This window comes from Leucoraja erinacea, chromosome 33 (assembly GCF_028641065.1).
Source record: "Leucoraja erinacea ecotype New England chromosome 33, Leri_hhj_1, whole genome shotgun sequence".
Classification (NCBI taxonomy): domain Eukaryota; kingdom Metazoa; phylum Chordata; class Chondrichthyes; order Rajiformes; family Rajidae; genus Leucoraja; species Leucoraja erinaceus.
In genome coordinates this window covers 11,788,369-11,908,544 of record NC_073409.1, presented here as the reverse complement: position 1 = coordinate 11,908,544, position 120,176 = coordinate 11,788,369, and the positions used below count along the sequence as shown (strand labels likewise).

The following is a 120,176-nucleotide window of genomic DNA, read 5'->3' as shown; positions in this document are numbered from 1 at the left end:
ATGGACCAAATGGCCTATTTCTGCTCCAAGAACTTATGTACACAGCCTATAAGGCAGGGATAGCATTAGCAGGGACTTCCGAGATGTCCGCATTCTCAGGGAACAGGGTTTCCCCTCTTCCATCATAGATGAGGCCCTCACACATGTCTCCTCAGTGCCCTGCAGCTCCGCCCTTGCGCCCCCTCATCGCAACAGGGACAGAGTTCTCCTAGTCCTTACCTTTCACCTCATCAGCCGCCACATACAACACATAATCCTCCCACAGTTTTGCCACCTCTAACGGCATCCCACCAAGAGTCACATCTCCCCATCTCCACCCCTTTCCACCTATTGCCGAGACCATTCCCTCTGCAACCCCATGCGGAGGGAACTCATCCCTTCCATCCCCAGGTACCAAGTCGCACCAGGTTCTCGTTCTCACTTAGCAAACAGCTAACAATGACCTGTTTCTTTTATCATCGTTACTTTTTTGCATATCTTTTATTTATTTGTCCTATATCTCTACATCACTGTCTATATCTCTCGCTTCCCTTTCCCCTGACTAGTCTGAAGAAAGGTCTGGATAAGTCAAGTCAATTTTATTTCTATAGCACATTTAAAAACAACTCTCGTTGACCAAAGTGGTTTACATTAGTGCAGGTACTAATTTGCTACAAAAAGTGGTACATAGATCAACAATACATACATAAATACATACAGACAAATAAGTGTGCCACACGAAAGAACCGATTTTCTGCAGTACCCTATTTTAGAGCTACAAAAGACAGTCTTTGACGTTTGACGTTTGAAATAGAGGAAAGTAACCCATAAATATTCTCGCTAACCTGCAAAATTGGTGGCCTCGAGCATTACATTTGGCTAGCGCTAGGACCCTGAGGCAGCAGCAGTTCAACTAAAGAGGCGGGGCCAGGTAGCGGCATCACGGGCGCGCGCGTTGCCTTCACAACCAAGATGGCTGCCGGCAAGGAGCGGAGGACACTCGCGGGATCACTGCCAGCGGTCACCACTGATCATGAATGAAAATTACGCCCTGAGAACATTTGTGACATTGGTTCTTGTTTGGCGAAGGGCGAGGGGAGCTTCTCCGGCAACGGTGAGTGGCGTCGAGTTACCGGCGAGGAGATCACCGGCTCGCCTGTCAGAGCGCAGCCGGCCCGGCCAGGGCGCATGCGTAGCTGGGGACAAAACCCAAACAGCCGGTTCCCGTTAACTGGCAGGTTTGTGTGTCAGTGTGTGTGTGTGTGTCACTGTGTCACTGTTTGTGTGTGTGTCACTGTGTGTGTGTGAGATTGGTGTGTGTGTGTGTGAGAGAGAGAGAGAGAGCAGATACCCATTGTTGGCACCTTTGTTGCTGGGGGGAGATCCCCCAGTGCCTATTCGGGTTGTAGGTTGTGTGAGATCCCCTGGTATTTGCCCGGTTTGTGGGTTGGGGAAAGATCCCAGTGTCTGCCTGGTTTGTGGGTGGAAACATATTCCCCAGAGTTGGTTTGGAGGTGGAGATCCCTTGTGGGTGGGCAGTGATCGTCTGTTGTTGGTCCGGTGTGCTGAGTTTATGAGGTAGGGCCCAGTTTTTCTCTGTTTTGGGTGGGGGAAGAGACCAGTGCCTACTTGGTTTCTCAGTGCTTGGCCTCTTTGTGGGCAGGGGGTAAGAGTGTCTCAGTACTTCCCATTTTTTAGGAGGATAGAAAACTTAATGTTTGCTGTGTTTTAAGGGAATGCCATTGGCCTGTTATGCAGTTTTGGGTTGAGACAGCATTTGTTCTGGTTTACAGCTTGGTGTGTTCACAGGATTGGAGAGAGAGACTTGTCAAGTGTTGTGTGGCTTGTTTCTGAGTTGTTCTCTCTTTGCCAGAGAACTGTTATTTCTTGCATGTTTGGTGTGGGTTAGGGTCTTGGGTTGGTCCATGCAAATGCTTGCTGCCTGTTGGGTGGGGATGGAAGTGGGCCTGCCCTGCTCCTTGTAGGTGGTTGTGGTTGTTTCTGTTGCCATGAGGAAATATGTTGCTGTTTGTTGTGGGTATGGAACAGGATCCCTTTGGAGATTGTATTCAATACTGAGTTAGAGTTTCTGGAGAGTATTCTATCCTTGGGCTAGTAGCGGGATAAATTATAGATGACAGTATTTATTATTTAACATGTGTTATCTACATACTTAACATACCTGTTATCAACAGAGTGGAAACTCCATAGTAACAAATGAAATGCTAATTGAATGAGGTTATGATGAAAATAAATATTTTTAATTGGCGACTTGTTTCTAATTCCAGCCCAAAATGTGTTTAAAGACTGATGGATAGTTTTATGTGTATCTACTATCTGCATCATGCTCCATTTAAGATTGAACTAGATTTTCACAGGTTAGAATTCATGTTTCATATTAGTTAAACAAAGCATTGTAGATTCTATTTGAGGAATCAATTGCCACACAGTAACCGTGGTCTTGTACAGAATATTTAAAAGAGATTCATTTGGCATATGTAAAGGTAACAAGAACATGTATTGATTGTGACGAGCCCAAACATTGTTGGAAATTTATTCAGTTATAACACTTACATAGAGAAGTTCCTGCAGAAATTAGATGTGAGTCACATTAATGTGATTTTTAGAAGTCCAGATTTGTTCAGTCATTTCTGCATGCATTTGTCAACAGGGATTTTCTTAGGGTTCCATGGGGATTTAACATTGGCTCCATAGATCTTCATTTTGATATTGCCAGTTGGGATGTCACCAGGAAAGCACTTAAGCTCAAACATAAACACACTTTTTTACAAAGTATGTTGAAGTTGTGTGGGAGCAAATGTCAATCTTGTTGTATGAAACAATGTTCTGCTGGAATAAATGGAAAGAAAGAAATGCTATTAATTGTCATATAAATGGGGTTAGGAATTGTTTGTGGAGAGGAAGATAGAGTTAACATTTTAGGTCAGTGAATTCTCAACAGTTCTGGTGAATTGTTTAGCCTAGATTATTAACTCTGTTTCTATCTCCAGAGATGTTGTCTGACTTGCTGAGTACTCGCAATGTTTTTTGATTTTGTATCAAGTTTCAAGGATTTGTGGTCTTTTTTTTCTTTGCTTTAGGAATTACATATTTTTAAATAGTCAAAATCAATCACTTTAAAATTTAAGTAGGGGAAATGTTCAGTGTTTTTCAATGGAGTTGAAGTTCATTCTGATTAAATAATGTGAGATTTGTTCACGAAAGGAGCATTGTATTGTGTACTCAAAGCATGTGATTGTTATGGTTGGGAAAAAGAACTTCTTGTTGCAGTGCAAGGATGAGAATTTAAATTTTCATAAAGTATACATCTGAATTGCCTGATTCAGTGGATAACAAGTTACAAATTTGGATACTACTCTTGCTGTTAACATCAAGTTGTGTAAAATCCTAGTGACTGGTCTAATGCATAAATCATAACCATTGAATCAAGAATTGAAAGCTTCATTTAAAAACCTAGCTTCACTTTTCTTGTATCATGCCTGCTAATTGGCAGATGGTTAAGAAAACCTAAATCCCGACACTGCTGCATGTTTTTGTTCGTTTCAAAGTGGGATATTGTTAAAAGAATTATTGCAGATTTCCATTGCACATTATTTTCTGTAAAGGAAACTTTAAGCAGTTTAAAATCTGTCGCTTCCACATTGGGCTATTTAGACAATAGACAATAGGTGCAGGAGTAGGCCATTTGGCCCTTCGACCCAGCACTGCCATTCAATGTGATCATGGCTGATCATCCCCAATCAGTCCCCATATCCCCTGACTCCGCTATTTTTAAGAGCCCTATCTAGCTCTCTCTTGAAAGCATCCAGAGAACCTGCCTCCACTGCCCTCTGAGGCAGAGAATTCCACAGACTCGCCACTCTCTGTGAGAAAAAGTGTTTCCTCGTCTTTGTTCTAAATGGCTTACTCCTTATTCTTAAACTGTGGCCCCTGGTTCTGGACTCTCCCAACATCAGGAACATGTTTCCTGCCTCTAGCCTGTCCAAGCCCTTAACAATCTTATGTTTCAATGAGATACCCTCTCATCCTTCTAAACTCCAGAGTGTACAAGCCCAGTTGCTCCATTCTCTCAGCATATGACATTCCCGCCATCCCGGGAATTAACCTTGTAAACCTACGCTGCACTCCCTCAATAGCAAGAATGTCCTTCCTCAAATTAAGGGACCAAAACTGCACACAATACTCCAGGTGTGGTCTCACTAGGGTTCTGTACAACTGCAGAAGGAAGGAGCTCCTATATTTGATTCCTCTTGTTATAAAGGCCAACATGCCATTCGCTTTCTTCACTGCCTGCTGTACCTGCATGCTTATTTTCATAGACTGATGTACAAGGCCCCCAGATCCCGTTGTGCTTCCCCTTTTCCCAACTTGACGCCATTTAGATAGTAATCTGCCTTCCTGTTTTTGCTACAAAAGTGGATAACCTCACATTTATCCGCATTAAACTTCATCTGCCATGCTTCTGTCCACTCCCCCAAGTCCAAGTCACCCTGCATTCTCATAGCATCCTCCTCACAGTTCACACTGCCGCCCAGCTTTGTGTCATCTGCGAATTTGCTAATGTTACTTTGAATCCCTTTGAAATCATTGATGTATATTGTAAATAGCTGCGGTCCCAGCACGGAGCCTTGCGGTACCCCACTAGTCACTGCCTGCCATTCTGAAAGGGACCCGTTAATCCCTACTCTTTGTTTCCTGTCTGCCAACCGCTATCCATGTCAGCACTCTACCCCCAATTTATCCAAAGATGCTGTAAACTGTTCAATGGTTGTTAGCTAATTTGCCTACTATAGAGGATTAAACCTTGAAGTTGGCTCACATTTATGTCTTAGACACTTACTGCGTAAATTGGGAAACAACTAGGATTCCACACTCATAATGCCATCTATAAATAATCTCCAGTTGTAAAGAGCTTTTGTGTTTCTGCGTTGATATGTAAAATACTTGGAATTTAGATATGATGACAATTTTGTAGTTGTGTAGTTGAGATAATTGGGCAAGATATTTTAATACTTCCCATGTGTTGTATTCTGTGATTTCACCACTTCAGGAATAAAATGGGGTAATCTTTGAAAAATTAAATATTCTCAAATTAAGTTTCTGCATAAACTTTACAGTTATGTGGTCAATACTATAAACGTGAAAAATTTAGCTAGCTGATGCGTAAGTTTATAATTCTGAAACAAGCAATGAATTGAATTGAATGCTGAGTTATGTTCACTATTGTTGATCGGTTATGGCTCTCTCTGTTCGTAAACAGTATTTCCTAAGACACTTTAACTCTATTGCATTACTTCCCAGTGGAGTTTTAATTTAGTTTTAGTTCCCGTATGAGTGCAGAATTGCTGGAGGAGAGCCAGATAAGCAGGTGTTTAATTCCCTGTGCTAGCTTGTGATTGATTTCCAGGTGGTGAGATTGATAATTTACCTGACTTTTTGTCTCTGTTTATGTTGCTCTATCTTTGGAAACTTTCTGCCATACTACTAAACTTCCGCGAGCTCTGGAAACCTCTCCATTCCAATCATGTGATCATTTCCGCAAGAGTATAACAACATTAAAAGCACTGTGATTACGCTACTGTTTTTAAGTTAAAAATTATAATTAAGCATCTGGATACTCTGAAATCACCTTTTATGGGGTTGTATGTTGTCTGCAGAAATAACAGCTCTTCCTTATTTGTATAGCCAGGTACCAATCAGGAAGCTCTATTATAAAATGGTTACAGGTTTATGCTTGTTACAAAACTGATAACATTGGTTTAAGCCCAAGTTCAATTGGTTTTGATTTGCTTAGATTTGGCACTGCACAGAGTACATCTTTATTGCAAACTCAAACCTTGTTTGAGGGTTACTTGGCAGATCGGTGATTTTGGATAACTAAATGACATCAAATAAAATGCATATAATGAAGCCATTCAGCCCTCTCTGGCTTTGTTAATTATGCTCACTTTGTCATATTTCCCTTTAATATAGAAGCCATTTGGTCCTTTGAGTCTCCATCATCTTTTGGAGCAATTCCATCAATCACATTCCTCCACTTATTTCCCAATGACCCATTCCTTTGTCCATCAACAACTGCATATTCTCCTATTAATCAAATACAAGGGATAATTTTCAGTGGCCAATTAACCTGCCAACCAGCTTGTATTTTAGATGTGGAAAAAAATCAGAGTCCTTGAAGGAAATATGTGGTTAGAGGGAAGAGCTCCACATGGACCACACCTGAGATCCGTGTCAGTGGGGGTGTGAGGTCACATCTCTAATTACCATAAATTTGTCCTGCGTTAGCCCAGTAGAATTTAACGCTTAATTTCAGAAATATTAGATTTTTCTTGATTCAAAATTACTTGTTTTAATCAGATTTCTGTGAATTCTGGCCCATGAATACCCACGCTTGGTGGTCTCTGACTCAGAGAATTAACGCTTCTGTATGGCTGGAATAATTCTCAATTTGCGTTATAAGTTAATATCAAAGCAGTTTTCAAACACCATAGTTTTATGGTGTATTTTATAGTGAACAGGACTTAATTTCAGGCAGACATAAGTTGTTTATTGAGGCTAATGACCAGCACTGTTCACCTTCGTAGCTGTGCTATTGACCAACAGATATTTGGGGACAAAGAGCAAACATGAGAAGTGTAAATACATACGGCACCAATGTCTCCCCATCTCCCCAGGCCCGCAAACTTGGTGTGATCTTTGATTCCACCCTCTCCCTTGAGCCTCACATCCGTCATGTCATTAAAACCTCCTTCTTTCACCTCCGCAACATCGCCAAAATCAGACCCTCTCTCACACCGCCCGCTGCTGAAAGACTCATCCATGCCTTCATCTCCTCCCGACTGGACTACTGCAACTCACTTCTCCTTGGCATCAGCTCCACCTACATCAACCGACTCCAACTGGTCCAGAATGCAGCCGCCCAACTCATCACCCACACCAAATCCTGGCATCACATCACTCCAGTCCTCAAACAACTTCACTGGCTTCCCATCTCCCACCGGATCACCTACAAAATCCTGGTCCTCACCTACAAAGCCCTCCATCATTTGGCCCCCCCATATCTCACTGATCTCCTCTCCCCCTACCAACCCTCACGGTCCCTCAGATCCACATCAGCCGGTCTCCTCTCCATCCACGTCCAACCTCCGCAGTTTTCGGGACAGAGCCTTCTCCAGGGCAGCTCCCAGGCTCTGGAACTCCCTCCCCCAACTGATCCGCAATCCCGTGTCCCTCACCATCTTCCAGTCCTGCCTCAAGACCCATCTCTTCACCTCTGCCTATCCTTAGCCCCACGTCCCCCTCCCTTTTCATCTGTGCTTGAATTGCCTCGTATTGTGTTTTGAATTGAATTCTGTCTTTAATTTGTGTACTAGTCATGTCTCTACTATTTATTTCATTCCGCTTACATTTTTTTCCTCTACTTGCTAAATATTTGTAAGGTGTCCTTGAGACTCTTGAAAGGCGCCCATAAATAAAATGTATTATTATTATTAGAAACATTTATTTCCCAAAACTACCCATTATAACGCAAGATGCCATTATCTACTATAGATGAGGCTCTCACCAGGGTCTCTTCTATACCCCGTAACTCTGCTCTCACTCCCCATCCCCCCCCACTCATAACAAGGGCAGTCCCCCTTGTCCTCACCTTTCACCCTACATACAACAAATAATCCTCCGACATTTGCCACCTCCAACGGGATCCCACTGCTGGCCACATCTTCCCATCTCCTTCCCTGTCTGCTTTCCGCAGAGACCGCTCTCTCCGTAACTCCCTGGTCAATTCATCCCTTCCCACCCAAACCACCCCCTCTCTTGGCACTTTCCCTTGCAACTGCATGAAATGCTACACTTGTCGCTTTACCTCCCTTCTTGACTCCATTCAAGGACCCAAGCAGTCTTTCCAGGTGCAGCAGAGGTTCACCTGCACCTCCTGCAACCTTATCTATTGCATCCGCTGCTGTAGGTGTCAGCTGCTCTACATCGGTGAGACCAAGCGTAGGCTTGGCAATCGCTTCGCCCAACACCTCCGCTCGGTTCGCAATAACCAACTTGATCTTCCGGTGGTTCAGCAATTCAACTCCTCCTCCCATTCCAAATCCGACCTTACTGTCCTGGGCCTCCTCCACGGCCAGAGTGAGCCCCACCGTAAATTGGAGAAGCAGCACCTTGTATTTCGCTTGGGCAGTTTACACCCCAGCGGTATAAACATTGACTTCTCCAATTTCAGGTAGTCCCGGCTTTCTACGCCCCTTCCGAGCTCTCCCTAAGCCCACTGTCTCCGCCTTTTCCTTTCTTCTTCCCGCCCCCACCTTCACATCAGTCTGAAGCAAAGATCCTATAGTGGAGCAAGATACACCATTCCTTCTAAATGCAATGGGCTGACGTGTAGAACGGAGCGGAACGTGGGCCTTTTTTTCTATCCATTTCAGTGACCCGACCCGACTCGCAGTGTAATCAATGTTGTGGGGGAACTGGATTGGATAATTTGCTGTGGAATTAATTCAAGGGTGCTCATGTCAAGGCCAGAGACACAGCTGAGGAATCTTGAGAACTGTTCCTTCCAGTGAATGCAGATAGCATCTCGATCATCTTTGCTCTTTTCTGTCGGTGGGTTGGGCCCTAGGGTGTTTTTGCCATTGATGGATTTGATAGTGTTGAGGAATCTATGAATGTCATGGGATTAATGTGTTGCTAAACCCACCACCTGTTCCTTAGGTCAGAATTTTTCTGTTCGACTTCAGGTGCCCATAGAGCTGTTATATTTCCCTTGAGGAGTTTGGACTTTCCCAATCCAAGAGTGCCTTAGTGCCATGTGTTTACAATTAATTATTTTCCCAGTCGCATGGATATTTTATCCATCCAGTCCTGGTTTTTACAGGTGTTTATTCACCCGTTCCAATTATACTAAACTTTGGTCATGTGGACACTCAGCAATTCTTGTTGATTGCGATTGACCTAATACGGAAAAACCACAGATATGGTAACTCACTAATAACCATGACATGTAAATAACCATTATTCAGTAATAGAGAGGTGTGCGACATGGATAATGCAAGTGCATTAAATAATATTTAAAGGAGTCTAAGAAACAATATTACTAACATTAAGCTTCAATTTACTTGAAAGCATTGATACTATAATTCGCTCTAACTGCAGTGAATGCATTGCATTTCAATTGCAGTGAATGCATTATGACTTTTTCTTTGCTACTTTCTTTGTACTTTCTAGAAGCTTTACAGAGGTTTGCATTCAAATCTAGCGTGGTTAATTTGCAAACCAGTAAAATAGCTGCTGCTATTTGGAAATGAACAGTTTAAAAGGATGTGGGAAGGAGATGAAAAATAGATTTGAGTAGTTAAGGAGCTGGCTTAAGGAATTATTCACATGATTTCATTGAGCATGCTCTTTAGTTATTTCAATTATTGTGCTTATCCCTCGAGAATTTATCCGTGCAAGTTTTATCATCTTTTGATATTACTCAGCGCTTGCTAACAATTGCATCATCTGTTTAGTCCCCTTACGAAAGTGGAAAGATGGTTGCTTTTTACAAAAATGGAAGTGAGCTCTGTATATTGTGCAAGATAACAGCAGGAAGTGTTTTGACATAATTAAAGCCTTTCTGATTTTGTATGTGTGTTTACTGCCTTAAAATATACTCTAAATTTCCAGTGCTTACTATTTATTCCCTTACTATTTCCCTTGGAAATTTATTGTACAGTTGTTACATGCCATGTAATTGTACAATAGGGGGATGAACCTATATGCATTATGTGGCCTCATTGAGTTTATCTGATTGTTCTTTTAGTTCAGCTTAAATATTTTGTCATCTCAAAAAAGGATGATCTTATTTTTGGATTGTCATCTTCTTTTTGAAGGTTTCTCTGCAAATTTAAACCGAATACATTTAAACAGAATACATATAAAGTGTAAGTGTATATTATATATCACGAGGAATTCAATTGCGATCATAGCTGGCTGCCCAATGGTGATACATTATACAAGTTGATGGATGAGGTTGGTTGTTGAACAAAGGTCTACAACACTCGTATACAAGTGATGTTTGCTATAAACGAGTACGAGTTAGCACTACCACATTTAATTAAGATTGAGGTCTTGCACCATTTCCTCTTGCTCATGCGGCTGAGCATATGTCCTGCTCCTCTTTTATAATTGTGTGAGAGAAGTCTATGTTGGCTCTGAATTTTCCCAACTGTCCACATCAAAATAAATCCATGGAAATTCTCAACACTGGTGCTCCATAAGGCTGCTCTCTCAGCTCCTTACTATAGTCTATATACATTCATAGAAAGTGCATTGGTTATTTTTCTGCAAATCCAGCAAAAGCTGTAAAATATCAATTTATATCAATTTTATTGGGGTAAGAAATGATTTTATGTCCACTGTTAGATTTTGATTTGGTAGACATCATGCTTTCACAATCCAAACATCGTTTGGATTGATCAACTGAGAGCTGAGCTAACGTTGCCAGCTGCTGCATAGATGGATAACCTTAGGAAACAATAGCCATCTCTTTGGAAACAAGGTGTTTTTAAGGGTTCCATAGAAGGCACCCAAGTTTTCCAATTCTACTGCTCGTGGTAACAATCACAAATACATTGCAATTTTGAGGAGAATTGTAAGAAACAATGGGGAGAGTCATTGGCAGCTATTGCAGATTGATTTTCCCATCTCTTTTCTTGAAGGTGGACATGATAATGGCAGCTCTGATGTACCCTTCAATTTTACACCTTTCCTTGGATAACATTATGAAGTTGAGACTAAAGTTCTTGTCTGCTACAATTCAGAACTACAGCAGGGATACCATTCTGTTGTAGGAATAAAGTATTTTAGATTTTCAGGGTGTTTCATAGGTGGCAGCAAGAGTGAACCAAATATTTAGCTATGGAGTAGAATAAACAATACATGGATGAAAATCAGAGTTGTGGTTGGTGTTCTTTGAAGTATTGCTGCTAATTGCTTGTCTGTCTTGTTAAGTTTATTTCTGTTCTTTGCTCTCAATGTGGTGGAGCATTGAGCAATTGGCTAGTGATAGCCTTGTCGTGGTTGTCAGCAAATCTCTGGATGTCATGTGCTCATTTTACTCGCCATCTGTTCTCTAGGCCAGATGATTTTGTTGGATCTTGATGTTCAGTTGCCTGTACAGCTGTTTCTTCTCCCTTGGGGTGCGGTAGAACTTTCAATCCAGGAACACAATGTGTTTGCAGTTTAAAACATTGCTGGATTTCCTGATAATTCTCATCCAAGCATGTTGTGTTGTTTTCCAGTCAAGAACCAATGAATCTTTTAACAGAGAGACTTCTGGACACTCTTGATGCTATGGCATTTCATGACTCTTGATGGTTGTCTGTGAGATAATATATAAGAAAAGCTATCTTTGCACTGTCCTTCACACTGAGTTTCTTGTAGCAACATTTCTATTGTTTCTGTTGCTTCGATGCCAGTGATTGATGGAGATGTCAGAGTGGGATTAGATATTAAACCCACTCCATAAAGAAAGGCTTTCAGCCTCTGTTAGCTCTTCCAGGAGGCAGTGTATCAATGTTTGTTCATTGTGCTAGCAATTTCGTAGTGTCTCAGAAAAAAAGCACCAGTGCTAATGTCAGTGAGAGTCTCCAAGCCCTTGACAGGGCAGATACGATTAGGACAGTGCATGAGGGAGCTGACTTTCCAGGTACCAACGTTCATATTGTGGAGTGGGCTATTTGTGCGTGACTTCATTTAATATGGAACAGCTGGTACATGCCAGCTATCTTGTGGTCTTCACCTTGTTAAGCATTGATCCCATGGAAATACACATCGTCAATTGGACACCAGACTTTGCATGGATGTCAAAGCTCATCCACCTACACAAGTGCATATGTACACATGATTATATTCACACATGAATGTGCTCAACATCGATATGTCTTTCTTGCTTTCTCAACCATCTCTTTGACCGTACCCCCACCCCCCCCATCCTTTGTCCTTGATCAAGAGGCAGTAAGAAATAGAGGGAGGAGTACAGCATTCGATCCTTTGTGCCTTCTGCATGATTCATTAAGATCATATCAGTCTTTTACCTTGGTATCACTTACCACTAGAGAATAAATGTTCTTTTTTAATCTACTAAATTTTATCTGGAATTAACATTTTGTTTAAAATGTAAATATTACCTCTCAGTCCCAATAATTTATTCTTAACACTTTTTGTACAATGTTAATTTCACTCGTATTGAGCTTGCAATTCTCTATTTGGGGGAGATTTCTGTTGTCTTCCATAGATATTAAATAGAAAGAAAGTGCAGGCAAAGGGTTGGCATGGTTGAGGGGTTTATTTCTTTGTTGTACAACGCTGACTTTAAGATAGGCATAAAAACCATTGTATTATAGTATCCTGAATTCTCAGTGACATAAAATGAGTTTCCACACACCAGAATTGCACGATCCTTATTGGAACTTGTCTTTCTCATACTTTTCAATCTACAATTTTAAAGGAATCTCAGCAAATTATCCGGATAACTAAAGAACATCAAGTAACAGAAATTGCCGTCTGTACAAATTTAATACCGTGGAAAATTTTACTTTCATGGTAGTTTGACTTATGAGGAATGGTTGACCAGGATTGTATTGGCTGGAGTTTGGAAGAGTTGAATTGGTAGGATGGGTCTTAATCAAAGCATGCAATACTATGAGAATGGGATGTAGAGTGGATATTTCTTCTTGTGGGAGAATCTAGCTCCAGGTTTCACTAAATCACAAAGTCACCAATTTAAGACAGATGGGGCAAATTTATCTCCTGAATATCATGGTAAAGGTTTCCTCAAAGGGCTGTGGAAGCAGTTTGTAGCGATAAGAGCAGGAGTGATGGCAGAGAGCCGTTACCATGCAATAAACCATCGGGTGATGCCCTGACCCTGAGCGTTCTGACAGTCCCTGAATGGCGAGGCCGAAGCGTACAGGACGATTCCACAAAAGGATGAGTCATACTGGACGGGAACAGGCCCTTTGGCCCAACTTGCCCATGCTGAACAAGATGCCCCATCTAAGCTGGTCCTACCTGTCCTCATTTGGCCCATATCCCTCAAACCTTTCGTATCCACATAAACCGGGTGGCGCTATCAGCGATGGTAGCCTTGCCAACGGTCTGTCTGTCTTTACGTCTTTTTTAGAGTGTTTTAAAAGTATGTGTTAATGTTATCTGGTTTGTTTTATGTGGGGGTGGGGGGATTGGGTGAAACTTTTTTTTCAATTTCATAACTTGCCGGAGATGGGATCTTTTTTTTTTTTTTTTTTCCCGGATCATATCTCTGATGGCGCTGCGGCCTAACATCATGGAGCTGGCGGCATTGCTCGAGACTGACTTTGTGCCCCATCATGGGGATGTGGACTTACCATCGGAGCCTGCAATCCTTTGCCTGTGATCAACACTCCAACTGCGGCCTGCAGATTCCAATATCGAGGAGCTCGCAGTCTCTCGGGTAGAGACCGATGTCAGAAAGCTCCAAAGTAGCAAGAGGTTCGACTAGCCCCGACCCAGGGTCCAATCACCCGGCACGGGGACCTGCGAGCCCTTTAGATTCGGAAGCTTGATTGTCCGACGTGGAGGGCCTGACCGCTGGCTACGGGAGCCAAATTCGTCCTGTCAACGGAAGGCTCGAGGCCCCCGACTGCGGGAGAACAAAGAAGGGAATAGATTGAACTTTTTTTGCCTTCCATCACAATGATGACATGTGGAGGAGACACTGTGATGGATGTTTATGTTAAAATGTATATTTTGTGTTTTGTTACTTTTTATTGGTATGACTATGTCAAATCAAATTCCTTGTATTTCACCTCCCCTGGTCCTTTTCTTTGCAACCGGGGGGGGGAGGGGGAGGGGTGGGGGGGGAAGAGGAGGGGAGAGACTATGTATAAACACATCTGTAATTTTTACATGGTGAAACCAAAATGTATAAAAATGGCCAAAATAAAATCTGACAATGTGCACTTTAACCATATATGATTTATTTTTTTCCTATTACAAATCTCAAATTGTGGAGTACAGAGGTAAATAAATAAATGATGGGTCTTTGTCCCAACCATTATGGAGGGCACTGTAACTATTTCCAGAAACGTTTATTGGCGGGTTGCATAAGGGGACGGTTATAGATACTATTACGTGCAACTGTCATGCACCTGTTAAATGTAGAGAAAGGGCAGTGCGTCCTTCACCTCAGTGGGACATTGTGCCAATTGCCTTACTAAAATAAATGATGATTTTTATTCAGGCATGTATTCAGCTGAATGACTAAATTATCAATAAAAAGGAACATTGAATAGCAGGCATGCTTGGGTAAATCCTCAACCTCGAGTACAATAATTTATCTACTTTGTAAATTTATGACCTTGAAATAGTCTGTGCGATGTAGAAGTATATTCTGGTGCTCATTGACTGCGTAACTGTTGTATTCTCAGTACATTCCAATCCATCCATGTGCTGTTGGGAGAAATGTTTACCTCAGGACGAGTGTGACGGAATTGATGACCTTAATGAGCTGCCAATATATGAACACTACAATAACCCTGTGCTTTAACTACACTTTGAGCTGTCTCTCAAAAGTGCAGTATTTATTGTGTATCTTGCACAACACTGATTATAAATAAGACAAGTAACTAAACATGGAACATGCAGTAATAGGCCCAATCAATCTGCACACCATCCGGGTTCTGTCTACTTGCACTTTAGAGGGCTGGAAGATGAATTTATGGAGTGCGTCAGGAATTGTTTTTTAGCGTAGCATGTTAAACCTATTTTAAATTTGCCAATTTTATAGAACAGGCTATTTTAGACTTGGTTATGTGTGATGGAGTAGGATTAATAAAATATGTTGTGTTTAAGAATTAGTGATCACTATATACTAGAATTTTAGATACAATTTGAGGATCTGTATCCAAGTCCATAACCAATTTTCTCATTGTAAATATGAACAATTATAATGGTATGAATGGAGAATTGTCTGGAATGGATTGGATAAATAAGGGGTAGGTCAGTAGACGAGCAGTGGGAGATATTTAAACAGATAGTTCATAACACTCATCAGAAATGTAAACCGAATTCGAGAGATCCCAGGAGAAAGACTTATTCGAGAAGTCCATTCACATTTTGCAATGAGCAAGTTATTTATATTCTTTGAGATGTAGTGTTTCAATCTGAACTAAGAGCTAGAGTAGTTCATTGTCCTGACCTGAAACATCATCTGTCCATTTTCCTGATCCAGTGAATTCCTCCAGCAGTTTGTGTAAGAAGGAGCTGCAGACGCTGGTTTAAACTGAAGATAGACACAAAAAGCTGGAGTAACTCAGCGGGACAGGCAGCAGCTCTGGAGAGAAGGAATGGCTGATGTTTCGAGTTGAGACCATTCTTCTGAAGAATGCTGCATGATGTATTTTTTATCAATCAATCAGCTTTTTGTGTCTATCCTCCAGCAGTTTGTTTTGTGAGTGATATGTGTCCATAGTTTTGCATAATAAATGGAATATTAACCAACCAAAATTTGATAAAGCACTGAAACTGTCACTTATAATTGGTTCAGCTGACAACATTAAACTGCAAAGAAAATCATTCCTTCAGGTCTCCCATTATCTTGTCAGCAGAGTCTTTCGACTGCTATGTTAAATTGTGAGATTAATGGTACACACTTCTTCCATTATCCCCCTCTCTCGTGTAGTTGGATTGGATTTGTTTCTTGAAAGCTTACCTGGCAGGGAAGCCACAAATACCTTTTCTCTAAAAAAATGTTTAATTATCTGTGGTGTAAAAAGGTAGTGTTTTCATTTAAGGTGAAGCATTACAATTTGCATAATCATGTTCTTTCTTTTCAGGTAATCAGTCATGATGGAAGACAAAGGTCCTCGTGTCGCTGACTATTTTGTGGTGGCAGGCATGACTAGTGCATCAAAGCCACTTGAAGAGGAGATACAGTTTAATGACAACTGCCATAAATTAGCTAAACCGAAAACACCCATTACAGATGTGGCTGTCATTGTGAAATCATTGGGAGAGGAAGTTCCTCAAGGGTATACATGTGTTGAAACTACTCAAACAGGATTATCCGCTGATCTCAATAATGGAAGTTTGATGGGTCCTCAAATTTTTTTATGCTACAAAAGAGGTAGAGATAAGCCACCTCTGACTGATCTAGGGTATGTGACTACAATTAACATTAATTCAGATTGCAATATATCATGTAGTGTATGGCTCTCATCTTTGTACTTGACATTCATTTCAGTAATATGTGTAGCTTGTTAACTTTGTTCAAATAGATATTTCAAACCTATACTGAATTGTGTAATATTCAATGCTTCTGAACCTTTGGCATATTCTATCTTCGTGAACAAGTTTGGAGTACAAGTTCCCTTCACATTAACTGACAACAACATGTTTTAAAATGCTCAGGCTTTTAGTTCTTCTCACACCAAATGCAGGTTGCACCCAGGATGCACCATAGATACAGAATAATTCTTATAATTTTTATTACTTCTCTGGGTGATAGATTGTTTTCATAATTCCTGTAGGGTGTCAACATATCCCTATTTTATTTTTATTTTTTATCACAATGATAGTTCTAACGAACATTTAGGCTTTGACCAACTTCAGTTGTATGTTACCGAGGTTGGGCAGTCATTGTCAGAGTTTAGATTACTTGTTATTCAACTTTCGGGTTGGAAGGTTTAAGAACCAGAGTGTAGATCGCTTTTATACTATTGTCAGTATTGGGCATTTGATTATCAAGTGGAGCTGATCACATAGATTGGGTATACAGCAAGATTTTCTATTTCAGATCATGTGCTCCATCGCACCAGAATGACATTTCTATTTCCTATATCAAGAGACCCTGACTCTCTCCATACTAGTCCATATTCACTAATGTTCTACTGAATTCATCCACCCATGAGCAGTTTCTTGTAGATGGAGATTTTACGCTAGGTCAACTGCAGGGAAGAGAATGTTCAATAATTACATGCCCATCTGTTGATTAAATGTATTCAAAATTACATTGGTAAATTGGCTTGGGTTTAGTTAGCACTGACATATATTTAGCCTAGTCAACTATTTCTTATGGGCAAAACCTCTTCCACTGTCATTCTAGTGAATAAATGTTGTACCTTTTGCAATATTTCTACATCATTAGGGTGCATAAATACAGTATAGTATCTAATAAATCTAATTAGAAAATCAAAATAAATATACTATCTACATTTAAAAAATGTATTTGTTCATAATTTGTAGACATTATGGGCACGGCCAGCATTTATAGCACACCCTCATTTGTCCTCTAAACTGAAACTTTCTAACCCATTTCATATATAGGTATCTCAAGGTATTTAACGCAATTGCCTCATCAATAGATCTTGACCGTCCAGCAAGGGCAAATTGTTATTGTGAAAGGAATGTTGGATACAACAATCCTTCTATGCCAGGAACTGAAAATATCATAATAATAATTTCATGTTTTATTAAACTTCAAGCCTGAGAAACGAAAGGTTTTTTTAATGGTAAGAGTAGCAAGATTATAGTGCTATGGTGTCAAATAGAATTCAGGCGCTGAACACCTCTAACAGAACTCTGTTAACTTCAACTACTACTAAAACAAATGCATACACAATATTCTGTTTCAATATCAAAATGTAGTGAACACTAGGAATAGATTGTTCAGTTCCTGGAGTCTGCTGTGCGAGTCATTTAGATCAGGGTGGTTCTAATTATACTTGTGACGATAATTATAATTGTGTATTAAAAGATGTGATTCTTAAATTAGTAAATTATTCTTTGAGAACAGTCTAAATCAAGAACAAATATCAAAAATAACCCAAAAAACACATAATTCTCCATCCCACTCCCACTCTGATCTCTCTGTCCTTGACCTCCAATATTGGTACAGCAATGTCCAGTGTAAGTACAAGAATCACAGCCCCTCTTGCAACAAAGCTTTTTGCAAACATAACATCAAATTTAACAATTTCATGTAAATCCTAATTTTTTTTTCTCATAGATGAATCTGTACCCTTGCTTCAGTGTGTACATTTTCGTTCAGCTCCATATTATTTATCTTCCAATTACTATTTTTAAAATAATTATTACTTTCACCATTTTGATCTGCACCCTACGACAAGCTCTCTTCACCCTCCCTCTCTGCAACTTAAAACATGCTTGACCTCTAACTTTTCCAGTCGTGATGAATGGTACTTGATTGAAAGTCAACTCTGTTTCTCTTTCTACTGATGCTACTTGATCTTCTGAGCAGTTCCTGTCTTCTGTACTTTTGTTTATGATTTACAGCATCCGTAGCTTTGTACTCCAAAATTGTACATCAGATTACAAAGGAAAGTCCTTGCTTTGCCTTGCATTAATTAACCTAGTTATTTTTATGAATATGTAATATCACACCTCATTTTCATTTTAAGAGAAATGTAGTTTATTAGCAATCTCCTAATTTCTGATTTAGATAGAAGCAGCTCAGCTAGCATCTAATTTATTTATTGTGGGATAATTATCAATTAATAGTTGTTAATCTAGTATTGTTTTCTAGTGTTTTATACGAATGGAAAGAGAGACTGAAGCATGGATGCCAAATCATTCAAACCACACCTTATGGCCGACCTGCTATTATCAGTGGTGGCACTTCATCTCAACGAATCTATATCACATATCGACGGGCACCAGAAAACTCAGCCCAGAATTCACTGGCTGTTACTGATATTTGTATCATTGTTCCAAGTAAAGGCGAGACGCCACCACATACTTTCTGCAGGGTGGACAAAAATTTAAACAGCAGTATGGTAAGGTCATCAACTTACTTTTGGGTAACTCTTATGACAAGATTTGTTATATAGTCTAAATGCAGATGAGTTCTCCTTGATGTTATAACTACATTACATTTAATGCTGACTGAGGTCAAGCATTTGTGTTTCAACAGAGTAATGAATGTAGAAGGAAGCCCACTGTTTTTTAATGTTGAAAGTAAAATTGAGAAATGATTGTCATTTTGTGATCTTGCAGTAATTCTGAATAATCTTTAAGGAGTCCATTGTTGTTTATTATTTAATCAGGATTTCATTTGTAAATAGTGAGTTCCCCAACTGCCTTCTGACATGACTTTGAAGCAACCATATATAGGCCAAAGTAATTGGAGTTTTTTTTTGGCACCACAATAGTAAAATGAATGTGATAAGCTCGAGATACAGCTCTTATTGCACATCCCCAGTCACAGCTGTTTGAAAATGTGTTAAAATGAGTTCAAATGAAATATTAAACTGTCAGACACAAGGGATTGCAGATGTTGGAATCGTGGTTAGAAATCATATAGCTGAAGAAAGGGAAGATGTCAGGCCGCATCTGTGGAGGGAAATCAATATATGACATTTCCTGTCTGAAGAAGGGTCCTCCAGCAGATTTTTTTATTGCTTATTAAATTGCCAGAGATTTTACCAAATAGCAGAGAAAAAGTTTGATTCTCAAACAAAATATTACTTTGAAATAGAAGATAGACACAAAGTGCTGAAGTAACTCAGCGGATTAGGCAGCATCTCTGGAAAAGAAGGATCGGTGACGTTTTGAGTCGGGACCCTTCTTCAGACCCGACCCGAAACAACACCCATTTGTCTTCTACAGAGATGCTGCCTGACTCATTAAGCTACTCCAGGCTCCTGTACCTTCTACCTGAGGGTAGTGGGGAGATGAGTGAGTGGCCAGGATAATGTGGGCCCTTGATGATGCTGCCAGCGTTTTTGAGGCAGCGACCACGATAGTTAGTAAGTAAGTTACACATGGAAATGGACTTTCAATAGTGCAGTATTCCATCACCATCGCCTAGCATCAGCCTAACAGTATATTTAGAATCTTAAATGAAGTTGAAAGTAACAATATTCTGTCTGGATGCAAGAATAAGCAAAGTCAATCCCAGAATGTTACAAGTAGTGTTTTAGTGTGTCATAAGGCATGTAAGAAATATATATGTTAGTGCGGGTCGTCAGTTATCATTCACTTACCACTGTAAGATCCCTGGTTCATGGAGGTTTTAACCCAGATTTCAACTAATTTGTATGAAATGGCAGGCACATGCCAGTTAACAGCATTTCACAGTGTATAAGCATTAGAGCAAAGTTGTTAGATTTGTCAAACACTGAATCTGAAAGCTTTCCCATTAAGCTGAAGTGAAGTCTTAGGGCCATTTTGAAATTGACAAACTCCTCCGGTGTTTTGGCCTGTAATGTTACAACCTTCAAATAATACTGGACCTGTCTTCCTCTGCCATCGAGTGAATTTAAAATATCACAGACTCCATACGTTTTTGATCAGTTTCTGAAACCATTTAAAAAAAACATGCTGTGTGAATACTCTATGATCCAAGTCATTGTTTCTTTAAGAACGATAAATAACAGGATATTTTTGAACATATAAGGCCAATCCCTTTTACATACGGTAGCTGGAAAGCCTCAAGGCATGTTGACTTTCCCTTTGGTAAACTAGAGTACCAAAGTATATTTCAAGCCCACAGAGACGATTCATGTACCTGACTGTTTATCAGTATTTTCTTGTTACCTTTGATTCTGCATTCCCCTTTCTGATTTACACTAACCTTCTAAACCCCACATCTAGAATGTAATCCATTCCAAAGAATGGCTTATTCTTAGAAGAAATGAATATATTATCCTAATAAATAAATAATGTTTCTATGAATGAGATGTTTTAGCATCTCTTTTAGGTTGTCTGAAGCGGGGACAACTTGCAATTGAAGCATTTTTTCCAAAATGTGTACAAATCTGTCGCTTTGTAATATATTCCTGGATTTCATATTTCCTTACCACATAAAATGCATTTTAACGCATCAAATCTGTACGGGCTAATGGGGCAATTCCATGGCCAAACCTTTTTTTGTTCTATGGCCTATTTTCCCGGCATTCCCATCAACCACTCCAGATACCGCTCACCCACATACGAGAGGCAATTTATAGCTGTCAATCAATCTACCAATCTCTGATGTCGGGGAAATCAGAGTAACTGGAGGGACCCTGCACGGTCACAGAAAGAATGTGCTAACCCCACACATACCCTGGAGGTAAAGATGTAACCCGGGTCAATGGAGCTGTGAGGGAGCTGCTCCAGTTGCTTTGTTACCTCTACTGGTTTGAATCAACAATTTTCATTCTAAACTTTGACAGTTTTGGTGAACATTGGTGTGTGCAATCAAGTGAAATTACATGATTTATTTAATTTTCTGTTCCAGTGGGGATCAGCTGTATATTTATGCTACAAGAAGTCTTTGGCCAAGACCAACACTATAGCTTACAAAGCTGGTAGGTGTTGAATCTATGATGAAATCAATGTGTTAACATTTGTGGCTAAACAAGGACAGGGTGTATCAAAGAGAGTGTGCAACATTTATATGAACATTTAGAATTTAAGAATGATGAAATAGATCAAAGTCAGCATGGTTTTGTCAAGGGAAGATCTTGCCTGACGAATCTGCTGGAGTTCTTTGAGTTAATAGCAGGACAGACAGAGAGGAGGCTCTAGGTGTTGTTTACCTAGATTTTCAGAAGGCCTTCGATAAGGTGCTGCATGTCAGGCTGCTAGGGAGGAAGAACGCCCATGGTATTAAATGAAAAAATAATTGCATGGATAGTGGGTTGGCTGGATGGCAGAAGGCAAACAGTTGCAATTAAAGGCGCTTTTAAAGGTTGGCTGCCAGTGACTAGTGGAGTTCCGCAATGGGTAATACTGGGGCTGCTTCTCTTCACGTTGTCTATTAATGATTTGGATAAGTTGATTGAAGGCTTTGTGGCCAAGTTTGCAATGACGCTAAGTTAGGTGGATGGGCAGGCAGTGTAAATGAAGCAAGGGCTCTGCTGAAGAACTTGGACAGGTTTGGAGAGTGGGTAGAGAAGTGGCAGGTGAAATTCAGTATAGCAAAGTGTGAAGTCATGCATTTTGGTAATAGGAATAAAGGCGTAGATTCTTTTCTAAATGGAGAGGGAATCCAGAAATCGGAGGTGCGAGGGGACTTGGGAGTGCTGGTGGAGGACTCCTTAAAAAGTTATTTTGCAAGGTGAATTTGTAAGGCAAATTCAATGCTTGCATTTATATCAAGAGGACTGGAATACAAAAACAGAGATGTAATGCTGAGGCTTTATAAGGCGTATAAAATTTCAGAGAGCTGCAAGTTCTAGCCTGAGCAAACAATGGTGTAGTAGTAATATTTAAAAAAAATGAATTCTGGCTGTCTTTTGTCTATTACAGGTTTAATATGTAGGTATCCAGAAGAAGATTATGAATCTTTCCCTTTGCCTGCATCAGTACCTCTCTTTTGCCTGCCAATGGGGGCAACCATTGAATGTTGGCCGTGCAATACCAAATATCCGCTTCCTGTTTTCTCTACATTTGTGCTTACAGCAGCTTCTGCAGAAAAGGTACATTCACATCAAGCCTGTTATTAGTGCCTCGTGTTCTTGTGGGGTTGTGCTTAATAGTTTATTTGCTTTATGTGGTTGCCAAGAATTAATGCATAGAACACTTGATTAGTCAGCTAATTTAAAAAAAAAAAAAAACATTTTAAGAACTATAACATAACATTTTATAACATTTTCCTTTTTTCATTTAAATTATTGTTGACCAGTAACAAGGATGCAGGCGTGTAAAGAGTAACAAGGATGCAGGCTCTGTTATTTTAGCCAAATTGAGCAGAATCCTCATTTAGCAGAATGAGGAGTGATCTCCCTGGGACATGAAAACAAAATGTGGAGCTGAACAGGGTAGACGCATGAATGGTGTGTCATCTTACTGATGTGTCCGAAACAGAGTTTGTAGTCACAAAAGGATAGGTTATTGAGGGCTGAAATGAGAAGGACTTTCTTCACCCAGAGGATAGTGAATCTCAGGAAGTGTTGAGGTTTAGTAATTGATTATATTCACAGCAGAAGTAAATAGATTTGGGGTATAAGTGATTCAAAGTACAGTGCCCTCCATAATGGTTGGGACAAAGACCTATCATTTATTTATTTGCCTCTGTACTCCACTATTTGAGATTTGTAATGGAGAAAAATCACATGTGGTTAAAGTGCACATTGTCAGATTTTAATAAAGGCCATTTTTATACATTTTGGTTTCACCATGTAGAAATTACAGCAGTGTTTATACATAGTCCCCCCCATTTCAGGGCACCATAATGTTTGGGACACAGAAACGTAATGTAAATGAAAGTAGTCATGTTTAGTATTCTGTTGCATATCGTTTGCATGCAATGACTGCTTGAATTCTGCGATTCATGGACATCACCAGTTGCTGGGTGTCTTCTCTGGTGATGCGCTGCCAGGCCTGTATTGCAGCCATCTTTAGCTTATGTGTGTTTTGGGGGCTAGTCCCCTTCAATTTTCTCTTCAGCATATAAAAGACATGCTCAATTGGGTTCAGATCGGGTGATTGACTTGGCCAATCAAGAATTTACAATTTTTTACCTTTGAAAAACTTTGTTGCTTTAGCAGTATGTTTGGGATCATTGGCTTGCTGTAGAATGAACTGCCGGCCAATGAGTTTTGAGGCATTTGAACTTGAGCAGATAGGATGTGTCTATACACTTCAGAATTCTATATGCTACTACCATCAGCAGTTGTATCATCAATGAAGATAAGTGAGCCAGTACCTTCAGCAGCCATACATGCCCACGCCATAGCGCCCCCACCACCGTGTTTCACAGATGAGGTGGTATGCTTTGGATCTTGGGAAGTTCCTTCTCTCCTCCATACTTTACTCTTGCCATCACTCTGATATATTAATCTTCGTCTCATCTGTCCACAGTACCTTTTTTCCAGAATTGTGGTTGCTCTTTTAAGTACTTCTTGGCAAACTGTAACCTGGCCATCCTATTTTTGCAGCTAACCAGTGGTTTGCATCTTGCAGTGTAGCCTCTGTATTTCTGTTCATGAGGTCTTCTGCAGACAGTGGCCATTGACAAATCCACGGTAGACACAAATGCAGGAGAAACTCAGCAGGTGAGGCAGCATGCATGCTACCTTCGATTTTCCAGCATCTGCAGTTCCTTCTTGAACATTGCCAAATCCACACCTGACTCCTGAAGAGTGTTTCTGATCTGGCGGATAGGTGTTTGGGGATTTTTCTTTACTATAGAGAGAATTCTGTCATCAGCTGTGGAGGTCTTCCTTGGCCTGCAAGTCCTTTTGCGATTAGTAAAGGTCCTGTCCCACTTGGGCGTCATTTGCGCGTCACGCAGGTGCCGCGCGCGAGGATTTTGCGAATCCCAAAATCCTACGCATTAAGGAGGCATTTAAACACACCTGAGCAATTACAAACAACTGTGAAGCCATGTGTCACAAACATTATGGTGCCCTGAAATGGGGGGACTATGTACAAACACAGCTGTAATTTCTACATGGTGAAACCAAAATGTATAAAAATGACCTTTAATAAAATTCGACAGTGTGCACTTTAACCACATGTAATTTTTTGTATTACAAATCTCAAATTGTGCAGTGCAGAGGCAAATAAATAAATTATATGTCTGTCCCAAACATTATGGAGGGCACTGTATATGAGCTTGGCAGTGATGCAGGGGAGTGGTATTGATGTAAAAGTCTAACCTTTATATTATTGAATGCTGCAGCAGGTGGTGGAGGCAAATGATGAACTCTTATTTTTGTTCTTGAAATATCACTCAGGAAAGAGGATCTGCTGCATGAAGGATTCAAGCCTCACCAAATGATTCACTTTACTCTTCTATGTCCAAACTTAATTGCTCTTGAGCAGTTGATGGTGACTCAATCAGGGAATAAAATATGGAAATGTTCTTTCCAACCTCTTTTAGCTAAAGTTGTGCGGAAGACCAAGCTTTGTCAGAAATGTGTAAATTCTTACTTTTAATTATCACAGAATAAATGTTAAAGAAAAACAAAATGCAAAGAGTCTTAATCCCTGAATCCTGATTTTTTTTTAAAGTATAGGATGCAGTGTTGGATCAGTCACTCTGAATGATTACAATTGCTTAACTAGGTAGTGCATTAATTACTACAGCGTGCTATATTGATAATTACCACCGTTGTTGACCTGTAGTAAAAAGACTCAAATGCCATTGTTCCTAGGTTTACGGCGCCGCTATTCAATTTCATGAGCCTCTTCCCCAGGAGAATTTGACCGATAAGCAACGATCACAACTAGGCCTGGTCAGTGCAGCTGACCGAAAACCTATCCTCTCGAAAACCGTTCACACCAGCAAGTGTATCTGTCTTCTGTCACACTGGCCATTCTTTGAAGCTTTTCAGAAATTTCTCACGTTTTTATACCGCTATTCAATCTCCGGACCCCATGCACTACCAATCGAAAAGTAAGCTGCCTATGAAATGTGATTTGTTCATGACTGTACTCTGTTCACATTGCATGGTCTCAGCTCAGTGCTCAGCTGGTAGTGATAATAGGTCACTAGGTTGGAGGACAAAACGTGTTGGGCTTCACCCACTGTCAGTATTCAGCCTGGTGGAATTGCATGGTTCAAATATTGGGATCAGGATCAAGCACTGTGGTTCCTTCATGACCAAAGAGCCAGAATTCATTGTTGAACGTCAATAATGGGGAGCTTACCAAGGATCGGAGGGGGCCTGCGAACCTCTTAAGAAAATGAGGATCTGTGCTTTCAGGAAAGGAGGCAGGGACAATTGGCATCAATGTTTTTTGAATAAAGACAATGCTATTTACTCTGCTTCGATGAGCTTGAACCCTGCAGTGCTTGTGGAGCATTTCCTCTAGTTTATATTCTAAAGAAAAGTGTTGAATTATTGCAAAAAAATTGAGATTGTTAAAAATATTTCACATTATGAATGTAGTTGTAGTTGCAAATTGATAAGCTGTTATTGTCACTGGAATTTATAGTACCTGTACTCACCTAAAACTTGTGTAACACCTTCTAAGTTTTCCGAATAATTAATTTATCTTTCACTTACAGTGCCCTCCATAATGTTTGAGACAAAGACCCATCATTTATTTATTTGCCTCTTTACTCCACAATTTGAGATTTCTAATAGGAAAAAAAATCACTTGTGGTTAAAGTGCACATTGTCAGATTTTAATAAAGGCCATTTTTATACATTTTGGTTTCACCATGTAGAAATTAAAGCAGTGTTTATACGCAGTCCCCCCCATTTCAGGGCACCATAATGTTTGGGACACTGGGCTTCACAGGTGTTTGTAATTGCTTAGGTGTGTTTAATGGCCTCCTTAATGCAGGTATAAGAGAGCTCCCAGAACCTAGTCTTTCCTCCAGTCTTTCCATAAACTTTAAGATTAAACCAAGGAGGTATCTTTCTCTCAAGGAAGTCTTCTCTCATATTATTGAACCACAGCGTAAGGGATCCCTGGCTACTCAATTTCTCCTCAAACAGCAAACCCCAGAACCATTAAAACTTTGCTGCACTTCCTGTATGGTACATCTATTTTCACATTATTCCTCAGGGAGAATGTGCAAACTCCGCACAGACAGCACTATAGGTCAGGATGAAACCTGGGTCTCTGGTGCAGAGTGGCAGCATCTCTATCAGCTTGTTATTGTATCTGCAACTGCCATCTCCCCTTGCAGCGCCTTCCAGATATCCACCGCTCTCTGTGTAAAAACAAAACTTGACTCACAAGTCAACTTTGAACCCTCTGCCCTTCCCTCTCTGAAATTGAACCTTGCAGAATTCAATATTCTCACCTTGGGGAAAGGATCCAACTATCTGCCTTATCCATGCCATTCATATTTTATGCTTCTAGCAAATTGCATCACAGCCTCCACAGCAGGGAAAACAATCCAAGTTTATCCAACCTCTCCTTACAACTAATACTCTCCAATCCAGGCAACCTCTTGGTCAATCTATTCTGCACCATCTGTATGATTTATTGGATTTAGTATTGGTTTATTATTATCGCGTGTACTTGGATACAGTGGGGAAAAATTTGTTTGTGCGCTATCTTGTCAAATCATACTATACATGAGAACTGTCAAGTCATACACAAGTACAATAGGTAGTGCAAAGAAAAAGTGCAGAATATTAGGTTATAGTATTATAGTGTTACAGTTGCAGAAAATGTGCAGATAAAAAATTGCAAGGATCGCACAAAGGTAGCATTTTTGTTAAAACATGTACAGTAAGCATTCAATAGATGGCTTCATGACTAATTGGGAATTGTGAAGAAAATGATATTCTCAATTTTCAACCTGACTTGTATTTTGCAGACATATCTGTCATTTCATGCACAAAGTTCCATTTCCTTCTCCTCAAAGACCAAGGATTCTTGTGCAGGTAGGTGTTTAATTGCCTTTCTTGACAGAAATATTTTGCTGTGCAATGAACCATTGATTAGATTAAAGTTACAATTTGGCACATTGATCAAAAATATATTACAAGCATTCAGGATATATTTTATTCAATGTGAAATTGTTTGGGGAAATGCAGTGACCCTTTTAGGTGGGTCTGTATTTGGAGTTTAGATGGGAGTGATCTTATTGAAATATAAGATCCCAAGGGTGCAAGATAAGATAGTTGTGGGGATGTTTTTACTAATGAGAGAATCACAAGGAAGGGAGTGATTTCAAAATAAAGATCCAATCAGTTAAAACCAAGATACATGGAAATTTATTCTTACGGGAATTGTCTGCCCGAGAGAATTGCAGAGGTTAGCTCATTGGAAGGATTTTCAAGTGAAGACAAGTAATTTTTTGAAAGACCTGGACATTAAAGGCTCTGGGGATTTAGCAGGGAAGATGAGTTGGGACCTAGTCAGATCAGCCATAATAACACGTTCCTATGTTCTGGGTGATTGGTGAAATCAAAGGCGTAAAATTAAGTCCTGTATTTCAAAAGGAATTTAAAGGCTAAGGAAATAATCAAAAGGTGAGAGATTTTGATTTGTAAATAATAATATTGGACAACCAAATACATTTATAGCAGAGAGTTGTTGCAGCTGTGAAAGTCGACAGAATGTCAACCTAATATCTTTTCTGTTACAGCAATCACCTCATGACCACTTAATGCTGTGTCAACCTGTATCTTCACCACTACCATTGAGGTAAGTGCTTGAGCTCTGGTTGCTTCTTGTGTACTTCATTTGAGGTGAATTTCCTCTTTTGTATCATTTTTCAGTCCAATGTCGGCAAGAGTGGGCAAGGATTGGTCACAGGCTAGAACAGTGAAATGGCAGATTTTCATTAATATCAGTGAGCCAATTCAATAATCCAATTGTGGCTACATCTAATGGCAATTTTAAATAACTGAATTCAAATTTATAAAATGCCATGGAGGGAATTTATCATCTTCCTTGAATTATTGCCTCAGCTCCTTTAAAGAGTAGTATATCATCAGTTCCTTTAAAGAGTAGTATACATTTTGTAAATGTAGATTTCATCTTTTATGCCGGTGTGATAATCCCAGAATGCTTGATTGAAATCTGTTATAAACTGAGAAAAGCACAGATTGTACGTCGGTGTTAATAATGGGTGATCCTGTATTTGCTTATCTGCTCCTCTGTACGATAGGAGGAATAGCAAGTACCTCTCCTAAATCACTGCTTCATAACTCCCTGCAATGTGGCAGATTTTACATCATTCAAATGTCTCCATAATTGCTATTGGTTCCACTAATTAAATAAAGAAAACGCCATATAGTTATAGAACAAAAGGAGCAATAAATCAATATTTGAAAGAAACAGCACAGCAAATTAGACTTTGAAGGGAGTGTTTCCTGCAAAATGCTGAAACGGTAGAAGGAAATGTGTGACCAGTGGTGGGATCACATTGGAGCTGGTGGAAATTATAAAGAGTATCACTTGGATATAACGAATGGTGGGCTTAAAGGTGAGTACCGTGGGAATTCTATCTCTGATCTGTGCTGGAAGGGAGAGAATGAGAGTAAACATGAAAGAAATATAGGGAATACGTTGAGAGCTTCATCACTCTGCCAAAGGACAAGCCACGTTTCAGGAAGAAATACTTCATTTCAAGGGGCACCAGAACCACATTGGAATAAATACGATGCCTAGTTTGAGAGATCGATTGAGTTGTATCCACAATTCTCTGCAATTTCTTGTGGGCTTTGGCATAACAGCATGCTGAACCAAGCTATGGAGATGCTGTCTATGGTGCATCTGTACAAATTGGTAAGTGTCATTGGAGACATGCCAAATTTCCATGGTTTTCTGTGTAAGTCGAGGTGTTAATGTACTTTCTTGGACATGGAGTCAAACTGTTTTATAGGGAGCATCATGGTAGCACTGTAGTGATCAATGTATTGGAGAAAGATTGGAGGGCATGATCTTAAATAAGCCCAAAACAAGGACTTTTCTAATATGTAACTAAAAGGACCCTGATTAGGGCCCGTGTGAGTTTCCATTGCTACAGCTTTACGTGGACAAAGTGAGCGGAATTGGAGGAAGTTATCCTTGTGTGGACACATTCCGTCAAGCCCTTTCTGATGTGGAATGGAGGTGTGAAGGGACTGATCATCCATGGTGATCTTGTCTCCATAACCTTCAAAATAACAAATTCCAAAGATTTACCACCAGCTGTGAGGGGAAAAAATGCTTTGAACACAGTGCTCCTGACAGTGTTCCCCCATGACATTTTCGATCTGGGAGCTCACAAGTAGACAGCACCAATTATTCTAGCCAGACCTGCTTCCATAGCTGGCAGAATCTAAACCTGCATAGGGAAACCCTAATGTTATTTCTAAACCATCGTCTCAACTCTCAACCATGGCCATCCAATGGGGCATAAATTAAAGATGCCAGTGATGTTCGTTTCACATTAAATTAAAATATAAATGTTTCAATTCATTCAATTCTAATAGTGTCTGTCCTTCTTTCAGCGGTGGCAGTTTCACTACTTTGCTGCAGAACCTGGGCCCTGAGAAGGCAATAACTCTGTTGCTGTATGCAGTGACTGAACACAAAATTCTTATTCACTCCCTACGTCCAGCAGTGTTGACCAGTGTGGCTGAAGCACTTGTTTCTGTAAGTATTAAGATCAACATGCTACAAAATATTCTGGAAGACTTATGAACCTTATCAAATAAGATAAAGGAGCATTCTAAGAGATTCTGTAAATATGTTAAGAGCAAAAGGATAAGTACAGAGAGGTTAGGTCTCCCATGTGAAGCCACAGAAGATGGGTGAGAGGTTAAACAAATATTTCTCATCTGTGTTAACCATGGAGAAAGTGTTGGAAGCTGAGGAATGAAGGGAAATAAATTGTGATCGCTTGGAACATACCCACATCACAAAAAAGGAGATGTTGGTGGGCTTATTAAGGTGGATACATCTCCAGGGCATGGCCAAAGTATCCAAGGACATTATGAGAAACTAGAGGAAGAAATTGCTGGAGCTTTGGCAGAGATACCACATAGTAGGTTAGACCTAAAAGATTTGATTATGTCGGATCAAGGATGATTTAGCCCATTGGATACAAAATCGGCTTGGTGGTAGGAGTCAGAAGGTGATAATCGATTGTTGTTATTCATATTAGATTCCTGCGACTAGTGATGTGCCACAGGGATCAGTCTCAAGCCCACTGTTTGTCATATAAATGATTATTAACAATTTGGATGAGAATTTATTTGGCATGACAAAGTGGGCATAGGTTAAGGTGAGAGGGAGAAGATTTGAAAGAGTCCTGAGGAGCATTTTCTTCAACACAGATTGGTGGAACAAGCTGCCAGAGGAACCTGAAGACCACTTTTATTCCCATTGTCTTCATTTTTAATTTTTCATGCCACAATAAATTAAAGTCTGCCTTCATTTTAAAGATGGTCACTCCAAACTCACCTCAGATTGGAATTTGGCTCTTTTATCAAAATGTGGACCAGGCTATACTGCAGGGGTCGGCAACGTATTGCCCCCAGGCTGAATGCGGTCCATAATCCAAAATCATTCGGCCCGCAGGCGGATTTTTTTTCCCGTAATCATCTGGCCCGCTGAGCGCCGAGCTCTGGCTATACCACATCCTGCGCAAAGTCGCCAGCACGGCCACGCACCTTCTGTGAACACATTTAAGAAAGAACTGCAGATGCTGGAAAAATCGAAGGTAGACAAAAATGCTGGAGAAATTCAGCGGGTAAGACATGCAAGGATTGCATGAGGCTGCCTCACCCGCTGAGTTTCTTCAGCATTTTTGTCTACCTTCTGTGAACATGTGATTTGATGCCTGCCTTCCGGGATGGGATGGGGGCGGGATGCATGTGTACACGTGATAGATGTGGCCCGCCATCCGCTCACAGACATGCGTCCTGGCCCCTATGCAGAACAAGGTTGCTGTCTCCTGCTACATTGGGTATGAAACCGAATGGCACAGGTAAAACCCAAAAGGGACATCAGTGAGTTGATTATAGGTGAGAAAAAGCTGCCTGGTAGCACTGTTAATGATCTATTACATCATTGATTCATGGTAAATTGTGTGAGGAATAATTAGCAAAATTAAAACAATAGCTGCCTGGGAGGATGGCATTTGCTGGCGTTCCTCATTTGTTTAAATTCAGTATATTGAAAATTATAGAAATAAATGTCCATGAATGTGGTTCATCAGCCATTGAACGCTATTTTAAAATGGACCTCTTGTTACAGCCAGGTTTGATGGTTTTTCAGGAAGTCAATTTTAATTAGAAAGTTTTAAATGTTTATTTCCCAGATTCCTAATCTATTTTCTCTGCCAGGTAGCCCTGTAATTAAACCCGGTGACTTCAGATACTTGAGCACCAGCAGCAAATTGAAAAACTCTTCAATGGAAGTTTGTAATCTAGCCAATAAAAACAGTGGAGCTATTGAGAGATGATGCAAGCATTCCAGGCCATTCTATAATATATTCTACTTCCATAATGTCATTTTTATTTTTGTTTTATTGTATCTATTTGAGAAACTGGTTGAGGTAACACGTTTTGAGAAACTGTAATATTAGCTTCATGAATTATAGCTGGTAACGCAGTCGATCCATGTGTTACGAGGAGGGTGGCTTTGCTAGAAAATGTACTACATCGTGATTTTCATTAATGCAGAGCCATGTCATCTGCACGTGTGTTAAAAAACATGAGTTGAAAACAAATACATGAATTCCATGAGGTTGAATTTTATTCCATGTCGCAAATTTTTGGCTTGTGATTTGTGAATTCTGTAAAGCCCCTGTCCCACTTTCACGACCTAATTGGCGACCTCTGACTCAGACTCGCAGCATGGTCGCCACGAGGTCGTAGGAGGTCTTCGTAACTCTTCCCCATGCTCGTGAGTGGTCTCCGCGTACTCATGGCCTCAAGTAGGTCACGGCGTTTTTTCCAGCCTGATAAAAAATGTCCACGAGTAAAAAAAAAAAGGTCGTCATGGAAAAGATTGATACTTTTTACTCATAGGTAGGTCGTAGTACGTTGTGATGGTAGGTCGGTAGTAGGTAGGTCGGTAACTGGCCCGAGGAAAAAAATGCAAACATGACATTTTATCATGTGATCATTTTCCACTCGTAGCTAGTCGTAGTTGGCCTTAGGTGTGGAAGACTGAGGTCGAGGGGGTCGCAGGAGGTCATATACATAGTCGTAGGAGGTCTTTTACTTTGGCCAGTCAATGCGACCGTGACATTGTTTTCAACTCGTCTAGGGTCTTCTAAACTCATGGATTAGGTTGTCCAAGTGGGACAGGCCCTTAAGGATGAATTTCCGTAACCCGTTAGTAGTTTGTAATAACTTTTTGTTGACTTCCCATGTACAGCACTTTGTGGTAACTGATGTTGTCTAAAAGCGCTTTATAAATAAAGTTATTATTATTAACCCCAACAACTGTAATGCAAGAAATGACACAGTGCTGGTGTAGCTCAGCAGTTTAGGCAGCATATCTGCAGCACATGGATAGGTGATGTTTCTTGTCAAGAGCCTTCTTCAGACTGCACGGGTAACACAGAGTTTGACTTTAACATTGTGCTAATATCGCATAAAGATTGGTTTAGTGATTAATTAAAGTAATGGAAAGCCTTGAGTTATGACTACCAACCAGTCCCACAGACCGTCTTGGGCCATCGGATTAGGCTGGAACCAGTCTAATCAACTAGTACTGAATGGATAGCCTGAATGACAATCCCCTGTTTTGTAAATTCAATCAAGAATTCAAACTTCTGCTAATTAGAGCATCTTAAAAACATGTCTCAAGAAAATGGTTAGTGTAAAACACTTTATCTTTGGGCTTAGATTCATGCTATTTTGATTCAAAAGGAATGTTGACAAACCTTCAGTTCTTTTCTTCCTGGCATTAGAATTGTAGTCTAACCTGAATTCACATTGCGACTTCTCCTGGATTTACTTGTGGTATTGGAGAGGTGCTCAGTGTGATCTCTTCCATGGAGTACTTGGGAGACTGCTAGTTCTTGTTAAGATTATAATATTTGAGATTACTTAAAAAGCGAGAGGAATTGACCATAATGTAGAAAAAATGTTATGGATGCCTAATGATCAATGCCTGATGATTGGTGCTTCAGCTGCTGTCTTTTATCACTGGCTTGAGATAAAGAATGAATTAATGCAATTTATTTTGTGCAAGCTAAAAGACCACAACCCTTAAAACTTGAAACTACAAGTCCTCATTTAAGTAAAAATTCTTAAAGCCTTATACAGCTTGGTGATTCAACTTAATTATTCCCTTAAGTGCATTGATTCTTTTGACTAATAAAATGGTCTGCATATTTTGGGAGAAATTTTAACAAATTGTTCTTTTTAAGTTTTCGCTTGCATTTATTTTCTGTTGAAAATACAAAGTTCCAACAAAAGGCTGTATTTTGAGGAGCAAAAAGCATATGGTATATACATTTCAGAAATTGGTACCGAATTCACCATGGTGAAAGGTTACTGACGTGAAGGTTATCTGATTTTCTAAAATGGTGCCTTACCTGTTGAATATATTTATAGATGTTTAAATTTTGTATCTTAATGAATGCATTTTTATGGATTTTTTGGGGGGTTTTTCATCGAGTTGTGGGAATGCTCAAAGCAGTGACACCTTGCTATTAGTTTGCATTAGCAATGCTTTGAAATTATTTCTTTATATACATCAGAAAGTATGTTGATTTTACTATGATTCTTCACGTACAGATGATATTTCCTTTCTACTGGCCATGCCCATACATTCCTCTGTGCCCATTGGCTTTGGCAGATGTCCTTAGTGCCCCTTGCCCCTTCATTGTGGGAGTTGACTCTCGCTACTTTGACCTGTATGATCCTCCAAGTGATGTAAGCTGCGTGGATCTTGACACTAACACCATCTCACAGTAAGATTTTGACAATATACAATTAAATAATAAATTGTGGCTTTTGCCAATGCAAGTTACAAAATGGAACTGTCTGAAATGAAATGTCCACACTTAAGTGTTGATTCACAATATTGTCATAATAAAATAGTTTACTAAAGAATAGTAAGATGAGCGTCAATGACAAGGCAAATAGAATTGCAATGTCTTAGGATGAAGCAGTTGTATAGTGTGTAGACATGGTGTGATAGGCTTGTATTGTTTGTATAAAATTATTATTATTGGGGCAGATCCTGATGCCAATGTTAATACGAAGAATTACCAGTGTTTTACTACAGGAGCCACAATTTCCAGCACCAGCTTGTTCCAAAACTGACAGTGGCATATTTTGCTCTGCTGCTTTTCATTGTTCTATCTGGAACATATGACAATAGAACACTGTTGACTCTTGTGCTGCTGGCTGTCCCCACACCTCACTAATAGTCTCCTGTTGCAGGCCAACATTCAAGTTAATGTGAGAAATTAACTTGATTAGTATGGGTGTCATTCTTCATTAGTATGGATGTCAGAGGTTATGGGGAGAAGGCAGGAGAATTGGGGTTAGGAGGGAGAGATAGATCAGCCAGATTGAGTGGTGGAGTAGACATGATGGGCCGAAGGGCCTAATTCTACTTCTATCACTTATGACAAATCAGGGGAAAAGTATGTAGGATTTTTAGATGTGAACTAACTTAAGGTTTTAATTGTTTTTAAGTCTATCTGTGCCTATTTTTTGTTTTTAACTTCAGAACATAGAATTAATAATTGTAATGTTTTTCACATATTCTTTGACGGGTCCCTTGATTTTCCCTATTAACCAAAAATCTGCCTGCCTCAGGCTGATGTACAGAATTTTGGACTGTGGGGGGTGGAACTAATAGAGAACAGTGAGGGTAGTTGAAGCCTGGTTAGATCAATGTTGATCTTATTGAATTGAGGAAAAGGGGATATGTTACCCTTGCATTGCTTAAGATCTTTGTACTTTATTTTGTCTTGAATTATTTTTTTCCCCCATTACCATGTGAGGAAAACATGATTCATTAATTTGCAATTACTTTAATCAAGTGCTTTAATTGTGATTAAATCTCAGCCTCATTTGATAGTTCATTGTCTCAATTCTAGAGTTGTCCATCAACATGTATACTGAATTGCAATTTCGAATATCTTCTTTTGTTCAATTCACTATCAGTTACGCAGTGTACTTGCAAAGCAATTTATTTTTACTGATAGTAAAAACAAAGCCAACGCTAGAAAATTTGTAGTTTCTAAATTCATTTATTGTTTTTGTGTCCAAGATGTGTATTTAAAAGATTGTTCTTTCAGAACGGATGACAGGACAAACGTTACGTGGAAAGTACTTCCAAAGAAAGCCTGTAAAAATCTGATCAACTCTTTAAACAACATTTATGAACAACTGGCAGAGAGTAAGTGTGTTATGAACTCAGTAATGTTGAAATGTGTTCATTCCTTTAAAAAGCAGTGGCTTACAGATAAATGTAGAGTCTTCAGAGCTGTCTTTGCAGCAGCAAGGGATCTTGCCCAATAACAGGCAAATCACTCATTCAGGCAAACTCTGACCACAATCTTCCAACCCTAAGTTTTGTGAGATGTACTCGTGGCTCATGGGCACTCTGGCAGCCCCAAAATATCCCTTCTCTGTTTCCATTGTCCAACAATATACATTGTACATTGGAATTTTTGTGTGATTTTAAATGGAGTATATAAATTCTAGGATTACATTATCATTATATATAAATTACCATTATTTAAAAAAATAAATAAATCATAAAACGTTTTCTAATCTTGATTGATCCATCTGATCAAATTAGTTAAATGTGTAGGAAGGAACTGCAGATGCTTGTTTAAACCGAAGAGAGACACAAAAAGCTGGAGTAACTCAGCGGGACAGGCAGCATCTCAGGCGAGAAGGAATGGGTGATGTTTCGTGTCAGGTCTCGACCCGAAATGTCACCCATTCCTTCTCTCCAGAGATGCTGCCTGTGCCGCTGAATTGCTCAAGCTTTTTGTGTCTATGATCGAATTAGTTGCCAGGTCACTTTAAACTGGCTCCTTCCAGATTCAAGCAGCAGTTCCTTTTTTTATTCAGACAGGATGTGGGGATTGCTGACAAATCTAGAATTTAATTCTGATTCTTTGTCATCTGCTAAAGAACTGTAGAAGTTAGTTTTCTGTGTACAACAATCGAGCAGTGTGAAATATATAGATTTTAATGGACAAAAAATTGTCAACTAAATTACTCAGTGTTTGAAAGCATTTGGAGGGAACACAGACTACAAGGCCCTAGTTATAAGTCTTAATCTGTGTTCATTTTGCTGATGCCAAGCGGAATGATGGTGAGATTCTTAAAAATTACCTTTGCACCAATGATCAGTTGCCTGTCGTGCTGGAAAGCCTGCATACTTTAACGTCCTTTCATATTTACTCTAAAGACCCAAACATTCCTATCACGATTGCACTATTACTACCTCCAGAACTTTTTTCATCTCATTCTGTTTCCTTGTTTAAATTTACATTTTAAATCGGAATCATTTTTTGGCATCTTGGTCAAATCATGCAAATCTCATCGTCTACACTTATGAAAGAGAAATAGCCCAGTGAGGCTTAAGCAGATGTGTACCGTAACATTATCTGTGCATTCGATGGGAGACGAATTTAAAAACAAAACTCCTAAATGTGTTTTTTTTTTTTTATGGCAAACCTTCAAAGTCAATTAAAATTACTGCATTTCTCACTGTTGTTCATTAGAGGATGTGTATTTTACATTAATCATTTAAATGTAAAACTAAATATGTTTCCTTTCAGTGCATCAAAGACCCAGAGAGGAAGCTTTAATGGAATTAGTAATTAATGATTTGAATTCTGGTAAAAAGATGCATGTGTTGGAACTGGAAATTCAGGAAGCATTTCTTCGATTTATGGCTTCCATTCTGAAGGGATATAGAACATACCTTCGACCTATCACAGAGGCTCCTTCTGAAAAAACAACAGATGCAAGCTCTCTCTTTGATCTTCAAGGTATTTATAAATAGTTGAAAATAATTTGAAAATAATTTGTATAATCTAGGATTTTGATTTTGTAGTTATCAAACATTTAAAGTACACAGATATCATTTAATTTCAAAAATATCTGCCAGCTCCTTGTTCTTGGATGAAGTTTGAATTTTTCTGTGAAATAGAAGTTCTTTAATCTTGAATTCATAAAAGTTCCTCTTCAATAAATGGATCCAGTATTAAAACCTCTTACATTGCACAAAACATGTCACGATACAGAGGAAACAAGAATAATTAATTACTGTATAGCTGTTAGCTTTGAATGTTTAAGTTCTACTAAGGAAAATATTTATGGAGCACTTGTAATGCTAACCAAATTTTGTTGTATGACCTGAAACAAACTTATTTTCTCTTTCCCCAGTTGCTGCCTAACTTTATGAATATTTCCATCATTTTTTGCTTGCATCTGTAGCTCCATTTTACAATTTAGTTTTTAGGAAGTTAAAAAGCCAGTGGTCAGAGCCATAGGAAATAAAATACATGGTATTTGTTATATGTTCTAATCCGGGCCACTCAACATTTTGATTTGTATTTTGTATTTAAAAATTGCTGACTTCATCTTCATCATTGTAGGTTTTCTGAAAAGCAGAGATCGTTCACATCAAAAGTTTTACTCATTGATGACAAAAACACAAATGTTTATTCGGTTCATCGAGGAATGCTCTTTTGTGAGTGACAAAGATGCGAGTCTGGCTTTCTTTGATGATTGTGTGGACAAAGTAAGTCACTGTGTTTTTCTCTTAAAGAAGGCTAGTATAAATTTCTGATTTTTACATGTTTTTCTATTTGTTCAATGATAATGCAGGTTGTTTGCAGAATGAGAGGAAACCATTTCCAATTTCAGAATTACTCACTGTAAATGGAAGTCCTTTCCGATTCCAATGGCCAATTTTAAATGCAATGCTGTTAAGTTGGAAGAACAAATCCATATTGTAATGTCAAATTAAATTTAAGAGATCCAGATCAGAAACTTGAGTTGGTAATATGCACATGATTGTAATCACGTTTCTGTACAAAGTACACTGATATCAAAGCAATTAATAATTATTAATCCATAAATCCCTGAATAATTAAAGTTTTTAAAAGTGGAATCATATAACTCAGAAAGAGGCCTTTCGGCCCAATTTGTTCATGATTACCTAGATACCCTATCTAAGTTAGTCCCATTTGGACATAAACACAAAAAGCTGGAATAACTCAGTGGGACAAACAGCATCTCTGGAGGGAAGGAATGGGTGACGTTTCGGGTTGAGACGCTTCTTCAGCCATTTGCACATGTTTGGCTCATATCGCTCTTAACCATTCTTTTCCATATTCCTATCCAATTGTCTTTTAAATGCTGTTATAATACCTGCCTCAACTACCTCCTCTGGTAACTCAATCCATATACCCACCACCGTCTGAGTGAAAACTTTGCCCCTCGGGTTCCTATTAAATCTTTTCCTCTCCCCTTAAAAAAATAATCTCCAACCATCTGTAAATATCTTTCACTCATGGCTAATTCTACTAAAAAATAAATCAGGATTTAAAAAAAAACAGTGGAAATGTTTTTTTGTAGTTCAAGCAAACACTTTTACCGTTGATTTTATTTGAATGTGTTTGCTTATTTGCTGATTGAGTTGAAACTGATATTATTGACCTGAATGGCATTCTGCTAAGCCTAATGGTTATGCTATTTTTAATAAAAGCTATTTTTGGTTTCTGCCTATGGTATTATCAGAATTTAAATTATCAGCTGTCATGGCTAATATATGAATTTTATAAGGTTGCTAAATTAGTTTTTTGAGGCTAGTTTGTTTTTTTACACAAGGAGTCTTAGATGCCTGGAATGTGCTGCCTGAACAGATGGTCGAAGCTGATAAGATAGGAGCATTTAAGAGGTAGTTAGACAGTAACAATAAAAAGTTATTAAAAAAAAAAAGAGATTTAGCTTGTTGGCCCAGCCCTGATTGCTTTCCCTCCCCAGGTCACTGGTCATGTTGTAGCCTAAAATGCTCTTCATACCACCCCACATATCCCTCACGTTGTTCTGCTGAAGTTTCAGCTCCAGCTTCCTCAAGCAGTCGTTCTGATGCCTATCCACATGACAAATTGCCTCTACTTCCTGCCTCTACTTCCTGAGAAGATTACGGAGAGTCGGTTTGTCAAGGAAGACTCTCTCTAACTTCTACAGGTGCACAGTAGAGAGCATGCTGACCGGTTGCATCGTGGCTTGGTTTGGCAATTTGAGCGCCCTGGAGAGGAAAAGACTACAAAAAGTAGTAAACACTGCCCAGTCCATCATCGGTTCTGACCTTCCTTCCATCGAGGGGATTTATCGCAGTCGCTGCCTTAAAAAGGCTGGCAGTATCATCAAAGACCCACACCATCCTGGCCACACACTCATCTCCCTGCTACCTTCAGGTAGAAGGTACAGGAGCCTGAAGATTGCAACAACCAGGTTCAGGAATAGCTACTTCCCCACAGCCATCAGGCTATTAAACCTGGCTTGGATAAAACTCTGATTATTAATAACCACTTTCTGTTATTTGCACTTTATCAGTTTATTTATTAATGTGTGTATATATTTATATCATGGTATATGGACACATTTATCTGTTTTGTAGTAAATGCCTACTACTATTTTCTGTGTGCTGAAGCAAAGCAAGAATTTCATTGTCCTATACAGGGACACATGACAATAAACTCACTTGAACTTGAAAATTGCTTTAAATCCTGTCCAATCAATTTAGTGAATATGCTGCAAGGACATTATTCTTGATCTATTAAAGTGTAACCTGCCTTCTTTGAATATGAAGAACTCCCTGTCTTGCCTCCTTCCATTGCCTCATACATAGCATCAAAGTCTTGGCACGCAGACTTTGTTCAAGCTGAACATTTTCGTTTCAGATCTCATCCAAATATTAGGATGTAAGGCAGCAACTCAACCGTTAATTTTCTATTGAAGAAAAATAAGATCCTTTAAAATGAACAGTTTCTATGAAAATAAGCATGTTCACCGATGTCACTGGTTTTACTTTCCTTTGCAAATGATTGTCACATTACATTACCGAACACACAGGCACAGACCTCCTAAAGACTCATTGTTTGCGAGTGGACGAAACCGGAAAGTTTGCTCATGAATTTGGATTTCCCTAGTGAAATGCAAATTAAATGGAAAAGCTGCTGACTCTCCACTCAGTGCACAGAGGATTTCTCTTTCACTTGGAGGTCTTTGTTGTTTTGAAAAGTAGGTCACCTGTCATTCTCTGAAAGCAGAGGATTATTGCCAGTGCATCTAATGGCCTCTCCACTCATCTGTTCCTAATTAAACCTTCTGTGATACTTTAACAATTCAGCAATTTCATATTTATTTCTAGGTGTTCTATATCTATTTTAATTAAGAAAGCACGCTTAATTGTATGTTGATGCCAGAAATAGTGCCTTACTTTCTAACATTCTGTTTTGCAAAAGGACTTTATTGTAAACTAGTCAGTGGTAGATTTTTATTATTTTAATGAGGTTTAATTGTGTTGGAGCCAAGGCTTTTTTGGAGTGGGTGAGGGTAAGATTTATTCGATGCGTTTCAATGTCAGCAGAGGGCTGCGTTAGAAATCAGTGACCTGGCTCAAAGTTGAGCTTTACGCTGTGGAATGAACCAATAAATGTAAAATCTGTTTGTGTACGAAATTTTGTGTCTATGAAAGAATTTAGGCAGTGGAACCAGTTGATGATCTGTGCTTTCATTTCTTCCACTGGCTTTGAGCAAAAACATATGTTACAGCTGTCTGACACTGACGAAATGCTGTTTTGGAATGTGACCCACAGTTTCCCGTGACATTTATGAGATTAAAACTGTTTGGACACCTTGTAACTATTATATATGTCTATCCCCCTATATTTGAGAGGACCAGAGGTCCTTTAATATCTGTGAAGCATTGAATAATATTGTGGGTGGAGAAATCAATGGTGCCAGGTCAATGAAACATGCTTCTACAAGTTCTTTGTAGCGAGTTTCTAACTGCAATGCAGATCTGGTAACTCCCAATCTAACGGCTCCTGAACATATTATTGTCCCGATATCCCGAGTTCTGAACTTGCTTCTTGTACACGGTCCCTTTAAATCCATTCTAATGTAATGTATTGCACACCCGGTACAATGTATTACTACCAGAGAATAAAATATAAATGACATATTTTGCTCCCTGCCAACTATAATTACAATTTCAGACACATTCTTCTATCTGCATTCCTAACTTGTTATTCAATTTGCCTGCTTCTCAAAGTGAGCTACGTCTTGATAAATTAGAAATGACTTTGGGTGGAACAATGTTCAGCAGTCTGGTGCCCCGGGTTATGTCCCTGGAACATTGTTTATGAAGCTTCCTACATGGTAACTTTGTCTTAGAGTAACTTAGAGTTGGAGTTCAAGAGAAGTAAAGACAAGATTTGATGTGTAAAGGCCAAGATTTTTGAGGGTTAACACTTGAGGAAAGGGGAATCTGCCAATTAATGCTGCATTTGTAGTATTGTGCGCTGTTCTGGTTGCTCTTTTAATGGTAGCATAGTGGCGGAGCTGATAGAGCTGCTACCTCACAGTGCCATACACTTGGGTTTAATCCTGACCTCTGTGCAGTCTGTGTGGAGTTTTCACCTTTTCCTTGTGATGTGTGGGTTACATCAGTGTGCCCTGGTTTCCTCCCACATCCCAAAGTCATTCAGGTTTGTTGCTTTTTGGACTCTGTAAATTGTCCCTAGTGTGTAGGGAATAGATGAAAATGTGGGATGAAATGGAACTAGTGTGAACAGGTGATCAATGGTTCGCCTGAACTCTGGCCCAAAGGGTCTGTTTCCATGATGTATCTTTCAATCAATTTAATCAATCGATTACAGGAAAGGTGTGGAGGCGTTGGAGAGGGTGCAGTAGAGATTCACCATGGTGTTGCCTGCATTGGAGTTTATTAGCAAATAGAAAGATTGGACAAAGCTGGGGATTGTTTTTGTTGGAGTTTTGGGGAGACATGATAGAAGTTTATAACATTGATGGAAGGCATAGCTGGCTAGATTGTCTTTTTCACAGGATAGAAATATCAAATACTTGAGGCCGTATCTTTAATGTGAAAGGAAGAACGTTTAAAGGAGATGCGTGGGCCAAGTTTTTTTTGTTTTTTTTACACAGGTGGTAGGTGCCTAGAACTTCCTGCTTGTGGAGTGGGTCTAACCAAAGTTTTATACAGCTGTAACACGACTTCCTGGCTCTTATACTCAATGCCTCGACCAATGAAGTCAAGCATGCCGTACACATTTTTTACCACCCTATCTACTTTAGTTAAGTCATAGAGAGATACAACACCAAGACTGGCCTGTGTGTGTAGGAAAGAACTGCAGATGGTGGTTTAAATCAAACATGGACACAAAATGCTTAGTCTTATGAAGGGTATCGACCTGAAAGTCACCCATTCCTTCTCTCCAGAGATGCTGCCTGGCCTGCTGAGTTACTCCAACATTTTGTGCCTATCTTTGACCAAAACTGGCCTGTTGGCCCACCAATCATCATCGTCAGTGATCACTCTAAGTTGAGTATGATAGTCCTCCTGGTGGGTCCATTTTGTGGGTCTTGGCATGGCGGTAGAGGCTTATCCTGGAACCACAGGCATTATTAGGTGTTATGTCTGTCTAGGTGTTCTGTCTCTCTAGGTGTTATACTCACAATGCTGTTAGGGAGTGTAGGAGAGAATTTTGTGCTATGCCTTTACTCAGATAGGCACACACAAAATAAAACAGCTCATAGATCAGTGGTGAGTCTATCGAACAAGTCGGCTTATTAAAGGCCTTATCGATGCACATCGGGAAACGGTCTGTGTAGACCCAAACTGCTTCAACAAGCCATGGTAACTACAACATTTTTATATCCTCCTATCACGATGGTTAATTGTGGAGTTGAAATAAATAATTAATTAATGTCTCTGTAATCTTCGATCTTTGTCTTTCCCAAGAGTTAACTTTAACCTCACATTCTCATTGTTTTGAAAATCTCTCTCCCATGTATCTAACAAATAGATACCATAGATGTCAATGTCCATGCAAGGAGAATTGATTCTACTCGTTAAATGGGGTCTATTCGTTAAATAGGTTGTTCGTTAACCTTTCGGAGACTTGCTTGCTGCACATAGTGACAAAGAGTCGTTGGAATCCCAAGATTGCAACATATAAGGACCTAGACACAATTGCAAAGGACTATCTCTCTTCTCCCCCCCCCCCCTCCAATCAAAGGATAAAGAAGCCTGCTTTGCAGCAGAATGTTTCTTTTTAGCCATTTTAACTACATTCTATGTTGACCATTTTTCCCATCATGCTTCTCCAGTTTGTAAACTCTAGGGTTAACCAGATTATAACCTACTCATCTTCCTTATAATTTTCAAAATTCCCGACAACAGAGAAGAAGTTCAGGATTTTGACCCAGTGTCAGTGAAAGAGCAGTAGTATATTTCAAAGTACTATATTCGGGATGGTGTGTGGCCTGGTGAGCAACTTCCAGGCGATATTCTCATGCTTCTGCTGTCTTTGTCCATCTAGTATTTTAAGTATATGTCACTAAATATCACCATCTGCGACTCATGATAATTATTTCTTTAAATTGGAGTTTCTCATCCTTGCATCCTTTGATTTTTACGGAGGATTTTTTTTGTCTTTTGAACTAATCCAGTTGGATTCAGAGCGCATCGAGGACTTGCACCTCATAGAATTGGATGAATCTCACAAAAGTGAACATACAGTTTTCATAACACCACCTGAGCTTCCAACTCTTCCAAATGGAGAAGAATATCCTCTTCAGTATAGGTATGTAATCAAACCAATTTCTAGTATGTGTGGAAGTTAATGACAACTGGATTGTAAGATCTTGTATTTTTAAGTATAAGAGAAGGTCACATATTATTTATTTTTTGAAAAAAAGTGTACACAACCATTTTTTGTTTTACTTTTGTGTAATTTTTATTGGTCAACATTAAATAACTCTGAAATATTATTGTATGAACAGCACATATTGGACAGTGACAAAATTGTTATATTCACCCAAGTGTGAAATCTGAACACTTCCTCTACCACAGTTAAAGGATGCTCTAAGTTTTGAATATAAAAGTCATAAGTTGATTACCATGTTCTGATGCCTTTTGTAAGATGGCATATTTAAAATATAATTTAGAGAATTATGGTGATGTTGCAGCCTTAAAATTGGATTTAATAACCAATTATATATTTTTGCAATGTCATTGTTTATTTTTGTGCTGAGAACCTGTTGCTATATCACATTTTAAATAAGATGCATCCCATGGGGGTGCTGCCTTTGTTTTACTTTGGAAGCAGATTCCTCACTGATGAGAATCTATTGTTCAAGCTACCAACTGCAAAAGTGCAGTTGCCAACAAACCTGTTGTGGTATCCATTGTGCTGTTTTCTTTCTATAATTGCAAAATTGGTTATTGTTTTTTATATCTAAGTTCACCTGTGGCTGGGTATCTACTACAACTAAAATAACTGCTCGCTGCATAACGTATCAATTAGTGATGTTAATTCATTATTTACATCATCTAAGCATTTTAATATATTAATGTGTGACAATGACCACCTGCTCCTGTTATTTCAGTTACACTTGCTTTCCTGTGCTATCGCCACAGCTATTTGACAGACCAGCGAGTCTGTTAAAGACACCAACCAACAGGTTAACTTCAAAAAATAGTTGTCCCAATAGCCCAGCACCAATGGGCAGAAGAACTAAGCAGGTAATATTTGCAGACTGGGTATTGCTGTGTCACAGTATTTGAATGATTCTGGTATAATTATGTGGATAATCAATTAGTATTATTATATGAGTAATTAAAGTCCTATGTGAAATCTGATGATTTTACATTTCCTGCCATCTCCATACAGAGAGAGTAAAAGAACTTAACAAAAAAGGCAGTGTTGAAATTCTCAATATTCTATGTATTATGTGATATATATTTAATTCTACAATATTTTGTATTTGTGTTGCATTTCAGGAGATAAAGTCAGCTCAAAAAATTGCAAAGCATTACTCATTAATTCCTCAGATGTGGTCAAAGTGTCTCCTCCGTCATTGCTATGGTCTCTGGTTTATTTGCCTTCCTGGCTATGTGAAAGTATGCCATTCAAAAGTCAGGGCTCTTCGGACTGCTTACGATGTACTAAGAAAGATGCAGGCCAAGAAATTGGAGGCACCAGATGAGGTGTGTATTATTGATGTGCCTGAGAGAGATAAAAATTATATTATTATATTATCAAACGCAATCAACAAGGAACAATGCTTGTTTGCTATTTGCCCTTGCCAACTCGCTCTAATTCCATTTTAGTGTTACCTTTAAAATCTGTATGTTTTCTCTATTTTTGTTTTAAAGCATCTAACACATTCCTGTCCTCCTATTTTTGTCTACTTCATTTTGAATTTTTGCTTTGTGATCCTGAATGGTGTATGAACTGTTCCTGGTATTTGTTCAATGCTCAATTAAAAGGAATTATTCTCGTCAGCAAACAATGGTTCAGCTGCTGAAGCAACAAAATTATCCCATGTTTTCATCAAATTAAGTGCATTCTCGTTCTGGAATGTTTAAATGTTCATTAAGCCCAGTTATTTGCTCCAGTTGTGAGAACAACAGCACTTTCAAGTTTCACATTTCCTACCATTTTCTTCAGTCCCTGAGAGAAATACATTTTTTCATGACCCGGTTTATTAAATTCTTATATTCTGGCTAAATCTGTCATTATTTGAAAGGGAGAAAATCATGCTACAATTAATACAATTAATAAAATCATAAACATAATTAAACAAAAAGTAATGCTTATTTTTAGTAAGTTAAACCAGATTCTGCCAGAGGAAGTGGTAGAGGCTAATACGGGGAGAGTGATAAAACATTTAAAAGATTCTCGGGTTGATGGATAGAAAAGGTTTAGAGGGATATAGGCCAACTTTAATGCAATTATGTTGTCCTTCCATGCCAGTTTTATGGGTTTTGAGGTGGCTAACATGGTTAGCCTGGGAGCCACAGACTCTTCCACCAATGCAACAAGGTTGATGGGGAAGCTGGTGAGTGATTTGCAAAGTTATCTGCGAAAGGCCCCATCTGCCTAACCCATATCTGCAAGATTCTCAATACCATCTTGAATGCTTCTTCTCCACTTGGGATGATTGGGGTCAAAGATATCCAGGAACAAGAGGGGATGCTTAATTTCCTCATGGAGGCATTGAGCTAAATCCTTGACATCTTTTTCAGGAGTTCGGCATGCAAACATGTTCTGCCCACCGAAGCTGACTGAATGTAACTAGGACCTCAGTATTGAGGATGTAAGCCTGGGAGAGGTCACAGAATTATTTACTTGGGTTACTTAACCTTCCAGTGAAATTGGAGGATTTACTGGAGATAGCAATGGTGGTATTTTTCCAGTGCTCTGTGTATCCACGTCACAGAAGCACATAGAAGAGCATGGATCACTGCTGCCCAGTAGCCCATGCTTTTTGTGTCAGGTCTGAGCACCTTGAAAACAGAAGTCAAGCCATGGCCATGGCCCGCCACAACTGTTCAACTGCCTCCTCCCGTTTTCTGAAACCTGTTCCCTGAATCGGAGTTTGGATTCTGTCCATTCTGAGCGCAGTAGACATTTCCCAACATTATCAAGATATGCTCCATGCAACAAATCAATTAAAAATGCAGGGAACAATACTAGCTTTTTTCGACTACGCCGGAGCCTTTGACTCCATTGTGCGAGTGGGACTATGGAACACTCCAAAATATGTTGGGATAAACAAAATAGCCCAAAATTGCCACAGCAGATTTCTTTAATTTAACTCCTTGCATGCAGAGTAAGACAGCATTTTGGTTCTGGAACTTGCTTTTGAACCCACACACAGGGGCACGTTTCATTCCATTTGTGATTCCCTTCAGATGATAATTAAATGGTGCTCAAAACCTTAAAGTGATGCAAACATGACCATACAATGTTGTGAGGTGTATCTGACTCATTGGTAATTGGGGGGGAAAACAGGTTTTCCAGATCTCTACTTAAGTATATTTAGTGAAAGATCTTATGACGATGAAGCTTTTTTTTTGTGCTTTAGGTGTGCTACCGTGTTCTGATGCAGTTATGTGGCCAGTATGGGCAGCCTGTACTAGCTGTCAGAGTCCTGTTTGAAATGAAGAAAGCTGGGGTTCACCCCAATGCTATTACTTATGGCTACTATAATAAGGTATGATCCTCTACAAACTTACTGTCACTTAACGTTGCTTGGTTATTCCTCCCTAATGCAATATTTTTCTTGAATTGTGCTTCACAAGCCAATTAGCTTTTTTGTTAATGGCATTAATGTTTAAAGTCAATAATGCTTAGACAGACCAGGAAGAATGAGGGGGGGAAAACGTGTAGAATATTGCAGAGAGAGAGATCGTGAGAATACAGGAAATGTCCCTGAGAGGGTGCGATCAAATTTTCCAGATAGCACATTATAGTAAATGTCTGGAGAAGCACATGTGGAGGAAGGTTCACAATTCGCAAGTCTTCAATCCATTTGTCTCGCACCTTCTGCCTTTTCAGCTCTGGCCATTGTCTAGCCACCTGCCTATCAAAAAGCTCCTCACCTGTATCTACCTATTACTTGCCAGACTTTGCCCTGCCCCTTCTCTCTTCCAACTAAATTCCAATTAAACTGTATTCTTATCTGATTATCGGTCTAGCAGATTTTTAGACTATTTGATATTCCTATCCATGCATTAACTCGCTTTTATTTGATGAGGGCTTTCAGACTTAAATATTGACTGTTTCCCTTTCCACAAATGCCCTTTCCAGCATTTTCTATTTTGTAGCACTCTTATTTCACTCCTTTGCATCGTAGGCAGCAGCACAAGTTTGTTTTTTAGCGAAGCTAGTGAATTTAAAGAGTGAGAAACATCCCAGTGAGTTTCAGGAAATCAAACCCAGAGATACAACAGACTGCACATGCTAGAATCTTGAGCAAACAATAAAGCGCTGGAGAATCGCAGCATCTGTGGAGGGAAATAGAGAAACAGGTGAGAATAAGTGTCCTGATCTGAAACCTGGTCCATCCATTTCCCTCCATAGATGCTGCCTGACCCACTGAGTTTCCCCAGTATATTGTTAGCAGAAAATAGAACACGGTGTGTTTCAGCTTGTAAACTTTCACATTTATGTTTCAGGTTATCATAACGAGTGAGGAAAATTCTGAAAACCTCAGTATTTCCGAACAATTGGTTGCCAGATTGCTGCAGCTTTACAGCAAGACTTTGTCCCCTTGGAAGGAGACAGCTTCTTGCTTAAAGCGTTGTAGTACTCAATAAAACAATCTAAGCATCATTGTACTTAATTAAGCTTAGATCTGAATCTAATGCTGGAGATGCTCTTAAAACTACTTTGCTTCACCTCCATAGCAGGATATTGATCTAGGTTTTTAATGTTTAGTTTGAATTGAACGTTTGATTTTCTGCAGGCTGTTTTAGAGAGTACCTGGCCAACGAGCAACAGAGGTGGTTACTTTCTATGGATGAAGCTAAGGAATGTCGTGCTTGCAACATCTCAGTTCCGCAGAGTTTTGAAAAAAGCTCCAGCAAATCCACTGCAGACCCAGGTGTTGTCGGGTAAGTCAGAGTTACCAGCAGGAGCACACTGTGGAATTTGGAGACCAGTTATTGTCCAACTACCTCTGCATATCAGAAGAAACTTTAAATCGTCGAAATAGCTGGCAGATTTAGTTAAAGGATTACACTTTTCCATTCATAATCAGCTTTATAGATCAATTATTTTTCTAATACTTTAAGGGGATATGGTCTCCCAGGCCAGGGCAGATTTAATTAAACCTAATTTACTCTGATTTCCCTTGGTTTAGTGGCCATGCCACTCAGAGGGTAGTACATTTCTGAGTCATAAATAGCAGGAGTAGGCCATTTGGCCCTCGAGCCTGCACCGCCATTCAATATGATCATGGCTGATCATCAAAAATCAGCTTCCCGTTCCGGCTTTTTTCCCATATTCCGTGATTCCTACAGCCCTAAGAGCTAAATCTAACTTTCTTGAATTGACCTCCACTGCCTTCTGTGGCAGAGAATTCCACATATTCACAACACTCTGGATGAAAAAGTTTTTCCTCATCACAGTCCTAAATGGCCTACCCCTTATTCTTAAACTGTGACCCCTGGTTCTGGACTCCTCCCAACATCAGGAACATTTTTTGTGTATCTAGCCTGTCCAATCCTTTAAGAATTTTATATGTTTCTATAAGATCCCCTCTCATTCTTCTAAATTCCAGTGAATACAAGCCAAGTCGACCCATTCTTTCATCATATGTCAGTCCCGCCATCCAGGGAATTAACCTGGTTGACCTACGCTGCACTCCCTCAATAGCAATAATATCTTTCCTCAAATTAGGAGACCAAAACTGCACACAATACTCCAGGTGCAGTCTCACCAGGGCCCTGTGCGACTGCAGTAGGACCTCCTTGCTCCTAAATTCAAATCCTCTCACAATGAAGGCCAACATGCCATTAGTTATCTTCACTACCTGCTGTACCTGCATGCTTACTTTCCATGCCTGATACACCCAGGCCTCGGTGCACCTCCCCTTTTCCTAATCTGACACCATTCAGATAATAATCTGCCTTCCTGTTCTTGCCACCAAAGTGGATAACCTCACATTTATCCACATGATACTGCATCTGCCATGCATCTGCCCATTCACCCAACCTATCCAAGTCGCCCTGCAGCCTCATAGCATCCTCATTGCAGCTCACACTGCCACCCAGCTTAGTGTCATCCGCAAACATGGAAAAGTCACATACAGGCCCTGCTGGTAAGGACAGCAGGTTTTCTCCCCTGATGGGTATTGTGATATTGCAAGGACTACTTTGTTTGCCCACGTAGCAACATGTATATGTGGGAATTACGTAATATGGGCAGGGCACTCTGGTTCCAGATGGCTGTGAATAAACAGAGCCTTGATTTATGCTCGGCGTCAAACCCCTAAATATGTTGTACTTCGTGGTCCCGTATCTGTTATACCATTGTCATGACTCTGGAATGACCACAAGTATACGTATTTAGGGGAACCAGAGTGCCCTGCCCTGTAATTTTTTTATTACAAATTAGTTAACTGTTTTTTAAATGCCATAACATCATGTTGCCTTTAACAGCTAAACTATTAAGCTATATTTCAGGATCAATTGTCCAAATATCTGAATGGTTAGTTCCTTGTAGAAGATATTTAATAGTTTTTTTATCAGGTGCACAAGACTTTGACTTTCTACAGAGGTGTATAGTAATTATTTTTCATTTTGAACTTGTCTTTGGGAATAGGAGTGATGTGCTAATGACAAGACCAATATTAAATGCTCAATCCTAATTGTCCGTGAAACGATCATCACGATTTTTTCTCTTGAATCAATTTAAGCACCATATCAAAGAGTTATTATCCACGCGAATCATTGGTGCATGCTAAACTGTGATTATTAATGTGTATGTCAGTGAATGTGGTTGGGTTTTAATCCACAGTTAGTGGGATTACTTATCTCTCATGCAACTGACAGAAATTGAGCAGCATTCCTGCTGCTTGCTGCACCTCACTGGTCAGGGGTAGACCACCTTCTTATCTAATTCAGTCTTCTGAATGTGGTGCTGCTACTCCACAGTTGTACTCAATGTGGACAAATCCCTGGCAATGTATTTATATCTGTTGTTTAAAGCTGAGTGCCTGATTTAAATTGCCACGTTTATGTGCATTTATTTCTGAAGCCATGCAGTATTATAATAATAGCCATGTGGGTGATACGCAGCATGAATTAATGTTGATCGAGGCACTTTTCTAGTGCTAAAGTATTTGTCAGGTTAACCATTAGGACTAGGAGCGTTTGAATCGACATTCTTGCATATATAAGTTAATTTAAAGATTATTTAATTTTTTAAGTATATAATTTTATTAAATAGTGATTGCCAGTTTAGCTGGAGAACACTAATTGAATTTCCTGGCTTGAGAGAGATGAGCTAATACTTCAGGGTGGTTCAGCAATTGCATCATTCCAACCATCTGTGTTCTAGTTTTGTAAGCCCTTGAGTCCAATAATTGCTTCAAGACACTTATATTTCCCAGTCATATTACCAACAAACTTGAACCCAAGAGATTGATTTATAAGATTTGAATTAAATCACAATTTTGGAATGTTAAGATACTAACTCATTTAAATGGATTGCTATTGTTCTCATATGGCTGAACAAATTTAGGCAATTAATAAATAAATGTACATCATTGATCAGGACTACAGGTTTGATACTTAGGCTGATCTTGTAAATATTGTGAGTGCTCTGAGGATCAAGAACAGGAAAAAGAGCCACGATTTCCAATCCAATCCTAATCTTGAATTCCTTGATATAGTATTGTGTGTACATGTATAAACTAAGAGGGTCAGAATCTGCTTGAAACCGTCCCCAAAGTTGAAATGCATATTAACATCCACTATTAATACAATCCAAGGAATCAATAATACTATTGGCCACTTTGATGCCTTTGGGATGGAGGGATGAAAATGAAATTATAAGTTGCCAGTGACTTGTTCTAATCTATCTGTTCTCTAAGCAGATGGCAGTGACCTGGATGCTGTTAGCCATGGCAGCATGGATAGCTCTAATGAAACTAATACTATGGAGCCCCAATTCAGCACTGAGCAAATGAAAGTAGATACCACTGATGATAGATCTAGTACAGGTACATTTTATGATGTCACTAACATCTGTTGACTCAAACTTCTCTTTTTGTTTTGTTCATTGCTTTTTGCTGTCCCCTCTGGTCTGTGCGGCTTTTGATTTTCTGCTTATCATAACCATCTTATACCTTCCACGTTCCCCTTTATTTTCATTCACCATTTCGCATACCCTTGTATTACTGCTCCCTGCACACAGCTAGGCTTGGCTCTAGCTCGAGCTATGGATATGGCAGTCAGGAGTCCTTGTATGAAAGAGTTCCATGTCCTTCTCTCTGGATTTCCTCAGAACTGAAAGATGTCCATGTGTTTTCAGGTAATCGGCTAACCTTTTGTCTCCTTTCTGTTTCTGTTTTGACGGACTTACTCAGACTTTTAATTTTCTTCTAAATAGTTATGTTTTTTTAATTTTTTTCCAGATGTGATGTGCATGGGAGAGCAAATAGCATCATTGAGTTGTATAGCGTAGAAACAGCCCACTATGACTGTGCCAACACTTATGCCTGTCTTTACAAATCCCACTTACCTATGTTAATTTCATATCCCTCTATGCCCTGCTCATTCAAGTACCTGTCAAAATGCCTCTTAAATGTTGGCACTGCTCCTGCCTCCACCGCCACCTCTGGCCGTTCAATCAAGATACTATCTATCCAGTGTGTGAAAACTGTACTCCTCCAATTCCTTTTAAACCTCTGCCCTCCTACCTTAAAACTATGCCCTCTATTTTTAGACCCCTCCTCAAAGGGAAACAGGCTCTGACCACCTGCCCTAAGCATAATTTTATATACGTCTATCACTTGGACATCAAACGCAGGATTTTTTAATCGATTCTAAGACATTGGAGTATATTCAGACAAGCAGTAGTGCAATCTTGCTTTCCTTAATGTATAGAAGAGGATTTGCTTTAAGTTGGTGAATAGATTTCTGATCCTGAGAGGACACTATGTTCCAAAGGCCTGCTAAGACACATTGTGTGCAAGACACATATTCATATTTATTTACTAGTTTACATTCTTCCAGTACCCTACGTTGGGATGGAATGTTCCATTCATTTAATGCTTTCCACAAATTGTTAAATTATTTACTGTGACTCATGGGCATGCATATCGTAGCGTTGGTTTGTTTTATTTATTATAGGGACCACACTCTTCCAGTTACCCTTATTCTGTATCAGCCACTGTGCACTATATAATTTACCAATACAATGATACTCCATCACTTTTACAGTATGATTGTATACAGTTCCTTTAATATATTCGGGGTTCTGTTTTTTTTAACTTTTCCATTGAAATAAACAAAATACTATGTAGAAGCATTTTAAGCCCAAGCGAGCCCTGGCATTGTGGCTGTGCAGGTTACAGAAATGCCCCATTAACTAAAAATGTCAAAATCATGCTCTAAAAATTTGAGGTATGGAATGAAATTTGCTCGTACATCAATTCATTTGGAGGGAAAAAAGTAAACAAATTTTAAAAAATGTGTTTTTCAACTCTCATTTCTTAATGCAAGTACAGATGACATGGCTTCACTTTATGGTTGTTTGCAACACGGACCATTTTCTAGGAAAACAATCTCCCCCACAAATACCCCTTCCCTGGTTTACATAGGATTACGTTATATTGGATATATGATACAGAAACAAGCACAGCCCATCAGCGCATGCTGGTATTTTCTCCGCTCCACTGAAACTTCATCATGCCTTTTTTCATCTAGATCTATCAGCATAACCTTCCATTCGTTTCTTTTTCATATGGTACTGGTTCATTATTGTCCCATGTACTGAGATATAGCAAAACTTTATTTTGTGTGCCATTAGGTAGATCATACCATACATGAGTATAACAGGAAGTGGCAAAAGGGAAAGGAAACAGAGTGCAGAATATAGTATTAAAGCACAGAGAAAGTGGTAATTTTAAAACAAAATGTAAAGGCCATAACAATATACTGGTTAAGTATGTGTTGGAAAGAACTGTAGATGCTGGTTATATCAAAGGTAGACACAAAATGCTGGAGCAACTCGGCGGGACAGGCAGTGTTTCTGGAGAGTAGGAATGGGTGACATTTCGGGTTGTGACCCTTCTTCAGCTTGTCCCGCTGAGTTACTCCAGCATTTTGTGTCTGCCTACTAGGTAAGTCTCCCCTTAAACACATCTATATCGTTCTCTTCAACCACTCCCAGTGGGAACAAGTTCCTTTTTCTCCCCACTCTGGGCAAAGAAGACTCAACTGAGATTTCCACTGGTTTTCTTGGTGACTATCTTTTTCTAGAACATCTATAAAGGTTCTAGTTTTGCACTTCTCCACAATTGGGAACTTCATTTGTACCCTCTCTTACAAAACATTTCATCATTTAAGATCTTAATGGGTCAACACTGTCAAGACAAAAGCGATCCAGTCCGTTCATCCTTTGGTAATATGTATATTCTGGCATTTATATTATCTTTTGAAATTGCTTCTGTCCTTTATGTAACATGAGAGATTAGAATTCTTTATTGCCATGTTAACCTGTAATTTAGATTCTCCTCAGCGCTGCTTTCAAGTGATGAGTCAAGTTTGGCGGCATCACACTCTTTCAACATGGCTACTGATCATCTGATGAGCACAGTATTTCTTCAATGGTCCTGATAGTGGAAGTTATTTCTTATAACAGTGATGTGCTCCCCACACCCTGCTCCTATATTCAAGAAATAGGAGCAGGGATAAGCCATTTAGCCCTTCATGTCTCTGCCATTCATGATCATGACTGTTGATCTATCTGGGGCTATAAAGTTTTTGCCTCTACAGCCCTTGACAGTGAATTCTGAGGATTCATCACCCCCTAAATTAAGAAATTCCTCCTCATCATATCCCTAAATGGCCTCTCCCTTATTCTGAATCTATATCCCCTGGTCTAAGATTCTTCAGTGAAGGAAAATGTCTTCCCTGCATCTATTCCATCAAGTCCTTCAATAATTTTACTTTTCAAGGAGATCTCTTCTCATTCTTCTTAACTATTGAGAATAGTCCAAGATCATTCCAGCTCTCTTCATTATAGAAACCCTGCTATTCTTCAAGCAGTTCAGAGAATCTTCTCTGCACTCCCTATGTGGAAATTACATCCTTGTGTTAGGAGACCACGACTGTCCACAATTCTCCAGATGCACTCACAAAGGTTCTATTCAATTGTAATAAGATTTCCTCATTCCTGTATTCAAGTCCTCTTGTATAAAAGCTAACATATCATTTGCCTTCCCAATGGCTTGTGCACCTGCATTTTGACCTTCAATTTACAAGCACATCTACGGCCCTTTGAATATCCAATAACTCGCTGTTTAACAAAAAGCTCTGCTTTTCTGTTGTGTGCACTAAAGTGGATTCATCACACTTTTGCAAATTGATATCCATCGACCGTGTTCTCATTCACTCACTCAGAACATCCAAATCCTCTTGAAGCCTCTCTCGGTCTCCTCAGCCAAATCATTGGTGTACATAAATTGTGACCAGCCGGGGCTCAAGCATCACTACCTACTACCTAGCGAAAAACATTTATTCCTGCTGTCTGTTTCCTTCTGTCATCTAATCTTGAATCCAGTATATTGACCCCAGTACAAAGTGCTTTAATTCTGCATACTAACATCCAATCGGGTTCTTATCAAAAGCTTCCAGTAAGTCCAAATTCACTTCTCTACTTGTTACTTCTCAAAAACTTGCATAGATTTGTTAAGCCTGATTTATTTTTCGTAAACTCGCTTCTCATTAATGCTTTCCCAGTGTGCTGTTATTCCGTTATATTTATTTTAGAGGCTTTTATGAAGGATGTCATATCATGTTTATAAAATCATTTTATTAACGTAAAGATGTTTTATTGTTTTTTTTTAATCTAAGGTGGACAATCAGATCTAGGATACAACTCATTATCGAAAGAGGAAGTTAGACGAGGGGAAGTGCCTTCAGCTCTTGGATCTGAGCAACCTGCTGTGTGTCAGCCAGTGGACAAGGAAGACAAGAAAGAGAGTGACTCCAGTTCATGTACATCTCAACTCCTATAGTTTCTATTATGTTTGTTAAGAAAATCATTGTGCATGACTGAGTTATCATAATCTGGGTTGGTTTGAAGGAAGATTTGATCATGTAAAGTGTCATGCAGACATATCCTGTTCATGCATTCCTCGATGCTTGAATTATCCAAAGTTAATTTCTTAATGTTGTGGAAAGGTGAATTAAAAAGCTAGTATCCACAGGCTGCAGTGGGGTTGATTACTGATTCCTCAGTTCTCCTCAAATGTGGATCGGAAATAATTTGTTTATTGCTTCTGTAAGTACCTTCTACATCCAGGGTCTTGGGAGAGGAGAGGAGAAAGGTAAATAAAAACGTTTTCATGCTAGTTTATTCAGATTGTTTCTAAATTGCTAAAAGTGACACAGGGGGCATGTGGCTGAATTTATTTATAATCTATTACTGTTGAATTGCAGCTCGAGAGCTTTAGAAGTGTAACTTGAAACCCAAGATCAAATTTCAGCTTTTGCGCCACTCTAAGTTTTCATTTGACTTTGATAATCTACTTTGGGTTAATTAGGTCGGGTTTCAGTTCATTTGCTGATTAAAGCTGACTAGAGGCACACCAACCTTTACTCTGCTCCTTGTTGTCAATGAATGACCGTGGTCGCATGTTTATTGATGTCTTATTTCATATTTCAAATATCTGACTAAATTATACATTTTCTGGGTTGTACCAGGGAATTCGATCTGAGAGAGAAAATGGTTAGCTCCCCCAGGTTAGAGAAGTAGAAAAACATTGATGGCTGTCATTAATCCTGCAGGAAGGGTAAAGAGCCTGTCCTACTTGGGCGACCTAATCCGCGAGTTCTGGCGAATTTGCCCTCGACTCGTACTCGCAGCATGGTCGACACGAGGTTGTAGGAGGTCTTCGTAACTCTCCTTCATACTCGAGAGCGGACTCCGCATAATTGAGGCCTCAGCTAGGTCGCGCCGTTTTTTTCAACATGTTAAAAAATGCCCGCGAGTAAAAAAAGGTCGCCATGGAAAAAATCTATACTTTTTTACTCGTACGATTAGTCATGTAGGTCGGCATGTTAGTCGTAGGTAATCGAGGGTAGTCGAAGATAGTCTTCATCATAATCGAAGGGAGGTCGAAGGAGATCGAAGGAGGTTGTCTTCACTCTCCACTATTCAGTGTTCAATTTTCCCTAAGTTAGTCGTAGCTAGTCGAAGCTGGTCTTCAACATAGTCTAAGGAGATTGAAGGAGGTCGTCTACATAGTCGGAGGAGGTCTTCAATATGTCTTTTTTTTTCAAACTCTTCTAAACTCGCCAATGTCCACGTGGGACAGGCCCTTTAGTTTGTGGACTCTGGGTATGAACCAAATTGGTGAAAAAACACCTTAACCTGAATATCTTTGTAAATAGAGAGTTTGGCAATTGGTGTAGTATTTCTTTTGGAAAGTGGGTGTCACTGTAAGGCTTGTTCCTACTTGCCTTTGAGAAGTCCACCTTCTCAAACTGCTGAACTTCTCATGAAAATATTGTCACAATGCTTTTGGGGAGGCAATATCATAATTTAGTCATGATGAAGGGCAGTTATTTAGCCCTTCCATCCTTTTGTCACATAGAAACATAGAAAAATAGGTTCAGGAGTAGGCCATTCGGCCCTTCGAGCCAGCACCACCATTCAATATAATCATGGCTGATTATCTAAAATCAGTACCCCCCTTCATGCTTTTTCCCCCATGTCCCTTGATTCCCTTTGCCCTAAGAGCTAAATCTAACTCTCTCTTGAAAACATCCAGTGAATTGGCCTCCACTGCCTTCTGTGGCAGAGAATTCCACAGATTCACAACTCTCTGTGTGAAGAAATGTTTCCTCGTCTCAGTCCCAAATGGCCTACCTCTTATTCTTTGACTGTGACTCCGCCAACATCAGGAACATTTTTCCTGCATCTAACCTGTTTGATCCTTTAAGAATTCTATATGTTTTTATAAGATCCCCTCTCATGAAGACGAATGACTGTTGATACTGTATCTCTCCAGATGAGGAGTGTGTGCATCTTGGGGAAGAAGATCTCAAGTGGTGGTGATCTGGTGTTAATTTCTGATGCATTAAACCAGCAGAAATATAGTTTGTAAACTGGGTGGGACAATGGCTGAATCAGTGTTGTGTGGGGTTGGGAATGGTGATCAGATACCAGAGCACTACTGGAAGAGTACAAGGAGGAGGAGGGGAGTGTTTTGTTTAAAGATGTGAAGTAACTTTGCAGAACTTTCATTTGAAATATAATGCTTTATTTGTGATAATTGCAAAAAATTGATTGTTGATTTTTTTTTTCTTGCATTGTTTACAGTGTCTGAGAGTGAAAGTGCAAAGGGCAGTGGAGACTGTCTGCCCCATTTCGAATTTGAAGGAACCAGAAGTAACTTGAAATCTGTATCCAGCATTGTAAAGATGAACTGCAGCTTTGAGACGGCTCAGCCAAACCACAGTACTGAGGAAAATAATGGTGTGTAATCCATTTCATATCTAGGAGATCAATTTAAAGATCTTCATTCTCTGCTGCACTTGCAATTTTTGATGATTTCAGTAACTCCTGTGCATCTATAAGTTAAAAGATTTAACTGTTCTAAAAAGGTTTTAACATAGAATTGTTGCAGCTGTCTGCAAGGCAAATGCAATCAATCATTCCCTGATTTTTCCCATTGGGCGTTTATCTCTCGAGTATCTTTTTTATCTTTCCTAGTTCCTAAATTCTGACTATAAGATTGAATCCTCCTTTCTACGTATGCTTTTGCTACCTTCACTCTGCAACCACTCAGTTCCATCCTTGACTCTGGCACCAGGCAAACAGCACACCATCCTGGATTCATGTCTGTGGCAACAAACACACAGACACACATGCACACACTCTGCTCTGGCTGTATTGCCCAAAGTTAACTGTGCCTGTCGCGAAAAACAAGATATGCTCTGGTACGGCTGCCTGGAATTTGAGCATTACAACAAGGCAACAGTTCCTCTGTGTGTAGTCATGCAGATTGTGGGAGTCATCCTGGATTACCTGCGTGGCACAATGTGTACTTTCAATGGCACTGAGCAAAGTATTAACTATTCTGGGTGTATGTATCTATGTATATGTGCGGAAATAGAAACATAGAAAATAGGTGCAAGTAGGGCCCTTCAAGCCTGCACTGCCTTTCGGTAAAAAATTGTAAATTGTCCCTAGAGTGTAGGATGGTGCGAGTGTACACTGATCGCTGTTCGGCGCAGGCTCAGTGGGCTGAAGGGCCTGTTAACACGCTATATCTCGAAAGTCTAAAGTAAAGTCTGAAGATATGAAATAGAACAAAATACATTTCTACTACTAATCAAAACTGAAAATATTTGGTATTTGTTCACAGAAAATGCTGCAGAAATTCCATTTACGACATCCTTCAATAAAGCCGCATATCCTGATCCTGGGCTAGTCCACAGCAGCAGCTTGCGCAAGAGGCATAAAAGTGCTGTGGAACCAAGCTTAAAGGAACAGATGGTATGGGGAGGAAGGAACCGCAACCTTAGTGGTGATGTTTTTGCAGGGCTTATGTTGCACAGAAGAAGCTTGGACAATGACCTCAGGGAGATTACAGATAAATTGGGTGCTGATGCCAAAATCTTATCAACAGCTTTACAATTGGCCACAAGGCCAAACACATTACAAATTGGCAAACCCAGGCACTTGCTCAAACAGGAAAGTTTAATCCAAGAAAAGGAACTGAGTGATGAAGATGCTCCATTTGAATTGGATGAAACATCAACTAATATGGAGGATAAAACAGATTCTCCTGCCATCTTTGATTTGGAAGATCTGGACAATGATCTTGATAATGCAAAGTCTCAAGGAAAATCTAATCAACACCGAAGGCAGCCACCCAAACAATTGCAAAGGAGTTTAAGTGTAGGAGCTGGGATCAAACCAGCAGAAAGAAAGGGAGTTCAAAGAGGCTATGACCCCCTTTCTCTTCTGGTTGCAGAAACTGATCAAGACAAAGACGAAGATGAAGACTATGATAAATGTCTCTCCACTCCTTTAACCCGTCGAAACTTGGCTGAAGAAATAGAGATGTACATGGACTCCATGAATAGTCCTTTGTCAAGTCGCACACCGAGCATGGATCTCTCAAAGCCCGAGGAAGAAAACAGTGCATCATTTAACACCAAAGTTATGCCTGCAGTAAAAGGATCAAGGAGATCCAGCCTTCCATCAGGCTCACCCAGATCAGCAGGACTTTCACGCTCCAGAACATTTCAACCACAACCAAATGTCAAACGAAGAGACAGACTATGGTCCTCACCATCATATTCTCCAAGTAGCATCAGAGGAGTTCGAGGTCGAGAGACAGGTAGAGCTTTGACCCTCATGTCTCCACCTCCGTTTAAATTGGACTCGTTATTGCCACCCACCTTTGATGTTTTAAAGCACAGTATGTTCTCAGCTGGGAAGGGAGTTGCAGAAAAGGCAAACAAGTGGTACACCAAGCTGGCAACATATGCTGTACCTATCAAGGAAAATGGCAAGGTAGGAAACTTTTTAATGGTAGAAGCAATTGTTCTTGTTTCCTTGAATAAATAGCAGAACTCTTTAAAAGAGCCAGTGCAGGCACAATGAACCACATTCACTCCGTCTGCTTTATAGCTCTGAGATTTGCACTAAGATTTTGCAACTGTGCCTCAGGCCATAACTTGGTTTGCTGGTTTGGTTGTTTTTTTTAAAGCTTCTTAATCATGAAGAATGAGTTGAAAAGGAGCTCCTGTTGTGGTCTAATATATAGAATTCAGTAAATGATTGAAAAATGCTGGAAATACTTAGCAGGTCAGACAGCATCAGTGAAGAGAAAACCAGTTAACGTTTCAACTCAAAGACCATTCATTAGAACTGAGAAAGAATCCTAGCTCTGAGGAAGGGTCTGCAACCTGAAAAATTAACTAGTTTCTCTCTCCACACCTGCAGCCAGACTCTGAGCGTTTCCCATATTTGTTTTCAACTTTATATTTCCTATTCTTTGATTATCAAATGCAGGGGGGGGGGTCTGTATGCAAATACATTCTAGTAAGTGTTCTCCATGGGAGGAATACATAATCTCTAATATGTACAAACTTAATTTGCTTTAAATTTATTTTTAGGGATATTATTCAGAGAGGGATAATGCCACCTTTGCTGGAGAGCAGGAACCTGAAGCATCATCCTTGGATGAAGAGTGCTATGAAGATTCAGACAGATTAGCCTCCACCCAAGCTGGGAGCATGCCTGCAGGCGAGCCCAAAGGATGGGGTGTGAGACAGGCTAGTATGGACAGCTCTGGAAATCACGATGGGACTCCCAGGCAACAATTACAAATTGGTAGGTAAAGTCTGGGGTGAAGACTTGGTCAAAGAAATGTCTGCGGAAGAAGAGTTCACCATCATAGAAACATAGAAAATAGGTGCAGGAGTAGGCCATTCGGCCCTTCGAGCCTGCACCGCCATTCGATATGATCATGGCTGATCATCCAACTCGGTATCCCATCCCTGCCTTCTCTCCATACCCCCTGATCCCTTTAGCCACAAGGGCCACACCTAACTCCCTCTTAAATATAGCCAATGAACTGGCCTCAACTACCTTCTGTGGCAGAGAATTCCACAGATTCACCACTCTCTGTGTAAAGAATGATTTTCTCATCTCAGTCCTAAAAGACTTCCCTCTTAACCTTAAACTGTGACCCCTAGTTCTGGACTTCCCCAACATCAGGAATAATCTTCCTGCATCTAGCCTGTCCAACCCCTTAAGAATTTTGTAAGTTTCTATAAGATACCCCCTCAATCTTCTAAATTCTAGCGTGTACAAGCCAAGTCTATCCAGTCTTTCTTCATATGAAAGTCCTGACATCCCAGGAATCAGTCTGGTGAACTTTCTCTGTACTCCCTCTATGGCAAGAATGTCTTTCCTCAGATTAGGAGACCAAAATTGTACGCAATACTCCAGGTGTGGTCTCACCAAGACCCTGTACAACTGCAGTAGAACCTCCCTGCTCTTATACTCAAAGGTTCAAAGGTTATTTTATTGGTCACATACACCTAGGTGTAGTGAAATGCTTCGTGCCATGCAGCACATAAAGAAATAATACAGACATAACAGTAATAAAGAAATTTAAACATAAAAAACAGCCCCCACAATGGTTCCCATTATGAGGGAAGGCACAATGTCCAGTCCCATCCCCAGTTCACCCATAGTCGGGCCTATTGAGGCCTCCACTGTTGCCTCCATGGAGGCCCGATGTTCCAGGCCGTTCTCGCCGGGTGATAGTGCTCCGGCGTCGGGAGATTCCTCACAGCGGCGTGGGACACCTCGAACGGCCGCTTCCGTACTGGAAGCCACGGCTTCCGAAGCCAACAAGGCCGCGCCGGATGGAGCTCCACAACTGGTGATCTCGCTGAGAGATCCCAGGCTCCTGATGAAAAGTCAGCGCCGCCACCCGCAGCTCCGTGATGTTTTTATCGGCGGTCTCAGCTCACCGGAGTTCCAGCGAGGCGACCCGGGTAGGGCATCGCCCGCTCCTCAAGAGCGCTGCCGAAGCCGAGGTTCTGGGTGGTCCCCGACAGGAAACGCCGCCCCAGGCCCGCTGGTAGGCCGCGAGGACAGGTCGACGGTGCAGCCCGGAGAAAAGCTGCCTCTCTGACCAGGTAGGGACCCTAGAAAGCAGCCCACCCCCACCCCCCACATAAAAAAGGCTAGAACTCCAGAACAAAAAACTCAACTAACTAAAAATTTTAAAAAGGAGAGGAAAAAAAACGGACAGCTGCAGGCTGGGCAGCCATACCGTACAGGACGGCGCCCCCGTGGATGGAATCCTTTTGCTCAAATTCTTTTGCTATGAATGCTAACATACCATTTGCTTTCTTCACTGCCTGCTGCACCTGCATTCCTACTTTCAATGACTGGTGTACCATGGCACCCAGGTCTCGTTGCATCTCCCCTTTTCCTAATCGGCCACCATTCAGATAATAATTCAGATCATGTCAGCTGTAACTTTGTTTAGATGGGAACAGATGCAGACTGAGGCCTCTGCTGAAGAATAATCAGGGTGTTTAATCTGAAATGCAAATTCTGCTTCTCTGCCACACATGTTACATAATCTACTGAGTGTTTTCTGCATTTTTTATTCTCATGTCAGATTTCGAACATCTTTAGTTCTTTTGGTTTTTTTCAGGTAAAATCTGGGTATACTCTGCCAAGTAAAGATCTCAAAATATTTAAACTGGCATTACAAGCTGGCATTAGCATAACAATGTGATACAAAATGCAAATTCATTATTAGTGGATTGTAACAAATGATGCTACACATTAAATCTGATAGGGCAATTCCTAATTTTGATTCTCATCATGTTAAATAAATTCAGGAAAGTTTCATGTGCGAAATGGCAAACTAAATTGCTAATGAAACTCAGTTTTTATATAAGAAATGAAAAGTATACAAATGAGTACCAGCTGCAGATGTATTCAATGGCATTGTTTGAATTTGTGCCACTCACCAGCGGTCTAAAGTAGTTAGACTGTAGAAGGCCGACAATGTCCTTTAATGACCTGTTCTGAAATGGACTCAAGAGAGTCCTACAACGCACTAGTCAATGCCAACAACGATGCCCATCTAAGCCAGTCCCATTTGTATACATTTGACCTGTATCCCTCTCAACCTTTTCTATCCATGTACCTCTCCTAATGTTATTTAATCATTTTCTCTGCTGTCACTATTTTCTCGCCTCAGTCACTTTCGGCTCGTTCCATATACATACCTACTTTGTGTGAAAAGGTTGTCCCTCAGGTTCCTTAAATCTATCCCCTCTCACTTTAAGCCTATTCCCTCTAGTTTTTGATTTGCCAACCCTTGGGGGGGGGGGGGGGGGGGGGGGGGGGGGGGGGGGGGGGAGCATATATATGCACCTCGTATCTTTGTACACCTTTATATGATTGCCCCTCAGTCCCCAATCCTCAACAAAAATAAAGAACAGGCCTGCCCAACCTCTCCCTATAACCCTCCCTCAAGTCCTGGCAGCATCCTCATAAATTTTCTCTGTGCTATTTCCAGTTTAATGGCATCTTTCCTATAGCAGGGTGACCAAAATTGAACATAATTCTCCAAGTACGGCCTCACTAATATCAATTGTACAACTGCAACATGCAAATTGGGTGATTGCTCCTTTAAAAGCCTGATAACGTGGGTCTCTGTTTAAAAAAAATGCGATGATTAATTTATAATTCTATTTCTGATTCTGTTTATATTCAGGCAGTGCTCAGTCAGCAAGTTCCAACTTTCCTTTGCCAGACAAATCAGATGTTGGATCTTCTCGATATACAAGCAGCACCAGCATCTTCCAGAACTATGCCATGGAGGTAACCTGAACTTGTCATGCAGTTATCTCGTGTATTGTCACTTCTGTTTAAAAGCAAATGTAGCTTGTGTTTAAAGAAGAGTGACTTGGGTTTCCCCACACAGTAAACTTAAGCTATACAGTGGGGTTACGTTCATTGGTCAAGGCATTGTGTATTACAATCAGGAAATCGTGTTGTAGCTTTATTAAACTTGGGTTAATTGTGTTAGAGTATTGTGTTCTGGTTGCCCCATAAAGGAAGGATGCAGCTGCTTTGAAGAGGTTGCAGAAGAAACTTACCAGAAAGTTGCTTGCATCAGAGGGTATTAAGTAGAAGGAGCTGTTGAACAAACTTGGATTGTTTTCTATAGAGTATCGGAGGTGAGGGGAGATTTGATGCAGTATGTAAAATCATGAGATGCAAAGATAGGCAGCTAGTCAAAACGTTTTTCCAGGGTAGAAATGTAAAAAGCCTAGAGGCCATTGTTTGAAGGACAGAGAGGGAAAGTTTAAAGGAGATGTGCAGGGCAACATTTTTACACAAACTGGTGGGTGCCGGGAATGTGCTACCAGTGGTGGTGGAAGCAGATAAGATAGTGGTGTTTAAGAGGCTTTTAGAGAGGCAAATGGATATATAAGGGAATCGAGGGATATGGATCACGTGCAGGCATGGCACATTAACTTGGCATCATGTTTGGCACAGACATTGTGGGTTGAAAGGCCTGTTCCTGTGCTGTACTGTTCCATGTTCCATCAGAATGCAAGTGTGTTGAAAGAGAGTATAACACTATCACAAAATATTTCAGAGCTGATGAGGAGCAGTTTAAAATGTGGATTTGGACAGGCTTTCCAAAATGGGGAGAATATAAACAAACCATAAGGGAGTTTAAAGAGCAGGACCCAAGAGACTGAAAGCTCTGGCATCGAGAGGGTCAGCAGGAATGAGGGAACTACCAGAGACCTGGTGTGAGTGAACCAGCACATTGAGCTAGAGTAGTTCCAGGGGTGGCATGGCCCAAGGATTTTGAGAGATTTAGAAAGATTTTAAACTTGGAATATTGGCAATGATGGGTGTGAGGCAGGCTCAGCATCTCTGTGTTTTGGAGGCTGATGAGAACAGTATTGAAGAAGCTGAGTCTTTTAAGGTGGTCAAGGCGTAGATAAGGTTCTAAGCGCTGAAGGGCTTAGATGGGAGAAGGAATCGTGTTTTCTTTTCATGCATTTTGGGAACTCAGCATTACTAGCATGGTCAGCTTTTATTGCCCATCCCCAGTTGCCCTTGAGACAGTGGTAATGCCCCTGTGGTGACGATGGATGGGAGATTTATTTCCAGGTTTGCACAATGTATGACTTGAAGGGAGCCTTTTTGTTTTTAGATGCTGAGGGTTTGAGAATTTCTGTCATAATCAGGGTGAATAACTGCAGTGCATTTTGTAGATGGTATATAGCCATTGATGGAGGAAAACTAAAAGTGGTTGGTGGAGGGCCAATCAATGGGTTGTTTTGTCTTCGATGGTGTAAAGCTTCTTGGAGGTGTTCATGTCACACTCCTTTCTTCCCCCTCCCCCCCCCCCCCCCCCCCCCCCCCCCCCCCTGCATCAGTCTGAAGAAGGGTTTCGGCCCGAAACGTTGTCTATTTCCTTCGCTCCATAGATGCTGCCGCACCACTTTTGTCTACATTTGATTCTCCAGCATCTGCAGTTCCTTCTTGAACAATGTAACTTATGGCGGGCCAAGTGTGTAATAATAGTAGTTGCTGGTATTTGATAGTCAGTACTTCCTTGCATTTTTCTATATAACTATATTCCATGAAATCGGAGTTTCTTTTTAATTGATTCAATGAAACAATAGTCTTTTTTTTTTAAGTGCTGCTTGTTCATATTTTCCAGATTCTTATCTCCAGCTGTTCCCGGTGTCGAACTTGTGACTCACTGGTATACGATGAAGAAATAATGGCTGGCTGGACAGCAGATGACTCTAACCTCAACACGAAATGTCCGTTCTGTGGCAACTTGTTCCTTCCTTTCCTGGGAATTGAAATCAAAGATCTACGTGGACCGGGCAGGTAATGTATTTCTGATGCCAGATGTAGAATACAAGTGAATGTATGCTTTATTGTGTTTGAGTGAGGATTGGTAATGTGAGTGCGTGGCCTCAAAGAGTGCATGCTTCAGTCCAGTGTGTTTCTTTTGAAAACTTATGTGTTGAATGGAGTCAAAGAAACAACTTAACAGTGACAATGGAAACAAACTGCCCCACCTTCAGGTTTCGTTTTGGGCTTTCCTCCCACGTCATTTTGCTCATTCGTAACTGATCATTTTCTAGAATTTAATTAATCAAAGAAAGTACACTATTGTTTTTTTATTTTTTTTATTAGATATTTTCTGAAATCCAGTGCATCTGCAGAAAATGTACAGAATTTGCAGTCCATGCAATCTTGCCGAGGAGTTAAGAACTTCACGGTCTCCCCACCTCGCTTGGACATGAACGATGACAACAAGCCTCAGTCTCCAAGAATTACAGTGCAGGAAGTTCCAGACATGCAAGGGTAAATGTCAGGCTCTTGGCAAAACTCACCTTGTTCCTTCATCCTTATCAAACCTACAACTCGGCTGTATGGTTTCATGGTTGTAACTTAGGGATCTGTGGATTTGTGTCTCCATATTTCAACAAATGCTCTTCAGTTGTGCACAATCAAACACAATCATTGTGAGTCTCTTCTGCACACTATCTCAGTTAACCCATCCTGACCCTATAACAGTCCCATTCTTTCCTAGAATATGGCAAGCATAGCTGAAGGCAATTAGGCAGTAATGGTCAAGGCAATGTTTTATGAACTTCCACCATGACTGCCTTGCTCTTGTGCTTATTGCCCTTATTTATCAAGCCCAGGATCTTGTATGCTTTTTAAACACTTTCTTGAACTGCTATCCTGTCATTATTTTGTTGTTGTTAGTGGGAGCTTGCAATTTGTCTTGTATTACAACAATGATTATACTGGAAAAGTTAATTGCTGCCTGTAATACACTTTGAGACATCCCAAAGATGAGGAATGCTTTTAATTCAGAAGTTTTATAAAGTTACATAACCTTTCCATTACAAAGAATGTCAATTCTCAACTAGTACTATGATGCCACACTCACGCTTTTAATTGTTGTATCACTCACCTCTGGATACTGAATAAGGAGCCATGTGCTCTCTCAGTCTAGACTTCTCGATTGAACTTCTCTGTCCTGAGTTACGTGATAGTTCTGAGTAGTTTTGTTCTGCCGTGTACCCTATTCTGACCTACCTGACCATATTTCTGAAGTATTATAACAAAGATATCAAAGTAGAACATTGTTTGCATATTTTCCCTACCCGAGTTAGTCATTGCATTGCAATAAATGTGAGACCACATATGGGAGGAAGGTCTGGCCAATTGTCAGAGAGCTTTGGAGACCATGATTCCCAAGCTCATACATTTGTGTCAGTGTTTGTGTTCATTGCACATATGTCTCAAATGCATAATTTTCTGAAAGTGGCAACACAAATATACAGGGTGGTGAAGAAACCGTTGGCATGCTGGCCTTGATCAATCAAGGCATTGAATACTAGTTGAGATGTCATGCACAACTCTACAAGATGTTGGTGAGACCATACCTGGAGTATGTTGTACATTCCCGGCCACCCAGCTATAGGAAGACCATGGAAACTGGAAACTGTGTAGAGAAGATTCACAATTATGTTGCCAGGATGGAGGGCTTGAGTTTCAAGGAGAGATTGGATAGGTTGGGATTTTATTCCCTCGTGTATAGGAGACTGAGGGGTAACCTTATTGAGGTATATTAAATTATGAAGGTTTCGATAAGATGAATGATCGGTCTTTCCCTCGGGGTATGAGAATCTAAACCTAGAGGACATAGATTTATAATGAGAGGGGAAAAGTTTAAAGGGGACCCAAGGGGCAAGTTTTCTACATAGACGGTATATCCTTATGCCACTTTGAGAACAAGCTGCCGGAGGAAGTGGTAGAGACGGCTACAATTATAATGTGTAAAAGATATTTGGACAGATACGTGGATTGGAAACTTTTAGATGGAAATCGACTTGTTGCAGGTAAATGGTTCTAGCTGAAGTAGATAACTTAGTTGGTGTGGCCGACAGGCCTGTATCCCTAATTAATAACTTTGACTATTATTAATCATGATTTCATTATAAGAATTGAAATGGCCAATTTATCCATCAATATCTATTTCTTGTCAGTTGTGTCCAGCCTTCTTCACCACGAAGCATTCAGATTCCTTCAGATCGATGGCGTGGGATCAGTGAGTCCTTTCCTTTGGGCCAGCCGATAGCAAGGAGCATCAGTGGATACAGCTGCATGGCTGAGGAGTCTGGTCCATGGCGACACGTCCACACTGTTCCAACAGGCAGCTTGCCCACTAACCTGAATGATTCAAAGGTATCTGGAGTAATGTCATGTCATTTTGGAAACTTTGGAGATTAAAAACAAAACTAAGTGGAAAAACTTAGTTCATTTTGCCACTACATATTGGAATAGTGCATGATTATGGCTGTAGACAGAGTTAAAGATATGGAGCAGGATCAGTAATGGGCAAGGAGCATCTAGAAGCGGTGCTTTTTATTCAAATAATTTCATGCTTGTCACTTACTATAAATTTAAAGCTAGTCAGAAAAATTGATGTTTAACGGATCTGTTCAAATTTCTTGATGGGTTTTTCAGAATGTTTAATTCTCCAGCAGAATGATTTTCTGAAGAGACTGGCATGGAATATATTTCACCACCACTGTTATTCATTTTTCAAGGATCCGTTGAACATGGAATGGCAGTTAACCCATCCTGACCCTATAACAGTCCCATACCTGAGCCCCTTAGTGTTGTGGAAAGAGCTGGAAAGTTTGCTCGAGAATGAAGGTGATCAAGTGATATCCGTGGCATCATTTGTGGATCAGCATCCAATAGTATTCTGGAATTTGGTGTGGTATTTCCGTCGGATTGATCTGCCCACCAACTTGCCTGGACTTGTGCTAACTTCAGAACACTGCAACAAAGGTGTGACGGTAAGCCATCGGTAGGAAACGCCCTTGAGTGTTGTATTATGTTCATTAGGGGCATGCATTGTCTATGAAAGAGAAAATGCACAAAAGCAAAACAGAAGTGATACTGATCCTGATTGCATTGTTAATCCACTGGCACCTCATCAGATAATGATAGCAAAACCCAGGTAACATTCGGACTTGGTCATTGTGGCACGTAACACTTGCACCACTCAAATAATAGATAGTATTCTCAAGAAAGGAAGAATTTAGCTACCTCCTTTTGAAGTTTTAATGTAGTACTGCCAGTTTCACAGGTTCACGAGTGGCCAGACACCATAAATCCTGTGACCGATAAGAGCACTTGGATTCCCCTAAATCTCTCCACCATCTGTAAGACTCAACAATGCTCTCTACTTCCCTGGATGAATGCAATTTCAACCATATTGAAGCTTGACATCATCCAGAATTAGAAAGAATACTTGTTTAGTGTCCCATCCAGCACCCTGAACATACATTCTCTGGACTACTGGCACACCATAGCCATAGTGTGTATTATCCATTAATACTATGCCACAACATGGTAGCAAATACATAGAAACATGGTGGTAATCTGATTTATAATATATCTCATATTGTTGGATATGTCCATGAACTCCCTACCTAATGACAGTGAGAGCACCTTGACCAGAAGCACAGACTCGGGAAAGTTGCCCAGCACCACGTTCTTGAGGGTAATCAATGAGTAACACCAAACACTAGTCTTGCTACCATGTCCACATGCAATGAATTATTTTTTTTAAATGATGGGCAGCACACTATTTAAGAATTGTCACTTCTACCAGTCAAGAGTAAATATGTAAGCCTCTGTTCTGCTTTCCTTCGTTAATTGTATCCCAAGTGTGGGAGAACCATGTCTGTAATTGGACAAATAAATTAATAGGTTCATAGTGCTAAAAATTCAAGCTATATGAAATCTTTTCAACAGCAGCCAATTGTAAGTAAACGTGCAGAGCAATGACTATCCACTTTCTGCTAGCACTGACTTCTGACTTCAACTAGATTTGGGTTGAGTGCCTTGCTGATACATGTCAAATTGCACAATGTGCAGCTCTGTTGATCCCATTAAGGTTACCCAGTTCCATCTCATAATCATAGGTTGTTGTATATGACATCATCATTTATAGATGTGTTTTCGTTGAGTTGAGAAGTGTTGCAAGATTTGTGCTCAAACCTCTGGCATGCATTAATGATGCTGTTTCACAGATCCCTCGAAGTTGGATGTCAGAAGACAGCAAACACGTCCTGATTCAGATGCTGTGGGACAATCTGAAATTGCATCAAGATTGCAGCCAACCTTTCTACATCCTCTGGAATGCTAAGAGTGAGTGAAAATGTAACTGATAATTGTACCTTGATCTTGAGGAAAAAGAAATACAAAGTAATTAATATGTTTGATGTTCTTTTGATTCCACAATTGTGCATCAGCAATATTGTTGACTTTACTTGATTACTGAAGTAGTTTTTGTTTATTAATGGTCAGTATGATCACCTATCCCAGTTTAATACTATTTATTTTGGGTCTGGTTCGGTCTGGACTATTCCAACACACTGTTAGATATTCTCTTTTTCCATCCTCCATAAACTTAATCCAAATATTTACTGTCCTCATGTGAATCTAATCTGTCCCCTTCTTCAGCACCCATACCTCTGACCACATTATCCCCCTTATTGTTCAAACCTGGCATATCTCTTTAATTTTCACCAACCCTAAAATCCATCAGATCTCTGCACTTCAAGAATTCTCGTCTCCAGTTTAAATTTGCTTTCCCCTTCTTTAATGTCTGGGTTCCATCTTTTGACTGATCAACTATTTATGAAATAACTCAAAATACCTTTTTTTGTGTTAAAGGACGTACATGATTTAAGTAGTTACATATCTTCTTTGTATGTCAGCATAGTTATTGTCATTTACCATACGTTGCACTTAATTCTTAAAAATGTTAAAGACTTTTCAAACCTTGCTGTTTTACTTGAGGCTATTTCCAGTTGAACCTCGCAGTAGCTGCATCATCACCTGGAACTAGGTTCTAGTATTTTAGGATGCTAACTGATAGGCCCTTGCTTGCAATATTCCCCCCCCCCCCCCCCCCCCCCCCCCCCCCCCCTCTGGCACGAGCAAATGACTACACCAGCCTCCCGTGGCATTTGATTTTGACCATTTTATTCGCAACTACACTTTAGTTTCAGATCTAATAACCATTTGATTTAATTTTAGTGTCACAGCTTTGTTGCTCATGCCCACAGAGCTTTGTGGCAATGAGAACAGCAATGACTCTTTTCTGTTTTTTAACTTCAGCTGTTGTTGACTGCCTTCCTAAAAACTGAGGGAACTGGGCTCAAGGTCTAGTATAATGAGAGGCCCAGTAAAGTAAATAGGAAGGAACTATATAGCTTTACAAAGGTATTATCAACGCAGGACCTAGATTTAAAGTCATTGTTCGAACCCTTAGAGAGAGAGATGGGGGGGATAAATCAACCAGACAGTGGCAGGTTCTAGTGGTAGGGCAGAAAACCACCTCAGATTTTTATCGGTATTTGAACGTATACTTGAAGAGTCCAGCTGCAGAATCAGAGATACGGTGCTTAAAAGGTGGCTTTAGGCTGGGTAACTCAAAACTGAGCACAAACAAAATGGAACCGTGCCCCCTCTACTGTGACTTATCTGTTATGTGATTCTCAGAAATAGACCTGAGTAACAAATGCTTCTTAACAAGCCCAGAGTTTTGGGCATATAGTTAAAATTGAAAAGTATTTTTGTTTCTCATGTAAAAAATACGTTTCAATTCATTAACAAGAGGAGCACTTCACTTTGGTCACGCAGTAAGATGGTGGCTGGAATAATATGTGCTAGTGAAGCATATTCACAACCTCACAAATGCGAGGCAATGCTTAGTGCCGGATTATTTCAAAGCATTTAAAAAAAAAAGAGGGCAAGTTAAATTTTTAACCAGCAGTTCCTCAAACACAGTTGATTTGTGATCTAATCTGATTGTGAGTAACACAACTTTCTGTGGCTTCACAGGTCTTAATTACACTCTTTTATTTCAGAGTGAGTGTTAAATTTATTCTTTGATCTATTGTGCGCACTTGATCTAGTCATCTATTTTGTGCTTCGTCCTGCCAATGATTATTTTAATCACTATATTTTTTTTTTCAGGGAGTTAGTAGTTCCAAAGCTTTTCATTTAAACTGCATTGATTTTGGCAGTAAAAAATGTCCTACCAGTAATCGTTCTGTATAATTTTAATAACTTTAGTAAACACTGAATTAGCATGGTATCATGCATTCGTTTTCTATGCCAGGGAGTTAGTTGCTGGTCAATTCCAAATCCTTTTCTATCTCATATTTTAAACTGCATTGATCCAAACTAATATTATTTTGGATCATGAGTCTATTTGCTAACAAGCAGCAAGCAGCGATGCCGGAGAAGAAAGTTAGGAGAAATTAAGAGTCAAGAATATTCAGCCGAACGCACTATGGAAACTTCACTCGTCCCTCTGCAGGAACTATACATCAGGAGGTGCAGCTCCAGAGCCAATAAAATCATGGGAGACCCCTTCCACCCCTGCAACGGACTGTTCCAGCTGCTACGTTCAGGCAAACGCCTCTGCTGCCATGCTGTGAGAATGGAGAGGTTGAGAAGGAGTTTCTTCCCAGAGGCCATAAGGACTGTAAACTCCTATCTCCACCAGGGACTAACTTTACTGTACCAATTTACTGTTTTTTTTTAAAAATTGCTGTTTTTAAATTATTTTTTCCCTTTTTTCTTCTGCCCACAAGAATATGTGATTCTGTTCCATTCTGTTTGTAGTTTGTCTGGCGGTTTGTTTTTTTTTTTGCACAAAGTCCGCGAGCATTGCCACTTTTCATTTCACCGCACATCTCGTATGTGTATGTGACGAATAAACTTGACTTGACTTAATTGTCATATGCACAGGACTGGAACAATGAAATTCTTATTAGCTGCAGATTTAAAGGCACATTAATGCAACAACAGAACAAATAAATATACCGTAAATTATCAGCTATTCCAGATAAAGCAAATGCAAAAAGTTCCTTTTATAGAGCTGAATGAGAAATGTAAAGAGATATTAACCAAAGAAGCAGTGAGATTGAAACCGACTGGTGAAAAAATATTACTTGCATTCATGAATTGCAGTTAGAAACACACTAATCTCACTTGCAATATACATTGGTAAGGGAAGGAGTGTGGAAGACAAAGAGAGACCACACACAATTATATCCACATAAATTTATCTTTACCAAATTCCTCAAAATATTTGTTTTGGTTCTCCTGCCTGAAAGGAAATGGAACTTGCATAACAGTATTCTCATCACAGCTTGAGTAGACAGTGTTTTCTCTGCAGACTTTGGTGAAGATGAATTCCCCAAAGGTGGATCCTGGACAAAATGGGCTTACCAAATTTACCAACCACAACTAAAGTAAAATAAAGTTTGGTAGAATTGCAGTAGTTCAGAGGAGTCACAGGTTAAGTTATTTTTCTATGACAGGCATTCCTGTCTCCATCACAATTTTACAGTCCGTGATGCTACATTTTACTATTAGAACAAGCATATTATTAAAAGAGAAATTATACATTGTCATTTTCTTTGGTAAACTAACAAATGCATTCAGAATTGATGTGTTTATTTTCCAATTAACAGCTGAAAAGCATTCACTTGTTCACACCCTGCGGGATGAGGGCCACTTATTTAACAAGGATTTCCTGGACAGCATTGTTCGAAGCATTCAGATGAACGACATCTATAAACCAATGAGTAAACTTCTGGATGTATTGAGCATACAAACAAATTTTAAACGACAAAGGTAAGAATGGAGCTATTTAAACACATAGTGGCCCCCACTCACAATTCACCTTTTATATTTCAAGCACAGAGGACACCTTTTTCACATTTCAAGTTTCCAGTGCAATAATTCTACTTCAGCTCTTGGTCTTCATGACATGTTAATTGGTTCTGATTCCGATACTGAGTTTTGCCCTGGGGATTATGTGGGTGTGAGGGACTCTGGTCTTCTCTTTCTCGAACATTGTTCTCTGTCATGCATGGTCATTTAATAATTCACCCTAAATAGTGATATAAGGTAAAAACTGATTTAGAAAAATATTTAAGAAGAAGTTGCAGGATATTTTTTTTCCATTTTTTAATTTGTTTTAATTTCTTCTTTGAAGGAGTCTCTACAGGGAAATTCTGTTCCTTTCGCTTGTGGCTCTTGGGAAGGACAACATAGATATAGGTAATGTTTCTTCCAGTGTTTAAGATTTTCTAAACTGATCATTAAGAACCAGAAATATTCAGTGCCCTATGCAAACCATGGAAAGGTTATCAGTACTCCCATGTAAACTCAATTGATACTAATCTGTTAATCTTTTTATAATTAGATAATCTGTTTTGACCTAATTAGACTAGGTTAACTGATATGTGCCAGTACTTCAGAAGAGCCATTGGTGCTTGTCAGTGAGAGCATGGCAATTTTATTCACCAGTGAATTAAATAACCAAGGTCAAATACTTCATCGCAAGTACTGCAAGAGGAAACCTGCAGACTGTTAGTATCAATTTCTGAATAACATCTCTAACGGAGAATAAAATGACTGAGGATGGTAAAGATATGGCTAATTTACCTATACTTCTGCAATTCCTTTCAGCTTTATGAAGGTTGGTCCTTCTGACCAACATAGACAAAAATCCATTGTTAAAAAATGTTTTTGTAAACCCATATTCTGTGTAAGTGGAATACATCACACCAGGGCACTTAAAGATGACACAAGTTATGCTGATTTAAAACTGTCACAGCACAATGTCTTTCTGTGGAACAATGCATCTTTTGACCTTTCCTTACCCTATCTTCTCCTTTCCTTTGCCTTCCTCTCCCTTCCTGAATACCAGTCAGGAGGTGGGTGTTGTCTCTGAGTCGTATGGACTCTTTTTGACCTGAAAGGGATGTTAGCCAGTGTAACTTACTGCATCAGTAAACGAAGCCTCAACTCAAAGATGAAGCTAAGGGACGAGTTTGTTTAATTATCATGTACACCAGGAATAGAACGATGAATCTCTTTCTTGCTACAGCTTTACAGACACATTAACACAGCAGTAGAACAAGTAAATATGCAATAAGCAATAATTCAATAAGTTATCAGTTATTACTAGGTAACCAGACATGAATAGAGAGGTCAGAAGTATATAGTGCAACCTATGCAAAGTCCATAGTAGTTCATTGCGAGAAGTTCCAGATGGAGCTGTTCTGGAGGTCACGGTTCGCAGGCTCCTATACCTTCTTACTGATGGTACTAATGAGATGAGAGCGTGGCCAGGGTGGTGTAGATCTTTGATGATATTAGCTGCCTTGTTGAGGCAATGTTTCCTGTAAATCCCTTCAGTGTTGGGGAGATCAGTACCTATGTTGGACCAGGCAACATCAACCAATATATGCAGCCTCCTCCTTTCTTTGGCTATTGAGTTACTGATGCAACCCATCAATATACTTTCTACTATACACATGAGGAAGCTCGATAGAGTTTTCAGCAACATGCCACATGTCCTCAACTTCTGAAGAAGTGGAGGCGTGATGAATGTGGTTGCATCAATGTGTTGGGCACAGGATAGATCTAAAGACATGTGCACACCCAGGAACTTGAATGTGGTGGCACTTTCCACTGCCATCCCATCGATGAACACGGGTTCATGAAGCCTGTATATTCTCTTCTTGAAGAACAGTCAGCTCCTTGATCTTGCTAATATTAAGATAAAGATTGTTGTTCTGACATCATTCAATCAAATTATCTAAATCCCTACCCTCCTCCCCCCCCCCCCCCCCCCCCCCCATATACTCTGACTCATCAATGGCGGTATTGTCGAGGTATTTAAAAAATGGCATTGGAGCTGCGTCTGGCTACAGAGTCATGGGTATAGAGCACGTAGACAACGGACAGCATACAGCCTTGTGGTGTCAGTGCGCTTGCTGGTGGTCAGAGAGGAGAACAATTCATACTGATTGTGGTCTGGCGATGAGGAAGTCAAGGATACAATTACATGGGAATGAACAGAGAGCCATTTCTAATTATACACTAGAAAGATAAGCCTCATGATGGCTTAATAAATCTGCTCTGTTCGTTAAAACATTAAAGCCACATTAATGTGAGAAGAGGATGTGCAACGTGCATCTCCAGACTACTGTGTAAGGTGAAAGGAGTGCCATTTGATTTAAATACTTGGTCTCATTTTTAGTTCAACCTTTCTTAATGTTAATGTAATGTTTCTCTGTCTATTTTCTGTTTTTTAAACAGATGCTTTTGACCGAGAGTATAAGATGGCATATGATCAGCTGACTCCCAGCCAGGTGAAACTGACCCAGAATTGCGACCGGCCTCCCAGCTCTGGTGTCATGGAGTGTCGCAGGATCTTTGGGGAACCCTACCTCTAAGAGTCCTATTGATATTACCCTCAATGAAGGCACACATCAGTTTGTGTTCATCCTCTGCACTGCTCGTGCTCTTTGGAATTTCAGTTCTTGGAGTCTCTAAACTTAACCATGTTAAATTATGATGAATGATTTGTCATTTTAAGACTGGGGAATTATACAGAGAGTAAGATCAAATGGAAAGCATTGTAAATATAAATGAAGGTCATTTAAATATCTTTGTATTATAGTGCTATTGGTCAGGTTAACAAAAAATATTGCATCGATGCTAGAGGGCTTGGCTCTCGAAAGTAAGCTACTATGTACATAATAGCCCTGGCTACTGTCGCATCTCATCGTCTATTACCCATATAGTTTTTAGGAGTGCTTTTGGTCAAAAGTGTAAAAATGTTCATAAAAGAGAAATGTGAACTGGAGGCACAGTGTAAAAGTGACACGGCTTTCACGTTATTACAAAGTACTTTTCAGTATTTGTATATTTAAATAACAAGATCTTTTGCTGATATCAATCTTTATATACACATATTATATAGTTCTAAGTATGGTTGATATAATATATATAATAATGTGGTGCGATATGTTCCAGTTAGAATATGCTTTGCAGTTTTTGCAGTAGCTGGCCATCTGAGAGAACTCACTTCGACCTACTGAATTCTTATCTGCTAAGGAAAGGAAGAAGTAACGGCATGAGAAGGACGTGCAGCTGTATTACTGAAGGGTCAGAGCGGTATGCTGCCTGTATAAACTATATTTGTCAGGGCTAAGTTCAAAGGACTTTGATATCAGAGCTAATATGCAATCTCTCTTTTTATGTTTAAAGTCAATTTCCTATGGGAAAAGTTACTGTATTTATTAGCTTATTAAATAACACTTCAATGATATTACTATCGGATTTGTGAATATGAAAATCCACCAAAAGTGATGTCTAATAGAATATTTTTATGCTGCAATGTTCTTGTCTAACAGCAACGCTTTGTTAAACAATACAGTTTTATATGTTCTAGATCGGTCCTGGAGGCTAAAGGCAGTTCAACCCTGTAGTTTCTTTAAGAAGAAAACTTCTGTATAAAAAGTTTTCTAAACCTGTCCCTTTGAAAAATAAATTGACAAAATACAGCCAAGCTTCCTTAGATGAGTCTTATTGTTACTACAAACAGTCAAGTTTGTCCAAACTTCATCTCACACCAATCAGCAGCTGTAATCTATGCATGGGAATCAGGATTTGTGTGCAGCTCAGCTCCAAACGATGGATACATTTTGCTGATTTTCTATCATCTACTTCATTTAATATTAATTTTGGCTCAAAGTTAGCAGTGACCACGGCCCACCCCAGAGGTATATGGACACACTGATCTGTTCTGTATTTATTTATGCCTACTATATTCTGTTGTGCTGAAGCAAAGCAAGAATTGCATTGTCCTATCTGGGACACATAACAATAAACTCTCTTGAATCTTGAATCTTGAATTTTGATTGAGCATAAATCCCAGGCAATGGCTGAAGCAACTGGAGTCAGAACATTTGGTAAAACCAACCTTAATAGATACAAGGCCAGTGCACCACTTGTACAAATTGAGTGCTGAAACGTTTAAATGCATTTGATTGGTGCTTGCTTGTTTAACTCTAATATAAAGAAAGTCCGTCCAGTCCAGCACCATTATCCTGATCAATGCAGCACGAATGGAGTTGTTGGATAGTAGCACCAATCATGATCGTCTTGTATGGCCGGGCAGGCTCAACGGGCCTCTCATGAAAGTAAATATTACCACAGTAGCCAATATGTTAGATATTAATGAGAATCTCATTGTTGGCAATTGAAGAATCTGATTAATACTTTCCACGTTTCAGTGACTTACAGCGCATTCAGAAAGTATTCAGACCTCTTCACGTTTTTCACATTGTGTGACGTTTCAGCCTTATTTTAAAATGGATTAAATTCATTTTTTTATCATCAATCTACACACAATACCCCGGAATGAAGAAGCGAAAACTGGTGTTTAGAAATTTTTGAAAAGTAATTAAAAATAAATAACATAAATATCATATTTACATAAGTTTGCCATGACACTCAAAATTGAACTTAGTTTCATCCTGTTTCCATTCATTATCCTTGAGATGTTTCTATAACTTGATTGGAGTCCACCAGTGGTAAATTAAATTGACGGGACATGATTTGGAAAGGCACACACCTGTCTATATAAGGTCCCACAGTTGACAGTGCATGTCAGAGCAAAAACCAAGCCATGAAGAAGAAGGAATTGTCCGTAGACCTCCGAGACAGGATTGTGTCGACACACAGATCTGGGGAAGGGTATAAAACAATTTCGGCATAATTGCAGGTCCCAAAGAGCACAGTGGCCTCCGTCATTCTTAAATGGAAGAACTTTGGAACAACCAGGACTCTTCATAGAGCTGGCTGCCCAGCTCTATGAAGATGGTCACTCTGACAGAACTCCAGAGTTCCTCTGTAGAGATGGGAGAACCTTCCAGAAAGACAACTATATCTGCAGCACTCCACCAATCACGTCTTTATGGCCAGACGGAAGCCACTCCTCAGCAAAAGGCATGAGAAACAAGATTCTCTGGCCTGGTGAAACCAAGATTAAACTCTGGCCTGACTGCCAAGCGTCACGTCTGGAGGAAACCAGGCACCGCTCATCACCTGGCCAATACCATACCTACGGTGAAGCATGGTGGTGGCAGCATCATGCTATGGGGATGTTTTTCAGTGGCAGGAACTGGGAGACTAGTTAGGATTGAGGGAAAGATGAACGGAGCAAAGTACAGAGGGATCCTTGATGAAAACCTGCTCTAGAGCTTTCAGGACCTCGGGCTGGGGCAGAGTTTCGTCTTCCAACAGGACAACGACCCAAAGCACACAGCCAAGACAACGCAGGAGTGGCTTCGTGACAAGTCTGTGAATGTCCTAGAGTGGCTCAGCCAGAGCTCGGACTTGAACCCGATCGAACATCTCTGGAGGGACCTGAAAATAGCTGTGCATCAATACTCCCCAACCAACCTGACCGAGCTTGAGAGGATCTGCAGAGAAGAACGTGAGAAATTACCCAAATACAGGTGTGCCAGGCTTGTAGCATCATACCCAAGAAGACTTGAAGCTTTAATTGCTGCCAAAGGTGCCTCCACAAAGTACTGAGTAAAGGGTCTGAATACTTATGTACATGTGATATTTCAGTAATTTATTTTTAATTACTTTGCAAACATTTCCAGACACTTGTTTTTGCTTTTTTTAATTATGGGGTGTTGTGTGTAGATTGATGCTTTAAAAAAAAATAATTTAAACCATTTTAAAATAAGGCTGTAACGTAGCAAAATGTGGAAAAAGTGAAGGGGTCCGAATACTTTCTGAATGCACTGTATAAAATCTCAGTGACTCTCAAGTTTCTAAGCATTGCTTCATTTCTGTATTGTTAACTCACCCTTTTTTAACACATAGGCTACTCACTTAGTTTTAAGTTGACTTATTTTTAATGCCATTCAATCCATGAAGGGCCTTCATTATTTAAATTATTTTACCTATCCTTGCTATGCTGATGCTTTGATAAAATAATTGTAAAGGAATAAGTAATCCTTTCTGCAGCTGGAAATAAAAATTATTCTGATGTAATGCCTGCAAAGATAAAGATCACAGGACAACAATTCCAAGATGCATTAGACTTGAAACTGTTTAATTGCACTGATGTCTTCAGTTCTACTTGTGCCCGCTGAAGCCGCAAGCCCTGCTTGAAAAGCATTGCAGTCGCAGAGTATGAAGCTGACAAATGTACTCAAGGTGCTGACTGATAATATGGATGTGGCACTAATGGACTGGAAGGGGTCCAAACAAGAAATAACAGAATTAGTCAAAGGTACAAGTAAAGATTGTTCATAAAATTAAATAAAACTCAAATGCTGGAACTCTAAAATAAAGACAATTCTGGAAATACTCAGCCAGTTAGATGTGGGAAGAAAAAACAAAGCTAACATTTCAAATCAAGCTACAACTTTAACTCTGTTTCTCTTTCCAAAGATTGCTCGGGGCTAAGTGTGCTCCAGAGAATCTTTTAGGGATTGTAAGTACTTACTACCTATTTAACTGTGGTGTAATGAAAAAATCAACATTTTTTGAGAATGTGGAGTTCACTTTGCGTTTATCTTTGCATTAAATACCCTTTGTTTATACACACATGCCACTAGCGTTCCTGTTTTAAATTTCTATGTCAATTTATGTTGAAAACAAACAAGATGAATTGCACTTCACCCAAAGTTAAGTTGTTATAGTTTCAAATCTAAAGAACTGAATGGTATGACATGTTCTTGTGGAATAGTTCTGGTATAAGTGTGAATATAATTCAGTTCCCATTTTAAAGTCAAATATGTTTAAGTTAGTTCTCCTCAAATTCATCACCCCAATATGGAACATTATTGGAGATCCATGCGTGTTTGAAAGTTGAAACCTGCAAATATGGGAAAACTGAAATAAAAACAGATTGCTAGAGATGATCGTCAGGTCAGGGCAACTTCCATGAAGAGTGCGCAAGTGCACTCCACCCCATCAGTCAGAAATGGCACTAGCTAGGTGGTACTTCTGGTACTGATGTAAATCATCAAACCTGAAACATTTACTCTGTCTCTTTTTCCACAAATGATACCTGACTGCTGAGTACAGGTAGGTCTGTTGTAAAGCACGTTTCCATAACACAAATTAGATATAACGAGTGATGAATTAGGGAAAATATTTGCATTACAGGGGGCTGAATTGGTTAGAACATAATTTCAATTGGGAACTCGAGAGCCATTTAAAAGCTACTTTGGAAATCAACAAGCTTGAAAATGTTGCCTTGGATTTAAAAAGTATTGGGATAAATAACCTGTTTCCATGTAATCTCCCCACAGTAATCAGACACCATTCTCTCAAGAACATAACTACTACGTTAACTGTGGGAGGCCATTGAAATTGACAGGCAATCACTTCTATTGACACTTGTGCAAAGCTCTCTGTTAAAAAATGTTGCATACAGTCTTTAGTATTTCTAGCTGGCAATTACAAAAATAAACCCTTATTGCTATTGAAGAGATCTTTATTGGTGAAAATCCTGCAAAAAAAATAACTTTGTTATTGTGACCCTGACAATAGGCTAGCCCCTCACCCCTTCCTCCATTGACACAATTGTCTTTAACACGTGTTTTGTTCACTGAGTAATCACAAAATGGTATCTTGAGGCAACCATCACCACTTATTTAAAAATAGGTTTATTATCTGATATTGCCATAGATGTTATCAATGGTATAATCAATCTTTTTCATATATCAAATGTTTTATTCCAAGAATATATCCCAGTCATTCTGGCAATCTTCTTCAGACCACCTAACCATCTTCTACACAATACAGTATGTGTAGCGTTTTGAATGCGTGTGAAATCTTAGGAAAAAGCTGTACATTGAGCTTAATTATTACACACATATAAATTTTAAAATCCAGCTTCTCCTTCCGTTTCGTGAAACAGATCAAGTGGTTGGGGCACTGCATTTTTTGCTTTTTCTTCCCAACCCAAAGTGTCATCTATCCATTCCCTCCACAGATGCTGCCTGATCCGCTGAGTTCCTCTAGCACTTTATTTTGCTCAAGATTCCAACATCTGATAGTTCTGAGATTTTCTTTAGCTCAGTAACTCCAAAGTGCTGACCAGTATACTTACTTTTTTATTTATATTCTCTCTTGACTCTCCCAACATAATACAGTCTGGAAGAACTGTATAGCCCTGACTACCACCGTCCCCTCATCAAATCGACCGACTACCACGACCTTTAGTTTAGAGTGCCAATAAACATGTTACATTTCAGAATATTTCTACAATATCTGTATCTACAGAGAGCATTGACTTTTTTTTCTGTTACCTTTATGCTGTTAAAAGCATGGAGCAAATTTGAGGAAGTTTTCTCCCCTCCTAGAATCCATGGAAAGCTCAATATTTCTCAGTGTACAACCACCTAATTAGTTTCGCTGATTATTGCTCAGAATGCCAGAGTAAACTCATCTGCAGCAAAAAGCATTATCAATGGCCACATCTCCATTGCAATTATATTAGTAGAAAGTATTCAAAACAAGCTGTTTCAAGTGCATAAATCAAACAAAAATGAGAACAGGGCCATATAGCAGTGGGATGATGATGGGAAAGTATGGAATTCCCCAAATACAGGTTGTTGCTTATGGTGTCAAAGGATGTTGAAAGGATTTGAGGTATAGTTCGTCATTGACTACTAAATGGCAGAATGCTCTCGAGGGGCTGAATGGATTCTGTTCCTCTGTTCTAGTTTATGTGAGGCATACTGTGAAACAGAGCAATATGATATCTGAAGCATTCTACAGTAATACAGATTAGTGTTTAATTTATGAAAAGTCAGGATTAAATAATTTTAAACAATCTTTAATTTTCTATATGAAAATAGTTTGTGTTTAAATTTCAAAGGAACTTGTGAGTCCTTGTATAATGAGATAATCTCTGTTCAATTACTTATTTATTTGCTTGATGGAACTTTTTAGAAGAAATTGTATAATTTGAGATCCAATTTGGAGGACATTTAGCAAAAGTGATTCCCATCAGGGAATTGGCCTTTGGCACCTGGTACAAGAAAATATTTATCTTTAATCAGATTTGTGAGAATGGAGGAGCACCAGTCTGTTGCCATCACCTCCATTTCTACACTGTATTTGACACCCTCCATTCTGGTTTAAAATTACTAAATTAGACTCAAGGACACCTATCTCAAGTGACAAAATCCTAATAGGAACAAAAAGATTTTTGTCACTTTTGCATCAATAACCAACTTAGTTGGCTGGCAAAAATATTTGCTTCTATGCTGTGTTTATTGCTACACAATGACAATTTTGTATGATGCAGATAGTGGCATGAAATATTGAGACGGCTGTGTAAGAGGTGCTTTGCTTGCAGGCGGCCAGTATTGGATCGGAGATCCTAGAACCTATGAGTTCTGCCTTTATAACTATTCATAGATGAGGTTATTGGAGTACACACTCAATGGTTACTGCGTGTCTCTCACCTCTTGTGATGTCTTTGAGCCTCCTCTTTCTAAAACAATACTGATTTGTTTAAAAGATATTGCATTAACTAAAAAGCCCTGGAAAAATGTAGAATATGTTGTCCCACTTGGGAGGGGGGGGGACTGGTTTGCTTCATGACACAGTCGAAGCTGAAGTTCTTTCAATCTTTTCGATGATGTTTTGACAACATTTTTTTCAAATTGTTACTTAATTGTAATACTTAACAATTAGGCAATTGTTGCCTAACAATTAGGCAACAATTGTTACCAAAGTGTTGCCTGATTGGTCTGAGTTTGATGCTGATTCTGTGCCTTGTTACTGGTATATAACAAATCATAACGTGACAATGTACATTGAGGTTATGTCATAATGAACATTTCATAACCATTAATCACATCTAGTTTGGAAAGTGACAAAACTGCTCTGTATCTCCTAGTACAAGACAACAGGGATTGATAACTTGTTATCTTTCTCCTCCTGTTTACAATTGTTGCCAACTGCCTCCATGTTCAGCAAACTCCCTCAGTAGTGGACTAAATTTGTCAATGTCAAAGCAACAATAGTAAAATGTAAATTCTGGGTACGGTTGAGGTTGGTGCTTTTGAATATCTCCGTAACTTGCCATCTTCATGTTGACAACCAGTTACGTTGCAGCGGATCCTCTCCTCAGTAGTTCCCTCTGTCACGTCTGGGTAGAAAGTCAGAGTTTATATGGACACTGGGCACGCAATGATCCTGTCCTCTAGCATTACACTGATAATTAAGAATGAGAAGTAGAGGCAAAACATGGTGAAGCCCAACGCTTTGTTCATCTTCCACTTGGAGACGCCAATGGAAATGATCACAAACAGCAGCATCAGAAAGAGAAGTACGATGGCACAGAACAGGCCGTTACTGCTGACTGCAACTGGTTGGAAATCGTTAAACATCGCATATAATAACCAGGGCACTGGAAGCCTGCAACAGAGAAAATCAAAGTAAGTTAAAAGGTGCATCTGGTGACTTCTACCCACCAGCATTGATTGGCGGGTGCCCAGTGGACGGAGTGAAGATAACTGGAGGCAAGGACAGGCAGTCATTTGGCTGAGTTTGACGTAGTCCTGTTTCTCCAGACCGGTTACTCACTGATATAAGTGCGCAGACAAAATAACATTAACTGGTCCTTGGAGTGTTGGAGAAAGGGGAGTATGACAGATGAGGCAAAATGGTTGGAATTTAGTATTCTCATCCTCCGTTCAATTGCCTCAGCACTCTAATTTCTCTGAGAATACCCTATTCTGCATATCTATCCACTTGATCAACACCAATCTTTTTAACCTACCATTGGTGCCTCATAATTGTGAGGATAGGTCAGATGCACAAGTAGCTAAAAGCGATACAAAGGAAAATTGTAGATTTCTGGATTACTGTGACAATTTCTGGGGGAAGGTAAGGCCTACACCATTGAATGGGTTATGGTAGAAAGCTAGGAATGGTAGCTCAATGTTCCAGGGTATAGAATCTTCAGGCATGACAAAGGAGGATGTAATAGAGGTGGTTTTGCAAGATTGATGAAATAATCTATTACTGTTGTGATGAGGGAGGATGTCTTAAAAGGCTCTTCAAATGAGGCCATATGGGTAGAGCTTATAACAACAAAAAGGATGTGATCACTTTGATGGGGTATACAACAGGTCTAATAGTCACCAGGACAGAGAGGAACAGATAACAAGACAAATCGTAAAAAGGTGTAACAGGAATAAGATTATAGCAGTGGGAAATTTCAATAACATAATGCAGGACCTGGGCAAAGTAGACTAGGAGCAGCTCCTTGCAGCTTAGTCTACTTCCAATGTGCGAGTCATTTAAATGTGTAATAGCAAGATAACAAGGCTAATATGTTTCCATAAGGATGAAAGGTCAGAACGTCATTCCCATCGAATCATGGATGTCAAGAGATATTGAAAGATATCTGAAGAAGGGTCTTGACCTGAAATGTCACCCATTCCTTCTCTGCAGAGATGCTGCCTGTCCCGCTGAGTTACTCCAGCATTTTGTGTCTACCCAAGAGATATCAATAGTTGGATAAAGCTTTGGGAAAATCCCCAAACAATTTTTATCATCTTAAGGCAAGAGGATAACCAGTGAAAATTTAAATCTGTTTGAAACTAATGGGGTTGAGGACAAGGGTGAGTTCTTAAATGAAAATATCTCATCAGAAAACAGCCATCAAATGTGAAGCTCTCCCTCGGTACACCACGAAAGGATTTGCCTAATTGGGTTCATTCATTAGAGCCCACAATCTGTCAGTAAGGCAAGTTATTCTGAAGTTAGAAGGAAATTTTGAATGTTATGCTCTGGAGGTGTGGGCCTGAATTTCTACAGATAGTCTGCAGAAATCAAGAAATGTGAGATCAGCATCCTTCAGCTGAAATTCACCTTCGCCAAGGCTTGAGAGTGATTCTTACCCAACTGTGATGTCAAAGATGTTGCTTCCCACTGAGCTGGACACTGCCATGTCCCCAAGACCTTTTCGAGCGACTATAACACTAGTGATGAGGTCAGGGATCGAGGTGCCTGCGGCAAGGATAGTCAAACCCATTATCTCTTCGGAAATGCCAATTGTTTCACCAACCTGAGTGAGAAAGGAAATAGTTGTGATACCAATGCTCCAAAATAACAGGATCCCAGAACTCATGAAATATTATTGATCTGAAAAGTTAACTGTTTCTAGTTAGATGCTGCCTGAACTGCTGAATGTTTGCTCTTAGATCACTGATCAGGTCAACATTGAGGACAACTATAGCCTAGCTAGCTATAGAAAGAGGCTGCCTTCTGGACCCTGGGTTTGAATTAGCTACTTGCAGGTGAACAGAGGTTTACATTAAAACATGATCTTTCTGCCACAGATGATGCTAGAAAATGGCCATTAACTGTTCCTTTGTTTGTCTTTGGAAGATATATCAACAGCAGGAAGTGGGTCAGAAAGCATGCCTTTAACACATTCAATATGTCTGGGACTCACAACAGGAATAGTCACTTGAACATGGTGCTAGCCTGCTGCAGATCCACATTGACCATGTCCAGCTTTTTTACCCCACGGCCAGTCAGCACCTTCCTGGATTGTATCCCAAAGAGCATTGCACCATGCAAACTCTGACCCAGACAGTCTGCGTTTTCATTAAAAGGAGAAAACTTTATGAAGTACCTGGAAGGTGCTGAAGTCTTTCTAATTTATTCAACTCAACCATTTAAGGCAAATTCTGTGGCAACCATCTCCCCTTCATCCAGGCGAGAATCAAATCATTTTTCCCATTCAGGTTTTTTTTTTGAAATGTACACTTTCTCAGATGTTTGCCCGGGTAAGATTTATGATCTAATGAGAAGATTTAGTCACACACACATCTACAAAATGTAGTGGTTTTGATGCTACTTCAAGCTTAATTGCAGCAGTGTTACATCTCACAATGAGATCAGTGGTTTGAAAATTTATTTGAATTTGTATAAACTGTTTTCTATGTATGAAGTGGTGTCAGTTTTATCACTTTAAATGCTTAGTAATCCACTAAGTGGAGGGTGACTGTCCTGAGCTGTTTATTGGTATTCTATCTGAAGAATAACATCTGCAATGCCAGATTTGTGCTTCTTTGATTTATTTAAGAGTTTCATGACTTAAAGCTGCGCATCCTGGGTTTAATATTCTTTCTGCAGTTGACACAGACATGGATTGAGCCCACGTGGGATCAGGTACACGTACCTACCTGGTGAGCCAGGTACACCATCAAGTATGAAAATGCACCGATCCACAGAATTGATCCAATGAAAGTACCAAAAAAGTATTTCTTTGAAGCCTGTAAAAAAAAAGATAAAGACACCTTACCAGTATCCCTTTTACATTTTTTAGGAAATATAACATAAACCTTTGGGGCAGGCAAACAAAGCAAAGGAATTTGTCTGCATAGAAGGCACAGAGTGATCATGTTATTCATGTTCATAGATTCTTGGTTAAGAAATGATCAGACTTCGGGCGTGACACATGCTCATTGCTAATAACTAATCTTTTTGCAATACTGCCTCACTTACTGGGTTTCTGACGTCAGGCACTGTGAGCCAGAGTGGAAACACAATGGGGAGAAGACACAGGTACGTGACCTGTTTCCGCCGTGTTTCTGGCCATTCGAGACTTAAAGGTTCTTCAGCATCGGATTCCTCCTCATCCTCCTCATCTTCGTCATCAGAATCTTCATCGCTGTCATCGCTCTCATCGTCATCGTTACCATCAGAACTTCCATCACCACCTTGACCTCCATCATCTTCACCCTTGCTGTCTGATTCTTTCTAATGAGAAATGACTGAGCATCAGACTTACAGAAATTAATTCAAGGCATTCACTGCACATTGAAATTGCTGTGAAATATGCCAGGGATAAACATCAGTAATACAAAGCGCAGTGCAAAAATGTTCTGAAAGAGTATGGTCCTCCAATGCCAGGAACTGAATTCACTGTTCAAAGCTATAACAATGTTCTTAATAAGGTCAAACCCATGTTATTCAGAAACAAGGTAAAACACCACATCCATATGGGATAGCTGAGTGACTCTTACAATTCTATGCATTATAGTGCATCTACTTCAACCAATCATCATTCTCTTGAAGTTCCAATAGCTTCACTGTTTATAGCTTCTCTGCACAGTTTGAAATGAAGACTGATGTACCAAACTCTGGGTTGCTAACGTGTCGCAGAGAACAGTGGTTCAGTATCCCCATCCTGGGAAATTACCCCCACAATCTTCCCTCCATCCTGAGAAATAACATTTCACCATTGCTCTTTGCTTTCTGTCCCAATGACATTATGTAGTTCCACACAGCCAATGCTCCTTCAAACTCTCCAGATTCATTTGTGTTATGATGTGGCATTTTATCAAAACATGTCTGAAAGTTCTCAGAGACAAATCGCCAACATCACCCATGTGAGTTTGTCATTTCTTCAACAAACTCATCCATAAGATGGAATCCATGCTAGACAAGTGGAAGTCGAGATAAATTGTCAATATATCCCTGATCTCCACTTAGCAGCATCCATAGAATGCTGCTTGTCTCTCAATCAAATCATCCCAATGTTGTTTTCCATCTGATTTTTCCTTGTAATATCCTCAACCAGCTTTACACAATTCCCTTAAAAAATTGTAAAACTTCACCCAGAATATCAGCGTCCGCTCAAGCAAAGCCTACACTGAAAGAGTTTTGGTGCAGGACTGAAGCCCCAGAGCCTGTATCTCAGAGGATACAGTAGCCAATTAACACTGAACCTGACCCAGTAGCACCACCCTCACCCTCCTGCCTGCTAGCCATTGAACCCAACAGAGAAAAGGAACAAGCATCTTTGTGGAACCTTTGGGATCACGTACTGGGTCCTGGTTAGTATTGGCATCATCATTAGTTTCGGGTGGTGATGTGGCTGGCGGGTCAGTTGGGACATTCACCGTGTTCGGGAGATCTGTCCTCTCCTCTGTCTCTCCATCTGAAACAGAAAGTGTGGGAGCTTCAAGCCTGCAGCCCTCTGCATGTTATGAAACGGAACCTTATTTCAGGTGGAAAGTTCTATTCTGGTTCAATACTTGCAACATTTAAATTCAACTAGACTAAGTGGGACCCGTTGGGTCCCAGCATCACATGGGAGGGCTGGTCCCCCAACGCAATATACCACCTCTCCACCAATTCCAATATTGGTGGCAAGTGAGGGTGGAGGGGGGGGGAGCTTTCTGGAATGCAAGTATGTGGTGTTGTGGACTGAAGGGACTGGTATCCAGAGGGCTAGTATGGACATTGTATTCTAGTATGACCGAATGGATTCTTGGGCTGGCGGCTCAGTCACTCAAACCTGTTGTGCTGGCAACTCACTCACGACTGGTGGGCTGGCAGTTGACTCACTGCTATTCCTTGAAATTCCATTTCAAGCAGGGTGCAAGGCCACCAAATTCAAGTGCAGTTTCTTACCACTTCAAGCAGGGTGCAAGGCCACTAAAGACAGCGAGTCGTGACCTCTCCCTCCTCCATCTAGCAGAGACTGAGCCACGCCCACATTTCTGGGTTTTATAGTCCCTTCCCCTCCTACCAGAAAGGGCGTGCCCTTCATGGCGTGATTGACAGGAGAGAGAACCTCAACGTTTTTTAAACACTAATAACTCTTTTATTTTTCATCGATGGGAAAAATACTCTTGTCCTGCACAGCGGAGGGGGACTTCTGAGTAAGATGGCCAAAAAAATCACAGCCGTAAGTGGCAGCGTTTTTTCTAAAATCAATATAAAGTGCAAACAGGAAGTGGTCAAGATTAGACTTTTAATTATATCGAAGGCAAGGCAACTTTAATTAGGGAATGCAACTTTAATTAGGCCAGGCAACTTTAATTAGCATTTCCAAATCTTAGGCAACACAGCTTTAGCATTTCCAAACCATAGGCAACACAGCTTTAGCGATATTTTCAAACCACATTAAGGGCACTGATGGGTCAGTAAAACTACTCAGTTTAGTAGACATGTGTTCAGTTATTCACAGCATAGACTGAGAGATGTGACCCTCTCGCTCCCCCATCTTGCAGAGACTGACTGAGGCACTCACATCCGGGTTTTATAGTCCTTCCAGAAGGGGCATGGCCTTCAGGAGAGAGAATCTCAACATTTTTTAAACACTAATAACACTTTTATTTTTCATAGATGGGAAAAATCCTCTTGTCCTGCGCAGCGGAGGGGGACTCTGAGTAAGATGGCCAAAAATCACAGCCGTAAGCAGCAGCGTTTTTTCTAAAATCGATATACAGAACAACAGGAAGTGGTCAAGATCAGACTTTTAGTAATATAGATAAATAATTATATAAAAAATGAAAAGACGGTCCAGTCCCTTCACAAATGTTGCCTGACCTCCAGCTACTCTCCTTTTTTTGCTACCTGTTCCAGCATCTGCGCCAAATTCAAGTGGACAGCGACTGGGTTCTCCATCTGGCCCTATCAGGCAGAACACGTGTTGGGTAAAGCGTTCGGCAAGTTTAGACCAGGACATAACAGGACATAACATCACTAGATAGCTGAACTCAGCTTTCCCCGAGCCAGATTAGTGGACCAAATGGAAGCAGACTGGTTGTACTAGGGGCAGGTGGCAGACTGGGGAAATAATGACTCTAGTGGTCAATAATAAACTGCCGCCTGTCCTGGGATATCTGCAATGTAACCCTTCCTTTTATTCCCCAACTGAAACTCAGTTTTGGCCAAGCAAGAAGACAGTGCTTGGGCCCACCGATGGTGACGCCATTCCTTCCTCTACTGCCTTGTTATCCACTCACTGGCATTTCTGGGTCTCACCTTTCATTTTTGTTTGTCGTTCTTCTTTTGGGCCTCCATTTCCATTGGCCATATTGTTCATTACTTCAGCCTTCTGCATAAACTTCACTGCAAACAAAAGCGAGGGAGAAGATTCTGAAATCACCATGAGTGACTCGGCTAACACTTAACACAAGTTCCACCCTGAACCCCTGTGGAAGCTGGAGCCTTCAAGCTTCCGATTTTTCAATCATCTGCTAAAATGTCCATGTGCATACAGTTCACTACTGGAAGAAGTGCAAATAAATCACTGCTTACCTTGGGAGGCAGTTTGGGCCCCTAGGTGAAAGGAGAGGAAGAGGTGATAAGACAGCAGTTGTGTTTTTTAAGGGACATGTGGGAATATGAGCAGGGTGTTTAGCTGGTGAAGAGCTTTGTGTGGAAATGGGGTGTATGTGGGGGCATGTGGTGAAACGCTGAGGCTGGGGGAAGGGAGCTTTGATGGGAATGGGGTGATGTTTGGTTGATGGGGAGGATGATAGGTGGGTTGCTGTGATGAGGCTTTGATGGGGAAGAATGAAGTATGGTTGATGGGGAGAGGGTGATGTGTTTCTGCTGGGGGAGGGGTGATGACTAGTTGATGGGAAGGGTGAAGTATGGTTATTGGTAGAGGGGGTGATAGATGCAGATAGAGGTTTGATGGGTGGGTGTTTGAGGGACGACGGGCTTGGATGGGGGGAGACATAATGAGTGGTCGATGGTTGAGGGATGATGGGTGGTTGATACGGGAGGGGTAGTGTTCATCATTGCTCTGTGCTTCTGAAGTTTCCGCACTTATCTTTCTCCTTCAAGGATACAGAATACTTAACGCTCATTCTGTGATAAACTCGGACTTTACGCATGTTCTTTATCAATCTCTAATTTAGAGCAGCAAAGGAAAGGATCTGTTTCCTTGAGAGAATGGGCAGTGAAAGCACAAACACGCAACTTCCTTGTGAACATCTGCAGGAGTTGGAGATCAGACATGGGGATGGGATTTCATTCAACCTCCATCTGTGAGCCTGCTGGAGCTCAGATACCACCCTCTGCATCCAACCTAGACTGGGCCCTCCACCCTGAGATCATTACCTCCAGACCTATGAACATTGTGCAGGCATCTGTCAGGAAAGTGGTCATGTGGACTGGACAGTGTCTCTACACTGGGACGTTGTGCTGGACATTGGTCTGTACAGCTGGCCCCAACAATTCCCAAACTTCATTGAACTTGAGCTCAGGATGGTGCCGGACTGAGTATTCAAACCTGGCCCAAGACCATACCGATCTCGGTGTGCTGACATGACAAACTTCAGCAGCTCTGACTTCCTGGCTATGCCAATTCCATGGCCAGCCAAGTGCCATGTTTCAGGATTTGCTGGTTCACTAACGTGCAGTCCACACATGTAAAGCTTTGTGGTTCTTTGTATTGTGTGAGCATCAGCTGTGGATACAGATTGTGAATGGCTGGGGTTCTCTTATCCGTACACAACTGGTCACAGATCCCCAGTCTACAAGCAGTCTATATATTCCTACTCCTTGTTTTCAATCCAATGCCAATCCTCCGTCCACACCAACTAATCCCCACTGCTGTGCATTCTAGTTATGTTAGTAATCCCGTGTGTGGTTAATTGTCAAAGGTTCAACATCAAAAGATTTATTGAACAAGATTTCCCTTTCATCAATCCATACTGATCCTGTTCTAATCTTATTACTGGCACTCCTACTTTAAACAAACATCTTCCCTGTACTGTGGTAAAGTAAACTGGTCTGCAGTTCTTCATGTTTTCAATTCCATCTCCTCCTAAATGGTGAGATTACATTAGCCACAGTCTAATCTGTGTGATCTATTCAACAACCCGAGGATATTTTTGGAAGTTGACAACAAATTGAGATCTGTGGACCACTCCTTCAAAACCCGTGGATCTGACATCTTGATCTCCTGAGCTCTGCAGATTCCTCTCTGTAACTTTAGCCTTTTGTTTAAAATCTGGACCACCTCTCCCCTCTTCACTGTCATCTTCTAAAAGTTAAGAATCCTACAACATTTTATTTTCACTTGACCAAAGTATAGGGATTAACCCCAAAACTACACTCCAGACAGTTTATCCACAGTGATGGAGCAAGTCCTTGGATCAAGTCTTGGACAGAATTACCATTAACTTGGAAACTATAATTGATTAAAGAAAGGCAGTATGGATCTGTAAAAGATTAATTTTGTTTAAATTACTGGACTGACTCTTTGATAAGGAATAAAGGGGATTGATGAAGGAAATGTTGATGATGTAGGTATTGATTCCTAAAAAGCATTCTTGCAGAGATTGGACACCAGGGGTTAAAGAGTAAAGAGTCTGCAGCAACATGGAAATTAGTAAATTGACGGAAAATAAAGAATGAACAGGTGAATATGATCTAGAGAGCGTAATTCTAATAGGGATCTAAGAATTGTGATCTAGAGTATATGTGCAGAGCTCACTGCAAATGTTTGGGCACATCAAGTAAGTGGTTAAAAACACAGGATTTGGGGCTTTGTTAAAAATGAGCACAGGAAGGAAGTTTTGAGAAAACTTTCAACTGATGGACTCAAGGTCTATCGGGTTTAGAGATGGGTGCTGAAGAGACTCGCTGAATTTATCTCAGGATTGAAAGTGTTTCGTTCTGTGAATAGATTAGAGGAGCTGGGTTTTCCTCCTTAGTGCAGGGGTGTATGCAAGATGATCAGATAGGGGTGGGGGATTTAAATTCATGAAGGATGTAAACATAGTGGAGAGAGAGAGAGAGAGAGAAACAGTTCCCATTGATGGAAGGGCCGAAAGGAGAAAGTTAAAGTAGTTGGCAAAATAGCCAAAGATGACATGAGGGAATAATTACTGACGTAGCAAGTAATTACGGCCTGAAATGTGAAGCTGGAGAAGTGGTGAGGGCAAATTCAAACTTGCTTTCAGAAAAAAGCTGAATAAGTAGTTGAGTATGATTTGCAGAACCGTGGGGAGACGTTGGGGTCTAGGACCAGCAAGACAGCTCTTGGACAAACCCAGTAGGGGCTGGAGAGTCGGATAGCGTATTCCTGCAGTAACCATCCTGTATCTGTGCAGATGCTGCCCTTGGTCAGTGAGTGACAGTGAGATGGAGTCACTCTGCGGGCAGCAGCCGCTGCGATGGATCCGACACGGCTCGCTGAGCGCTAACTCATCGCTTGGTGTTAAGCTGATTGGCTCCCGCTTTGATCCAGCTTTCCTTCAGCTCTCAACAAATCTGATTACAACCCAAGAACTTTCCTTCATCTCACACGCATCCAGTAGCAGGGCCTGGCTGCCGGAGCAAAGCCAGGGTGCTGAGAAGGTCAAACTTGGAATTTGCACAGGGAGGAAAAACTCCCAATAATTAGCAAACTCCAATCAACAAAATCAATTCCTTTCAGCTGTCTATTGAACTATATCTTTGCGAGTTGAGATTTGAAAAAGATTCAGGTCTGTGACTAGCGCGGATTTCCTGACACTGAAACTAATGACATTTTATGTTAAGCAAATAAACAAGTCTGCTACATCATTGGGGAGGTGCATTTGAGTTTTTCCAGAAATATGAAAGGAAATTTTAATCTGGGCCAAAGGTTTAGTTCCAAGACATGTTCAAACCCCAGCTCAAACATTGAGAGGTGGATTTGGAAAGAAGGTCAAGGCAAGTTATTTGTGCAAGGACCTGACTAAGTTCCTCAGCTCAGGAGCAAGGGAAGGTGTTCCAGAGAAAGGACAGAGAGAAATAGCAGGAAACATACCAATGTAATAGATTTACAGAGCTACAGTCTGGCCAGTGTGTTGGTGGGTGGGTGAGGATGCAGTGTTGAAATACTAACTGCAATCTTGCACTTCATTAATCAGCAATTTGTTAATTTACATTTCTCTCTCCAGTGCTGACAACTGCTTTCATATTGCACCTGTAACACCACACCGATCATCACCGCATCGAACATTGGCAATGAAATGAGGAGACGGGTCCCTCTTTAATATCGTGTCTTGTGCTTCCTTGAAGAAGCAGAACACTGGAAGACAAAGCTCCAGCTTCCATATGAGGAGCCCCTGAGACTCTGAACGGCACACTGTCTAAGCAGTAGTGCCAGGGTCCTTAGCAGTGTTTGACTGCAGGCCAAGAATCATTTATTCATCCAACTGGCTATGAGGAGTTGATGAACAACCAATGTACAGGGCTTGTGACTTTTGGTGAAACTATCAGTGATGTGTCCAGCTGGTATTGACAACTCTGAGCATTAATCGAACTCCGGGGAAGAGAGAAAGTTCTTTGCTAAGGAAGAAATCCCTCTTCATTTTGTGTGGGTTATCATCCCTTTCCACTCTTAAAACTGATGCAGAGTCTCAAGTTGAAACGGTGATATCTCTTTCCCTCTGTAGATGCTGCTCAACCCGCTGAGTTCCTACAGCATATTGTTTGTAATTTCTGTGTTAGGGAACTTCTGAAGTAGCCTCCCTCTATAATTAGTGATTTGATAACATGGGTGCCTCCTCTTGAGTCCAGTGTACCAGAGGAAAGGGAAAGAGCAGGGCAGCAGCTGCAGCTCCCACTTTATCTGATTAGCCTCCAATCTCTGCTTATCTATCTTTGTAAAGCAGAGTTGGTAATCCTGCATGTGTCAGAGGGTGATTGAGAAAGGAGACTCTCACTTCGCTGAGTTAAAAGGCCCTTTATTGATAATATGAAGCTGTTTATTATGTTATTCTGTGACATGGAAGGGGTCAGATGGATGGAGAGTCGACCCTCCATGTAATTGCTCTTGGCTGGACGGAAACACGCCAACAGGGCCAGAGACCATATTCCTTGACCATCCTCTTGAACATGGAAATATATGAATTCAGAGCTGGAGCCCAATCCATCCCACGAGCCTATGCCACCATTCAATAATTCACAGCCGATGTCCCCTCAATAATGTTTCTGCTCTTGCTTATCTAGATCTGTCTACTTCTGCCTTGATAATATTCAATGACCCAGCTTACATCTCCCTTTGAGGAAGAGGCTTCCAAAGACTCAATTCTTTGAGAAAATAAAAATTGCACCTTTTCTCTGTTTTAAATAGGAAACCCCTTGCGTTTAAAAACTGACCCCAGGTTCCAGATTCTCCACGAGGAGACAGTCTCTCCTCCCTTGCAAAGCCCGTGAAGATCTAAGGAATGGGAAAGAACAAGGCTGGGAGAAATGAGGAATGATCTTAAAATATTTTACAATTTATTGTTATTTGTTAATGGTGTGTTAAGCCTCCACTGAAATTCCAGTTAAACCTCTGTCCAGTGCAGTGAGTGTCCTTCACAAAGTCAGCCTAGCTGACCACATGACACAGTGAACTTTGTGGAAAAAACAATACATGGTTAACATTGAACTAACTTTGCTATTACACCAAAGATTTTTTTGGACTTAATCTTCTGATCATAACTCCCTGGTTGTAAGTAATGGCAAACAGCGCAAGATTGCATCTCATTACGGGGACCTGACCTGAACTGACCTGACCCGGCCCGTTCAGTGTGAGTGACCGGTTACCCACGGCTCACCTTCAGTTAAGGGGTCCAGTGTGTTGATCATGAGCTGGAATATGGTGCTTCGCAGGGTGCTGTTGTGTAGAGAGGGTGTGCTGCATCCTGGCGCTAGAGTCTCCTTTGGATAAACATTAAATAAGAAATCGCACTAAAATATTTCAAAATATTTACGTCAGGGATTAAACAAGAACTTTCAACAGTAATTGAACCAAATATATACAAAAATGGAAATTAGGTGTAGGAATAAAACCACTGAACTGACTCTACCCTCAAATCACATTTGCATCTATCCCTGGTTTTCTCTCATCCATGGAAGAGAGTTCCAGAGGGTCTGAATGAACAATGTTCACCTTGTTGTGGACTTAAATGGATGAACTCTTAAGTTAAAGTAACCTCCAAATTCCAGATTCTCCCATAGGAGGAAACACCCTCTCCACATCTGACAAGCAACATATATTTCAAGTTCTCTCTCCCTCTCCCTCTCCCTCTCCCTCTCCCTCTCCCTCTCCCCCTCCCCTCCCCCTCCCCCTCTCCCTCTCCCTCTCCCCTCCCTCTCTCCCCTCTCTCCCTCTCCCTCTCTCTCTCTCTCTCTCTCTCCCCTAATTGTTTCTTATTAAGTTTACAGGATGTATCTGATTAAAGTGTGAGAGCTCCTACTGTAACCAAGTGATGGCCTACTACAGAACAGTCACATGTCAAAATGGCACAATCTGCTTCACATGAGTGGTATCCAGCAGAATTTGAGTCCAAAAGCTTGGCTAAAGAGGTAGGTCCGTTTAAGGAGGAAGTAGAGGTAAAGGGTCAGGAAGAGATTTCCAGAGTCGGCGCTAATTAGCATGGAGGTGGAAGAGAATAAATAAAGTGTTAACAAATTGCTGCCATAAAAAAAGTGAGTCTGGGGAATAAGTAATTGAAATGAATTGGAGGATGAATGAAACAAGTGTATAGGATCAGTCTTTATGATAGAAAATACAAGAAATAATACCAAAGTAGCTCTATATTGGGAAATAAAAGGCAAGGAGCTGAGGAAAAGTACAATCATCAGGCCTGTGGGACTGAACAAACTGTTGGGGCAATAAACTGAACATCTTCTTGGTCGTGACAGACCTCATTCTAGGATCTTAAATAAGTGATTGTTCAAATAGTTGATGCGCTATTTTTTAAATGTTCCAAAGTAACTGGGAAGGCTCCATTGGATTGGAAATGGAAAATATAACTATTTTATTCAAAAATGGAGGAAGACAGGACATAGAAAATTACAGCCTGGTTAGTTCAATGTCTATCATTTGGAAAATGTGGACCCTGTTGTTAAAGCTGGGCATTTAAATTAATTCAGGGTCATCGGGCAATGATTTGAAGAAGGGACATTGAGTTATTAGAATTGTTTGACAAAAAATAACTGGTGTTGTGGATTAATGAGAAACAGGCCATGTACTATCCAGAAGGCTGTATTACAGGTTATGATCGCAAATTAAAAGCTCACGATGTAGGAGATAACATAATCGCATGAAGATCGGTTGGTGAAGAGAACCATAGGGTAGAATAAATGAGTTTGTTCCTGGTTGTCCAGGTGTAAGGAATGGTGTGCCATAGGGACAAGTGCAGAGCCCACAATATTTCACAATTTAGATAAATAACAGGTGGAATTATCGTGTGACATTTTCTGATGGAAAGAAAGTGTAAAAGTACTTTCCATGAGAAGAGAAATTGAATACAATGTAGGCAAGTCAAGTTCACTTATGTAGGGCATTGACAAGACCAGTCCAGGGCACATTTTTGGTTTCCTTATCTAAAAAGGACTTCATGCTTTGTAATCAGTTCAGAGAAGATTTTCAAGAACGTTAGATTGGAATAGTAACCTGGTTGATTCAAACTGAGAATCTATTTCCTTTTCCATCTTATCAAAAGGGAAATGTGACCATGATGGATTGTAGAGATGAACTTTAGTCCATGAAACCACAATTCTTTTTGTAAATTTTCTAAAGCCATTTATGACACAAACCAAAAGCAATATCTGCTTTGCATGGTGTTTCAGCGTATTAATTATTGGATTCTGCCTAGTTGCACTTTTACCTTGAGCCTGGTATTATCACTTGGTTCTTCATCTTTGAGATCAATATCAGTGTTCTTCTTCATGCAAGAAAGAGAAATTGAAAATTATTCACCATGCAAATGTTTCATAATACTGACTTCCATAAAGATTTGAATGGCAAATTGTGACAGATTAGATCTTTAGATACAATCCCACCCCAATTATGACTTTCTAAATCTTCATAAGCAAGTGACCATTCTTTCATTGTTGTTCACTTGTATGATCACACCCATAGGCAGTAGAAACAATACAGGGCTAAACACAAGGATATCAGGACTGGTGCTCACAGATTTGGTCAATGAGGAAGCTTCCGAGGACGCTCTTAAAGTCGGAGACCAAGCTAGAACCGTTTGGGAAGTGTCTAGTTACATTTGAAAATAAGATCGTTTTCAGGAGACACAAAAAAACTGGCATTGTCGGAATCTGGAGCCAAAACAAAATTGAAGTGCTGGAGGAACAAGTGTTTGATGTGTGTAGTGAAATGTACAGACGACATTTCTCTTTGGGACCTTCTTTCGTGTTTATTTTCAGTCTATCCACGTAACTATCTCCCTTTCCAACCCGCACAGAACTCTCACGCAGAAAATCAGAAACCACCTCAAACTGATGGGTTTGAGTCAAGCCTGCTGGTTAAATGGAGAGAGGAAGGTCAGTTATTTTTTACCATGTCGCTTTAGTTTCATGTTTTTAGTTACTTCCAGGTGTTTTACCTGTTTTAATTAATTTTAGATTTTTATCAGAAAATAAAGTAATTCTTAATATTTTTCAGTATTTAATTACATTTTCAAAGAAGTTGAAATTACTCACAAACAAAGCTCCACCCCCATCTTTGCTGCCTGTCAAACTCCATCTGTGTTCAGGGGATGGGGCCTCTCTATGACTCCACCCATTTAGATATTCAGACCTGGCTGTGTGAATGGAGGGGCAGGCAGTTAGTGAGCCCAGCCCTCTCCCGCTAGCCCAACAAATGTTGGAATGGGATGGCAAGCAATGATTCCAGGTCAAGGAGACGCATGAGGCAACACCAACACTGCCAACGCTCTAATTCATCTGGCAGAACTTGCTCTCACCCTCAAAAACTTATCTTTCGATTAATCCCTCCATCTACAAATCAAAGGAATAGTCATGAGCACAGCTACGCCAATCTTTATATTGGCTACAGGGAATAGTCCTTGTTCCAAACTTACTCTGGTACCTATCCCCAACTTGTTCTCTGCTTCACTGACAGCTGCTTCCTGCACTCGTTAGGATTTTACCATCTTTTCCACCAACCCTGCCCTCAAATTCACCTGCTAAAAGGTCCGACTCCTGCTCCAAATATCTCCTCTCCAACCTCCATCCAAGGAAAATGAAGTCTTTCCAGGTGAGGCAGAGATTCAAGTGTACTTCCTCTAACCTGGCCGAATGCATTTGGTGACCTCATCTACAATGGTGAGACCAAGCGCATACTAGATACAGTGGACCTGACCTGAGGGCGGACATCTTGAGCTTCCAGTTACATCTCATTTCAACTTCCTTTCCCATTTCCACACCCATCTTTCCTCCGTTTTCCATACCCACATTTCTTCGCAGCCAGGATGAGGACAAATGCAAACGAGAAGAACAACACCTGATATTCCACTTGGGAAGCCATGGTATGAATGTTGATTTTTCAATTTAAGGATCCCTGAACCTATTTTGTTCTTTTCCCACTCTTTCCAATCCACACAGGGTCTCTCTCCCTTTGTTCACCTTTTTCATCCTCTCTCATTACCAAGATTCATCTCTCTCCCCCTCCTGGTTCCATTTGGCCATCATCATCCCTTAACTGGTTCCACCTCTCATCTCTCCGACCTCATTATGTCAGCTATCTCCCCCTCAACACTGTCAGTCTTAATGCAATGTCATGACCCAAATGGTCTGCCGTGTACTTCCTCCAGATTCCAGGCAGTTTCCTGGATGCAGAGGGTTCTTTCTTTGCAAACTTTCATTGGGGATGTTTTCTATACGTCACTACAAGATGTTAAATAGGTGGATAATTTCCAGGTGGTTGAGTGGTCACAATGGTCATGCTTTCTCTTTTAGGTAAATGGAGGGTTGATATTTTACACAAACTATGCACAACTGGCATGGTGAACTAAATACTTAAAATTAAGGCCGCATGTATCCACAATACTTAATCTCTCTCTTTTCACAGGCTCATGTGCAAAGCTCCACAGCAATTAGTTTAAAATGGGTCAAGGTAACACGGGATTAATCAGAATGAATTATGAACAGTCCCTGTGAGATGAGCTCCCGCTGGAGGTTACTCAAGGAAGGAGAGCAGACACACGCTGCCACAGCCTGGGACATTTCCTGTCTGCACCTCCTGTCATTACCGTGACAAGGGAACCATTTTAAAGAAAAGGTAATAACTGAGACTGTCAGCAGACTGTGTGGTTACTGACAGAATTGATTGAGCAATGTGCATGGAGGTTGCAAAATAATTTCAATGGCATACAAATTTGCTGGTTGCTCTAAAGTGTGCATGCTGTTGAGAAACAACTTGCAAGTGCACTCAGAACAGAAGTTCATTGTTGGAGTCTATCAAACACATTGTCGTGGAGGTACACAAAAATGCTGGAGAAACTCAGCGGGTGCAGCAGCATCTATGGAGCGAAGGAGATAGGCAACGTTTCGGCCCGAAACGTTGCCTATCTCCTTCGCTCCATAGATGCTGCTGCACCCGCTGAGTTTCTCCAGCATTTTTGTGTACCTTCGATTTTCCAGCATCTGCAGTTCCTTCTTAAACACATTGTCGTGGAGGTGGAGTTGGAAGCGAGGTTACCAAAACCATCAGTTGGAACAGCCAGTGGTCCAGCTCAACTTCTCTCCAACATAATGTTTAATTCCAACATTTAGACATAAAATAGTTTGAAAGAACAAAGGGTAGAGGAAGAATGATTGACTCCTTGGGCATGAGATGCCTGCATAGTAAAAGTACCCCATATCTTTGCAGGAAATGAAGAATGCATGGGGTCCTTGAGCAAATGAAGAATGCTGGAAAAGGGTCCTTGAGCAGATTTGGTGACTGGTGAAGCAACATATTAGCTGTATGGAATAAGTGCTGGGCATACTCAGCAGGACAAGTAGTAACTGTGGAAAAATAAACAAAGTCGTGTTTCAGGTTGAAGCTCTTTGTTACAACTGGGAAAGAGGCAGACCAAGTCAACAAACCAATTCCTCACTTTCCCAGCTCTGATCAAGTTCTTTGACCTGAAGCATTAACTCGCTTACCTCTTCCACAGATTCTGCCTGAGCTGCTGTGTGTTTCCAGCATTTTCTGAATGTTTAAATTTCCTTTTACGGAAGAATGCTGAAACTGCTCAGCTTATTGAACAATGAACAACGACAGATAGAAGAATGATGTTACAGCTGAAACCTTACAGCAGAACTGATACAGAAGAAAAGCACATTTTTCGAGATGATTAAATTCATCGTTGAGTCCTAAGCTGCAACATGTCCATGGGGAAGATGAGGTGTTGCTCCTCAAGCTTGGGCCTTGCAGCAGTGCATGAAGCCAGAGATTGAACAATCAGGGTGGAGAAAGCTGGTGACAGGGAGCTAGAAGCTCAGAGTCACCCCAATGATGCTCTGTACTTGGCATATGTGCGACTTCTAATGTCCTCCACCACTTTGCCAACTGGCTCATCTTTGCCATGGATGTCCAATCACTCTTTATCTCCATCCCAGACCTGAAGGGTCTGAGCGCCCTCTGAATCAGTCCCCACAAGTAACTAGTTCTCCTAAAACTCCACTCACTTTCTCCAAATTAAAGGTGAAGTGAACTTGTGCTGCCTGAGCTACCTGTGTCTTTATCTGGGAGACATGGAGCAGTCCTTATTTCAGGCCTATTTTGGTCTCCACTCTTATTCTAATGCACTGGTGTGGCTTACTTTGCAACTTCTGTCAGTTCCAACAAGATTCCATTACCATACATATTCCCCACTCCTCTCCTTTCAGCCCTCTCCTTGTGACTCTCGGATGTGTTCTTCCATCCCCATCTATCTCTCCCTGTCGTATGCTACTTATCATTGTAATTGCTGTTGCACCTCCCATAATTTCATATGTTCCCCTCCTAACATCCAGGGACCCTATCTGTCTTTTAGATAAGACAGCGATTCTTGCCAATCTTGTATCGGAGTGGAGAACTAGTGCTCAGACCACAGGGGCAGGCAGACCCGAGCTTGCTGTTCCATGCCACTGAAATTCTTCATTCCACTTCACTCTGACCTCTTCATCTGCGGTCTCTGCACACGCGCAGTTTCACTAATACACACCACGGTCACACCGATTGATACACACTCACTCTCACACACACACACTGATAAACATTCAGTCACACTAATACACACTGGGTCTCATTGACACACACTCACAGACTCACTAATACACACTCAGTCTCACTGACACACACACTCTCTGACTCCCATGTAGTCCCATTGGTACACACTCACTCACACTCACACACACAGTCTCACTGATGCAAAATCAGTCTCACTGACACACTCAGACTCACTAATACACACTCGGTCTCACTGAAACACACACACACAGTCTCTGACACTCCCACGTAGTCTCATTGGTTCACACTCACACTCACACTCACTCTCATTCACACACACAGTCTCGCTGATAAACATTCAGTCACACCAATACACACTCACTCTCACTCTCACTCTCACTCTCACTCTCACTCTCACTCTCACACACACACACACACACACACACACACACACACACACACACACACACACAGTTTCACTGACTCATACTCAGTCTCACTCACACTAACTCATGCAGGCGACCGGAGCATTGGAAGCCATCTGCTTGTGGTTACCACTCAGTCTGTGGCCGGGACCTTGGACGGGGAGGGGGGAGGGGGGAGAAGCGTCCGGGAGCCGGTGGGGCGGTGACGCCAGGTGGGGGGGGGGGGGGGGGGGGGGGGGAAGCGGCCGGGAAGCGGCCGGGAGCCGGTGGGGCGGTGACGCCAGGTGGGGGTGGGGTGGGGGGGGAGGCCCGCACTCACCTTGACGCCGTGGAGCAGGGACATCACTTTGACCACGTTGCTGTTGTTGGTGATCTGGCGCTTGAACCACTGCTCGATCTCGCTGTTGTACTTCATGAAGCCCACGTAAGCCAGGTAGGCGAGCAGGAGGCACAGGCTCTCCCACCAACAGATCATGTTGTCCAGGAAGAAGACGATGAGCATCAGCAGGTCGACGATGTAGAAGGAGACGTCGCGGAAGAGCGGCCACCAGCTGAGGTAAAGGATCTCCCGGGAGAAGATGGCGCACATGCCGATGACGAAGAGGATATTGAAGACGGCTGAGCCCACGATGGTGCCGATGCCCACGTTACTGTGCGAGATGAACACCCCGATCAGGGCGGTGAAGAGTTCTGGCGCCGAGCCCCCGGCCGCCATGAAGGTCGCGCCCGCCACATCGTCCGAGATCTTCAGCCTCTCAATGATGGCGCCCAGAGACGGCACGAAGAACTCGTCACACACCAGGGCCAGCGCGATGAACATGTAGACCATGCCCGTCACATGGAGCAGCACCCAGCCCTGGCGCCGCTCCTCCAGGCTGAATACATCCACCGGGTACGCGCTCCTGATGTGGCCGGGGGGAGGCTCCACGCTGCCGGCCGGTGCCTCGCTGCTGCCCGGCGTGGAAGCTGCCACTGTGGGCGCCGGCACCGGCACGATCTCGTTGCCCACCAGGATACATCCCCTTAGTCTAGGCTTCCCCGACGGGGCCGGCTCGCTGCTGATGGCGGCGGCGCTGGTCTGGTTGGGAGGGGGCCAGTTGTTGGAGTCTCTGGTTAACGGGTTGTTGGGGCCGAGGACCCCTGGCCGGGGGCTCTTGGCGCCGGTGAGACCGGGGTTGGGGGTGCTAGACCCGTGGGGGCCGGGGTGGGGACTCGGGGTCTCAGGGTGAGCGCTTCTGGTCCGCGCAAGCCCGGGGTCTGGGCTGCTGGTCGTGGGGAGTCCTGGGTCGGGGCTGCTGGTCGTGGGGAGTCCTGGGTCGGGGCTGCTGGTCGTGGGGAGTCCTGGGTCGGGGCTGCTGGTCGTGGGGAGTCCTGGGTCGGGGCTTCTAGCCCCGGTGAGCCTGGGGTGTGGATTCCGGGTCCCAGGGAGCTGGGTGTGCGCGCTGCCAGATGTTGTGACCTGCAGCAGTTTTCTGCTGTAAGGGAAGGAGGCGCCTCCGGCTCCCGCTCCCCACAGCGTCGATCCCGGCCACGACCCGGTGGGGAACCGCGAGAGAGAGCAAATGGTCAGCGCTGCGAGCAAGAAGACTACCCGACTCCAGCTCAGTCTCCTCCTGCGCCCCGGAAACATCCCGTCTCCGTTCTTCAACGCTCCAATGTTGGATATTTACACCAGGCCCACCAGCGGTGCCCGGGCGGCGAGCCTGTGTCTCCGCTCCTGGATCACCGGCTCATTCCCAGCGTCGCCCAACACTGGGCTTCTCGTTCTAAAGAGATTTGGGAGAAGGTGGACGCGGCAGTTTTAAGCCGGGATCTGTAATCTCTGCGCAGCTCGCTCACCCGCCCTGAACCTGAACCTGAACCTGATCCTCCGGCGGGCGGGCCGGCTGGAGGGGGCCAGACCCGAGCACCGACTAACCAGGGCGCCAAGCCGATGTTAATCAGCCTCCCGACCGACCTGCACAATCTTGACCCATTTCTGCAGAAGAAAGAATGACTCGGGGACCGGTATCTATGGAAACTGAAATAATTTACTCTCTGAATACTCAAGCAACTCTAATCAGATGTCATTAAATATTCGGTGATTAAATATTAAATATTGTTTTCAGTCCGTAAGGGTCCCGCAGCGCCGCGCGCATTAAATACAAAACAACATGGGAATATTGGAGAGAGTTGGGCGAGGATCTATGAAGGGGGAAGCACGCCTAATGGTGTTGTGATGGAGTGACGTGGAACGGATAAGGGGATCCAGTGGATGTGGGGTATTTTGATTTTTAGAGGGTTTCCGGTAGGGTCCCAAGCGGGAAATTGATCAACAAGGGGTTGGGAATATTAATGCACTAGCGTGGACCGCCAGTATTCCCATCACTTCCCCGGCAGCATATTCCATGCACCTGTCGAAAAAACTTGCCATCAAAACTCCTTAAATCTTCCCCGCTCTTGCCTTAAGGCTACGTCCTCTAGTATTTGCCACTTCCACCCTAAAGTTAGTGACTTTGACTATGCCTCTCATCTTTATATAAACCTTAGGGAAAACAATGAGTCTGTCAAACTTTTCCTGATCGCAAATAATCTCTAATGCAGGCATCGTCCTGGCGAACCTCTTCTGTTCCCTCTCCAGAATCTCCACAACCTTCCTGTGATGTGAAACCAGAACTGCGCGCAATACTCCACATGTGGCCCTACAAACGTTTTATACAGCCTCCGTCTGTTTCACAATGTCCCCACTGCTGAAGGCAAGAAGGTGACGAGATCTGGGTGTCATGGTACACCAGTCATTGAAAGTAGGAATGCAGGTGCAGCGGGCAGTGAAGAAAGCAAATGGTATGTTAGCATTCATAGCAAAAGGATTTGAGTATACGAGCAGGGAGGTTCTACTGCAGTTGTACAGGGTCTTGGTGAGACCACACCTGGAGTTTTGCGTACAGTTTTGGTCTCCCAATCTGAGGAAAGACATTCTTGCCATAGAGGGAGTACAGAGAAGGTTCACCAGACTGATTCCTGGGATGGCAGGACTTTCATATGAAGAAAGACTGGATGGACTCTGCTTGTACACGCTAGAATTTAGAAGATTGAGGAGGGGGGGGGGGGGGGGGGTCTTATAGAAACTTACAAAATTCTTAAGGGGTTGGACAGGTTAGATGCAGGAAGATTATTCCCGATGTTGGGGAAGTCCAGAACTAGGGGTCACACTTTTAGGACCGAGATGAGAAAATCATTTTTTACACAGAAAGTGGTGAATCTGTGGAATTCTCTGCCACAGAAGCAGTTCATTGGTTGAGGCCAGTTCATTGGCTATATTTAAGGGGGCGTTAGATGTGGCCCTTGTGGCTAAAGGGATCAGCCATGATCATATCGGGTATGGAGAGAAGGCATGGATGGGATACTGAGTTGGATGATCAGCCATGATCATATCGAATGGCGGTGCAGGCTCGAAGGGCCGAATGGCCTACTCCTGGGCACCTATTTTCTATGTTTCATTACCGCCCTATCTACCAGTTCAGCCATTTTCACGACCCCCCTGTTCAATGTCCTTCAGTGTCGTGCCCTTCACTGTACATTTTCTTCTTACATTTCATCTTTCAAAATGCAACACTTTTCACTTTTTCGGCGTAAACTCCATCTGCCAATCCTCCACCCATATTTCCAACTGGTGTTTATTCTGTTGTATTCTTCGACAACGTTACTCACTATCCATGACGCTGCTAATTTTCACGTTATCTGCAAAACTTTCCAACCAACACATTTATAATTACTTCCAAATTATTTATTTATATATCACAAACAACAGAGATCCCAGCATTGATCCCCCACATCATAGACCTCCCCACCCCATAGACCCCCCCCCAGAATACCCCCCCCCCCCCCCCCACCCCCCCCCCCCCCCCCCCCCCCCCCCCCCCCCCTACCATTATCCCATGTCTTCTATGAAAGAAGAATTTTGAATCCAGTACATCATGTCACCGTGGTTGTGGGGCTGGGGTCCCTATGTGGCTTATACGTCGGATCAGCCTGGCACGAAGGCTGCTCATCTAAACAAAAGGATGTACTAGCAATCGGTGCAGCGAAGATTCACCAGGGTTGGCCTGGAATGTTAGGTTTGCGCATGGGGAGAGATTTCATGGACTGAGACTGCACTTTCCAGAGTTTGGGAGAATTAGAGGTGATTCTATGTAAATTTAACACAATCCTTCGAGGCCTGGACAGAGTTGATGATGGGGGGGCTTTCACTTGGCTGAAGAGTCTTGAGTCAGAATAAGGGCTCATAATCGTCCCACCCTGGTCATTCCCTCTCCCTGCACCCGTCCTGCAGAAGGTATAGAAGCTGGGAAGCGCGCAACGCCAGACACAGAAACAGCTTCTTCCCTTCGTTATCAGACCGCTTCTGAACGGTCCTTCTATAAAGCCAAGATATCGTTCGATTCACCTCTACCCCATTGAGGACATTGGATTTTGTGTAAGGAACTGGTGCGCTGCAATGCTGAAAACTATATTCTGCACTCTGTATCACGCCCGTTGCTCTCTTGTACGACTTTGAACTGATTACAACTATGTATGGTATGTTGGATCTGTTTAGATAGCTTGCAAGCTAAGGCTTTTCACCGTGCCCCGCTATGTGTGATAATAATAAACTTAACCTAAGGGGTAAACAGTTTAGAACCATCGGAGACTGGATATATTTTGAAATTTCCAACCAGAAGGGCAGTGGATCATTGGTCCTTGGATTCACTCAACGTTGAAATTGATAGATCTTCTATCGATACTGCCATTAAATAAATCAAGAGATTTGGGGACAGGGCGGGAAAATGGTACCGGGATCAGCCATGATCTTGTGGATCCCCGGGAAGTACATGGCCTCCTGTTCACAGATTTCCTTTGATCTTATTGTGATCAACATTATTACTTATTTTATAGACTCGGGATAAGACGGTGCTGAGCCAGAGGGGTGTGGAGCATTGCAGGCCGGGTGCGAAGCAGTGTAGTCCCGGTAGTTACACTCATTACAGTCCCGGTGGGATCTTTCCCCCGGAAGACAGTTGGAGAACGCGCCGTGGGTTGTTTAGACGCCTCGCTTCTTTCCACTGCATTTTATTGGAGGTCTGTCTCTCCGGAACCGAGTTTCAGCACCTCGGACAGAGACCGAGAGACAGCGGCCCAGAGCATGGGTCCAGGAATGTGGGTTGGTACCGCGCTGGGTCCGGCGAATGAAAGGGGGAGGCCCCATCCTTCTCCCTAGTTGAATGATGTCTGGCTGGTGGCTGTGTCCGGCCAGAACTAGACCCTGCAGTTCTCTCAATGATTGATTGCCGGTAAAGAACTTTTCTTAAATAAAAGAGACAGGATTGTTGTCATCCACATTCCAGGCAGCCCCTGGGATACCCGGTGGTGGAGTAAGACTCTCCAAATAAATGTGGGTCGGTCTGCCGAATTGTATATGTCTACCAAACATAAAACCTTTACCTATAATAGGATTAGTCATTGGGAAATCCATAAATTAGATTTAGCGTTCATAGAGCGGGATGTTTTGAAGAATATCTGGGTGCGGGGATTGCCCGGATCGGAAGATTTAGCGAGAGCCCAGTGCAATTAGCCATCTGGCTCGACAAGACCAGGCTTAAACATAATGAGAAAGCTAAGCTTGCTAAAGAGTTCGTGATATATCTATTTTATCCTTTAATCTTGGACGAGGTTTCGTCAAGTTTGGATGACGTTTCCAGAAAGTTTGTCAAAGATATATTACATCTTCCAATTAGTGTTGGTGATGGTCTATTGTCCTGCAGGGCCTTGATATCCCTAAATTGTTCATCATTACTATTATTAGAAAGTTTGTGTTTAATAAAATCGACCTTATGTCCCTTAGATATGGAGGGTAATATTTCTAAGGTTAGGGAACTGAAGTATGTCAAGGACCATAATGGTAGGACACGTAATAGACGTCTTGATACCATTGGTAATAACATGGCAGGGGTTAATGTCAGTGGATGGGAGGAAGTGTTCATTCAGTCTACTATCTTTCCAGTGCAAGTTTTGCTTATTATAAGGATAGTCTCAACACCAACTGGTGAATTAAGCGGTGGAACTCGTTTTTTTTTTAAAGTCCAACTTGAAAGGTTGCTCTGGTCTCTGGAATGCAGACTTCGGGGACGTGATCTGTCGCAGATGCCGCCGCCTTCTAATGTTCTATTACAGATATCTAGATGGATGATAGACTTTAGGGATTTTTCAAATTTTGGTAATCCACTATCTGGAAATCTTGATAGTTCTCCATCGGACTCTGTTGAAAGGGAAGAGGCAACGGGATGCACGTGCTTTGCAAACTAACCCCATTTGCAAGGCAGCACCTGTGGCTCCCAGCGAAAGACCACCCTGACCACACGCCGGGGCCTCGTCCCCACGTCCCCACTCGCTGGGGCACCCGCTCCTGCTTTAGAAATTCACCTGGTTCCGTGTCCCGCATTTCTTTTACATTTACCGGGGCATTGTTATAAAGAATAACATAGCACAGAAATAGACCCTTCAGCCCATAATGTCTGTACCATTATGATGCCAATCTAAATGTACCCCACCTGCCTGACATGAGCCTCTACTCCCTACCCGTTCATCCATGTGTTGGTCTAAATGCCTCTTAACAGTTGATATTGCGTCTGCTTGCATCACGTTCGCTGGCAGTGGAATCCAGACGCCCACTTCAACGTGTGGAAAACACTCGTCCTCCCCGCTCTCGCATCTTAATCCTGTGCCCTCTAGTATTTGAGAATCAGGGCCAGGTAATCCCTCTAGTTCCCCGCGCTTTCTTGAAATTTAGGGCTGATAGTAATAATTATCATTCTACCGTGTAACGTTCACACGCGATAGCTAGTCCGGTACCAGGTGTTACGAGTGTAGAAAATTAAAGGAGTTTTATTGTAAATCAGCAGCGTGGAAGCAAGAGGGAAAGCTCTGCAGAGGGTGATGAAAATTGCCCAACGCATCACCGGTTCCTCGCTCCCCTCCATTGAGTCTGTCCAAAGCAAACGTTGTCTGCGACAGGCGCTCAGCATCGCCAAGGACTGTTCTCCCCCCAACCATGGACTGTTTACCTTCCTCCCATCCGGGAGGCGCTACAGGTCTCTCGGTTGCCGGACCAGCAGGTCCAGGAACAGCTTCTTCCCTGCGGCTGTTACACTACTCAACAACGTACCTCGGTGACTGCCAATCCCCCTCCCCCCACACACACACACTCCTACCACAGGGAAAATACTATTACTGTATGCATGTAAATAGATTTATTTATTGAAATCATATTCTATGTCGCTCTTCCAGGGAGATGCTAACTGCATTTCGTTGTCTCTGTACTGTACACTGTCAATGGCAATTAAAGTTGAATCTGAATCTGAATCTGAATCTGAAGAGTGAACAGGTAAGACTCCTTTAATTCCCAGCATTAGTTTTGCCGGACAAACGTGTGTTTTGAATTAGTACTCCATTACATATTGAATTCACTATTCTTTCTTTAAACGTTGCACAGAAGAATAACTCGTTTTGTGGTTAGAAGGAACATCGGACACAGACGCGGGAGAGTTTAGCTGACGGGAGGTTCACCCCTCGGCTTCATGGAGCCCAGGTTCGGCTGCAGGGAGCAGGAAGGCCGGGAGAGGGCGGTGTTGTTGCGCGGGGAGTACAGCGGGCTCCGAAATCCCGGCTGACCCAAGCAGAATGTGGCAAAGACAGACTGGAGTAACATCGGGTCGGGTAACATCTCTGGAGAAAAAACGGATGGGTGAAGTTTCAGGTCGGGACCCTTCTTCAGACCTGAAACAGCACCTATCCATGTTCTCCAGAGACCAACCTGACCCACAGAGTCACTCCAACACTTTACTGTAACTCAGCATCTGCAGTTCCTTCCTATTACAGACCGTGGATAAAGACAAGTACAGTCCATTTAAAACGTAACACGGGAAAGAAATGCCAGACACCTAGACATCAGCCTTGCCCCCATTTAATCTTCAATTAGGGCGGCACAGCGGTAGAATTGCTGTCTTACAACGCCGTAGACCCGAGTTCGATCCCGACTACGAGTGCTGTCAGCATGGAGTTTGTACGTTCTCGCCGTGACCGCGTGGGCTTTTTCCGGGTGCTCCGGTTTCCTCCCACACTCCAAATACGTACAGGTTTGTAGGTTAATTGGCTTCAGTAAAAAAATGTGGGTTATTCGCAGTGTGAAGTGTATATTACTCCAAGTTATGGCGTAACTCCAAGTACATTACTCAAGTTAAATGGTTTAATGCTGTTTATCTTTATTCATTTTTTATCCGTGAGTGAATCATGACAATGAACATTTTTGACAATTCTCAGAGATAGTGTTGATTCTTAAAGCAGTTTGGTTTCAATGTCACAGGCAAAATGCAAACAGGTAGTTCACCTAGAGAGGTGGAAGAGAGATTGGAGCAGGATAAAGCTTGTGGAGTAATAGGTAGATACGGTTGGGGGGGATGATCGAAGGCCAGTGAGGAAAAGGGAAAAGATGTGATAAGGATTAAACAGTTGTGAATTGTAAAGCTAGAGGATGGAAGTAAATGGGAGAGAAATAGGTGCAAGTCAGGTGGGCCAGGGTATAGTTATACACATAGAAACGGAGAATTCAATGTTCATATGGTTGGGCTGTAAGCTATCCAAGTGGACTATGAGGTGCTGTTCCTCCAGTTTGCATGTGGCCTCCTTCTCTGGTGATGGAGGAGGCCCAGGACAGAAAGGTCAGTATGGGGATGGGAAGAGGAGTTAAAATAGTTAGCAACCAGGAGATCCAGCAGGCTTTGGCAGACCAAGTGCAAGAGTTGCCAAGTTCACGCTTGGTCTTGTCGATGTATAGGAGGCCACACCCAGAACACAGAATGCAATAGATGTGGTTAGAGGAGATCCATGTGAACTTCTGTCTCACCTGGAAGGAATGCTGGGGTCTCTGGATGGATGTGAAGGAGGAGGTATAGGGACAGGTTTACATCTCCTGCAGTTGCAGGGGAAAGTATCTGGGCAGGGATGACTTGGGTGGCTGGAGATGAGTGAACCCAGGAGTTGCGGAGGGAGCTGTCTCGGTGGAAGGCAGAAACGGGTGGGAATGGGAAGATGTGACTGGTGGTGGAATCATGTTGAAGATGGTGGAAATGTTAGAGAATCCCTTCCCTGGCATCCCCATTCCCACCCCCAGCCCCACCCCCACCAAAATCAGCTTGAAGAAAGGTCCGACCCAAAACATCATCTATCCATGTTCACCAGAGATGCTGCCTGAGCCACTGAGATACACTTGCACTTTGTGTCTTTTGTAAACGAGTGTCCGCAGTTCCTTGTGTCAGATCCCATGTTCACAACTGTCAATTCTAACCTCTCACAGATTTAAACATGTCCCATCTCAAACACATGGATTGGGCAGCTTCCAGGAACTACTCATTTACCCACGCCATTGCCACTGTAGACGAGTTATAACCCTGTCTGGAAAGGAAAAAAATACTTTAAATCACATGCGGTACATAATTTTTCACTGAGACCATTGGCTGCTACTAAACTGCTGCAGGCACCATTGCCAAATTAAATTCCTAAATGCAAAGCATCTGGGCTCCTGAAATCTACTCCAGCCAAGTTCCTTCACAGGCAGAAAGAGAAACTGTCAGCAATTGAAACAAATGTAAGAAAGCTCATTCCCACCCCAGCAGTGGTTGCTAAATCTTTGTTAGTGTGTCCAGGTCTACACCCACCAGACTGAGAGGTGGGCATGGTTGTTAAACTGAAAGGGACCTCTGGGCTGGCGAAGTGAGTTGTAGCTGGAGAACAATTGTTGACCTTTCCTACATTTTAACCCCGACACAGAATGCACTGCACCATCTTAAACAAATGTCTCAACTTGACATTAGCTGCAAAGTTCCATCAAGGACAGATGCAGATGGACTCGGCTTGGTTTTAAGGGAAATGTAACTCATCGTCCCACCTCAGCAATGCAGAATCTACTAAGACATCTTACCCCACTCACAGGATGGATATCTCAAGATGAGGTAGCACCTACGATGGCCTTAAGCTTAAATGGAGAAACTGGATCAGCCATGGAAACAATGATAAGTCAGACTCATCAGGAAAGAAAACGGTACCCCCACGCATTTAAAATAAAAACTCAGACATCATCGTTAAGCCAGCAGCCAAAGGCAACAGTGCTGTCATCATGGGCAGGAAACAATACTTGCTGGAAACACATTGGCAATCAAACAATAGAAAAAAAACCACAGTGCTGGAGGAACTCACTGGATCAGGGAGAATCTGTGAACAGAATGGACAAATGACATTTAAGGTCAGCACCCTCTTCCTTCTTATGGAGGGTCCACACCTCAAATATTGTGTGTCCATTCCTTCCAAAGATGCTGCCTGGCCCGTTGAGTTTCCCATCACTTCATGTTTCGCTCAAGATTTCATCATCTTGAGCAAAACACAAAGTGCTGGAGGAACTCAGTGGGTCAGGCAGCATCTTTAGACGGACAGTTTCTTGTCCAAACAGTAGAGAACACTGCACTAAACTAACAAAGTCCATCTATAAACAGACACAAAAGGGACCATTTAGTGAGGCACAATGAGAATAGTACAATGGGAAACAGCCCTGAGCCAGAAAATTCTGATCCATGATCCTCACAGTCCAGTCTCCAAACCCCCATCTCCCGTCCCATCTCCCATCCGATCTCCACTATCTTGTCTCCACACTCCTGTCTCATCTCTTCCCATTTCCATTTAAATATCTGGTATCTGGTATTCTCCAGCCCTGTTTCTGTAGCCCTTATTAATGTTTGCAGTTGTTGTGATTTGGCTGAAGGGGCCTCTGAACCAAAGTGGAGCCGTCAATATGAATGAGAGTCATTGTTGTAGACCCATCTGATCTGCACAGCCACGGAATGCAGGCATTGGACCAAACCTGGACTGTTCCTCTGCTAATCATTTGCAGATCATAACCATATGATGCAGGCATTGGGAAATGCTGAGCTATACGCAATGTACAGCGTGGGTGTTGGACGAGTCTGCGTCCTGGGATTTTCCTCCCACATCCTAATTAAACATTCCCCGTACTCACAGCTGCTTCAAGAGTGCAGCCAATACAGCTTCCGTCTTCTTTGGTTAGGTCTTGTTTGTAAATTTAGTTCAGGGGAATTGTCGGGGAAAGTATTTTAGCAGAAATAATTGTTGAATATGAGAGATTGACTCGTATTGAACCATTGTAAAAGCACCACAAGAAAGAAAATAGAACAGTAAGAATACACGTCGAATAGTAGCAATATATGTAGAATAGAACATGAACAGGCCCTTCGGACAACAAAGTCTGTACCAAATATGATACCAAGGTCATCCCTTGCCTATCTGCACATAATCCATATCCATAATGCCTAGCCAAAAGTCTATTCAATGCTACAATCATACCTGCCTCAACCACCAACCTTGCTAGAATGCTCTAGGCACTCTGTGTTAAAAAGAACTTGCCCCACACATCTTCTGCATCAATTGCAACTTGGTAAGTATGATTTTGATATGAGTAATTCTGAGGTGGCAAAGCTGGTACTACAGTTCCCAGAAGGATTCTGTACTGTCATTCAGATCACTCTGTAAGAAGAAAAACAATGTTTTTGCAGAGAATCCAAGAAATAAGCTGAACAAGCTAATGTCTAGTATAGGCTGCTTTGCCCACATGAACATTAATGGGCAGCCTTGCTCCAATGATGTACAAAGATGTCACCACAACCTTGGTGAGGCCGGACAACTAATCGCATATTGTGATTATCTAATGGATTCAATGAGTCAGATGTTTTTACGTCCAAAAAACACAGTAGTTTATGATTTTATACAAAGTTGTTGTGGCTTTTCTGAGTTGTATTGTGCTTATTTTGCTCATTTTTGACAAGAGCCTGTGTTTAATTACATATGGTTAGTTCGACAGTCCAGTCACGTCAGTTTGTTGGAAAAGTTTAATCATTTCCCCCCCCCACATGTTTTTTATATTTCTCATACACATTTACAGTTTCAATGTTTAACAATTAAATTATACTGTTTCCAGTTCACTCATACAGTTACACAGCGTGGAAATGGGCCATTCAGCCCAGTCATAGTCATAGAGTGATACAGCATGGAAACTGGTCTGTCAGCCCAACTTGCTCACACCAGCCAATGTGTCCCAGTTACAGTAGTCCCACCTGCCTGCGTTTGGTCTATATCCCTATCCATGTACCTATCCATGTACCTGTTTAACTGTCTCTTAAATGTTGGGATAGTCCCACCTCAGCTATCTCTTCTGGCAGCTTGTTCCATACACCTTCAACCTGAGCCAGTCTCACTTGCCTTCATTTGGCCCATATCCATCTAAATCTTTTGTATCCATGAAACTGTCCAAATGCCATTTAAGTGTTGTATTTGTACCCACCTCCACAGCTTCCTCCAGCACCATCCTCTGAGCAAAAAACGGGCTTCTCTTTTTACCCTCTCACCTAATTTCAGAATCCCATGAGAAAAGGTCTGTGACCACCCATCTTATTGCTGTCCCACATGGTTTTATAAGGTCACCCCTCAAGATCTTTTGCTCCAGTCAAAACAGTCAGAGCCCATCCAGTCTCTTCTATAGCTCAAACTGCTCATTCCTGACAATATCTGTATATTTTCTACACCCCCTCTATCTTAATTACAAAATTCTTACACAAGGGCAACCAGAACTGCACACAAAGCTCCAGGTACCGTCTCATCAACTTCTTATGCAATTGTTATAAAATGGCCAAACACTTGTACTCAATGATGAAGGCAAGAATGTTATACCTTCTTCTCCACCTTGTCCACCTATGTTGCTACTTTCAGAGAACTATGCACTTGCACCCTCTGTTCTACAGCACTCCCATAGCGTCAGTGGTGGGACTCATCAGTGGAGATGATGAAACAATGTACAGGGAGGAAGTAGAACAACTGGTGGACTGGTGCGGCAAAAATAACCTAGAATTGAATGTTGACAAAACTAAGGAGATGGTTGTCGACTTCAGGAGGGTGCAGCCAAAGCATACACCGCTCAACATCAGTGGCACTGCAGTGGAGAGAGTGGAGAGCATAAAGTTCCTCGGTGTGCAAATAACGGACAGCCTCACCTGGTCCAGGAACACCACTGGGACCGTCAAACGGGCCCATCAGCGACTGCACTTCCTGAGGAAACTAAAACAGGCCTCACTCCCCACCAACATCCTCAGGACTTTCTACAGGGGTATGGTGGAGTCTGTACTCACGTACTGTATAAATACGTGGTACTGCACCTGCAACTGCTCGGACAGGAAGGCTCTGCAGAGGGTAGTGAGGGGAGCAGAGAGGATCATTGGCGTCTCCCTACCCTCGGTACAAGAACTGTTCCAGAGCCGCTGTCTGAAAAAAGCACAGAGAATTGCCAAGGACAAACTGCACCCCCTCCACACACACCTGGATCTCCTGCCATCAGGCAAGAGATATCGAAGCATCAAAGCCCGGACTACGAGGCTCCTAAACAGCTTCCTACCACAGGCTGTGAGGCTGCTAAACAGTCACTCTGCACTCACAGTCACTTGACTTGACTCTGCGGCTGGCACGGACACTTTAATACTGGCACTGGCCACTCAAATCAGCGGCCCCGGACATTTTTTATGATTGGTTTATTGTATTTTAACATTGTGGTGTTTTTTTTACCTGCTTTTAGCTATTTATACTGTTCCATCAGGGACTGGATTGTTTTTTAGTGTTATTATGTGTGAAGTGTTTTAAATTTCATGTGCGATGCTCCGCTATTCACTGGGAAACGTCTTTTCATTTTGCACTGTAACAACTGTTGCTTGCAAGATGACAATAAAGGTTGATTGATTGATTGATTGATTATCATTTACTGTGTAAATCCTGCCCTGGTTTATTTTACCAAAATGCCAAACTGCACTTCTCTGCAATTGCAACCTGCAATTTCTTTTATAACTTCCCCAGTTGATACAGATTATGTTGCAACCTTAGACAATTGTCTTCACTGTTTGGTGTCTTCTGTAAGGGATTACTGAGTAATCAGGTATCATTGTATAAATAGTAGAAATAAAGAACTGCAGATGCTGGTTAATACACAAAAGAACAGTTGGTAGTGTAACTAACAGCCCATGTTCTTAAAGAGACACTGATGTCTGATTTCTGTGGAGACCCTCTGTCCACTATAACTGAAATCCATTATAGAGGTTCATAATAACAAGGATTTACTATAATGTTACAGCTGCAGAGAAAATGCAGATAAAAATATGTGCAAGGGCCACAACGAGGTAGATTGGAAAATAGCGAGTTCATCCTTAGCCCAAGAGGGGTCCGTTCAGTAGTCGGACAATGGGGAAGAAGCTGTCCTTAAATCTGGTTGTTTGTGCTCTCCGGCTTTTTTATCTTCTGCCTGATGGGAGAGGGAAGAAGAGAAAGTGGTCCTTGAGTCTGTTGGCTGCTTTCCCGAGGCAGTGTGACGTGTAGATGGAGTCGATGCGGGCACAGGTGCCCTGTGTGATTGCCTGAGCTGCATCCACAACTCTCTGGAATTTCTTATCATCTTGGAATGCTTTGTATGCTTGGAAATGCAAGAATGTCATTGTCCTGTCTGGGGCACATGACAATAAACTCTCTTGACTTGACTTGTATGGTGCATCTGTAGAAATGATGTCATTTCAGACAGGTCCAATTGCTTTTCTCCTCTGAGGAAGTAGAAGCTGGTGTGTTTTCTTGGTCATCGTGCCATCGTGGTTGGTCCAGGACAAAGTGTTGGTGATATTTACGCCAAGTAACTTGAAGCTCTTGGCTATCTCCACTTAAGGACTATTGATGCAGACTGAGGCAGGTACACCACCTCACCAGTTCGATCATTTTGTTCATACTGAAGGATAGATTGTTGTCTTGACACTATGTTACTAAGTTCTCTGTCTCCTTTCTGTACTCTGCCCCATCAGTGTTTGAGGTCGGCCCACTGCAGCGGTATCATCAGCAAACCTGTAAATGGAGTCGGTGCAGAATTTGGCCGCACAGTCTGAGTGTAAGCGACTGAGATGCCAGTGTTGGGAAGGATCATGGAGGATGTTTGTCACCTAACCTTGTTGATTGTGGTCCGTGGATCAGGAAGTTGAGGATCCATTGCAGAGATAGTTCTGAGTCCTAGCTACGGAAATGTGGAGAATAAGCACAATTTTAAACAGGGTTCATGAGCATCATTGCTCTTGCTTTCTTGCGATGAACAGAATGGAACAGCTTTATTTGTGCTGTGTCGAAGGCAGTAATTGGAATGGAATTGTCCAGAGGGATCAACTTCCCAGAAATCCTTCTCAGCCTGGCGATCCATTAGATTTGTTAAGAAGAATCATTAATGAGGCTAGAATTGGAAACGCATCAGTCGGTTCCAATTTATACACTTCAATGTGAGAGGTTACTCTAAGCAGATCTTATTACTCCTTTATAATGAGAGCCATGTGATCATAGCTCCTAAGTGCTCAGCCTGATTCCCACAAGTGGGCTTTCACAGCTGATTGTACTGGTGTATTGATGGGAGTGGTTAGCAACCCTTCACTGTTGTAACTTTTATCCTTTGGAAACTGTAGCTCCATAGATTAAAGAGTTCCACTGTAACAGCTGCTGCAGAACTACTGTTTATAGGGTCATTGTGCCTTTTTTTTATGTCACCTTTCATCTGAGCTTGGTGCTTGGAAATCCTGGCTGCTAACTCACTCAATAAAATATTGGGAAGATTTAGTTCTCGATGACTAAGTTTCTGGATTATTTTGGAGCATACACCAGCACGCCCCCACACTTGTGCAGACCATGGAAAATTGATGGTACTGTCTGGAGTTTTGGATATGCAGTGGCCTTCATTGTATTGGCTTACAAAATGAGTGCCTGGAATATATACAAGCTCCAGAATCCATGAAAGTTGTGAACATTGACAGGCAAGTCCTGCAAAGAGAAAAGCAAAGCTAATAATTCTGTTCAATGACCTTTCATCAGATTTATATATTTTTATGAATTACTTTAATTTAAATCAAACCCAATTTAAAAACAACCTTTTATCAGATTACTAAATCAAAAAATATATATATTTTAAATTTTAATTTAATTTAAAGCACCACCTTTCCACAAAGTTCCAATTTAAAACAAATTGACCTAAAACATTTCTTGTTTCTTCATTCACAGAAGTTGGCTGACCAGCTGAGTATTTCAAATATGTTCTGATTTAGTTTTGGGTTTGTAACATCTGCAATATTTTCCTTGTGGAAATAGTGGTTGTGTTGTCCATTAGCAAAGTGGCAAAGTAAGTGGGTGAGTTATCATCTGCTGAGTTCCTCCAACAGTTTGTGTTTGTGTGTTTTAG

The 120,176-nt window shown here is 41.2% G+C and overlaps 2 protein-coding genes across 4 annotated transcripts; one reads left to right on the top strand and one right to left on the bottom strand.

Annotated features, from left to right (window-relative positions):
• The first annotated feature begins 817 nt into the window (after positions 1-817).
• Positions 818-78,182, top strand: dennd4a (DENN/MADD domain containing 4A). 3 transcript variants are annotated; one of them, XM_055661340.1, is made up of 32 exons: positions 818-1,093; positions 15,867-16,187; positions 18,575-18,824; positions 21,272-21,341; positions 22,285-22,454; positions 25,137-25,378; positions 27,263-27,329; positions 28,037-28,095; positions 29,889-30,033; positions 34,137-34,312; positions 35,654-35,754; positions 37,154-37,366; positions 37,976-38,121; positions 44,088-44,221; positions 45,027-45,162; positions 45,421-45,627; positions 47,511-47,639; positions 48,894-49,041; positions 52,349-52,465; positions 56,014-56,157; positions 58,487-58,642; positions 59,535-60,691; positions 61,297-61,513; positions 64,434-64,540; positions 66,408-66,583; positions 66,896-67,066; positions 68,764-68,962; positions 69,328-69,582; positions 70,825-70,942; positions 74,287-74,449; positions 74,814-74,878; positions 76,928-78,182. In XM_055661340.1, exons 2-32 carry the CDS (start codon positions 15,877-15,879, stop codon positions 77,062-77,064), a joined length of 5,886 nt encoding a protein of 1,961 aa, XP_055517315.1. In that variant the 5' UTR covers positions 818-1,093; positions 15,867-15,876; the 3' UTR covers positions 77,065-78,182. The 3 variants fall into 3 exon arrangements, with proteins under 3 accessions (XP_055517315.1, XP_055517313.1, XP_055517316.1); XM_055661338.1 differs by lacking the exon at positions 52,349-52,465 and adding an exon at positions 52,029-52,154 and having other exon boundaries at positions 819-1,093; XM_055661341.1 differs by lacking the exon at positions 52,349-52,465 and adding an exon at positions 52,029-52,154 and having other exon boundaries at positions 821-1,093; positions 60,147-60,691.
• Positions 78,183-84,967: 6,785 nt separating this feature from the next.
• On the bottom strand, positions 84,968-105,437 carry slc24a1 (solute carrier family 24 member 1). The gene is made up of 8 exons (XM_055660965.1): positions 104,127-105,437; positions 99,061-99,117; positions 97,003-97,105; positions 91,457-91,543; positions 89,509-89,621; positions 88,184-88,438; positions 87,862-87,951; positions 84,968-86,735 (listed from the first exon to the last, which is right to left on the bottom strand). The coding sequence occupies exons 1-8, from the start codon at positions 105,435-105,437 to the stop codon at positions 86,565-86,567; spliced, it is 2,187 nt and encodes a 728-aa protein (XP_055516940.1). The 3' UTR covers positions 84,968-86,564.
• Between the last annotated feature and the right edge of the window lie 14,739 nt (positions 105,438-120,176).

Bases quoted from the DNA above. Each gene is read 5' to 3' on its own strand.
- slc24a1 (XM_055660965.1), bottom strand. From the start codon at position 105,437: ATGTTTCCGGGGCGCAGGAGGAGACTGAGCTGGAGTCGGGTAGTCTTC. The intron at 91,544-97,002 runs GTGAGCCGTGGG...TTTTGTTTGCAG, and splicing joins ACTGGACCCCTTAACTGAAG to TGAAGTTTATGCAGAAGGCT. The intron at 86,736-87,861 runs GTAGGTACGTGT...TTTCTCACTCAG, and splicing joins TGGTGTACCTGGCTCACCAG to GTTGGTGAAACAATTGGCAT.
- dennd4a (XM_055661338.1), top strand. From the start codon at position 15,877: ATGATGGAAGACAAAGGTCCTCGTGTCGCTGACTATTTTGTGGTGGCA. The intron at 35,755-37,153 runs GTAAGTGTGTTA...GTTTCCTTTCAG, and splicing joins TTATGAACAACTGGCAGAGA to TGCATCAAAGACCCAGAGAG. The intron at 68,963-69,327 runs GTATCTGGAGTA...TCATTTTTCAAG, and splicing joins CTAACCTGAATGATTCAAAG to GATCCGTTGAACATGGAATG.